General features: G+C 46.0%; 2 protein-coding genes across 7 annotated transcripts; both read right to left on the bottom strand.

Moving 5' to 3' along the window:
• Positions 1-44,087: 44,087 nt before the first annotated feature.
• On the bottom strand, positions 44,088-85,116 carry LOC146190226 (putative methyltransferase DDB_G0268948). The gene is made up of 6 exons (XM_084600689.1): positions 84,861-85,116; positions 72,542-72,699; positions 70,330-70,537; positions 60,749-60,849; positions 54,351-54,488; positions 44,088-44,291 (listed from the first exon to the last, which is right to left on the bottom strand). The coding sequence occupies exons 1-6, from the start codon at positions 84,966-84,968 to the stop codon at positions 44,189-44,191; spliced, it is 816 nt and encodes a 271-aa protein (XP_084456815.1). The 5' UTR covers positions 84,969-85,116; the 3' UTR covers positions 44,088-44,188.
• Positions 85,117-91,700: 6,584 nt separating this feature from the next.
• On the bottom strand, positions 91,701-129,323 carry LOC146190225 (hexosaminidase D-like). Of its 6 annotated transcripts, none has more exons than XM_084600687.1 (14): positions 129,154-129,322; positions 128,985-129,039; positions 128,706-128,903; positions 128,430-128,508; positions 128,263-128,348; positions 127,322-127,505; positions 126,605-126,679; positions 125,885-126,080; positions 119,869-119,957; positions 104,950-105,028; positions 104,183-104,293; positions 99,081-99,167; positions 96,291-96,412; positions 91,701-92,032 (listed from the first exon to the last, which is right to left on the bottom strand). In XM_084600687.1, the coding sequence occupies exons 1-13, from the start codon at positions 129,201-129,203 to the stop codon at positions 96,313-96,315; spliced, it is 1,389 nt and encodes a 462-aa protein (XP_084456813.1). In that variant the 5' UTR covers positions 129,204-129,322; the 3' UTR covers positions 91,701-92,032; positions 96,291-96,312. The 6 variants fall into 6 exon arrangements, with proteins under 6 accessions (XP_084456813.1, XP_084456812.1, XP_084456810.1 ...); XM_084600686.1 differs by lacking the exon at positions 91,701-92,032 and adding an exon at positions 94,863-95,138; XM_084600684.1 differs by lacking the exon at positions 91,701-92,032 and having other exon boundaries at positions 95,457-98,982; positions 126,605-126,673; positions 129,154-129,323.
• Between the last annotated feature and the right edge of the window lie 14,856 nt (positions 129,324-144,179).

Raw genomic sequence — 144,179 nt, 5'->3', positions numbered from 1 at the left:
TTCTTGACAAAACTCTACTAGCCTCTGCCCAGCTTCATTTGGCTCACCAAGACCGAACTTGCCTGTAATTCCGGATATTTCTTCACTCCTCACCTTAGCATTCCAGTCTCCTGTGAGAAAAAGGACGTCTGATGATGGAGTGCGGTCTAAAAGGCATTTTAGGAAAACGTAGCGCAAAGAAGACAAGGACAAAAAGAGAAGGAAACACACACAAAAGGCATTGCAGGTCAGCATAAAAGCTCTCAACGTCAGCTTCTTCAGCAGTAGTGGTTGGTGCATAGGCTTGGATAACTGTTATGTTGAAAGGGTGACCTTGAATCCGAAGTGAAATCATTCGGTCGTTTTTGGGGTTGTACCCTAGCACTGCTTTGCCCATTCTTTTGTTTACTATGAGAGCGACCCCATTCCTTCTCCTGGATCCGTGCTCACAATAAAAAACATAATGGTCGCCGGAATTAAATTCTCCCATTCCAGTCCACTTGAGCTCGTTGATACCCAAGATATCAATGTTCAATCTGCCCATTTCTCGCTTGACGACATCCAGTTTACCTTGCGTCATAGATCTCGCATTCCATGTTGCTATGTGAGTTTGTAACGTAACGTTACACAGAAGGCGCTCTGGCACCGGAGAACACCAACAACCAGTCAGGTCAGCACGAAACCGGAGCACCGTTTTTTGCTTCGTCGTCTTCTCCGAATCGCCCGTTCAAATCTTCGTCGTCTATGAATGGCATGTGTCATTGCCCCCCTTCTTGGCAGCGTCGCCTCGATGCTGCAAATGCTGCTTGATGCGATGAGTTGACAGATATTATGCTAGGTTGGTGTGGGATACCACAACACAAAACGGGGCACCATCAGTCTCAAGAATAGTCAGCGGGGCGATCGTGGTAGGGTTTCATCAGGACGACGTGTACAGCATCAGTGAACTTGCGTCGTCTGCGGCTTGAGGGATCTTGGGTCGCGGATTCAACTTCGTAAGTAACGTCGCTGAGGCGGCGGAGGACACGATATGGGCCGAAGTACCGGCGCAGCAATTTTTCAGAGAGCCCACGATGACGAACTGGCGTCCAAATCCAGACATAGTCTCCAGGCTCGTAGGCAGCGAAGCGCCGTCCCTTGTTGTAACGGTCAGCGTCTAGTTGCTGTTGTAGGTATATGCGCTGCCTTGCCAGCTGCCGCGCTTCTTCCGCACGCTGGGTAAAACTAGCGATGTCCAGGTCAAGCTCATCTTCGTCGTCGGTGTATACGGGCAGCATTTTATCCAGTGGAGTGGTCACTCGACGGCCGAAGACAAGCTTGAAGGGTGTGAGCCGCGTCGTCTCCTGAAGTGCCGTATTGCATGCGAACGTGGCATATGGGAGGATTTGATCCCAGGTCTTATGCTCTATATCCACGTACATAGACAGCATGTCGGCCAGAGTTCTGTTTAGCCGTTCCACCAAGCCATTAGTTTGCGGGTGGTATGCCGTGGCCCGTCTATGGCTAGTGTGTGTAAGGCTAGTACAGCCTTAGTCAGGCGGGCCGTAAAAGCTGCCCGCGATCGGTAATAACAGCCGGAGCGCCATGACGCAATACGATGTCGTGGACAAAAAACTCTGCGACTTCGGTGGCAGTTCCATTTGTGAGCGACGCGGTCTCAGCATATCGGGTCAAGTAGTCTGTCGCGTCAACAATCCAACGCTTTCCATTACTTGACTTCGGGAAAGGACCAAGAAGATTCATCCCCACTTGTTGGAAAGGAGTTTTCGGTGGAGCGATCGGCTGAAGGAATCCAGCTGGTTTCACGGGTGGAGTCTTTCGGCGTTGACAATCACGGCAGGTTTTAACATAAGATCGCACTGAAGGTAATTTCGGCCAATAGTATTTCTCCCGAATTCTTGCAAGCGTTCGACTAACTACCAAGTGGCCGGAGGACGGTTCGTCGTGACAAGCGCTTAAGATGTCAGGCCGTAGGTGCGTAGGTACTACGAGTAGAAATGTCTTTTTTGATATTTCAAAATTGCGCTTGTAGAGAACTCCACTTCGTAAAGCGTATGACTGCAAGCCACGACGAAAAACAAGCGGTACTCTACCACCGCGTCCTTCCAGATAATCGACGAGCGGCGCCAGCTCCGGGTCCTCGCGTTGAAGGTCAGCCATATGGGATTGGGTAATGGCCTCAATAAAGGGAAAATCATCGGCGTTTTCCACTGCAGTGGAGTCCAATGGCGCGCGTGACAAGCAATCCGCATCTTGGTGTTTATGTCCCGACTTATAGACAACAGTGACGTCATACTCTTGAAGACGGAGGCTCCAACGAGCTAAGCGTCCAGACGGGTCTTTAAGGCTTGCTAGCCAGCACAAGGAATGATGGTCACTGACAATACGGAAGGGTCGTCCATACAAATATGGTCGAAACTTGCTGATGGCCCAGGTTTTGCAAGGCACTCCTTCTCCGTTGTCGAATAGTTCGCCTCCGATCGTGAGTGTTCGGCTCGCGTAGGCGATAACCCGTTCTACTCCGCCTTGCCACTGAATGAGTACCACGCCGAGGCCAACGTTGCTGGAATCAGTATGTACGTCGGTTGCGGCGTCTTCATGGAAATGGGCGAGTATTGGGGGTTTGTGTAGGCGGCTTCTAAGCTCCTGGAAGGCTTGTTCTTGATCGTCTCCCCACAGGAAGGGTATGTCTTCTCTGGTTAGTGCTGTCAGTGGTTCAGCTATCTTAGAAAAATCTTGGACGAAGCGTCGGTAGTATGAACAAAGACCTAGAAATCGGCGAAGTGCCTTTTTGTCGGTGGGGCGTGGAAAATTTGACACTGCGGTAGTCTTCTCGGGATCAGGGAGAACGCCCTGTGCACTGACAACATGGCCGAGAAAGCGTAGTTCCTTGAAAGCAAAGTGCATTTCTCAGGCTTGATCTTTAGTTGCGCGCCTTTGAGTGCTTGAAGCACGATGCGCAACCGGTCCAAGTGTTGCTCGAAAGTAGGCGAGAAAATAACGACATCATCTAAGTACACCAAGCACGACTGCCACTTCAGACCTGATAAAACCGTGTCCATCATACGTTGGAACGTGGCCGGTGCAGAGCAAAGACCAAACGGAAGCACCTTAAACTTGTATAGGCCGTCGGGCGTCACAAATGCAGTCTTCTCTCGGTCTCTCTGATCCACCTCGATTTGCCAGTATCCGCTTTTGAGGTCTAATGAGGAGAAGTACCTGGCGTCGCGTAGTCGGTCGAGGGCATCATCAATCCTGGGCAGCGGATAGACGTCCTTTTTAGTCACGCTATTTAACTTCCGGTAATCGACACAGAATCTCAAGGTGCCATTTTTCTTTTTGACAAAGACCACTGGCGACGCCCATGGGCTCGTCGAAGGCTTGATCACGTCGTCCGCAAGCATTTCATCCATTTGCGTTTTAATGACGTCACGTCCGCAAGCATTTCATCCATTTGCGTTTTAATGACGTCACGTTCCTTAGGAAAAACCCGGTACGGGCTGGCATACCGGTAACGTGGTCTCATCGGTGATGATGCGGTGCTTGGCAACAGGAGTACGACCGACCTTAGAGCCTGTGGCGAAGCAGTCTGCGAAATCGTTCAGAAGAGCCGAGAGAAGATTCCTCTGATCGGGCCTCAAGTTGGAGTGAATTTTAACGGTTTGCAGAGCATGACAAGGTGCGGCCTCTTCTTTAGGGTTCGCTCCGGCGGTGCATAAATGAGGCAAGGCAGTAACATCGTGAAGGACGGCAACAGCCGTGTCCTTGGCGAGATGCCGCATCTCCTTAGCAAAATTTGTCAGGAGGACAGTAGCACAACTGTTCTGGAGTTGTACGAGTCCTCGAGCAACGGCTAATTCCTTCTCGAGTAGTAGCGGAAGGTGCCCATCCGCGATGCCCTCGTAATCGTGGAATAAGTCATGCTTTACAAGAACCAACACACTAGAACGTGCCGGAACCCTCACGTCATCGTCGACTATACGCAAAACGTTCAGACCCGGATCTTCGTTTTCAATGCGCGCCACGGCTCGTTTCGTCGAAAAGGAAACGCGCGCTTCTTTCAGGTCAATGACAGCGCCGTTGGTCTGCAGGAAGTCTAAACCAATTGGATCAAGTTTTCGAACACTCAGGAAGCACGATAAATTCTCCGACATACACAAAACCACGAATGCCGACCCGCGCTATGCACTTGCCTGCAGGTTCGATCAAGTGACTTCCCGCCGTGCGAATTTTCGGGCCGGACCAATGTGTCAAAACTTTCTTCAATTCTCGGGCGACACCACAGCTCATTACTGAATAATCGGCACCAGTGTCGAGTAAAGCGGTGACATTCACTCCATCAATCGTTACACATAAATCGGAGGTAGTATGCCGGATGCTGTCGCTACCTGACACAAGCGAAATCTCGTCGGGTCGGCCTGACGATGACATCCCGACATCAGCGACCCTGCCTCCGAAGGCCGCTGGTATTAGTTTTTCGGCTAGGGCTGGGAGAGGAGCGGCGTCGGGAAGAGTGGGGACTTGTCGAACGGTAGCTCGTCGGGGACGTAGACCGACGCTCTTGGTAACCGGACGTGACGGGATACTGTCGCGCTGCAAGGTCGCTTGCAATCTCAGTAGGCCGTTCGTCATTCCGAGGGTAGAGGTCCTCCGAGGCGAAACCCCGCATGTTGACGCGGCGGTATACGGGCACGCCCGGTAAAGGTGACTGGCTACCCCGCAATGATAGCACAGGGGCCGACGGTCCCGGGGCCGCCATACTTGACTTTTACGAGGTCGCTGGTAGATTGGCAGAGGGGAGTAGTCAGGCTCCATGCGGCTCCATGCGAGGTCCTCCATGAAAGGACCCTGCGGCTCCATTGCTGGAGCTGCGGCGTTGATACTATGGTCCGGCGGGGGAGCATTACGTAAGACGGACGCGTAGGTGGGCCTCGCGTCGAGCGTCTGGTGGGGAACGCGCTGCTGGGGAACTTCAGCAACTTGCTGAGCTGCCATACGCACCTCGTCCCGGACGACTTCAGCCAGTGAAGGAAAAGATGTTGTGTTGCAAGGCATCCGGAGCGCTTGCAGTTCCTCCCGCACGACAGAACGGATGAGATTGCGTAGTGCGTCCATGTCGCTGCCGACATGCACAGGGGGTACGTCGGACCCAATGATGTTTACGTCACGGTTGTACTGACGGGTTCAGTGTTGCAGTGTTGTCTCCATGGTCGCTGCCTCGCTGAGAAACTGCGCCACAGTGCGCGGTAGACTGCGCACCAGTCCCGCAAAAAGTTCTTGTTTAACGCCCCGCATCAGGTGACGCAGCTTCTTATCTTCAAGCATTTGTGAGTCTGCACGCTTGAAAAGGCGTGTCATGTCCTCAAAGAACATACGCACGCTCTCGTTCTGGCGCTGATTGCGCGAGTGCAGCGAAGCTTCTGCTCGCTCCCGGCGGTCGGCGCTAGGAAAGGTGGCTTTCAAATCACGAAAGAAGGCTGCCCAGGATGGAAAGGAAGCCTCATGGTTTTCAAACCATGTCCGTGCAGACTCTTCAAGAGCGAAGTACACGTTGTGGAGCTTGCTCTCATCAGTCCACCCGTTGTAACGAGCGACTCGCTCGTAGGTCTCAAGCCAGTCCTCGGCGTCCTCGAACACGTCTCCATGAAAAGAGGGGGGTGTTCGCGGCTGATAACACTGGATGTGGGTGGGAAGCCTGCTCTCAGATGTCATTGCAGCAGGTTCTACGGCCGTCTGAGGGTGCGTCGTCCTGGTAGCGTCCGGAAGGAGTCCGAATTCAGGGGGCTCTCCACGTAGGCGGCGGCGTAAGCGTTGATTATACGGGGGTAAGCTCCGTAGTGACAGGTTGATTATGCAGGACTGGATCGATACTCGGCAATTCCTCCACCAGATTTGTAACGTAACGTTACACAGAAGGCGCTCTGGCACCGGAGAACATCAACAACCAGTCAGGTGTGTCACACGTTACGAAAGTGTGACACATCTGCGTGAAAGCGCGGGCATTTCGACGTTGGAATGCCGGAGACAGACTGCGTGCATGAAATTTCTTTTTCTTCTATATAACAATTGCATCAACATAGATAAAGATTTGTACCTAAAGCCGCCTTATCATCGCTCTAAAAGAATTAACCATGACATGTGTATAAGACCGTTTTCTGCTAAATGTGACTTGTTCAAATTCTCATTTTTCCCCGTTCCATAGAAACATGGAACAACCTGCCCCACCAGTTTATGAATAATGTGTCGCTTGATGCCTTTTCTGCCAGCGTTGAATCTTTTTTTCAAGAAATGTCATTGTCGCAGTGTTGTTGTTTCAGTGCCCTCTTTGTTGTTCACGAGTCTTAACAATATCCTCAACCTTGATGTGTTATTCACGGTTTACTCTGTATGGTTTCCCTGCTGCCTTGGAACACTATGCCTGCTGTTTATACTTTTTTTTCCACTCCTGTCAGAGCCTGAGAAAGGCTCACAGTATTGTAAAATAAATAATAAATAAATAAAGGTCAGCACGAAAGCGGAGCACCGTTGTTTTCTTCGTCGTCCTCTCCGAATCGCCCGTTCAAATCTTCGCGTCTATGAATGGCATGTGTCAATATACCTCCTTGCAACATCGGACTTTCCGGTCGCTTCCCGACACATCCACAACTGAGCGTCCTTTTGGCTTTAGCCCAGCCGCTTCATTCGTCCTGGAGCTACTAGGAATCACCCTTTGTTCATCCCCAGTAACATGTGGGACGCCTTCCAACCTGGGGGGCTCATCTTTCGGCGCCATATCATTAATGCTATTGTGACTGGCCATAGGGTTTTATTTGCAGGAAATACTGGAGTGGGTTGCCATTACCTTCTCTACTGAATCACATTTTGTCAGAACTCTCTGCCGTGACCTGTCTATCTTGGGTGGCCCTTCACAGCAGAGCTCACGACTTCATCGAGTTTCGCAAGCCCCTCCGCCACGACAAGGCAGCGATCCATGAAGGGGACATCAGTCATTAGCAATAACTAAACAGCTACCTTTATTCTCAATCAATGCACATTGAAGTCGTGTAAAATGTTCTGTAGTCCAATCACCGAAAACTTTGACGGAGCAGCTCACGTTTAGGGATTTTCGAGGACCACACTGGTTTCTCTAGTGCTGTTTTCTGTTTCTCCTAATGTGCATGTTCCTGTGAAGACAGCGCGTTGGGACGTTGTCATCAGCACCGATAATGTATGCACCCTTCTAAACTGAGTAAAGTGCTCAAGGACCTCATTGGCTTCTAAAGGAAGTGAAATCTGGATCAGCGCCGCTATTAGGCTATTGAAGAAACCTGTGTGCATACTGCAATTTTAGACAATGGTACATTTCGCACAACAGCTAAGTAGATTGTACTGTCGTGACGCTGGGCCTAAGTCGACCCGGCCTTCACTTGGTAGCGTGCAGAGACTCCGGGTTCATGAAGGATTGAATCTTCAAAGTTAGTAAAATATATACAAGCAGGTTTAATGGCACTTTGAGAAAACTTATTTACATGAAAAAAAAAAGGTATATCAGCGAAATGGCAAGCGTTAAGAGCTCTTAGCGAGAAGCGTCTGGATGCCGTTTACCCAGGGCTCACAGCGTAATTTCGTGCTCTGCAACGTCCTTAAAACCCCCTATGTCCAGCCCCCCTCTGAAGATGCTGACCAACCAGTTCCAGGGCACGCCCCTCAGATATCGGCATCCAATCGAACACATCACTGCACTGATGGTCTGATGCACTGACTGGTCCGGTATTGTTTCGTTGGGCGTGGTCACTTGTTGGCGGGTAGAGCTTGGGAACGGCGAGGAGGTACATTTCTATTCTTCAGCAAAGATCCGATATGGTGATTCCGGCAAGTGGATTTCCTTCTCAGAAACCCAAGTGCACGTGCGCGCCACATACTGCTCCCAGCATTGTCCCATTCGGACAATTGCAAATCTTTCCTGCATTCCCGGGAATTCCTCTAATGGCCGTATTCGTCATGCTCCTTTCTTGTCCTGTACGTCAGCGGACGTGTCACTCTGTCGTCTCCTTTAGACAATAGGCATTCCTCACTTGACAATAGCGCTTCTCGACGGGAAGGGTGAACAATTGAACAAAAGCACATCCGGCTATTTCTCGCAGGGCGACGTTTCTTTGTATTTTTCTTGACGTTCCCTTGACAGGGCCAATTTGGCATTTGCAGGGTCCCGACAAAGCAAAACAGGCTCACACAAAAGGATTCATGAAAACAGGCTCACTTAGAGCCCTTGCACCAACAGCACATATCCACAGCACATATCCATGCCCACAGGCGAACAATAGAGCGCGCAAGTGCGGACCATGCACGCTCATAACAGCCTCCTCCCCCGCCAGAAGAGTCACGGAGGGCAGCAGTCGCAGCTGCTGCATGAAGAGACGACTTAATGGCCTGCGCATGAACGCTTGAAGCTCGCTGTTGCTTGTCGCGTTGTCTTGATTGCCATAGGCCAAATTGCTCGAGCTGTCTCTGAAACTCAACCACATGTTTAAGCAAGCACTCGGCTCCCGTCTGAAGAGACCAGGTGAAAAGAAAACTGTCATCGATGTCCGAGAAAAGCCCACTCTCAAGACGTTCAGGACCCACGTATGCCAAGAAAACCAAACGTGCTGCTTTACATAGTCACACATATACAAGCGCACGAAAAAAAAAAGAACCTGAGTATCAATTTGGATACATGGTGAGGAGCACCTCGGACCGCTTAGAAACAGCGGCTAAGCGCATCCGCATTCCCATTTAACTTCCCCTTTTTGTATGTTATTTCAAAATTGTACTGCTGTAAAATCAAGCTCCACCTCAGAAGGCGACTGTTCTTCGATGTCGCAGTTTGCAGCCAAGCCAGGGGACAATGGTCCGTCTCTACGGTGAATTTGGCCCCTCCAAGATAGCACTGAAATTTTTGAATGGCCCATAGAATGCAAGCGCACTCTTTCTCTGACGCGCAATAAGCCCTCTCTCTCGAACTCAGTTTTCTGCTCAGGTAGAGCACGGGGTGCTCATTACCGTCGTCATCTCTCTGGCAGAGAACAGCACCTAGCCCTCGATCACTTGCATCACACTGGACCGTGAATTCTCGGTCATAGTCTGGAGCTCGCAATACCGGATGGCTAATCAGCACAGCCTTCAGGTTTATGAAGGAGGCTTCCTTTTGTTCGTCCCAGACTACATTTGTCGGTTCTGTCTTGCGGAGAGCGTCGGTCAGAGGGCTAGCCAAAGCTGAATAGTTAGGGATGTAGTGATTGTAGTATCCCGTCAGCCCCAGGAATGCCCGAATTTCCGTCTTCGTGCTCGGCCGCGGGTAGTCTGCTACCGCAGAAATCTTAATCTAGCTGGGTTTCCTGAAACCTTGACCTACGTTGTGACCCAAGTAGTCCACGGTAGCCCTTGCCAGGCAGGTATCCCATTCGCGCTTGTTTTCATAGCACATTCCCCTCAGGACGCGTTTGAGAACAGAATGCCATCTTTCTACGCTGTTGCTCTGCGGATGGTGGATCGAGCTGTGCACTACCTTAATGCCGCATCGCTCGAGAAATGAGGCGGTGAGGACACTTGTGAAAACGCTACCCTGATCACTTTGGACCTCGGAAGGGAATCCAACTCGTGCAAACACTGACAGCAGCGAATCCACTACACTCTCGGACGTCATCTCGCGCAGCGGAACAGCTTCTGGAAACTTTGTGGCTGGGCATAACATAGTGAGGATATAACGGTACCCTGACTCTGTCACAGGAAGTGGCCCAACTACATCTATTACTAAGCGGTGAAGCGGCTCGGTAATGATTGGTACTAACACCATCGATGATTTCCACTTATCTTGCGCCTTTCCAACCCGCTGGCACGTGTCGCATGACCGTACAAAATTTTCCGTGTCCTTAAAACGTCCAGGCCAATAGTATTCTTGCAACAGCCTCTGCTTTGTTTTCCTTATTCCTAGGTGACATGACCACGAGCTGCCATGGGAAAGTCGCAGTAAGTCTTCGCGGTACTTTTGGGGAACGACTAATTGGTCCCGCTCTACTCCGCGCTTATCCTTGAATAAGCGATACAACACTCCCTTTCTCATCTCGAAAGAAATATTCTTTGCTGTCTTAGTGGCGCGGTGGCGCTCCCTTATCTCCTGTATCTTGGGATCATTGGCTTGCTCCACAGCAAAGTCCTCTCGGGTTCCACTAAGAAGTCTCGTGAGATTACTAGACACTGGCGGCAAGAGGTTACTCTCAAGAACGTCCTCATTCCGCGTCTCATCAAGCTCACTTTTAAATTGACTTATCTGAGATGCCTCGCTCTCAAAGTTTTCTGACCCGCTATCTTCCGCATCGACCACTGTTTTAACTGCCGTTTCCTCCGCTGTGGATTTTTCTGGAATGAGCAGTGTAGCTAGTTCTCGCGCCTTTGAACGTGTTAAGGCTTGCACAACTCTGTCTCTGAAAAGGATGCCCCTCTTTCGCAGTAGCATGACCGATTTGTTGGAAAACAAATACGGATAGCACTTAGGAAGCTTTCCTGAAACGGCAGCCTCGGTTGTTAACTCGCCGAAAGGGCCCTCGATGACCACGTTCGCGATTGGCAAGCACACACTCTGTTCCTCCACTACCTGGCGAATCCACGCACACTGTCCTGTATAGTCGGAAGGCGACACGTACGCTGGATGGACAACATCCATCGTTGCGGCCGAATCGCGCAGTACCTTGCAAGGCTTCCCGTTGACTACTAGGTCATGCAGGTAGGGTTCCAAAAGCTGCATATTTTCATCGCAGTCACTGACATACGAGAAAGCAATGTTTTCTTTCCGGCAGTTGACGGCAATGTGACCCTGCTCATTACACCTAAAGCATGTGAGCGGCTTCCTAGCCTCAAGCTTATTCTTTGTGTTCTGCGCGTTGGTCACTTCTCCACTTTTCTCACTGCCGTCCTTTCTAGGGAGTTTGCCTTAAGAAGCCTTCCTTTCTTCGTTTCCAACTCTAGCAAAGTGCCTTTCCTGACGGTTATTCACACTCAACTTGGGATTGCTGGGCCTATCCACTGCTGGGTTGCTGAATTGTCGGCGCGAAGCATACTCCTCAGTGAGTTCGGCAGCTTCAGTTGCCGACTTAATGTCGCCTCGGTCCTATAACCAATTTCTTTCTTTTTCTGGGAGGCAGTTATAAAACTGCTCCAAAAGAATTCGCTCGATTACAGCGTCCCTATCACTGTAGGAATCTGTGCTCTTTAGCCACTCGCCCAAACTGACTCTTAAATTGTACAGGAATTCAGGGTAACTCTCGTCCCTGGACTTAGTAGCGTTCCGAAAACGTTGTCTGAACGCCTCGGCGCTAAGCCTATACTTTCTCAGAAGGCAAGCTTTGACCTTCTCGTAGTTGTCCGCGTCCTCCTTGCTTAGCCGCGCGACAATCTCCGCTGCCTGGCAGGGCAGAACCGTCAATAATCTCTGAGACCAAGTGTCTCGCTGGAAGGACAGTTTTTCGCAGGTTCGCTCTAAGTTAGCCAGATACAGACCGATATCCCCTGATATCACATATGGCTGCATGTACTTTGACATCTTGAAATCTGCCTCCTTGTTGAGAAGAGGTACCGCTAGCTGGGGACAATTGCCCGACCTCTTGTTCAACTCTAGTTCTAATTTCCGGAGCTCAATTTCTTGCTCCAGCCTTTTTGCTTCTCTCTCAATTTCACGCCTCTTTACCTCTTTTTCCCTCTCAAATTCGCGCTCACGCCTCTTTTCCTCTTTTTCCCGCTCTTTCTGCTGTCTGAGTTGCTCCTCCTTTTTTTGTCCGATGAGGTTCCATGCTTCGGTTCCCAAATCAGTGATTGCCTTTATAATCAAGAGTTTTCGTGCCAAATCACTTGTATCAATTCCCAATTCCTCACACAATAGCAACAGTTCCGGTTTCTGCAGCTTTTGTAGGTCCATGATCGCTCCGAGTGTCGGCTACTTCCAAAACAACTGTGCAAACTACCAAACCTAAATGCGTTTCAACACTCTTTACCAGTTCTAAAATCTAACCCTGTTCTAGAACCTGGTCCACATCAGAAGAAAAGCCAAGCACTCACCCACACATGCGATCGATGTTCCGAGCTGCTCTCTTGTTGGCCGATTGCTGCTCCTGCTTGTTGCTTGAGATGCCACCTCCGATCCCAAGATGTTGTGGCTTGTAGCTTCAGATCCACCTCCAATCACCAGATGTTGTGGCTTGTAGATTCAGATCCCTCCAATCACCAGATGTTGTGGCTTGTAGATTCAGATCCCAACGCTGGTCACCAGTTGTAGTGACGCTGGGGCTAAGTCGACCCGGCCTTCATTTGGTAGCGTGCAGAGACTCCGGGTTCATGAAGGATTGAATCTTCAAAGTTGGTAAAATATATACAAGCAGGTTTCATGGCACTTTGAGAAAACTTATTTACATGAAAAAAGGTATATCAGCAAAATGGCAAGCGTTAAGAGTTCTTAGCGAGAAGCGTCTGGATGCCGTTTACCCAGGGCTCACAGCGTAATTTCGTGCTCTGCAACGTCCTTAAAACCCCCTATGTCCAGCCCCTCTCTGAAGATGCTGACCAACCAGTTCCAGGGCACGCCCCTCAGATATCGGCATCCAATCGAACACATCACTGCACTGATGGTCTGATGCACTGACTGGTCCGGTATTGTTTCGTTGGGCGTGGTCACTTGTTGGCGGGTAGAGCTTGGGAACGGCGAGGAGGTACATTTCTATTCTTCAGCAAAGATCCGATATGGTGGTTCCGGCAAGTGGATTTCCTTCTCAGAAACCCAAGTGCACGTGCGCGCCACATACTGCTCCCAGCATTGTCCCTTTCCGACAATTGCAAATCTTTCCTGCATTCCCGGGAATTCCTCTAATGGCCGTATTCGTCATGCTCCTTTCTTGTCCTGTACGTCAGCGGACGTGTCACTCTGTCGTCTCCTTTGGACAATAGGCATTCCTTACTTGACAATAGTGCTTCTCTACGGGAAGGGTGAACAATTGAACAAAAGCACATCCGGCTATTTCTCGCAGGGCGACGTTTCTTTGTATTTTTCTTGACGTTCCCTTGACAGGGCCAATTTGGCATTTGCAGGGTCTCGACAAAGCAAAACAGGCTCACACAAAAGGATTCATGGAAACAGGCTCACTTAGAGCCCTTGCACCAACAGCACATATCCACAGCACATATCCATGCCCACAGGCGAACAATAGAGCGCGCGAGTGCGGACCATGCACGGTCATAACAGTACATACGTATCTCCAAGGAGTTGGGCGGAGGTAGTGAAGGGTGGCTGTTGCTGGCACTATGGGGCTGGGACTGGTAGGGCAACGCCGCTTGCGGCGGGGGCTAGCCTGCTACTGAAGTTTTCTCTGTTGTATAGGCCGTCATTGCACCCGCAACTGCTTAGGTGGTGGACGACGGCTGTTTGGGCGCGCGTCTTTTTCTCCCTCTTCTTTGTATTTCTTCTCTACTTTCTCTCTTCTGTCTGCACGAGGCAGCGGAGATGGCTCAGCTACAGAGCCAGTAGCAGGCCCGTGCATGTTCTTTTCCTTTTTCTTACAGCCACAACAACAACGTCTCTCCAAACGGTCTCTATTTCTTTTTATTTCCCGGCACGCATTTTTGCTCAGTTTCCAGAATATTACTTAATTTTGCGCGTTGCTGTGGCCAAACCTCTATCTTTTACACGTAATCGTATTGTATGCATGCATTTGTTTGCGCTCGTGCATAACGTTTCAACCCTTTAATGCGCGAAAACGCTGGAACATAAGTTGCGGTGATTGGGGCTGAAATTGCAGAAACGCGCGTCTATGCGCATCATCACCACGAGCTACTTGCTTCTGCTACGTCACACGAAGCGGAGCAAAATCTTGAACGGCCGCGCCGGAGTGGTTGACCAGACAGGTATAATAAAGGATGCTATGGCTTAATAGGAGCATTCAGTAGCATTATTACGCCTCCACAGAACGCCTCTGCGCCACAATCCGCGGCTGGAAAAGGAGGAGCGCAATGGCGGCGAGATTATGCGATCAAATATGGCGGCGCCCATGCTTCCATGCAACTTCCATGCTAAAGTGTACTATAGAGGGAGTAGTGGCATTAGTGTCATGAATAGTGGGAGTATAAAGGAGGCTATGAGTGGGCTTATTCCCAGCCGAGCCCACGCAGGCGGTGGCGCCGCAAATGTCAACAAAGTTTGTTTCTCCGAGTGGCCGGATAAATAAGGACGCGTAGAATGTTCCAGGTTTTGGAAACGCCGAGTTTGCCCCGGAGATTATCGCATAGGCTACGCCAGTTTTGATGGGATAGAGTAGCTGCGTAATCGGCCGCCCGGCGGGTGAGGTTGCCGATCCGTTACTTAAGCTTGCGATTAAGCTTTTGCTTTTTCCAGCGCCTTGTTAGGGCGCGGCGGGCCTCCCACAGGTGAAGTAGGCGGGGGTCAACAGCCGGAGTCTCATTGGTTGTGCGGAGAGTTTTGGTGTACTTCTTGACCTGTGCGAGTTGGTCAAATACCCATAAGTCGATATCTGATATATGCTCCTGGTGAGTAGTAGACATAGCCTCGCGCCATTTGCCCCATCTAACAATGTTGGCAGTACCTAAAGACTGACTGCACTTGTTACTTACTATAGTGGTAGATCGAATACAATGGTCACTGCCTAGTGTTTCATTTAGGTTTGTCCAAGAGGGTTGGTTGGTTGGATGGTTGGTTTGTGGGGTTTAACGTCCCAAAGCAACTCCGGCTATGAGAGACGCCGTAGGGGAGGACTCCGCAAATTTCTACCACCTGGGGTTCTTTCATCATCATCATCATCATCAGCCTGATTATACCCACTGCAGGGCGAAGGCCTCTCCCATATTTCTCCACTTAACCCGGTTCTGAGCTAGCTGCATCCACTTGACCCCTGCGAACTTCTTAATCTCATCTGCCCAACTAACTTTCTGCCGCCCCCTGCTACGCTTTCCTTCCCTTGGAATCCAGTTTGTTACCCTCAGCGACCATCGGTTATCCTCTCTTCGCACTACATGTCCTGCCCATGTCCATTTCTTCTTCTTAATTTCCACTAGAATGTCGGTAACTTGAGTTATTTCTCTGACCGACTCTGCACGCTTTCTATCTCTTAATGTTACCCCTACCATTTTTCGTTCCATAGCCCTCTGGGTTGTCCTCAACTTAAGTAGAACTCTCTTGGTTAGCCTCCACGCTTCAGCCCCATAGGTGAGTACAGGCAAGATGCAACTGTTGTATACTTTCCGCTTGAGCGATACCGGTAAGCTGCTAGTCATAATCTGCGAGTGCTTGCCAAATGCGCTCCATCCCAATCTTATTCTTCTTGTTATTTCCTTTTCATGGTCCGGATCTGCGGTTACTACCTGTCCTAAGTAGACATACTCGCCTACTACTTCCAGTATTTCGCTACCTAATGTAAACTGCTGTTCCTTCCCGAGGCTGTTGAACATTACCTTAGTGTTCTGCATATTGATTTTCAAGCCCACCTTTCTACTTTTTCTGTCTAGGTCATCAATCATTATTTGCAGTTCATCCCCCGAGTTGCTTAGCAAGGCAATGTCATCAGCAAATCGCAGATTACTGAGGTATTCTCCATCTACCCTTATCCCTAACTGCTCCCATTCCAAATCTCTAAATACTTCCTCTAGACAAGCTGTGAATAGTACTGGGGAGATTGTGTCTCCTTGCCTAACACCTTTCTTTATGGGAATTTTGTTACTTTCTTTATGCAGAACTATGGTTGCTGTGCAGCCACTATATATATCTTCCAGCACTTTCACGTACGGCTCGTCTACTCCCTGATTTCGCAATGCCTGCATCACCGCCGAGGTTTCAACTGAGTCAAATGCTTTTTCGTAATGAATGAATGCTATGTATAAGGGCTGGTTATATTCCGAGCATTTTTCTATCACCTGATTGATGGTGTGGATATGATCGGTAGTAGAGTACCGTTTCCGAAACCCTGCTTGATCCTTTGCTTGACTGCAGTCTAAGGTTGTCCTGATTCTATTAGCAATTACCTTAGTAAACACCTTATACGTAACAGACAGTAAGCTGATTGGTCTGTAATTTTTAAGGTCCTTAGAGTCCCCTTTCTTGTGAATGAGGATAATGTTTGCATTCTTCCATGGTTCCGGTACCGTCGATGACACCAGGCACTGCGTATACAGGGTGGCCAGTTTTTCTAACACGATATCTCCCCGCCCTTCAACAAATCTGTAGTTATCTGATCCTCTCCAGCTGATTTCCCCTTTTTCATAGTTTCTAGTGCTTTCTTGACTGAGTGGGGTTCTTTAATGTGCACTAACATCGCACAGCACATGGGCGCCTTGCTTTTCGCCTCCATGGAAAAGCGGCCGCTGAGGCTGGGATTCCATCCCGCATCTTCGAGAACAGTAGTCGAGCGCCGTAACCACTGCGCCACCCCGGCATTACATTTTTTTACAAAGGTGAGATCAGGACAGGTGTCCCGAGAGACGCTGTTACCCGTTCATGTGGGGTGCGAAGGGTCCGTTAGCGTAGTGAGGGCTTCATTAGATGCCAAGTCTACCAACTTGCGTCCCTTAGGTGTGTCAGACGGATAACCCCAGGCGGGATGTGGTGCACTGAAATCTCTGGCGATGACGGCTGGGGCACCGCCCGCGTGTGTAAGAGAGCGTTCGATGAGGAAACTGAAGTTGTGACTTCTTTTACGCGGACTGCTGAACACATTTAAATTATGTACACTTTGACTCCCACGAGAAAGGGGAAGCAGTTTAAGATAGCAATGGTCAATATTATCGTTAAGGGAATCGTGCAAAACACCAGTATATTCTCTATGGACAAGTATACAGGTAGTAGGGGGGGAGCGCTGGTGGGTACTGTATCCCGAGAGGCGAATTGCGGCAGGGAGATCACTGGAGTGAAGTATAAATTGCTGAATAGAGGCTTGTTTATGTTGGAATCCCCTGCAATTCCATTGCCGTATAGTTAATATTCTTCTGGTGGCCATGATTCTGTTTCTTCTTCATTAGTGTCTACCATGTTGGTAGAGGCCCCACGAAGTTTCTGCTTTTCACGGCGGACTTCGGTTTCTGCACTCAGAGCCTTGATGGCTGAGTCAATGTAGCTGCGAGTTTTGGATTGTTCTTCATTCATGCGCTGATGGATCGTTTGTTCAAAAATAGCTAATTGGTTTTGAGTGTTTCTTTGTATTCTCGGAATTCTTGCACTAGTTCACGGAGAACAGAGTGTTGTGACCGTGCATGGTCCGCGCTTGTGCGCACTATTGTGCGCCTGTGGGCATGGTATTGATATGTGCTGTTGGTGCAAGGGCTCTAAGTGAGCCTGTTCCCATGAATCTTTTTGTGTGCGCATGCTTTGCTTTGTCGTGACCCTACAACTGCCAAGTTGGCCCTGTCAAGGAAACGTCAAGAAAAATACAAAGAAACGTCGCCCTGTCCGAAATAGCCGGAAGTGCTTTTGTTCAACTGTTCACCCTTCCCGGCGAGAGGCGCTATTGTCAAGTGAGGAATGCCTATTGTCCAACGGAGACGATCGGAGTGACACGTCCGCTGACGTACAGGACAAGAAAGGAGTATGACGAATACGGCCATTAGAGGAATTCCCGGGAATGCAGGAAAGATCTGCAATTGTCGGAAAGGGACAATGCTGGGAGCAGTATGTGGCGCGCACGTGCACTTGGGTTTCTGAGAAGGAAATCCACTTGCCGGAACCACCATATCGGATCTTTGCTGAAGAATAGAAATGTACCTCCTCGCCGTTCCCAAGCTCTACCCGCCAACAAGTGACCACGCCCAACGAAACAATACCGGACCAGTCAGTGCATCAGACCATCAGTGCAGTGATGTGTTCGATTGGTTGCCGATATCTGAGGGGTGTGCCCTGGAACTGATTGGTCAGCATCTTCAGAGAGGGGCTTGACATAGGGGATTTAAGGACGTTGCAGAGCACGAAACGACGCGAGCTCTGGGTAAACGGCTCATCCAGACGCTTCTCGCTATGAACTCTTAACGCTTGCAATTTTGCTGATATACCCTTAGATAGGTTTTATGCATAAACGTCGTGTACATTTCCGGAATAAAACAGTTGAAAGTTGCGCTCCGTCCTGTCTCCCTTGTCTTTTGTGTCGTCTTTTTGTGCGCATAAAACCTATCTAAGTATGAACCAACTAGCCCCACAACGCATATTACTGATATACCCTTTTTTTTTCATGTAAATAAGTTTTCTCAAAGTGCCATTAAACCTGCTTGTATATATTTTACCAACTTCGAAGATTCAATTCTTCATCAACCGTGAGTCTCCGCACGCTACCAAGTGAAGACCGGGTCGACTTAGTCCCAGCGTCACGACAAAAGTCAGACGAGGGTGATGTGGGAGCTGGAGTGAGAGGTTCAGCGTTGCGAGTGGGTGTCTTTTTGAGTGCCTTGATTTCTTTGAAAAGTTCGGCTAATTGTTTTTTCAACTGGGCGTTTTCTTTTTTTTTAGCTCTAGCTGTAAGGAGTGGATGTTGATATGAGGAGGGTAAGAGGGGTGGTCACTCTACAGTACTCAGCAAACCATTGTTACACGATCTGGACGTTGTTGATGACTGGCTCTCATTGGAGGGGGCGAACGAGACAGTCCGCGATGATATCTGGGGCCCATCCTTGCGATCCTGGGTCGTACTCTGCTTCGGGGTTAAGTCACCGGTACTGTTCCTAAGGCCCGAATCAGAGCTTGAACGGGAGTGGGTACTGAAAGGCGGTTGGGTAGCTGAGGCTAACGATAATGGCGGGCAGTCTTCCTTTTGCCCTATGATTTTAGGCACTTGGGGAGCTTGTTCTCTTGGTTTCCTCCTTGTGTTTGGCTGGATGAATTTGTTCTTGCAGTCCTTGGAGTTTACTCGATGGGGTTCACCACACAGGGCACACTGGGGTTGACACTTAAGGTTGTCTGCAGAGTCAGGAGTGCCGCAGTCAGGGCACACGACATTGGCCGGATGCGGAAAGACGTCAGACCTATGTCCGGCCTCTCCACAGTAATCACAAGCTGGCGAGTCTTGCGATAGATCAAACATCGGCGTTCGATCCAGCCGTAGTTAACAGTGAAAGGGACTTTTTTGCCTTCAAAAAACGATAACCGCAGTGTTCGTTTTGCCAAGGCGGCGCACTCCCAGGATAACATGCGTGCGTGAGTGAGTGTTTGGTGAGAACGTCGTCAGTGGCGTTCGGGTAAATGTTGTGCACCACACCTTTACAGGAGAAGTCCGGGGTGGCGACATAGGCATTGACAGCATATTTTTTGTCTTCCAAGGTTAAGGCGGTGATGCGAGCAAGGTTCGTAGCATCGTCCACATGTGAAGTGCCGATAACCAGGATGTTTTGGCTGCTCAAAATTCGGATATGGGGCACTGTCAAGAGCGTCATACCTTGCGCGACTTGCGTAAGAGCGTTATTCAGAGCATGAGTATACATGTTGGTCCCAGTAACGAAGATCGAGGCGGTCTTTTGGCAGTATAATCACTTTGTATGGAAAGTTGTTAAGGCTTGGTAAGCGCGGAGTGCCCGATATGGTTTTAGGATGTCCGGCGTTCCGGATGACTCGGTTTTGTGCCGGTCCGCATGGCCCGGAGATGAATGGTTTTCCAGCTTGTATCAGCAGTAGTCAACGGCTTCGTGTTCTTTCCTGTGCTCAGGAAACTGCCAAAGGTCCCCTGGCTAGGGTCATAGCCCTGGATGACGTTCATGGCTGGGAAATTAATGCTGTATCCGTTGCCGCTACGGAACGCCGCAAGGGCACCGTTCCGCCGGAACGCACTTAGCCCTGATTAGGGCTAAGGCGGCGGTTGCTGTCACGGACACTTCACAGGTTAGCGAATTTCAAAGTCCTGCACTCACGGTGTTGAAAGCAGCGTCGTTAGAATCCACTCAGAAAGAGGCGTCTGTTGATGCTGGTCTTTCCGTTGTGTATCGTGGTTAACGGTGCACACAACAAAAAACAAACAGAGGCGTGTCAGGCGTGTCAGGCGTGTCCGCCTCGTTCGGTGTTCCTGGTGGTGAGTTGTTGTTCAATACCGAACAGAAAGCAGCACTACGAAGAATTATTCACGAATTCGCGAGTACAAACGAGGATCTGTTTGCAACGCTTACTGAAAAGTATCACTGCACCGAACCCTCTAGCTCATACCCAGACTACACAGGTATGCAGAATCCCGCCCTGGATGCTGATATCAACGTTGCGGAACTGCGCGTAGCTCTGGCCGCTATGCTGAATGGTTGTGAAGAACATATGACAATTTCAGAAAAGACGAAGAAAGAAAATCACGTTTGGAGAAAGAAGAGGAGAAAAACGTGGAGGTTGGCTCGAGGAGCGCGAGGCACGAGCAGGAGAGAACAGGCGAGCAGCGGAGCCGATCGGCTGTCCAAGGAGCTCGGAGGGGTGCGTCTTCTGCCAGGCCTGACCCGGGGATCCAGACCTGGGGCCTGCCGGCCGTATCCTGTCCTGTTCTCCTGTCGTCCACGAAACTCGGAACGGTGGTCGGGCTTGGGAGTGCCACAGCGACAGCTCTTCACTGGCACGAGCGTTCGGCGCCGTGCTGAGCCCAGGCACATCGGGGAGGCCTGACGCATCGACCGTGGAAAGGCAACCCGAGGCCTCTTGCCTCTACTGGGCCCCGTCCGGTGGCCTAGCCTTCCGCTGGGCTTACCGAGGCCCTACTGCACCGACCCTTCAAAACTCTGTCTACCCGGAGCGTCTGCACCGGCTTCTCCATCCAACAACTTGGTGACTTTTTTGACAATGTGTTTTGCCATCGTCCCCCTTGCTCGCTCTACTCTCGTCCCGTCCATGTCTGTACATAAAAGTAGTCGTTGTTAGCTTGGTCAGTCTGGTCGTCTATTTAGATTGCTGTTTCTGAATAAGCCACAGAATAAGGTGGCCAGAAGATTTAAAGAAAAGAACCTCACAATTTTGGCGTCCACGGCAGGACCAGGCCGGCCAAGCAGCATTTTCCCGCGGCTAGAGATTAGAGAAAAATGAGTGCACCAGAGTTGCTCGCGGTAGGGGAACGTATAGGTTTGCAGGGAGTCGAGTTGCGCGAGTGGGTGGCGAAAGAATTGCAAAAGGCAAGGGAAGACAAAGCAGCAGTACGCGAAGAGAGAGCTGCAGAACGTGAAGCGGCGAAGCAGCGCTTGGAGCAAGAAAACCAGAATTTGCAGCTACGAGTACGACTTGCGGAATTGGGAGAAAACGCCCCTAGTTCTGGAAGCGCTGAGCACGGTACCGTAAGAGCTCCGTCTTTCCCAATTAGTCCTCATGGATTGATTCCACTGTTTAATGAGGAAAAGGACGATTTGGACGCGTATTTGAAGCGTTTTGAACATGTCGCCATTGGCCAAGGCTGGCCGAAAGAAAAGTGGGCCACGGCTTTGAGTCTGCCTCGGCGGAGAAGCTCTCAGAGTCTTTGGACGACTCTCTCCTGAGTGTGCTGTTATCATCTGTTTTGGTTTGGCTTGGCTTGGCTGGCAGCTGTGACTGCGATAGTGGCGCTAGTGTATCTGTGGCGCAAGTGTGGCGCAAGTGTATAAAAGCGGAGTGCGAGAATAAACGGGGGTTCATTTTCGTCGCCTGGGAGCGCGGTGTCTAGACTGCTTTCTCGGGCAGCGTTCCGGCGCGGGTGCAGCGGCGCCCCCCTGCCTGGGCTAACACGACATGGTGTCAGAAGTGGCCGTCTACGACATGATGTCAGATGGTCAAGAATCTTCGCACTGAGCCAGGCACCTTACATCCACGATGTCGAAGACGCCTTCAATGCGGCTGCATGGACTGCAGCAACCGCCACCGCTGGACTTTGACCGCACGTCAGAGTGGCCGGCGTGGATCGAACATTTCGACGACTTCCGATATGCAACGGGACTCAACGAATGCTCCGGGGAGGCTCAGGTACGAACGCTGTTGTACACAATGGGGAGGCAAGCTCGTGACATATTCAAGACGTTTTCACTATCTGACGAAGACGCCAAGAACTATGAAACCGTAAAGAAAAAGTTCGACGGGCACTTTGTAAAAGAGAGGAACATCGTGTACGAAAGCGCCTGTTTTCACAGACGCGTACAAATGCCAGGAGAGTCGGTAGACCAGTTCGTCACTGCGCTACACGGCTTGGCGGAACGTTGCGACTACGGTGAACTAAAAGAACGAATGATCCGAGACAGACTGGTTGTTGGGCTCCGCGACGCAAAGCTCTCGGAAGCTTTGCAAATGGATTCTCAGCTAACGCTGGCTTCGGCGCTGTCGAAGGCTCGCTTAAAGGAAAGCGTCCAACAGCAGCAAAGTACTCTACGAGGACAACACAGCCATCAGTCATCGGAAATTCGTGACCAGGACCCCAATGTGGACGCGGTGGTTCAACAGAGGCACAAGGGACGTCTGCATGGGCAACGAACGCCGGAGGTGCGGCAGCATGGGCAACGAACGCCGGAGGTGCGGTGTCCTTTCTGCAGTGGCGACGCCCACCCCAGGACAAGGTGCCCAGCCAGAGCTGCCAAGTGTCTTCACTGTGGCAAGAAGGGACATTTCGCAAAGGCCTGCTTGAAGAAAGCAACGGCTTCCGCTCAACGAAAGGTACGCGTCTCAGCGGTCAACCAGGAAACTGGAGAGCTACGCGTCTCAGCGGTCAACCAGGAAACTGGAGAGACTTTCGTGGGATCAATAGATGCATGCAGAAAAGCGCGATTTGTGCAGGTGCGCATTAATTCTGTGCCCATTTTTGCAAAGGTTGACTCAGGTGCTGAAGTGTCAGTATTACCAGCAACGTTTCCGGGATTACCGTCCCGACTGGTAAAAACCGATGAAATCTTGCTAGGTGCAGGAGGCAGTAAGCTTAACGTACTAGGCAAATTCGTAGCAGAGATCGCATGGAAAGAGAATACTGTGTATCAAACATGCTACGTTGTCAGTCCGTTACGCGACGTCCTTCTAGGATTACCTGCACTTGAAGTCTTAGGTATCGTGAAATTTGCAGACGCGGTCGAGTCGGGAAACCTGCAGTACGAGACGCGTTTTCCAGAAATGTTCCGCGGTCTAGGTACGATGCCAGGGCAGTACACCATCAGGCTACAAGCTGGCGCTATCCCGCATGCCATAAGCGCTCCACGCAGGGTACCAATTCCCCTGAGGGAGTCCCTGAAGCGCGAAATAGATAAAATGGAGCGTTTAGGCATAATCAGGAAAGTGGATGGGCCCACCGAATGGTGCGCCGGAATAGTTCCGGTAGTGAAGCCCTCAGGAGACCTGAGAGTTTGCGTAGACCTCACTAAATTGAACAAATGCGTAGTTCGAGAGCGATTTACGTTACCAACTGTGGATCAAGCTCTAGGGTCACTGTCGGGAGCGAAATGGTTTTCAAAGCTCGATGCCAACTCAGGCTTCCACCAGGTGCGACTTAGTAAAGACTCGGAAGAGCTAACCACGCTCTTAACACCCTTCGGTAGATACTGTTTCACGCGACTACCCTTTGGAATTACCTCCGCTCCGGAGTACTTCCAAAAGAGAATGTCTGAGATACTAGGTGGCCTGCCGGGGGTCGTTAATCTCATGGACGATGTCCTAGTGTTTGGCGAAAGCAAAGCTCAACACGATGAGCGTTTAAGTAACGTGATCACACGCCTAGCAAGGGCAAATGTGACATTAAACAAAGAGAAATGCTTATTCGGGGTTAGGCAAGTGCGTTTTTTGGGTCACATTCTGAATGAGGAAGGTATTCATCCTGATCCAGCGAAGGTCAGTGCTATAAAAGATTTGAGAGCACCCAGAAACGTTACTGAGCTTAGAAGCATTTTGGGCATGGCGAATCATTTGGGCCGCTTCCTGCCACATTTATCCCAAGTGTCTGCTCCCATGCGTGTTCTTTTGCACAAGGATAGGGACTGGGTCTGGGACAGCAATCAGGAAAAAGCGTTCCAAGAACTCAAAGAGCTCATTTGTTCAGCGCAATGCATGGCTTTGTACGACGCTTCGCTACAAACCACTCTTTCAGCTGACGCATCGTCTTTCGGCCTGGGAGCAGTTTTGTTTCAAAAGCAAAAAGACGGGCAACGTAGACCAGTTGCATTCGCTTCTCGTTCGCTCACCAAAACCGAGCAACGGTACTCCCAGATCGAAAAGGAGGCACTGGCGTTGACGTGGGCAGCGGAAAGGTTTGATGAGTATATACGTGGTCTGGAAGTTGTTTTTGAAACTGACCACAAGCCCTTGGTGTCGCTGTTGGGTCACATGGTAATCGATGCTATGCCGCCAAGAATTCAACGTTTTCGTCTGCGCCTGATGCGGTACAGTTTTTCTGTATTATATGTACCAGGCAAATCGCTAACCACTGCTGATACTCTTTCACGTTCGCCGTTAGCTCGTACGAAAGTGGAAAGCTGTTTACCTGTCTCAGAGGTAACCGCTTACTCGAAAGCTTGTTTACTGGGTTTAGAAACAGGCGACGATTTCTTGAAAAGAGTAAAAGAAGGTCAAGCAAAAGACGAAGTGTGTCGAAGCTTGCGCACAGTGTGCAAAAAAGGGTGGCCCAGGAAACAAAATGTTCCCTGTTATCTTCTGCCATACTGGCAGGAACGTGCATGCATTACTTTGGTGAACGGGTTTCTGCTCAAAGGTATGAGGCTTATCATTCCTCAGACCCTTCGCAAGGAAGCGCTAAGCAAACTGCATGACGGTCACCAAGGCATCTCGCGATGCCGCAGTGTGGCTAAAGGTTCTGTCTGGTGGCCGGGACTTAGCACTGAGATAGCGTCATTCGTGAAACAGTGCAGCGTTTGCGCGATGCATGCGCCAGAACAGATCGAACCGATGATTGCATCGCCAACGCTCTCTTTTCCTTGGGAGAGAGTAGGGGTCGATCTGTTTCAAATTCAGGGACGGCAATATCTTGTCGTAGTAGACTATTTTTCGCGACACCCAGAGATTGCCATTCTTCCGTCAACAAAGTCTGCTACCGTGATAAGCCGAAGGAAAAGCATTTTTGCGAGACATGGCATTCCCGAGTGTGTGGTGACCGACAATGGTCCCCAATTTGTCAGTGCCGAGTTTGAGAAATTTGCAAAACTGTATGGCTTCCGTCATGTCACCTCGAGTCCAAGGCACCCCCAGGGAAACGGGGAAGTCGAACGTATGGTAAAGACGGTTAAGAATCTCATTCTAAAATCGGACGACCCTTACTTAGCCTTGCTGGCTTATAGGGCCACGCCTGGTGTTTTGAACGTCAGCCCAGCGGAGATACTGATGGGTAGAAGGCTTAGGACGAGAGTCCCAATGCTGCCTTCGCACCGCAATCCGGGACAATGCTGTCTGCAAGAAGCGGCAGCCAAGGACCGTAAAGTCAGAAAGGAGCAAAGCCGCCACTTCGACCGACGTCACCGGTCTAAAAATCTCCCAAAGCTGGAAGCAGGTGATGTGGTGTGGGTGACTGATCTCCGTACCAAAGGTACAGTGCTCGGAGCAGCACCACAGCCGCGTTCATACCGTGTTCAAACGGAAAACGGGGTTGAAGTCCGTCGAAACAGGAGAATGCTTAACCGTCTCCCAAAAGACCGGGTAGATAGCGGGAACTACGAATTTCCGGATAGTCAGGAACAGCCCAGCAGGGCCGGATTGGTAACTGGAGTAGACAACCAATTTGACGAAGCTCCGGAAGCTTTGGTGCCTCTAACTCAGACGGAGACTGACGGTGGCAATTCTCAAGCTAGAATTGTAACTACGACCAGATTTGGAAGAGTTGTTCGCAAACCCATAAGGCTGGGCGTGGACGACTGATGCTTGGAGTGACTGTGTTCTGTCGTGTTTTCTTGGGTGTGTCCCAATGTTACTTTGAATTGTATGCATGTAAAGTTAATAGTGCTTGAAAAGGGGGATGTGCTGTTATCTGTTTTGGTTTGGCTTGGCTTGGCTGGCAGCTGTGACTGCGATAGTGGCGCTAGTGTATCTGTGGCGCAAGTGTGGCGCAAGTGTATAAAAGCGGAGTGCGAGAATAAACGGGGGTTCATTTTCGTCGCCTGGGAGCGCGGTGTCTAGACTGCTTTCTCGGGCAGCGTTCCGGCGCGGGTGCAGCGGCGCCCCCCTGCCTGGGCTAACACGACACTGAGGACTCAGTCAATTACGATGTAGCGAAACTTGCCTTACTTCGGAGGTTTCGGTTCACGGCTAAGGGCTACAGAAAGAAGTTTCGTGGAAGCAAGCCGCAAGATGGTGAGACAGCTTCCCAGTACACCACAAGGCTGTTAAGTTTTTTTGACCGCTGGGTTGAGATGCGAGGACAAGGTCGCACGTTTGAAGTGGTTCGGGACATGATAGTGGCTGAGCAGGTTTTAAACAGCTGTCATGATCGTTTAGTTCTCTTCTTGCGAGAACGTGATTGTAAAACGGTGGACGAGATTGCTGAGGCCGCCGATCACTTTCTTGAGGCTCAGCGAGAGAATAACCTCGGGGTTTTTAAAGATAGAGCTGAGCAGAATTCTGTGAAACCGCAGGACGCAGCCCCATATTGCACATTATGTCGCAAATCTGGGCATAAAACCCAGTGGTGTCGTTACGGAAAGTCAAATGACCGGGAGACGTCTGCTTGCTGCACGTCCCCTCGAGATTCCTGCCCTGGTCGTCAGCTGGGAAGAACATGCCTAGATGTTCGAAGGGACGATTCGGCTCTTAGTCCATCTCAGATTATTAACAAAATGCCAGTGGAGCATGGAGAAGTGTTCGGACAAGCAGTGTCGGTGCTGCGCGACACTGGTTCTAATAGCATCGTGGTGCGTCAGGCTTTGGTGCCCGAGGCTGCATATACCGGTGAACAAGCATCTGTACGTTTAGCGGATGGTTTTTACATCGAAGCGCCTGAGGCGGAGGTTATTATCAAGTCGCCATACTTCACAGGCAAAGCTATTGCTAAGTGCCTGCCGACACCATTATATGACGTAATTATCGGCAACGTTCCGGGTGCAAGCGCCCCGTTCGCCGACGCTCCAACAGTCTTGACGGGCCAGAGAAGCATACCTGCCAGTGATGATGGGTCCAGTGCTTCTTTCCAGGTTCTGGCGGCGAAAGTTTCAGGGACTGGTTTGGATGCCACTCAAACCGTACTCCACTTATCCCGGTCTGTTTTTCGCAAGAAGCAAGAAGAGGACGCCAGCTTAGACGTGTGTCATCGCAAGCTTAAAAAAACCTATCACGGAAAAGGGCAGACGGCCTACTCCTTCCATCTAAGTGACGGCATTTTGTACCGGACCTATCAACTTTGTCCAGGAAAAACGATTGAACAAGCGGTCGTTCCAAAGGTTTTGCGCCGTCAGGTCCTCGTGCAGGCACATGGGAGTGCACTTGTCGGCCACCAGGGCGTCAGAAAAACTACCGCAAGAGTGCTTGATGACTTTTACTGGCCAGGGGTGCAAGCTGACATTAAGCGGTTTGTGAGGTCGTGCGATGCATGTCAGAGGACTATCCCGAAAGGAAACCTGAGGAACGCTCCATTAGGACGCATGTCCATTAACAAAAAAAGCTATGAAGAGCGCCAGCCAGTGAATGCCCTACAAGCTTCATCCTTCGTAGTTCTTGATAACGTCGAGTCGAAAACTCCGTTGTCAACGTTCAGTGAAGAACCTTGGTCCCAGAGTGGACTGGGGAACCGAGGCTCGATACAGAATAGTGAACTGTTGAATCGAGAATGATACGGGAGACAATGCTAATCTCTGTGCTGTCTTCCAACGCCGTTGGAGATATACCGTCTTAGAGCATATTTCGTACAAAGCTTCTGGAGGTGTCGTCGTGCTGTTCATAGCATGTTTCTTTGAGTTTATTTCTTCTGACAAGTGTTGAGTGTTAATGTTACTTGTATTAGTACAAATGTTTTTTATTTTGTGTGCGAGAATGCCTCAGACTCTCAGCAGACAATAGCAATGGTGTGGCCACTCTGTGGGGTGTGCAGTTATGGGTGCAGCAGTGTCGTGGTGTGCGGTCGTCCTCCGAAAGAGTGCATCAGGGTCACGGCCCCAAGTTTTTTTTTTCCCGAATAAAAAACTTCTCAAAGGGGGGGGGGGGCATATTTGTGAAGAACATATAATTTGAGAAAAGACGAAGAAAGAAAATCACGTTTGGAGAAAGAAGAGGAGACAAACGTGGAGGTTGGCTCGAGGAGCGCGAGGCACGAGCAGGAGAGAACAGGCGAGCAGCGGAGCCGATCGGCTGTCCAAGGAGCTCGGAGCGGTGCGTCTTCTGCCAGGCCTGACCCGGGGATCCAGACCTGGGGCCTGCCGGCCGTATCCTGTCCTGTTCTCCTGTCGTCCACGAAACTTGGGACGGTGGTCGGGCCCGGGAGTGCCACAGCGCCAGCTCTTCACTGGCACGAGCGTTCGGCGCCGTGCTGAGCCCAGGCACGTCGGGGAGGCCTGACGCATCGGCCGTGGAAAGGCAACCCGAGGCCTCTTGCCTCTACTGGGCCCCGTCCGGTGGCCTAGCCTTCCGCTGGGCTTACCGAGGCCCTACTGCACCGACCCTTCAAAACTCTTGTCTACCCGGAGCGTCTGCACCGGCTTCTCCATCCAACAACTTGGTGACTTTTTGACAATTTGTGTTTTGCCATCGTCCCCCTTGCTCGCTCTACTCTCGTCCCATCCATGTCTGTACATAAAAGTATTCGTTGTTAGCTTGGTCAGTCTGGTCGTCTATTTAGATTGCTGTTTCTGAATAAGCCACAGAATAAGGTGGCTAGAAGATTTAAAGAAAAGAACCTCACAAAGGTGCAGCGCCGGGGCCAGATCGTATCACTAGCAAACTTCTCTTTAATCTTGACGATTCAACCCTTGAGGCTTTGACTGAATATTTCAAAAGTAACTGTTGGGTACAAAGAATTATTCCTGACTCGTGGAAAACTGATGAAATGCGCTCTATTCCAAAGCCCAAGAAACCCTTCTCAGTTAAGCACCTCCGCCTTATTTCCCTTACTTCTTAATGGAGAAGGTGTTTGAACTAGTTATTAATACCCGTCTCACCAGATATGTTGAAGATGAAGGCATCCTTCCGCACTCTGTTTGGCTTCCGCGCCCACCTCTCTACTCAAGATATCCTAATCAAACTACAATCGGAAGTACTCACGCACCCAAATCGACATCAAGTACGAGCCATCCTGGCTTTAGATCTGCGCGGTGCCTTCGATAACGTTACCCATAACATTCTTTCCAGCCTAAACTCCACCAACTGTGGTTATCGCACCTACAACTATGTACGAGGTTTTCTAACCAATAGGAAAGTCATCCTTAATGTGGACGGAGCTACTTCCACACCCATCAGTCCGGGACCTAGGGGCACACCTCAAAGGGCGATTCTTTCACCACTGCTTTTCAACCTCATTATAAAGGACCTTCCCAATAAGCTCAACAGCCTTCTGGGAGTTCGACACGCAATCTACGCGGATGATGTGACCATTTGGACTGCCCATGATAATGAAGGCGAAATTCAAGACAACCTCCAAGCGGCGACAGACCTAGTCAGTGCCTATGCCGCTTCTCGTGGCCTTGCCTGTGCCCCTGAGAAATCTCAAATTCTTATTATTGACCGCCGGCGACATCCCCCTTGCAGTGCCACCTCACCAATTGAGGTCATCCTGGACGGCCAAGTGATAGAAGTGAAGCCGGAGATCAAGATCCTCGGCCTCGTTATCCCCAACGGCCGCTCCCAAACCTCTACTCTCAATCATTTAGTCAACCCTACCGATCAAATTATACGAATGCTTCAACGAGTTAAACATCGAAACTACGGCATTAGGGAGCGAGACGCACTGCAGCTGGTCAACGCATTCATTATCGCCTGCATTACCTACGGCACGTAAGCAGGAGCTCAATCGCTGGACACTCACAGAAAAGCGGTCAAGACAGCCCTGGGGCTTCCCCAGTGGACGTCTACTGACCGCTTACTCCAACTTGGCATTCATAACACCAATGAAGAGTTGCATATAAGCACATCGCCTGGCGCAACTTGTCCGCTTATAGCGGCCTCGTCCACTGGAAGACGTGTCCTTCAAACTCAATATTTCCCCGCCCTATACCACCCCAAACCGCGAAGATCTGCCACGGAATATCCGCCGAGCAATTACCGTCAAACCTCTCCCCAAGCACATGCATGCAGAATATCACCAACACCGCCGACAGGCAAAAACCACTCACCTCTCTCGAATATGGGACAGCCAACTGAATACTCTGTACGTAGACGCTGCTGGCCCTGTTAACGGACACATGGTCATTACCGTGACATCTCCAGCGGGCATTCTCCCCAACTATGCCTCTCTTCGCACCACCGAACCGAGGAGGAGGAGGAGGAAAAAACTTTATTAAACGAGCGAGTTTGGACCCTTCAAGGGCCCAGGGCCACCGCACGGCCCTCACATTACGCGCATGTGTCCAGGTCACGTAGGGCCATGGCACTGGCACCCCGGTCCACACAGCGAAGTTGTATGTCCAGGTCCTGCGACGTAAGGAGGGCCTCCCATTCCTCCCATGATCCGATGGCGGGCTGTCCCTGCGGGGGAGGATCGGCAGGGCAGCCGAAAAGAATGTGGTCCAAGGTGGCGTGCGGTAGTAGGATAGGCGTTGAGGGGTGAGAAGCGTTCGGGTTTGAAGACGCCTCCAGAGGATTTGTTGGGAGTGAGACACTGGGGGTGGGGAGGGGGGTAGAGTCGACGGGCAAGGCGTGCTTGCTGTGTGAGCTCAGAAAATGTATGTGCCCGCTCCCTCGAGAAATCCCGGCATGGGTCGCCATTTGCCCGTCTAATAAGTCCTCGGGCTATGTTATCGGCGACCTCATTTCCGGGATTGCCAGAGTGAGCCGGCACCCATATAAGCTCAATACGCCTGTCAGAATTCAGGGTGCACATTCTCAATATTTGCCACGCGGGAGGATGGACGCGTCCGCGGGCAAAGTTAAGTATGGCTGTTTTGGAGTCGCTAAGTATGTAAGCCGCATCGGTTTGGGCGATTGCTAAGGCTATAGTCACTTCCTCTGCTTCTTCCGAGTTACAGGGAGGGTCTATGAAGTGAGTGAGTGGGGGGGCTGCTGGATTGTAGGCCACAGCTACCGAACGGTCTGAACCACATGCGGCGTCCACGCAGCGGACATCCTCTGCAGTCCCATAGTGTTTATGGAGAGCTTTGGCTCGCGCGACGCGGCGGGATTGATGGTGTTCTGGGTGGACGTTCTTAGGAAGAGGTTTGAGGATAAGCGCTGAATGCACGGCCTGAGGGAGAGGATTTAACTCTTCAGCATGTGCGGGTATGCGAATGCCGAGAGTATCCAGTATATGTCGTCCTGTTTGCGTGCCAGCCAACCGAAGGTAATGTGTGTACCGATGTGCCTCTATAAGTTCTTGTATATTGTTGTGCATTCCTAGTTTTAAGAGCCTGTCCGTGCTAGTGGTCTTCGGTAGGTTGAGCGCTGCTTTGGTAGCCATGCGGATTAAGGCGTTGATTTTATCTTTGTCTGCACAGGAGAGGTTCAGGTAAGGGGAGGTGTAAAGAATGCGACTGAGCACAATGGCGTGTAGTACCTTTAAATTGTCAGCTTCATCTAGGCCGGCTCGCGAGTGTGAAACCCTTCTCAAAAGATGGATGACGGAGCAAGTAGACTGTTTTAGTGCCTTCAGGGTAAGGTCGTTTTTCCCCGTGTCCTGTAAGTTCAGACCAAGAATGCGGAGGTTGGGAGTTTGTGGTATGGGAGTATCGTGCAGATAAATTGTTATGGGGGCGGTAGGAACACGCCGCGGCCGGAGTAGAAAGAGTGCTGACTTCGTCGGGGAGCATTCAAGGCCAATTGTTTCCGTGTGGGTAGATATAGCTGTGGCCGCTTCTTGAAGTGTAGATTCTATGTCTCCATCCGAGCCGTATGTGGTCCAAACCGTGATATCATCCGCGTAAATGGTGTGTCCCAAGTGTGGGATACTGCTTAAAGCCTTTGCCAGCGGGATCATGGTAATATTAAAAAGGAATGGCGACAACACTGCGCCTTGCGGGGTGCCAATGTTACCAAGTGTGAAAGAGGGGGTCTTTATATCATCTATATGCAGGGAGGCGGTGCGTCCGTTCAGGAAGGCCCTGATATAGTTATAGGCCTTAGGCCCTAGCTGCGTGCGCCGTCGGACACCGAACCGAGTATTGACGAAGAAGCAGCCATCGCTCTGGCCGCCACCGCTAATGCACAAGCTACCATCATGTCAGATTCCCGGCCGCACCGCCTGCCGTAACTATCTTCGCGGACGCATCGGTGCCGCCAGCCGCCGAATCCTCGTCGCTAATCCTCCAAAAAGGATCAGTGTGATCTGGATTCCGGGACACCAGTCGATGCTCGGCAATGAAGCGATGAAGCTGCCCATCGACACGCTCGCACGCTCCTTCCCCGAGCCCTCCCGGATCACACGTATGCCTCCCCGATCCTTACATACACAGAGCAACTTGAACACTACAGGCTGTCTCGCCATACATTACCTCCCCCTTCTCCCACCCTGTCTACTCAAGAAGTAGCAACTTTCCGCCGCCTGCGAACTAATACCTTTATTACACCATTTCTCCTAAACTTCTGGTACCCCTCCCTTTATTCCCCTGACTGCCCACATTGCGGTGAGCGGGCAACGCTCTACCACATGGTTTGGGCGTGCCAAGTTACCCCTTCTTTAAGCCCTCTCCCCCACCCCTGCATGGAAGATTGGGAGGCCGCCCTGCAGGACCCCTGCCCGGAGTGCCAGCAATGGCTGGCTCGCAGCGCTGTTACTGCAGCCACGGCCAACGGGACCCTGGACTGAGGTCATATTTGTCTTTATCTGCGCTTGTCCTGTGGCTTCCTTTTACCTTGTCCTGTGTCTGCCTGTTCGCGCTGTTTATATTAACAATGGATGCCGTAATTTATTACGTCAAAATGAAAATATCGTTGGCACAACGTTTCGAACTTTAAGCAGCTTTTGTTCATCCGCGTCGCTGTTATTTATTTATAACCAGCTGTCCTCAAATGGATTTCTGCATAAAATAAACAGTAATATTATATGAGTCGAGTAACCACTGAGGAAAGAAATAAATTGGGCACTCTGACATTTCATTTCATTTACACAAGGCCATGGCGCACTTGAGCAATTTTGAAGCGTTTATCTTTTACGATGTTCTATTTTGTGGCTTTTAGAGGCGAATATATTAAGAAATTAAATTGAAGTAAGTCGCAAATGCAAACGAACCCATTAGGTCGACGGTATATCGTCCTTTCTTGCGAAACTGATGAAAAGGCAATATGAGCAAAGTAAATCTTCAGTGGCAATTTATCGGAGGAAGCGCGAAAGTATACGCCTTCAGACTGCGCTTAACTGCGTAGGACTACCGCATTACAGACTTTTACAACACTTATATCTCATAATTGAGTGACCGTTTGTTTGAGGAACTTTATTTTGATTAGTAATTTTCGGTAAGCATAAATTTTGCTACGTTATTTTAAGCCAATCTAATTATCTGCGTAATTCTAAATCAATGTTTATTTTGTTGAAAACTTTTATTCCAAATTAAGTTTTTGGCTGATTCTTAAGCATTAGTAGATGTCATCCCTTAATTATTCAGCCCTATACCTTCTAAGAGTTCGCTTTAATTGCATATTTGTATCTTCATTGCACCAACAGCCAGCTACACATTTGATATCTTTGACTTAAACTCGTCTAGTCTATTAACTAGCCTTAGAATATTTACCTTTTTTTTTTTCGGGAGCTCGGCTAAAAGTTGCATAGTAACGATCTCTTTAATCAGTAACAAGCATTTGCAGCTTACACTACGAGCGGCAGAGGGAGAGAACGTAAAGTTCCCTGCGCCACTGCAATGCACGCTTGTATTTCCTGTGTTGTGTTCAGATCAAGGTGCCTTATTCTCTTTCACTAAATATGCGATTCATGTCCGCAGCTGCGCGTCCTGAAGTGTACGTTGCCTGAGCATTTTAACTACAGTACACGATTCCGCGATGTATGCTGGCATAAACGGTCATACCAAATATCATGCATGAATGCTTTGCTTTGTCCTTCCGGCGATCGCTGCGTAGTATTCAGCTGCTTTGAGGCTTGTAAAAAATAGTGACAGCACCAATGTTTTTATTAAGCATCAATACTGCAATAGTAATGTTAGATGCGCACCTGTGCTTTCTGGACTGCAATGCTAATTGCTTCCCTGCCTAGCTCGTCTGCGTAGTGTGCTCCTGCGAAGCTTTTTTCTTTTTTTTTTTTTTTGCAGTATACGGTAATTACGAAAATTTGTGATAAAATAGAAACACAAGATTTACCTATTGTGAAGATGACTACTTTAAAGTGAGTTAAACCAAATCTTGCAAAACCTATATTAGTTTCCCTTCTCGCACTCAAGCGCATTAAGGCCTGTGAGAAATAATGACGGCACCAGAAGTGTGTTTATTACGCTTCAGTAAGGTGATAATAATATTAAATGTGCACGTGTATTTTCTGGACTGCGATGCGAACTTCCTCCCTGGTTAGCTCATTTGTGTGGTATATGTTACATGTGCTCCAGCGCAGTATTTTTGTTTCGCTAACTGCGCAATTCTGTGAAAAAATAAAAACACGAACTTTGCCTATTGTGACGATTATTTTGGAGTGATCAAAACAGAAAGATGCAACGCGTATATTTGTCTTTCCTTGTTTTTCTAGTTAAAAAAAAAAAACGTTTGTACGACGCGCTGCATCATTGAAAGTAACAGCTGATACCAAAATTGTTCTTACAGATCTCAATGACATACTGCGATGCAGTTGTTCCAGTCATCTGTAAATCAAGCTGGCTTCTGAAGTGCTATCAGTGACAGCACTCACCGCGAACTTTTTTCCCTACTTGTGACAGATATATTCATCACACCAATTCTACATGGTACTCTTGAAGCACAATTTCTGTTGTGAAATGTGTAAATAAATGCTGGTGCCTTTCTTCTTAAATTTTGTTTTATTGCAGCATAGACTAGCATTGTAATTTTTCTATTACCATTGGTGCTAGCGGAGCAGTCATGCAGTGTTTCGAGCCATGCGCAATTTCTTGAAACTGCCTGACATAAAATGTCATATAGCGTTGGTGTTATTGCTTAACAAGTATCATGATCACTTGTTATGCTTAGTGGATGTCGGCCTTACAAGTAAATATGCTGAATATGCACGACTCATGCTTAGGAACAGTTATCCCGCCAGCGAATAACAGCGCTCCCGCCCCGCGCCGACATTTCGTACCCGTGCGACCCGTGCGTCTCGACCCCTATGTCAGCGGCGCCCTCAGCGAGGAGACCGCGCAACTTTACTCGACGGCGCCGCTCTATTGTTCGCGCGGCGTGTTGACAGGCACAGAGTATAAAGGAGGCTATGGTACTAATTTAAAGCTGTGCCACGGCCGCTCAATGGAGGGCTTCCATTGAGCGGCCGTGGCTGTGCATGTAACTATGGAGGAAAAGCAAGGAAACGAAAAAGCAATATTGCATTCACACTGTGTCGGCTGCCACTTGTCCCGCTTCCCATTTATAGCCCACAGGAGCCTTCTCTTTGGATCTCTATGAAATGCAAATATCATCCAGCCATTTCGAGAGTGATGCGTGCGCTCGTGCCCGCAGGCGTGCGGAACTCCGGCATGTATCGACGGAAAACACGATGCCGCACGTGCAACTGGCGCCGGCGAAACGCCGAATGCTAAAACCCCTTGATAGTGAAGTCGTTAAGTATCGACACTCTCCTCCTTTCGCGGCATTTTCTTCCTCATTTCTCCTCGCCCGCCCGCTGCCCGCGCTGCGTACGGCACTATTTTTCACCCTAGCTCCAGCCGGCTAGCCGCGCCTTTGAACGCTGACGTGCGTCTTTAGAACAGTTTACAGCCTCAGTGGTGAAAAGAATTCTCCTACACGGTTACCAAAGTGATGAAAATGTCGAGAAAAATTTTCTGCACTTTTTTTTTTTCCTTTTTAAGGCACCTAATTTTTAAACATTTTCCCATTTTTCATTGTAGAAAAACTGCCTGTGAAGGGGGTGTCATGTTGTGTGGTCCGTAATCAACTAAGTGCTGCTACAGGCATATGTTGATGTGTTTAAGGTTATTAGTGCAGCATATCTAACATGTTTCTAGTGTATATTACGGAATACAATAAATTAGTTGTAAGTACAGTGCAAGATGATGTGTTTATTTTCCTGATGTGAACTAAGTGCACTGCAGTGAGATGCGCAGCACCGAAGTGATGGACTTACAAAAACTTCCAGAAGTGACAGATCAAAACAAAACACAAAGCAAACACAAGTGTACAGAAGCTATATCACGCCAAGCATGAATAAATTAGTTTTACTGTGGATCAAAGATGGCCAAAACAGTCTCAAGCGTGGGCTGCTTACGATTTCCAAATGGAGACTGATGTAATCATGCCGATGCTGCATAGTGCAACGGCTAGCACATTCTTTCGAACCGAAGCTCTAAATTAAAAGAAAGTTCAATGCACGAAACGCAGTTTTATGTTTATTCTCACTCCCTTATCGCGTACGGATGTTTCGAAGCTTCATTTGTTTTCTTATTGCACTTGCTCATTGAGCGCCTTCAGTTTTATGAGCGCCTTCAGTAAATTGAAAGCACGTTAAAATAAAAAAAAGTCTATTCTGAAAAAGATTTCTTTTGACCTGAAAAGTTCAATCCTCACGTACGCTACATATTAAGGACTCTGTAAAATTTTACTATCTATCCCACACTGTGGCTTGCTGCTTATGAATTATGTTTTAAAAGGGTCATATAAAGGTTATTTGCTTTGCAAGTAAGGAGATGTCGACACCTCCTTTCATGTTTGGAACAGTGACACGCATGCCAATGCTTCTAGTGGCACATTTGGAACTCCCATCAGAAGACCTGGCTGCTTCATTTTCACTAAGATTTTTATGTTAAAATTACGTACGACGCCAATTTTGATCAAATTTGGGAGTCGAATTGCGGAGGTCCGGAGGGCCAAATTTCCTGGGTGGGCCCACCTAAATTCGGGTGTTACCGCTGAGTTGGCCATACTCAAATTAGGTTGGAAATCGATTTTAGTCAAATTCGGATGAGATACCGAGTAATGTCACCTGACATTTATGTACACCTTTCCACGTATACCTTTTCCGTCATAATCCTATAAATGCAAGTGCATATTAAAGAGCAGTTTTTAGGCTGGTAATTACAGCTGGCGCAATTAAGCACATGCATCTACCCGCCTTCACATAGAAAGCAAATTCTATAGTGCTAGCTACTGACCAGTAGCCCAAACGCAAGGCAAATATAATAACGAGCAAAATATTCAACATAGATCTTCAGCCGTGTTTAATTAAGCAGGAAGGATAAGGAGGAACATGAACAAAATGAAGCATCAGAATGATGCTCTACAGCAGAAAAACGAGAGAGAAAACGAGAGAGGCACATTACTTCGCACACAATGCTGCTTTTGTCGGTATGAAGTTTTTTTCGCCCGATAAAATGAAGCCATTGCTCCGTCAGCAAGCGATTCTGCTTTTCTTGAGGTATCAAGAAAACTGCACCGCCATCCTGAGGCCAGTGAGAACAGTTAAATGCGCAACACTGTGACATTTGGAGAGCGCGCCGCACTGAGAAACAACGTGCAAGGCAATGTACGCAAGGTCTTCTTGTCTTGAACCGGTGATAAATGGCGCAAGAAGAGCAGAAACTACACAAAGGAAACAAAAAGCGCGCGCGTAACCATGGACGGCCCCTGAGACAGCCAGAGAGACCAATCAGCGCAAAGCAGAACCCGCTGTGCAGCCAGTGCTCATCGCGCATAGCTCGCAATCCGTGTAGGTAAAGATGAGGTGGGAAGGTGAGGAGGAGGTGACGCGGCGGTGGCAAAGTACAAAGCGCGGCGGTACGCACTATCTTCTCATCGAGTCCCTTGTGGCACCACCTCTCGTACTTGACATGAACAGCTCCAGGGAACGGGCGCCAGCGAGTTCACTGCCTGCTTCTAGTACACTTTACACATGCTGCAAAGCGTCTATATACGCTTTGCGTAAAAGGCACGCATAAATAACCACTGTGGGGTAGTGTGACGAAAAAAGGGTGAAAAAGAAAAGAACATTAGATCAACAGATGAAAATTGGCTCAGCAGACTTTTGTCAGAAGTGCAATTTCAGCAGGAAATGTGGTACTCTGCAGACTTTTGTGAAAAGTACTTATTGCAGCTGAATGTCCATCTGGTGAATTTTCAGGCTGGAGCCAAATGTAAGCCTAAATTTATCACCTGAATGCAAAAGAACCATGCCAGATGGTCATGACCCATTTAGGTACTTCAGATGGAAACAGATATATTGGTGGTTTGTGGCTAGAAATCAGATTTCTTTAACTGGTGTTCGTTGCGTCATTTTCCAGTAGAATAACACGACCTTGCTTCATGCCTTCCAGGTGAGTTCACATAATGCAGTAAACACTATCTGCAATTATCTTCTCTCTGAAAGGCTATTTTACCCATTCTTGTCATGTGACATTGTCATGTAGTAGTGGCAGCAGTCCAGAACCAAAAGAAGCTGACCTTCATGATCAAATCATAGTGACAGAAAACTGCAGAGCATAATTAGGGTACAATTTTCTAGCCAAAATGGTGCGTGTGAGGTTTATGTGATACAAAGAAATGGTTTGTTAGTTGAAGCAGGGGAGGAATCAGTACAGTGTGCATCAAAGGACCACAGAGGAGGAGCCAGGGTGGCTGTGTCTAAATCCCAGACACACACAGGAGGATGAAATGTTAAAGCCTTACAAGGTTATTCTCTCTCAAGCATGTACACACTCTCTCCTCAGGCAAGACCTTAACTATAGAATGTTTGAGCTCACATGCCAGTTGCATTTAACAACTTCTCTCAACAAAAACACACCTTCAACTGTGAACAAATCTCACATCCTGTCAGTATAATTTTTAATGCAGATGACTCCTTGCAGTGCTAAACTAAACACTAGAAGTTTGATCAAATACAATGACAAGCATTTTCCGATGGCTACTTAAGGCTAAAGCCTGCCCTGAAAGATTTTCATTTGCTTGTATACTGTCCCTAAAGAATGACAGATTCTAAGAAATGGTTTGCTTTCAAGAAGCTCATGGTATCTTGACTAAATGCACAGTGCCAAAAATCTTGAGCACCGCTTTTTTGAGCCTTTACTTGCTTGGTGCGAACAGAATGAAGGACCAGCTTCATTTTCTGATCACTGAGGAGGTGTAAGATGGAGCAAGATGGTTTAGACAGCAAAGTGCATTTAGATCCTAGCCAAAATGATAAAATGTAGGCTTGGCCAAGAAATGCTTTATACAGAATAAGTGGTTGCTGATTATCTAGACTCTAGAGCAATAAGGAGAAACACAGTTTGGGTAGGCAGAGAGTTGATTTAGTGACAGGATTGGAAAAATTTAAAGAATGGCTACAGCAAATGAGAGGTGGAGGTAATTGAATGTCACTGGGCAAGGCACTTGGGCTCCATACATTTTCTGGGCTCTGTATAATGATGATTACAGTGAGAAGATAAATTAATTTATTTGCATTCCTCATCTGAATGAAAGGACAGGAATAAGACTACTCCTTCACTGCTACTGGCATTCAGTTCATGTGCTGGGGTGTATGGCACACAGTTAGCGCAATTTTGCATGTAGCAACAGAACAACAAGCTTAACCCCTCTGGCATTAAGAAAAGAAAAAGTTTTAACCCTTTGTTTCTCAGTAGCCATAGACTTGGTCAGCATGTATTGAATCTATGATCAGAAATTCTCTAATAAAAATCAAATATGCGCATGAAGAAAAAATGTATTGAATCAAGTCTATTAATAAAAAAATAGCAAATATAGCTTGCTTCTGTTATTTGAAAATTGCACAAGGCATTTCCAAATATAACTAAACTCAAACAGCACAAGTGTATGCCCAACTGGAAAAACAAGCCTGCACTTTATACAGAATTCGCTCCGCTGGTGCCCGAGAAGTGACGTCATAACCACAGCCGGCACCAGCTGCGCATCACTCTCTCTGTTGGTTTTACGGAGAAGAGGTGTGTATGGTGTATATATAACTAGGAAAGCGCGGTCAGAATCGACCAACTACGGCGAAAGAGAGCCCAGCCGCTGCTCAGCACGTAGCCTAAGCTATCCTAAGCATAGCCACTTTCACAACTCAACTAGATTTAACTGGAGCTAAACCACTACCAATTTTTTTCTCAGTTTCGTTCAAGTGCTTCACTTTGCACACACTGTCAGGAACTTTGAAAAACTTCTCCAAAATCGTGAAAACCTTCGTCAGCCTTTTTGCAGTGCAACACAGTAGTAGGGTCCACGCTCTTCACAAAACTGCACTGCTGCGTTTTGAAGACACTTCACTGCACAGTCCATGTGATGAAGCATTGCAGTGAAACATGCAGTGCAGTGAAACTGGCCGCAACGAGCGAGAATTTCAGCATATTGGAAGAGCACATGGATGGGCTATATGTGCAAGCCCAGAACAGTGTGGTGAATTCCAAAATAAAATTAAAAGAACAGTGATGCACTTAGAACAGTAACAAACGGCACAACTGGCTCGTGCACGGCAGATCATAGCTACAGGAAGGAGTGAAGGTAAGGAAAGCGAAACCAACTATGCGACTCAGCCTTACCTGTTCTTACTTCAGTTTGCTTTGTAGGGTTTAACCTCCAAAGCGACTTAGCTATGAGAGACGTTGTAGTGGAAGGCTCTGAAAATTTCGACCACCTGGGGTTTTTTGACTTAAACATCACACATCTCTTTGCTTCTCGACCACTGCAGACTGGGAGAGCGCTCTGAAGACTGAGCCAACTCAGCAGATCATGCCCTTACATCGAAAACAGCGAAATTCAGATCATCGACGTACCTAGTCATGTATATATGAAGTGCACGATCACTACTGTTCTATGCAATTCTAGTTCGGTTAGTTATAATTTGGTAATCACTAGCAGTGTGTGTTGTACCTCGACGCGATCGCCATTCAAATAACCACTGTGCACCAACAGAATCTCAAATTAATGAACGTCTGACATCACAGACTGCCATAAGTGTCTGCCAGGGCCGTAGTTCTAGCCTAAATATTTCTAATTCATGAGGATCAGGTAAATGATAGTTTACTCTATCCAAATACTGTAGATAATTTGGAAGCGTTCGATTATTCAGAATTGTATTCAGTAGTTTCTGAATGTTCGAAAATTGACCACTGTCATCAGTTTCTTGACGTTGACTTGCAGCCACGTGATATTGAACGTGCTCACAGATTGGGTACTTACTCAAATGGCAAACGCAGGCCGATCATTGTCAAGTTTGTCCATTACAAGGACAAAGATCAGGTATTTTCTTTGTGCAAAAATTTTAAGGGAACGAATTACAGTGTCAGTGAAGACTTCTCGCCTGAAACGCGTCTTGCACGAAAAAAGCTGTATCAGTTTGCAAAGGATCACGACTATAAAATTAAACTACGACAAGACAAACTGATCGCGAACAGCATGACATTCATTTATGATCATATCGCACAAAAAGTGGTTGAAAAATCATAGCGCGAAGTGCAAGTACAATGCAAATTTCCCAATGTTAGTCATTCCCAGATAAATTTTTTGTACACTAATATCCGCAGTATTATACCAAAACGTGATGAAATTTGCAGCCTCATATCTTCTTCTTCTTGTGATTTGCTGCTTCTTACAGAAACATGGCTTAATTCATCAATAACTGACCTCGAGATTTTGCCTTCATTCCCTCATTTCGACATTTTTCGCAAAGATAGATCTGGAAATACACGGGGCGGCGGTGTTCTCATCGCAGCTAACCCATCATTGCCATCGGCGGGAACCGACGGCATTAATGCTAAGGTGCTTAAGAACACTAAACATGTCAGTAGCCTTGTTTTATCGCTCATTTTTCAGCAGTCGCTAAGCACTGGTACCATTCCCATGGACTGGAGGATCGGGAAGGTCGTTCCTCTCTTCAAGAAAGGTAATCGCTCGTCACCCAGCAACTACAGACCAATATCCCTCACCAGTGTTTGCTCGAAAATTATGGAACATGTTATTTATTCCCAGGTTGCAACATTCCTTTCATCCGTTGGCTATTTCCATCCTAATCAACACGGCTTCCGTCAAGGCTATTCTTGTGAATCTCAGCTTGCTCTTTTCCTTCACGATATTCACACGAACCTCGACCTTAACATACCCACAGACTCCTTTTTTTTAGATTTCGAAAAAGCCTTCGATAAAGTCCCACATCGCCATTTGCTGCTTAAACTATCTACCCTTAATTTAGACCCTTGTGTACTGAATTGGATCCATAATTTTCTAACAAATCGTCTCCAGTTTGTTGTCGCCAACTCCCATTCATCTACCCTTTCCGAAGTCCGGTCAGGCGTTCCTCAAGGTACTGTACTTGGCCCTTTACTTTTTCTAATTTATATTAATGACCTGCCAAATTGCATAACATCTAACATACGGCTGTTTGCTGATGACTGTGTAATATACCGCACCATAAATAACCAATCTGACATCGCTATCCTACAGAATGATCTGCTTAACGTGCAAGAATGGTGCGACACCTGGCTTATGAAATTAAATGTTAATAAAACGTTTCAAGTCTCTTTTCACCGTCGGCGTAGCTACTTACCTTCTACCTATCATCTTTACGATTTTCCTATAACTCAAACTGACACTATCAAATATCTAGGCATTCATATCTCCAGTGACCTATCCTGGTCCAGTCATATTTCTCATATAACCAACTCCGCTTGTCGCGTTCTTGGCTACTTACGCCGCAACATTTCATTAGCTCCCTCTTCTGTCAAACTAATTGCTTACACCTCGCTTGTCAGACCCAAACTTGAGTACGCTCAAGCTATATTCGATCCTCACCAAACTAATCTCAATTTACTGGAATCTACTCAAAATCGAGCTTCACGTTTCATTCTTTCAGACTACTCCTATCGCACCAGTGTTACCGTACTAAAATCCAAACTTGAACTTCACAATCTAGCTTTACGCAGGAAACTAGCTCGCCTTTCTCTTTATCATAAGTTTTATCACAGCTTGCCACCTAACAACGTGTTCATCCGTCCAGCCCATTGGTCATCTCGTCATCTCCACTCCAATGCCGTCTACCCCCAGCGCGCCCATACGATAACATTCCAAAAGTCATTTTTTCTCCGCACCGCCCTGGATTGGAACGACCTTCCCGACCACATCGCCTCACTAACCGACATTCATCATTTCAAGACTGCCATCGAAAGACATTTTTTATTGTAACCGCCGTACTTCAAGCCCACCCCTCATGTAATACCCCTTAAATGGGGCCTTTGAGGATTGAATAAATAAAAATAAAATAAATTCTGAATATCAGAGTTTGAAATTGAATAACGAACATTTTTGATTCACATTCGAAATTTTGAATACTCGCATGCCCCTTTCCAGCAAGAATGAGCAGATTATTTATCAGAAGTAAAACAGCAAGCTAAAATGGCATCAAATATTGCTGTCGTGTTAGTGCAGGCAGGGAAGCAATATATATGCATGTTATTTCACAGCTTCAGGTCTTCTGTAGGATGAGGAATTTGGTCATATTTGGAGGCAACATAGTGTGAAAAGGTTAATACCCCATTTCAAATACAAGGGCTGCTCAACAGCAGTCTCAACACTGGCATCTTTGATAACAAAAAAAGGTTTCAAGCAGACATTATTTTACAATTGCTTTTGAATACTTCTGGCAAATATATGTTTTCTTTTCATAAAAACATTTCTGCGACTACATGTTGGTTGAAGAAGGTTGCTCATCCAACACCTTTGATAAGGGCCTGATATATGATGCAATCAAATAATGAGCTTAAAGAAATGATTAGTAGGTTGTGCAGTATTCACAGTAAAGCAAACCACTGCAGGAAGCCCAAAATTATTACAACTAATGTAGTATGATATGTTTGAGGCAACTCTACACCTGGCGCCTAGCCGAGTGTCCTCCAGGACCCCTACTGTGGGAAATAAAGTTTTACCAAACCAAACCAAACTCGGTTTGACTGTAAGCAAAGAAAAACAATTCACAGCACACACGTTAGAATAAGTATGTTTTAATTATTTAGCTTTGGCATACATGCAGGCCAGTAACCAACAATGCTGTGCAAGGATATAAACTGTGCAGTTTCAATCTACTCTTTATGATCCTGGTTTCCTAGCCAGAATCATGAAAAATTGTGTCTTGACTTCAAGGCTTGTTTTATCCGGATCTTCTCCAACCTTGCCAGCATCTTCCATTAATCTGTTATTAAAGATAAAGATATTATATCACATAGGTATGTCGTGCTAATTCACTGCATGCAATTCAGTAGAATAATAAAAGTTATCCCAATGGTTATTTTCATAGCACACATACTATTAAGAAAAGCTTAAGCTATATTGATGAATACTCTATGCAGGCAAACAGAAGTCCTAGGAAACAACACCTGGCATAAAACAAATATAATGAAATATGAATGATGACTTGAAATTAACCTGGGTAAAGAAACACCACATATATAAGGAAAATCAAACTTGACAGGGCTAATCAGATTTGCAAGCGCATGCTAGTACAACGTTTTTTGCTGCCATCTGTTAACAAGAATTATTCATAGATCATCACTTAAGATCTATAAACAAACTTTTTATAACATCAGTGAACATAGTTAACTAAGGAAAGATGCTATTTGCACACACCAGATGAATATATATATATATATTGTGAGGGAGGAGCGGGGACAAAGGGGATGTGTTCGCGTGTAGGAGTGCGGATCTTGGAGGCCAAGTGGGCCGTTGCCGGGAAGCGTACGAGATGACGCGGATGCATACAGATGGGTGGTGAAGAAGGGACTCGGGGCCTGTCTACGTGGGAAGTGGAGCGTCGGGATAGAGTGGTGTTGGAGGAACAACGGTGTTGTGGTCGAACGTGACAAGGAACAATGGTGTTTGTGGTCCAACGTGGCAAGTAGGGGCCCGTCCGGGATGAACATAGATATGGACGGGGAGTCTGTGAATGGGCCCGAAGAGCTGCTGCATCATCTGCTGGGGCAAACCAACGGCTCCTTCATGAAGCGCGAGCAAGTCGCGGCAGCGGTATAACGAAGACTAATGGCGGTGGAGGCTGCGCCGGCAGGTTCAGTGACGGTGGCGACGACGATGGTGGGCCAACTGGCGGTCGACTGCGCTCCACCGGAGGACAGCTTCCAAAATACACAGTAATCAATGACACTCAGTCTCCCGAGGAGTACTTGGACCGACTAGAGACGTTTTGCCTGGTCGCCGGTGACAAAAGGCTTACACACATCGTGCCTGCTGCGCTGGAGGGTAGCGCGAAGTTGTGGTGGCGCTTCGTGAGACCGTTTGCGTCTTGGGAGGCATTTACGGCGGCCTTCATAGCAGAATTTTCTTCCATTGACGCGAAGTGCCACTTGAAGCAGGAACTTGAGCTCTGCATGCAACACCCCGAAGAAAATTTAAAAGAATTTGTCTAAACAATTGCGGCCTATTACGACCGGATTGGCAGCGAGTTTTCGGAGTCTGAAAAGGTTGACTGTGTGTTGCGGCAAATGCACTCACAGCTCCAAGACTTGGTGGAGAGAAAATAGTTTGCCAATTTTGCAGAGTTGGCAAAGGCTGCTGACGGCCTCATGAAGCTTTATTGGAGGCGTTTGCAATACAAGCCACCGCTGCCTCCGACCGACCAAGTAGCGAGGGACCTAGCCTTCCAGCCGACTATAAAAGTGGCTGGCCCGCCTGGAACACAGTCCATAGCTGTGGTGGCGGCGGAAGCCGCGTCATATCAGTATCAGTCGGCGGCACCCAACTGGTCGTTGCACCCCGTGGTGATACAGCCATCCTACCACCGTGACCAGCTGCACAGATTGTCTGCTTCCGCTACCGGACAGCGTTCCCTAGTGCCGTCACACCGCAAGGATACCAACCGCTCGACTGCAGGGAATCCACCTGTTATCGCTACAGAGGCATTGGTCACCTAGCCCGCGATTGTCCAACGGGTCGACGTAGCGGCTTGCCTTGCTGCTACCGATGCTACGGAATCAGACATATCTGCTCCCAGTGCTCGGGAAATAGGAGCCAGTAGGTGCTACTTCAGCGAGCACATACGAGACTGTGCCGCAGATAGCGGCCTCGGCCGGCAACAAGAAACCTCTCACTCCGGTGAGCACCTACGAGACTGCGCTGCAGGTAGCTGTCTTGGCCGGCAACAAGGAGCCTCTCTTGGAAGTGCGGTTTGGGCAGACTATATTCCAGGCCCTAGACACAGGCTCAAGTGTGAGTTTAATTGGAATGCCGGCAACAAGAGTGGCTGAGGAGACAGGCGTCAAACTCAAGACGCAAGAGCGAGCATTCCGTCTGGCAACAGGTTGGTCGTGGCCCACCACTTCTTTAAAATGCAACATAAAATGGTTCTCAGGCACCCGCAACCATCACTTCCCATGTGTGCCAGATCTGTGTCGGGACATTGTGCTTGGCAGAGACTTTTTGACTGCAACAGGTACATCTCTTCATGTAGCGCTGGGTGTCTGGACTGTTGGAACCGACCCTCAGTGTATTGTGCCATTCGCTAAGCGCAACAAGGATCCATCAACAGCCCTGGTCATAGACTGCGAGTCTTACTATTTGCAGTCTCTTTGAAGAAGTGCTTGCAGTTTCGGGCACGAGCATCATTCCAACTGACGAATGCAAACACCATGCCATCACACCTGAACCACTATCAAGCGTCCATACAGTGCTCAATGACTTTTGCCATTTGTTTACCACAAGTCCTGAATGTGCCAGCCTTGCTCAACACTGCACTGACACTGGGGATAGTGCACCGATGAGGTGCAGGCTGCGTCCTGTAAATGTCAAAAAGCAGAAGATAATTGAGAGCTGTGTAAATGACCTCTTAGAGCAGGGCCTTATAAGACATAGCACTAGCCCGTGGACTAGCGCCCCTGTGCTCGTTGCTAAGAAGTCTGGAGGCTACCGGCTTGCTGTAGACTACTGGCCACTGAACGCACGCACCAGGGTACCTGCATACATGATGCCTCGAACGGATTGACTGCTAGCACAACTGGGTCGCGCAGCGTGGTTCTCGAGCTTTGATCTCTCCCAAGGATTTTTTCAGATTCCTGTTTCTGGCTCCAACATAGCAAAAGCTGCCTTCATCTGTCATCAAGGTACATTTGAATTTACAAGAATGCCCTCCAGGGTGGCAGGTGGGCTGGCAACCTTCCAAACCTTAATGGACCGAGTGCTACAGGGAATCAATCATCACTTTGCTATGGCGTTCCTGGATGACGTTCTCATCTACTCTGAGATGCTTGAGGGCCTCGTTGAGCATGTGAGGGAGGTTCTGCGGCGCATTGACAGGGCTGGCCTTACAATTAACCCAGACAATGTAAAGGTTTGCTGTCAGTCGCTTAAGTTCTTGGGCCACATCACCTCCCCTGGGCAGTGTAGACCGGACGAAGAGAAAGTGCTTGCAGTGCTGTACCCAAGACCCACCATGGTTAACCAGTTGCAGGCTTTCCTGGGCCTTGCTGGTTATTGCCACAGTTTTATCTCACACTTCTCACTGATGGCGCATTCACTCACTATCCTTCTGAAGAAAAATGAGCCATGGCGGTGGGAAGAGCGCCAAGAGCAGGCCTTCACTGCATTCAAGCAGTCCTTGGCTAAGGACGCAGTTATAAGCCTCCCAGACCTAAACAGACTCTTTGTGGTTGAAACGGATACAGGCGGAATTGGCATTGCAGCGGTGCTTCTGCAGGCCGGCCCTGATGGACTGCAGCCTGTTTCCTTCATTAGCAGGGTTCTCACAGAGTCTGAAAACCATTATACTGTCCAGGAGTGGGAATGCCTTGCAGTGGTGCGAGCAGTGGACAAATTCAGAGCATACCTTGAATTTACAGAGTTTGAAATTCATTGCGATCATTCATCCCTATCATGGATGTTTAGCACCGACCAAGCTTCACCCAGAGCCAAGCGTTGGGTCCTCAGGCTGCAGGGCTTCAATTGCAGAATCGAGCACAGGCGAGGACTAGCAAATATTCCTGCAGATGCCTTGAGTACAGCGCCTCTCCAGGGTGAAGACCACCCAAATGATGGTCTGCATGAAAAATTGCTTCCCATGGCTGCACCAGAACCTGAAGGGAAAATTACACTAGAACAAGTCGCAGTGAGCCTAAGCGACCGGGTAACAAACAAACGAACTGGATTCCAAGAGAAGGAAGGTGTAGCAGGGGGCGGCAGAAAGTTAGGTGGGCGGATGAGGTTAAGAGGTTCGCAGGGGTCAAGTGGATGCAGCTAGCACAGAACGGGGTAAATGAAGAAATATAGGAGAGGCCTTCGCCCTGCAGTGGGTATAGTCAGGCTGATGATGATGATGATGAAGTCGCAGCTGCCTCGGAGGAGGATACTACATTCTTAAGCGACACAGTACAACAGCAGGCTCGCGACAGCCATCTTTCAAAACTGAAAACTGTTGTCCAAGGGTTCGTGCTGCCCACTTCAGACCCTGATCACCGCCTTTTAAAGGATCTGACAGAAACTACAGAACTGGCACCCAGCAGACTGCTCGTCCAGCAGGGAGGCAACAAAAGCGTACCATGGCTACCTTCCCACCTTAGACACCTTGCAGTGAACATGGTGCATGACCACCTCACTGCGGCCCACAGTGGATTTTTCAAGACGTTAAGGTATGTGGCAACACGATTTGTCTGGCTCGGAATGCGGGCAGATATATCCAAGTGTGTGCGAGGCTGTGGTGTATGTCAGCGCACAAAAGCCCGGCGCAAGAAGCCCGAGGGCCTTATATGCAGTCAATGGGCAACAGCACCCATGGAAGAGCTTAGCGTTGACATTATTGGACCCTTCCCATCTACACCTCGTGGCCACAAATGCCCGCTAGTAGTTATAGATAAGTTCACCAAGTTTCCTGAGCTGTTTCCTCTACGAGCAGCCACAAGTGCAAAAAGTTTAGAATGTATGGTGCAAATCTTTTGCCACCGTGGCACACCTGTGGCCATCGCCAGTGACAATGGGAAACCCTTCATTAGTGCACTAAGGTGCAATCTCTTAAAACACTGGTGAATTAAGGATTGGCATACAGTCCCTTACCGGCCGGCTGGCCAAATGGTTGAGCGTCAGAATGGCACGATTAAGCAGTGTTTACGAGCATACTGCACCAGCCACAAGGACTGGGACCGATATATCCCCGAGATTGGCCTTGCCATGTGTACTGCAGAGTGTTGTCATCGGATATACTCCATCGTTGCTTTGTTACGGCCGAGAGTTGCGCACTCCATGGGAACCCGCAGATGACAAGGAGGACACGGAGCCTCCAGAAGCAGCGCACCACGCCCTTGCTGCGGAACTTCGACATTGCCTTGAAGAAGCCCTCAGGAATGCTCAGGAGCATCAAGCAGCTGCTTGGCAAGCCCAGAAGTCAAGTTATGACCGTCATCGGCAGCCAACAAGCATTAGGGAAGGTGACCTCGTGCTCTTGGGTAGTCACACCCTGAGTGACGTGACCAAAGGTGTTGCCAAGTTGGTGCCACGGCAAGGCGGACCTTATCGTGTGGTCAAGCGAGTAGGTGACAATGACTTCATTCTGAGTGATCCTGCTACGGGACGTCGCCGAACTTTAGCCCACGCCGATCAGTTGGTCCTCTACCACGAACCGTTACTTCTCTCTTCTGACCCAGTTTCACGATTCAAGGGGGGGGAGAGTTGTGAGGGGGGAGCACTGGCATAAGCGGACCGATCCCACGACAGTGGAACGAAGGGGATGTGTTCGCGTGTAGGAGTGTGGATTTCGGAGGCCGAGTGGTGTGCATACGATGGCGCAGATGCATACAGATGGGTAGATGGGTGGTGAAGAAGGGACTCGGGGCCTGACTGAGCAAGAAGTGGAGCATCGGGATACACTAGTGTTGGAGAGGCAACGGTGTTGTGGTCGAACATGACAAGGGACAGCGGTGTTTGTGGTCGGAAGTGACAATATATATATATTGTAAAGAAGAAGTTCTGATTAAGCGGACAGATAGCCGAGAAAAAGGAAGTGCTTTTGCGGACTAGCTGACTCCAAGTTAAGCCACCACCACTCCAGTTCCGCTCACTACCAGTGCCTGGATCCCCGCTTAACACTTGGTGGAGGTCCAGGGATTTATTTTCCATTTCCTCGCCCTGGAGCTCCGCAGCCGCCAAATTCCGACCTCAATGACTGACTCCAGTACCAACACTACAGGCCCCGCTCCCTCGGCCTCTTCTATTCCATGCACCGGGGTGCTTCGACAGCGGGACCCACCGCTCTTCAGCGGTACTGACGATCGGGATGTGGAGGACTGGCTTTCTTCATATGAACGCGTAAGCATCCACAATAAATGGGATGACATCCTGAAACTTAACAACGTGATCTTCTACCTGACATAAGTAGCAAAGTTGTGGTTCACAAGTCACGATCGCTGATATTCCAACTTGGGCCTCGTTCAAATCTCGATTTGTGGATGTCTTCGGTCGCCCTGCAGTCCGTAAGCTTTGCGCCGAACACCGTATGCGCGAGCGGGTGCAGCAGACATATATATATTATGTTGAGGCATGAAAAGGAAAGAAAAATAAAGAGCCTCTGCCCGTGCCACATATGCAAAACCTTCACTAGCTACATTGAAGACGTTTTAAATTTGTGCCACCGTGTGCATTGATGAGTGAAGCCGAGAAGATTCGCCACATCATGATGGGCATCAACGAAGATGTATTCAACATTCTCATGGCAAAAGAGCCTCGCATTGTAAGTGATGTTGTCACGAAGTGTCAAAGTTACGACGACCTCCGTCGCCAATGCATCGTCCCTCGACGACCTGAAGCCATGATCTCGGCTATGTCTGACGCCACTGTCAGCTCCACACTTATTCAAGAAATAAAAGACATTGTACGGGAAGAAGTTTCATGGCAATTATCGCTAATTTTAAACGTTCCGCATTCCAACTCACACCTGGCTCCGACCATACGCCAGGTTATTTAGGAACAAGTTGCCGACGCACTTCGCCCGCTCGGCAACCTAATCTTCATGCCGCTATACTGACAGCTCCGCTCATTCATGCCGACGCTGCTCCGATGCCCGGACCCACTCCACTGTCTTATGCTGAGGTTGCCGCAAGACCATCCCCTCCTACGCCTTTTCCATCGTATGGTCCGCCTCAGCAGGCATTTTTCACTCAGCGCCGTGCGCCACCTATTCTACGCCCTTGGCACACATCTGAAAAATCGGCCCATTTGCTTTGCATGTGGTCTCCCTGGCCATGTTGCACGCCTGTGCCGCCGTCGCCTCGCCGCGCACACTTTCTATCAGAGCCCAGTCGCCTACACACAGCCGCCGTCCCTACCCCGTGTGCCACCTCAGCCCTCGTCTCACTTTGACCACTTCTCGCACGACCACCGCTCAACCTCTCCACGTCGTCGCTCATCGTCACAGATGCGTTGTCGCTCTACCTCGCCAATGCCGGAAAACCACTAGACGCAGTTCCTTTGTGCACCGCCACTGCCCAGCACATCAAACCACTCAGTACCTGCACGGCTCAAGTCACCACTCGGGACGTTCTCTATGTCATCAGTTTTATCGTTCTCCGTGACTGCTCCCATGACATTATTTTAGGATGGGACTTCCTGTGTCGCAATCGCGCCGTAATTCATTGCGCTCATGCCGAAGTAGAGCTTTCACCGCTTTGCACCGCACCGACCGCGGCTAATGTTCTTGGGGAAGCCAAATGCCACATTGCGTATGCTACTGACATCCCGCCTTCATCTGCTGCGATTGTGCCTATAAACTGTGCCTCTCTTCAAGACTGTACAGTGCTCTTCCCCCCCATCTTCCCTTTTTGTCTCGCGCCGCTGTCTTCCCCTCCGCCGCACTGTCCTTAGTGTATGAAGCAGCCATTAGTAACGATTCGTTCTATCCACTCATGTTGCAATGTGGCGAGTGCGTTGGGCATGCCGAGCCTGTTCGATCAGAAAATTTTGTGACCGTCCCGCTGCTTCTCTCCTCCAGCTGACCTACGAGTCCCAATTCGCACCTTTTTTAAATTTGCTTTTAGCGCTCCAAAACATTTGCTCGAAACTTTTCCCCGCATAATTATCACACTCCCCAACTTAGCATCAAGTTTCCGCGAAAAAAGTGCAAGCATTATGAGAGTAAACACAGTACTTTTCGCGGCACGTACAGCATGACTGGAGATGGTGACATGCAGGCCGTGCGGCACCCCAAACTGCTTGCGTATCGAGATCGCGGAGCCAGCGATGTCCAGTCCGTGCGCACCCACCGCGTATGCCGCCGCCAGCTACGGCGATTGCAACATCTGCAGTTTGTGGGCCACGTGCCGCTGAAAGCTTTTCGCGGCGTGAGCCCAACAGAAAATCGTGACGTCGCCGAGGTGCGGACCACGCGTCACCGCAAACCACTCGTGATTCGTACATACAGCGCAGCTGGTGATCGCGGAGTCAACGATGTGCAGGCAGTACATAGTGCTCAAGGTTGCGGTAGCAGTATGTACATTCGTATCATCCTTAGTGGCGTGGGAGAGTGTTCGGACCATCCGAAATTTTGCACATTGTACACAATGCACTCTGGCCGGGGAATTTTGCGAATGTGTATCATCCCGAAATTCGTATGAACCAAATTCGTATAACCGAGATTTTACTGCATTCATATTCATACGCTCACGCTTTGAATACATTCAGTTGTTAGTCAGCGCTCGTGTTGTGTCCACGTCCTTGTCCTTTCTCCTGTGCTGTTTTCTTCTAACATGACATCAAGCTCACTGTTTTGAGAAATATGTACCGCTCATGCTATTTGGCATCGAAAACGCCTCGTCTGAAAATAAGATTCTAAATACAAGGCTCCAAGCTGCAAACACATACTAACTAGCCGCTCATCAACACGTAAAGCCAATCAAAGCTAAGCCCATTCTGATTTCATATGCAAGTGTGGCCGCATATAGAACAAGGTAACTGCTTGTAAATGTGAAGCCTTTTTTCTCGATTAAATGATACTGTTTCATTGTCCATATAACAGCTTTGTGAATTATTTTGCATAACATACTGCTCCTGCTCACACACATATGCTAAAGGCAGAGAAAGAAAGAAAAGGGCAATACAAAGTATGCTTCACATAAACACAGGTGCAAGTATGTGCTTACTAGTTTTCATTAATTGGAATGCAATTTTTAGATCCTTACACCCTAACGCCTTAAGATGTTTCCGCACTAAGAGTAGAATAAGTGGGTTCTGTGAAAAGAATCCTTGAAGCTGTCTGGAAATTAATTGCCACCGCTAAGAGGACCCTGCCAAAGCTAAAGAGCTTAACTCAGATTTCACATTAGGAGTATCGTGATCCCCCCTATCCTTAGAAATTGTTTGCTCACGGTGCATTTTTTGAATGTGCCCCGAAGGTGTAGTACACATATTATTCTGCTAACAATGACTTCCCCATCAATTTCGGAGCCTATCGCACTGCTTATAAATAGGCCACGCTATCTCGAATGTAATTAGACAAATGAAATTTTGCTTTCAATGTTTCTTTCTTCTGGCTCCATTATTTGAGCACGTTTCGAAGGCACGATTGCGTATAAGTAAAACATAAGAATGGCCAGCCTGAAAACATCACAAATCTCGCAACTTTGCACAGTCTGCGGCTGATTGTATTGACACCCTGAGCAGTAACGAGTCTGGACATGCTACCTTTGCTGTGAAAATGTAGTTGACAGGGACGATGATGGAAACCAGGCTGCAACATTGTTGTCCGTGTGCCAGCTCATGTCATTTTCATAGTTCGCCTTTATTTTGCGTGCCCAGTTATTATTTTGCACAAAAAGTAGCATTCAATTTAAAACTTCCATTTTATCACAGGCAAACAATAATGTCCACACATTTTGCATATTCTGGAAGAAGTTGTGACATTTATTGGTTTTCAGATACAAGTGTATTTTTACAAGTTCTATATTCAGTTTTTTCGGAAAATCATTCTGGCAATTGAAATTTTTGCAATTGAATGTATAATATCATTGTTCAAACTTGTACGTCTAAAAGGTGCGTTTATTAAGCTTCCATTTCATGCGTTATGTAAAATATTAAATCTATTAAGTATTTAAGAAGAGAACAAAAAGCGGTCGTGCATGCTACTTGCACTTGAACTCTGCTGAAACGCGATCCCCCGGCTCAGTATCCAAGTGCCGCAAACGCTGAGCCACCGCAGCAGAGCACATTATCATGTTTCACACATGAAGTGCACAGGAGCAAAAAAGAAAAAGCATTTGTAGACACTTACATGGACGTCAGCTTGCGTGTCATTTCTGCTGCTTCTGAAGGGTTTTCCTTTAAGTACAGCTGATATGCTGACCATGTTTTAGTGTAGTTGACGTAATCAGCCACTGTTCCTGCTCTGCGGCCCTCGATGCAGTCTATCCTGAGAAGACGAAGCACACACTGGAGCCCACAATCTGGCAAATGTACCCGTAGATGTGAAACAACGGTCACAAATGGTTCAGGCAGGCAGGTCAGAGATCCAGGGAAAGACCGTAACAAATCTATGAAATTGGAAGTCATGCTCTTTTCATATGTGAGTATGTACGTACAGTTTGTAAAAAAATTCAACTTTTAGAGGAAATGGTGATTTTAGGCCCCTGAATTAAAATGCGCAAGAAGCACAATAAGCACGCACTATATGCTGCTTGCACAGCATTTTAGAACTTCCTCGATTTTCACACAAAACACCAAATCTTGCCGAACTCCTGCACATAGCAGAATCAACTGATTTAGAATTCTTAAGGGCTACGTACCAAGCAAAAGTACTGAACCGGATGACAGGTGCAGGATTATAAAATAATTACACCTAACTTTGCTGCCCGCATGTCGGATAATATACTGGCAACTGCTGCATCCTGACTGCTGCTTTTAAACAGCAATAACTGTTTCTCATAGTAATATGCTTCACCATTCACATCTGTGACTTGTAAATGCACTCGTAAATGCCATGTATTTTTGCTACGAGGACTATACTATGAAAAGGTATCCTTTTGAAACAGTCACCAAAGCAAAGCATGACAACCACAACATGTTCCCCCTGCTGGCTGGCTGAGATCGAAGAAAGCAGATGGCAATTTGGCAGACGACTGAAGTGCTGGACTTTATCCAACATGCCAAGTACCCACCACAACCGAGCAAATGATACGAGACTGGCAAAATAATGCAGCAGCAAGGGACAGAGTAGCCCGCACCATACAGCTGAGAACATTAGACCACAATCATAAACTTCCTGGCTATTAGTCCAAAACCACGAGGCAACGGGATGCTCACCCCCTGTGGACACCCCGGTTTTAATTTTTCAGAAAAGATAACAACCCAAAAAAAAGATGCTCTTGGCCAAACTACTAGGCCTTAACTGTGCCAACTATGACTCATGCAACTTCTTCATCCATGTAATGCCTTGCTGATGCAACAAGCAAGACTGTTTTTCTCCCTTTCTGCTCTTTTTCTCTCTCTTTGCTGGGCAGAAAAAAATATTCATAAAAGAAGCAACTATGAGGATAATGCCCACTCCCACATTTGACCACTGCTTCCTGTCTCTCTCTGTGACCTTGAAGAGGAGAGGAAAACGGCTGGGCCACACTGTAGCCAGAGACCCACAGGCATAGGAGGAGAGACGCAGGCTGTTGAATTGTGTGTCTCATCAGTGTCACTATGGATGAAGTGGGTCCACTCGGCTAAGCTTAACGGCCAACTGCACCATAATTTTTTTCTCCGGGAAGAGTGTTTTCTCAGAGTACGCCAGGGAAGGGCACTAAAACAAAATATGGCATATTCGTAACTGAAGCGAATGTTTCAGAAATCACTCGCAGCGCCTGTGTCTTTGTCTCCCTTTCTTCGTGTTTCGTCCCGTTCGTTGCGCTGTTTTATTTCATTTCGCAAGAACAGTTGTTTCTTAAACAGAAACTGTAAAAAGGGTGGCCTTTATTAATAACTAGGAAACGAAGCAGCAAGGGACAGAATCAAACCTTCGGGTGCGTACTTGTGACACTTTGTCGGCCTTCTGCTTCTTGCAGGAACCTCAGCGAGTGGGAGTCAGTTATATTTGAGTATTGTGAGAGATGTGAACACCAAATGCATTGATTTATAGCACTAAGAACGAATACCAACCGCTAACATGGGCAATTATTTGATTTGGCTTATGTTTTTCATTCTCGTCCATCACGCTCATTCGTGTCCCAGATGACTATACAGCATTTCAGCATGGTAACTGCGGCAGAACTCGTAGGGGATTAAAGAGAAGAGGAGAAAAGGAACGACGAGCACAATCACAATTTGTCACTCAAGGCAGTGGCTGGCAGGTAAAAAAACAGTACCCTGTATGCTTTGAAAGCAGTCAACTGTTGTGGCCACGGACCAAGAATCATGTCCTCCATTAAAGGACGAGGAACAACGCAACGTATGTCTTTCACTCATAAAAGCAGGGCGTTCACACAGGAGATGTTCAACTGTCGCTTCATAGCCACAATTTTCACAGGCAGTGCTGTGAACTATTTCAATCCAAAAAGCATATTGTTGCTGCAATTCAGAAAGCACAGAAAGCCACTTTTTTAATGAGCCCAGGATCTCCAAGCTAAGTTCGAGCCTCCAGCTTTTTACTGCATTCTGTCCACATTCCATTCACCCGCACTGAGCCCGGCTTGAAGATGGTTCCAGAGGTCATATCCAGAGGTTGCCCTAATCCTGTGACACTCCGCCAGGTGCACACTTCATCTGCTACACAACTTTTAAAATGTTTGTAACTATAGAACTACTTTCCCAAGCATCCGACCTTGCAACAATTAGTTTTAGGACTTGCCGATCAAATTAACAAGCATATTAGTAAAATTGAGTGGCAGTTGGCTTTTAACCTGGCAAAGTCATGCTAGCCAACCTATTTTACATTTGATTAACCACACAAACTGACAAATGTTTAGAACAGGATAAATATATGTCTTCATATCGCCGCAAAGGTTACAAATCTTTCGTTTCTTTTCGGTGCAAATGTGTCAGTGTTGTGATTTATCACTGTGTATTAATTTTACTGTGTCTATGTTTTGAAGAGTTATCTAAAAAAAAAATTTTGTCAATGTCTTTGGGAATTGTACATGCATCGCTTCTGCGCTGCTGCATGTAAGGGGGTCAAGGGCCCTCAAGCTGCTTCCGTGCAGCTTTTTCCCTTAGCCTCCTCCATATGCATTATGGAAATAAGCAATTGAATTGAATTGAAATCTTTATTTGTTGTTTTCAACAGCTGCCTGCATACAGCCTTATGACTGTGACTGCCATGCACAGAACAATTTTGTGCTCTTTGTTTACGCTCAATGTTGCAAAACAGGCCTTTATCATCGAGATCAACCTGGAATGGTTGCAACCTGCAGGCAAGCACAAGAGTTTCCGTGTTGCTCCCTACTTTTCCAGTATCCTTTCTGGTTTATCTAGATGTTTCTGTGCAAAACATTAATTTGAGCACTACCACAAGCAGCAGGCATTCACAGTACAACGACCGACGAGCACATTTCCTGTTATCACGCTACCAAATTGCTTAAATCTTTTACGTACGCAAGTCAGCCTAATAAAGAACACATTTACACGTAACCTTTCTCGTCGGCACGTGACGATATCACATCTGTATGAATGACATCTCCCGCTACCAGCTCATGGCTGAAATGTTTTATAAATGCATACATTACAGTCAAACCCGGATATATCGAACCCAGATAATTCGAATTTTGGTTATATCGAACTCACAGAATATCCCCTCGAAAATCCCATGTAAAAGTATAGGAAAGCTGCATCGTATATCGAACTCAATTTCACCGGTCTTCGATATATCGAACTCCGCACCACACATTGGACATGTGCCTTCCCCAAAGACGATCGCATCATCCTCGGCCACTTGCCGCTTGACATTTTCAAGCCATGCGCGGAAGCACTGTGAGGGCATTTCGGTGCCGGCTGGTCTAGGGCAGCTCCACGGCCTTTCCCCAAAGGTGCGCGCATCTGCGGTATTTGCGGTGATCGTTTGCCGCCATGTTTGCCGCGCGCCAGCACGTGACGTTTGCAAGCCATGCGCATGAAGGAACGAGAGGGAACCAATGAAGCCGTGGTGTTTGGGAGAGGGGAAAACGCGATAGAGTGAAGCGCAAAGGTGTGCCCACTCTCCTGCTGAGCTTTATCGCTTCCCTTCCTCTCTCTTTCCCTGTCTTCATTCACAGCAGCAAGCACTACGCATGTGCGGACAAGCCAGCTCAACCCGTGGCAGACGCTTCTTCAGTGTGTGTTGTGAATTCTCTGCGTGGCTCGTGTTGTCATGCTTTTGAACGCACGTAAGCTACGGCGGCTGCGGACGCTAAGAAGCGGCAGTTTTTTTTTGTTTTTTTGCGAGTCATTCATCCTTGCTGTCGTGCTGAGCGTACGACATAGCGTATGCTGTGGCGGCTGCGGACGTTTAGAAGCAGCAATTTTTTTTTTATTTGCAAGAATAGGGGACCGCAGCTTCGCAGGGGGGCGCTGCAAGCGCCAGTGAAAAGCGCCCTCTTCGGCGGCGTCCCGATAATTGACCGGGCAGGCCGGTTCCCCCTCCCATTGAACAGCTGCGCGAGTGGCTCTTGAAAGGGGTCAGTTCTGCACGTGCTGGGCTGTTGCAGATCTGTTTATGCAGTCGCGTGCTTGCTCATGGGTGCGTGCGCGCTTACGCATGCGAATTCTTCAGAGAATTGGGAAAATCTTTCAGCGCAAACGCGAAAAAAAAACTTGTGGATAATGTCCTTTCCGTGAGGCAAATTGACGAAAACGCCATTATGTTAACGGCACTTTTAGTGCCGCAAGTAATTAAGTGGCAAAACAGTTTACAACGTAGAAAGTAATTCTATTTTTTACATAGTCATCTTCACAATGCAAAATTTTATTCGATGGCTCAGTGTGGTGCACGGAACTTCGCTGACTTAATAGATTGGATTTTGATATTTTTTGTGCTAATAGTAATGAAGATTACCGTTATTTTAACGCAAATTAGAGTCCTGAAGGCGATATGCGGGGCTGAAGAGAAAGACGAGACCATTCACCGAATATGTCTACCAACTGCTCGCTTATGGTTAAAAGGAAAATGTAAGCTTGATTAATAAGTGCCACAGAGAAAAGCGGTTGCTTATTTATTTCAAGCTATCACAGCGCACGCGTACCCTCAAGACAACCTATCTGCAGAGCCATCGATCATAAGCGAATGCTCACTGACGTGGATGACAAATGTTTTGACTTCAAAATTCTTTTTTCGAAACTGCATTCGGCCGCATGAACATTCGTAAGTAAATAACAATAATGGAGAAATGCTTAACTAAATGCTACGATTCCGTGCAAAAGTGTGGTAAATGTTTCTGCAATAAATAATGCCATACTTTTCCAATTGGATAGAAGTCTGGTCTAGATGGAGGCCGTTCATGGCAAAAAATTATGGGCGCGTCTCCTCTTTCTCTGTACTCGTAAACTGTGCGACAAGGAAGTTTCATCGCGAACATTTTTTCAGCATTCATGGCTATGCTCTCCAAAGCAGCAGTTTACAAGCAGGGGCAAATGCACTTGCACGGCTAGTATTCTGTGGCACTGCAAGCTTGGTGCTGTTGTGTGATTTTAATAAAAAGAACCAAGAGGCGCCATTCCGCACCCCTGGACACAATAACCTTTTTTTCCCACTCTGAACGCCTTGGAATGCCGGCCAGACTCGCAGCGACCAGCAACATCTCTTTTGTGCACCTGCGAGTGAGACGGCGCGTGCATACAATGAAGGAGAGGGTGCCAACGGCGCGAGCAGCGCGCGTACCAGTCGGGACGTGGGTGGTTCAATGCGCTCCCCCGGCGACGTCCCCGACCAGTCGTTCAGAAATGACCGCCAGAGGAGGAGGCGGCGCTGGTGTAGTGGGAGCAAACTTCAGGTGCGCTCCCCTATTGTCTTTTTTTTCTTTTGCGAGAATTGTCTTTACTTGTGAGCCATTGCTTGTCATGCCGAACGTGCGGCGCAGCGTGACCTATGGCGGCTGCAGACGTTAGGAAGCGGCAGATTTTCTTTATTTTTTTTGTGAGAGTCGTTCATTCTTGTATCTATGAATCACCGAGAGCACGCGGTCAGCTGCGATCATGACACTGGCTTTTAGCATTGTTCGCTTCAAACGGCATTTGCAGCGATCACGCTTGCCAACGAATTTGTAGCAGTGGGCAATGCCCGCCCCAAGCGCGGCGCGATAAATCGAACCAGGCTTTGCAATCAAGTCATCACGCGGGCACTCTACCAGGATCTATGAGAAGTATAGTCAAAAGTTAAGCACGGCGCGACGTTATCGCTGCGCTGCATCTTGGCGCGCTGGCAATAAATGAGCTGTTGATGCGACGATCGAAACAGAGGGGCGCGCCACCGAATGCTTTTTTTTTTTTTTTTTCAAATCCTCGGGGGCAAAAGTGGGGAGTGGGTTCAATATGCGAGTAGATACAGTATCATTTTTCACGATCGCAAGTGGCGTCTCAAGCCCCCCATTTCTGTATATCGAAATATTTCGCGATCCCCTTCGAGTTCAATATATCCGGGTTCGACTGTATTCGCTTTCCAAGCTAAAAGTGCACCCTTATTTTGTGGATCTTCTATTACAAAACAAGTGCATAAAAACTTACCGAACATGGTCTTCAAATGCTGGACGAATGTCTCTATACATGTTGTCGACGATGTCTCTAACTGGAGACCAGTAGCCATTTGGCACACCCTTGTAAATATCCTGTCCAGCAAGGTAAAAGAAAAATTAGGAAGAAGCTTAAGCTTCACCTTAAGTGCAGACACAACAGTATGAGCACTCATTACCTCATTGGTTGCATGATGTTACTTTGGTCATGCCCACTTCTTTGCCTATTATTAAACGACGACATTTCAGCTTGGCATTTTTGGCTTCAAGGACCAACTCAGCTTCAGCCCTGCGTTTAAGATCATTGACAGCTAGGTGATGTTCCAGCTATGCTTCCTCTGCGCACTTACGGCATTTTGCTTACATTTTTAATGTTCATACCTCGGCATCACACCTTTGCTTCAACTGTATAGCTGACCGATACCAAACTTTCTTCTCCACCTTTTTGGAATCTGTTCTACAATTTCTCCCTGGTCGTCAAGAGAGAGAGAGAGAGAAATAACATTTATTGCACCCGTCAAAAGGTTGGTGAGGATCCGAGGCGAAGCTCTGTCCCAACCATGTCCTCCCCCTCAGCGGTCGACCTGGATCCCTTGGATCTGAGCAGCGGCCAGAGCAAGACGGATGACTTCTCGTTGCCCTTTTTCGTCCTGCTTGAGAAGTAGTGCCTCCCAGGACTCATCTGTTCTGTCAGGTTCTCCAAATCTAGGACACGTCCATATCATATGGATCATGTCCGCTATGCCATCGCAACGTTTGCACCTGGGGCTAAAAATTTCCGGGTGCCATTTGCTGTAAAGCTGGGGGTTCGGGAATACTCCAGTCTGTAGCTTACGCCACATAACCTCCTCGCTTTTGGTGAGTTGTTTACACGCTTTTGGTAGTACTGATCTGCCTAATTTGTAATGATTTAGGCTATCTTGGTAGGTGTTAAGGTCATCGTCGAACTGTAGAGGCTCCTCATCGCGCAAGGGGTACGGGGTTGCGCATAAGTCGTCAGTGGGATCCCGGAATGTAGCTAATCCTCGAGCCAGTACGTGCACTTTCTCGTTCCCCCTTAACCTCTGGTGCGCCCGTGTCCAAATGAGCGCGACCTGCTCTGCCGGTGGTGGACCACTGGCCAACACTCTTGCTGCTATGGCCGAAATGCGGCCCGCGTCAAAGTTTCTAATCGCTGATTTCGAGTCTGTAACTATAATTTTGACCTGTTGTGTTAGAGCTAGCGCGATGGCCACCTCTTCCGCCTCCGTTGTGGTCGAATTTCGGGTGCTGCAGCAAACTACCGAGCCCCCGTCTTCTCTAGTTGCTACTGAAACACCTCCCCTACCGTGCGCGCATTGTGCGGCATCTATATATAAGATGTCCTGTCTTCCCTCAAAACGGGCTTGCAGCGCTGTTGCTCTATCACTCCTCCGGCTCTCATGGTCGTCAAGCACCACCATCACGACAAGGCACATACTCAAAAGAAGAAACAAAGCCCCCGCACTGTTACATGCATCTGGTACATGTCAGACGCATTGTCGCACTTGTACCAGCCACAGGTCATCGCATGTGTTCAAATTCAATGATACACAAACAATATTATTTGTCTACATCATGCTTATTTCATTCAGTAATCACAAATCACTACTCACTAATCAATCAGTCAACCAACAGCACCATCAACAATCCACAATTGATCAACCAGCACTACATATAGCATATACACTCCATACAAGGCGTTTACCACTTTTCAGGCATCTCTTTTGACTTGACCTTGACATAGATGCGCAGTTTGATGATGCACTAAAATGCGGAGGCGCGATATACCTTGGCAAAGCTGTATCAGGTCTGTAGTTACAGTGGCTCCCGCTTCGCACGACAGTGCCACACAAATGTTTGCAGCGGCAAGAATTTGACAAAACAGGCTACATCCATGGCTTTTCAGTGCAACAAGCATAGTACATATTGCGTAATGACAGTAATTTAACCACAGCTAAGCGTAAGTTTTACGCACAAAAGCTGTAAATATTTTTCATACAAATAAACTTACGCCTATTAGGCTTATCTATTCCTAATCAGGCTCAGTTAACCTTAGAATCGTGTAAATGCGGCCAATGTGTGTTCAGACAGCAACACACAAATACATTGTGAGCTTAAAGACCTTGAGGCTTAGCTAGGCCCCTTGGGCTTAACTGAGCCTAACATTCTCAATTAGGCTTAGGAAAGCATAAGTAGGCTAATGTGCATCCAGGGGTGGAATAATATAAGAATGCCAAAATCAATTTCATTCCATCGACAATGATGTAAAAATTGTGTATGTGATGTTGACAACGTGAACATTACCATGATAGCAAAGCCTAACGTTTCATGAAAACAGCCAATGAGACAGTAAAAGATGCTCAAATGCTCTGCCTTATTTTTTCTGAACAAATTTATTTATTTATTTATTTGATACCTCAAAGGCCCCCTAGTATGCGGCATTACATGAGGGATGGGCATGAGAGTTAAACAACAATGGTCTTGATAGCATTCTTAAAATGGATGGCGTTGATATGACACACGGCATCCTGTGGTAGATCATTCCAGTCCCGGGATGACGTGACGAAAAAAGGTCGAGAAAGAGCAGTAGTTCTTGCGGAGGGGGCGTAGACGGCCTTATGGTGATTAATACGGCTTGAGAGGCAATAAGCAGGTGATATGACTGATTCTCCTAAAGATGAATGATAAAACATACGAAAGAGGCACAATTGAGAAATTTTTCTTCAGGTTTCAAGGCTAGGCAAATTGGCCCTAGATTTTTAAAGCAGACACACTAGTGTAGAATAAATTAAATGGATAGCACGATTTTGTATTTTTTCTAAAGTTAAAGAGAGGTTAGACTGGTGAGGATCCCATATTGTTAAACGGATAGCATGATTTTGTATTTTTTATAAGATTAAAGAGAGGTTAGACTGGTGAGGATCCCACATTGCTGAAGCATATTCTAGTTTAGGATGGACAAACATTAGGTATGCTAATGATTTGATGGATGGGGTGGCCAAACGTAGATTGCACCGTATCAAACCAAGGGTACGATTAGCCATGTTAGTGATGTTCATGACATGAGATGACCATGTTAGGCTTTGCATTACAGTGATACCCAAGTACTTACAGGAAGAGACGAACGACACTTCAGAACCAAAAAGAGCGTATTTAGAAGGAGTATGCATCTGCCGACGATGGAACGAAATCAAACATGTTTTGGAAATATTAAGACATTAGTCAACGTTTGCAACAAGCCTCGATTTGGTTAAGATCTTGAAGAATTCCAGTTTCAGTACTATTAGTGATTGGGTGGTAAATTACACAATCGTCAGCAAATAAGCGGATAGTAGAGGAAATATTGGAAGGAAGATCGTTAATGTATATAAGGAAAAGCAAGGGTCCCAGGACTGTACCTTGGGGAACACCTGAAATGACCAGGCTACGAGGAGAAGAACAATTGTTAGCATAGACAAATTGCTCTCTGTTAGTCAAAAAGTTAGCCATTCCAATACTAACAGGTTAACATTTGGGCCCGATAGCTTTAGTAACAGTCTTTTATGCGGTACTTTACAAAAGCTTTTTCGAAATCAAGGAAGAAAGTGTCAGTAGGAACATTTCAGTCAAGGTTTGAGCTTAGGTCGTTAATAAAGAGAGCCAATTGGGAGTCACATGATTATCCTTTCAGAAAGCCATGCTGGTTAATATGAAAAAATTTACGGAGAAAATGAATTTGACTATGGCTATGTGCGAATAAATAATATGTTCCATTAGTTTCGAACAGACGTTTGTGAGGGAAATGGGGCGGTAATTTTTACATGAAACACGTGAGCCCTTTTTGGGGACCGGAATGATCTTACCAACTTTCCAATCTTGTGGAAGGACACCTGTTGATATGGACAGTTGAAAGAGGTGGCACAATATAACACTTACAATGTTTTTAGTATTTTTAGAATTTTAGGATTTATGCCGACAACACCGGATGAAGATGTAAGTTTCAATGGTTCAATGAGTTTCATGATGCCCTTAGCATCAAATGTAATCTGTGGCATAACTGGGTAGCCGAGAGCTGGGAATTCTGGTAGGTCACCGTCTGGTTCGCTTGTAAAAACTGAAGAAAAAAAGTTGTTTAGAGCATAACTAGATTCGTGTTCCAGGATAAGGTTGTTGAAGTCGTCATGTAATGTTAGAGGCTTAGAATGTGATGGGTTCATAGTTTTCCAGACTTGCGGGGGTTAGTGCGCAACATGGAAGGTAGAAAAGACGAGAAAAATGTATGTTAGCTTTGCCTGATAAGGATAAAAATGTTTTTTCTGCAGAATAATATCTTTCCCATGCATATGCGGTGTCAAAACATTTTGCAGATCGAAAAAGTCCTTTCTTTTTGTTTCTGAGGCGTTTGAGCTCTTTGTTGAACCATGGCGATGATGGGTTTTCAGTGACAGTGATAGTAGGGACATGTTAGTCTATAAGTTGATGCATCTTGCTTCTGAAAACGGACCAGTTAGTATCTTCAATTGACCGCTCTGAAAAATTTTGGAGCAACCACATGCAGAATTCACTTAGTTCGGAATTGATGGCTGCATAATTGCCTTTGTCGTACAGTGTTAATGTTTTTCGTATTTTTTTTGTGCATGACAACTGGCAGGAGTATGTGGCATCAATTACAGAATGATCACTGAGTCCTGGTAAATGAAGAAGTAGCGGAACCTTATCAGGGTTTGAAGTTAATATGAGGTCGAGTATGTTGGAGGAATGATTGCTTTGTCTTGTCGGGTTTGATACAAGCTGGGACAGACCAAAGGTTAGACATGTGTTAATAAAATCACTTTCAATGTTATCTTTACATGTTGTGGTGGAAGTCGGACCAGCTTATTGCAGGAAAGTTAAAGTCGGCGAAAAGAACAATCGGAGTATGTTGATGAGCCGCGAAGTTATCACGCGAAGTGCTTCGTGGAAATTAGCAACAAAAGAATCGGTTAAATCTGGTGGACGATAGCAAACGCCAATGATTACGGGAGAAAATGAAGCATGGCACTGAATGAACATTATTTCTAGAGGGGATAGAATTTTAATCTCCGAACAAAGAAGCCAATAATGGGTTCCTATTAGCACGCCTCCTCCCCGTTTACCTGTTCTATCGCGACGAAAAACAATGTAAGTGTAAATGCTCGTAAGACAAGTTTATTTTTGAAGAAAATTCATTTTATAAGATGTATAATTATAGATGTTGACTTTAATTTATTAGTTGAAAAAAATGAAGAGCTCACAATACAGACAAAAAATTGTTCTTAAACAGCCTTAATCTCATCTAGAGGCGACAAAAGTGTATTCTGGATCTAAGCTGGTTTCTAGGCAAAACAATCATGCCAGTGCAGCATCGGCTGATAGTGCCAAGGCTTTTAATAATTTCACTCTTCTGTGAGAGTATTTGAGTTCAAATGGTTGCGACTGGTTGCAAATGGTTGCGATCAATGCTGTTGAGGTTCCCTCATCTGCAAAAAAACCTTGCAAACTGCGATCGGTCTCCGAGTTTAATATCACCAGATGAAGGCATTGTGTACGAAGCTCGGCTGTTGAGTATCGATGGCGTAGATTCCAATGCCGGAATCTCATACCTGTGGGTAGGCATTGTCGAGCAGCGCCAATCATGAAGCAAAGTCATACAGTCGTCTCGAGACGACACAAAGAGGTATTGTTTTACCATGGCGTTGATGGCATAGTAGCCTTTGCGACACAAAAGTTCTGCCTTTTCTGAGCCACATGACCCCAAGAGTGCTGCCGTGCTGTTTTGTCGTTCCTATACCTTCTTTCAAAGCTCCTTTTCTCTCCGGCATCCTTGGGAAGCGAGTTTAAGTCTGCGCGCCAACATGGCCGATTGCTTACGTGATGCGCCAAATGCAGGCACTCACAAAAGGTCACATCTGTCCAAATGCTCCCTCGCTCCCTCGCTACCAAGTGATAACGTTCTAAGTGAGAATATGAAACCATACCTACCGCTCCACCAAAGAGCAGTTTTACGAACGCCACAGACTTTCTGGCTAATTTAACACACACTCACTGCACAGCTTCCTTCTTCAGTCTAAAATAAAAAACAGTAAGACTATGTACATGAGAGTGACAAATAAGAATAAAAATGTCTACTCTCTCGATTATGAGATGGATGGTAAGCCCATAAGCCGTGTTAATCAAATCAAGTACTTAGGTGTAACAATATCCAATGACCTCAAATAGAAAGCACACATAAATAACATAAGCTGTGTAGCTGAAAAGAAGCTCTGGTACTTAAGACGTAAGTTGAAACTCGCTCCTGAAAAAACAAAGTTAGCCGCATATATGACATTTGTCCGCCCGACATTAGAGTACGCGAGCGTCGTGTGGGACCCATTCAAGAAGAACCACATAGAGAAAATTGAAAAAATTCAGAAGAGCAGTGAGGTTCATCTTATCGCAATATTGTTCAACCGACTCAGTCACTAAAATTCTCGAGAAACTTAACCTATCACCACTCTCCCAACGCAGGAAAATAGCTAGGTTAAAATTTCTTTATCTCATTCGCCACAACACATTCAACTTGGACACACAACAGTACATAAAGCAGCGCATGTCTCGAACAGTCAGAAGCAGCCACCAAGACCAAATCCAACCCATGTCAGAACGAATAGATACATATAGGTACTTTTTTTTTCCTAGAACAATAGAAGAGTGGAACTCGCTGCCCCATGAAATACTAACAGCACATACAATAAATAAATTTGAATCCAGCCTGAATTATCTTTTTTCAGTGGCTAGAAATGCATAGCTTACAATTCATTGAAGTTGTGTTTATTTTCAATATGTACATTTACTTCTAATTGTGATTACATTTTAATTTTCAGGTGTAGAAAGATGACATCCTGATGAATTTCTCTTTTTTCTTGCTTTGTAGTTGTGCCATTTCTTGAATATTCATGTTGTATTACCTGCTTTAAGCATAGCAGTACTGCTATTTTGTAATTTGTTTTTGTAACCACCCTGCAACAGCCGCTGGCCAACAGTATGAATGAATAAATAAAAAATAAATAAATAAAGCAGCACCTCAACTGTGCGTCCACATGTCAATCATGTCTCAGAAACCGTGGCTGTTGTCATCTCGCAAGAGGCACTGTGAAGAACAGTGCTGCCATTTTCTATGGCACATGGACACGGCTACTTGAAACATTGCTAAAGGAAAAGCGCTTCTCATGATCGTAATTAGCACATAAAGATCATTTTGACGTCACCTTTTAACTTTTTTTTGACACATCACGTGACGTCCTGCAACGCAACATCATTATGCAATATGCATTATGCACATATTCGAATTTGGGCCAACCGATCGCAGTCAAGGCGCAATGATATAGAATTGTTTTTACATATGAAATATAATCGTCATATTATTCCACCCCAGGAGCATTGAGGTTTTTTGTTAACCTGCACTTCACACAGGTTTAATTAGTGTTGATTTGGCCTAATAAGCTTCAACCTTGACCTTGGTCATGGTAACCATGATGCTGGTCATGGCTGTGGATAGTTACTACCAGCAACTCCTAGATAGTAAAAGTATGTATAACAAAGCTAGGCCTGGTTGCTATAGCAACGCTCAGACAGACGGAAGCTACAATCCGGAAATTGGTGATAGCCATCATGACAGGATAGAAGTGGTTTCGTGTTAAAAAAAGTCACAGGTTTTTTTATATCTATAAAATAATCCAGCATTAGCTGGTTTGTGATTACCAAGAAATGGAAACAAATTCAAGATGATGTATTAGGATAAGTGTTCTAACTAGTAGGCCAAGATTGGTGTCCTCATGGATAGAGCACCTGTTAGAGAATGCTTCCTTTGTGCCTTGATGGGCGTGCAAACAGTGCTGCTCCCATCAACTTTTTTGGGAATAAAATACAAACTAGTGCTACAAAGTTCAGTGTGCCAGCATACAGACTCTGTCAGCGACCTGACATATAGCGAACGGAGACAAAAAAATTACAAGAGTTCAACGCTGCTGAACCAAATATTGAGCGAAAGCATTAGCTGCGGGTGACCGAGTGTTCTTCTTCCTCAGCCCACATATAAAGCCCCGCTTTAACCAAGCCGTATGAACGTGCCTTAGTGGCCTATAGGGGTAACGTGAATGCCAGGGTCCTAGCAGGCTGATTGTGACATAACCGTCCCATGTGAAACGAGAGACCCAAGTTGGAAGCTCCTGCCAGCCCACACCCTAGTGTCACGTGGGGTGTGACGTCACAGCGTCACGTGGGTAAGACGTGGCTACCGGCCGTGCTACGCTGAAGGCTCGAAACTTAGAGTAGTATTGCTTTCGCAATAAAATTCCCGGTCGATGTCACTTTCAAGAGTAGTTGTAAGTAACAAATGGATTGTAGGAAAGGCACACTGCGCTCAAGGGCGTCTCAAACCTGCTTTGGTAGGTATCTCATCTAACGATGCGCTTGAAGTGTTGATCGGGAAGCGAGGTAATTTTGTGCCTTCTCAGTTTTGCACCACGAAAAAAGCACTGCTCCAGTGGCAGCAAGCAGGAAAGTAACCCAAGTTCACTCATGTTTGCCTTCACATTCTTTCACTTCACCTCCATGTTCTCCCCTAGTTAAGCATGAAGCTTTTCCTGGCAGAGCACCGATGAGCATTAATAGCACATCACGCTTACAAAAATCTCATGCAGTTGTTCATCCACTACTATAACAGTAAACTTAACGACTAAGGATTTAGACTACAATGGATAATTTAACTGTAAGTAGACATTGTGGGCTATTTGTTGCAGATGCAGGCAGCTGAATGCTTCCATGTGTAGGTGAAAGAATTTTATATAAACACAACCCTGACTACCTCAAAATAATGAGTAAGCCTGCACACAAAAAGGGCAAGAGTTAGCTTAACTGGTTTTACTTAAACTAGAAGGCACTTTCCTAGCCATACAAAAAGCCAAGCTGTGCAACACTGATTGCCATTGCTGTGCTCTCCTCAGTCACATGATGCAGTTTGTTTTACTCTGCATGTCGCTGACTTTATGCTTATATTTCAAACCTCCCTCAGAGCATGCTGCAATTAGCTCCTCCCCAATCCTAAATGCCAAGAGGAAGCAATTCATGCTTAAAATGATTAAGTACCCAAAATGTGTGCCCTTTGTTCACTTGGATTCAGCAAACATTTGCCAAACTAACAGACATTCTTATTCTATCATCGTCACCAGAACACCTCGACAAAGTGTGAAGTGAAATAATAGAGCACTCAGCCCATGAAATGATCATGAGAATGATCTCATCTTTAATGGAGCAAGGTGAATTTGACCTGAGGCCAGCATGGCCAATGTGCCTTGTCTCCACAACTTGGGGTCACAGGGGGGTTTCCAAACACTTAGCACCAAAAAAAGTTTTGCACCACGTCCAGGAAGCTAGAAGACTGTATACCAAATGGAAAGAGGGCGGGCAGGTGATGGCGCTTCTAATCATGACCCAACCCCTCCTACATACAGTGCAAATATGCTCTAGGCCAACCCTATGGTAAAACCTGGGAGCTCATCACGTGTAAAATGCACTCACATTGTGTATTATGCTGTCCATTCTCTCCTGGTTTTTGCTGACTGGCTTTGGGATGAGATAACTACAAAGTGCCAAGACCCCGTTTGGCACCAGAACTCTGGTCACCTCCTTGTAGAACTTATCCAAGTCAAACCAGTGGACGGCCTGCATCACCGTAACTAACTGCACGGATTCATTCTTTTCGGGAATGGTCTCAGCTGGCGACATGCTGGATGATGGAAAGAAAAAAAAAGAGGGCACATATTATGTTCTCTTTGTTATGATAAGTTTTTGTCATTCTTTTTGGTGCACTCCTTTTACTCCATCAGAGGAGTGATATGCTTCTGTATATTGTGTCAGCATGTCTCTGAATATTCAGTACCTTATAACTTGGGCAGCAATACCTCAGAGCATGCTTAGACCTAGCCGCCACAATAGGACGGCTTTCTAAGATAATTTTAATGGCTGCTTAAGTTGCTTTCATGTTCTTTGCATCAGTGAGGCAAGGTGCGAAATTGCCTAGAAAGCCCCTGTTTCACATTCTCTGAACATCTGTGAGTTCAAACTCTGCATCGCATGTGTCGTAAGCGGTCAACAAGAGGAAAAGTTCACTTTTATGGCATGAGTATTTAAGCAATCAAGTTTAGGCACCAACATGGTTGCATTTAAAAGCTTGCGCTCAAGACGTCTGACACCTGGACCAATCCAGAGCAGATAAAACTATTTTCTAGGAAACAAATATTGGTAGGCAGAACAAAGAGCAATACATACACTGAAACTAACTATCCGAGAGAATGCAAAAAAGTGTGCGTAAACTATGATGTAACCATGGTCAGAAAACTCTTATATAAACAGGTGCAATTTGCCCCATAAAGCTCCTCATTTGCGTGTGCAGATAAAAGATCTTTATCAACATGCATTTTCTAAGTATTTGCCCAAGTTCACGGAGAATTAGAAGTCCATTCTATTCAATGTGGCTATATTTAACAACAGTATTTCCTTGCCTATAGGAACATATTATATAATGCAGTCAAGATTGATGTGTGGATAGATGATGCGAGAAAAGCCACAGCAGCTCTACCACATTCCCACTGAAGACAAATTAAAAATAGACACAAAGAGCTCGTTTTCTAATCAGTGATGTCACCTAAAACTGAACACGCGAAACATTATGTGACATTTAACAAGTCACTCCCAGCATAAATGCTGCGTTGGCATCATGAGAAGACTGGAACATTTGCAGACATATATATTGATGACCTGCAGGAATATTGCCTAGTTTCAAGCTTTGCAACTGTATGCATCAGTAAAGCTTTGATTAGGCTAGGTTGGTATGTGATATTCTTAAGGTGAGAAGGTGAATGTAAATGCAATACAGCTTACAAAGAGACAAAAATAAATTCTAAAAAGGCAGTAACTTTGCACTGGGCAAAGGAGATATTGTAATGCCTCCATTATGGACTATTGTGAACTGTTTCCACTTCCACTGTGCTAGAGCCAGGTGCACATAACAGTCTAGTGAGCAGTATGAGAACACCTGAGAACCTATATTACAAAGGTCTCTGAGAAGCTGGACGAATTAAGCAGATGAACACAGCATTATACCTTCAGAGATTTGTCAATGTAAGTTAAATTTTGCGAAAGAAGCATTTCTTTCTTGACTTCACTTTCTTGCATCTCCTGCATTTCTTTGAATGGCACTTTGCATCCGTTCTGTCGGAATAAGTTCAATTTCAAAACCAAAATTTACTGGCGAGCTTCAAAATACGAGATGAGAACAAAACACATCACAGGGTGCAACACCAAATATGACCTTTACAAACAAAAAATATTAATTAGCCAAGTACTGACATCATGCATGTGTTTTACCGGGGCCAAGTAGGCACATGAACTCCACCCTGGTCATTTCTGGGTTTCTTGGCTTTAAGCATGGTTGGAAAGACAAGGGGAAAGGATCTGCCTCATAAAAATAGAAACACTGACAGTTAGCAACTGCTCTTCTTTTTTTAAGTTGTATCCTACTATGTAACAAAATAACAAATTAAGTCACTGTTTCTTTATGATTCTATGCTTTCCCAAATTCTGTAAACCTTTTAATTTTCCATTCAATAATAAAAAGGTCCAATGGCACTCAACAGCACGGCTGTTCAGTGTGGTGATTGTAATAGACAAATGGTTCACGAAATAAATGATCTGAGAATAATGCAAAAGTTCAAAAGATGACTATACCTACCTGAACGAAACATTTTTGAACTGATTGAGTGCTTTTGCCTCATTTATTTGGGCTTCAGATACATCGTAACCATGCACTTTTTCAAAATACGGAGCCCAAATAGTAGCGCTTATTCCGGGGCCACATCCAACATCGATAGCTAGCTTCCGGTCAGATACCTTAAAAAAAAAAAAAAAATTGGTGCTCTTATGACCAGTTCACATAATTACAAACAGTTGTAAATAATAAAGCATGAGCATCGAATATAAATTAAATCCTTCACAAGGCTCATTCATCTTTTAGTTTTCATTGTAAAAAAACTATGTCCATGACCTACCTAAGTGTTTCTTTATATATATTTCCTTTTCAAGCAGGCATAAGTACAAGTTTCCATCTGCAGTGGTCTCTCTAAACCCAAAAAACAGCCTGGTCGTAAAGTCTTATTTGTGCACATTACAGCTGATGCAACAGGCTAGACTGGAACAGACAAAATTCATCACAGCATAGCTCTGACATCAGGATCGGCTGACAGTGAGTTGTGTTGCGGTGCATTTTATGACGCATAAGCATCTGAGGCTATCATGCACCAACCGCAGGGTAGAAATCTTTGGCTTTGTAAGAAAGCCGAGAAAAAGGGAGAGACAACCACACATTGTTTGTTGACAAGGTAAGCACCCAGAAGTCTTACTTCAGTCTGCAGGAAGCATCAGCCATGACGCGTACGTGGGGGACAGAAAGCCTAGTGGTTTCTATGGAGTTGAATGAGGTCCGAAAGCAGGACAGGCTCATGGTGTAAACGTGATGAGTTATGCGCAGGTTGGGAAAGGTTGAGGGTCACCGGAGAAGGGGTAGGCAGCGAACGCGATGGTTAGATGGCATCCTCGAGGTGCTGCAGATGAAGTTATGTGATGTTAGGAAGATAGTGAGTGACCAAAAAGCATGACGTGATATGGTCCATAGGGTCACGAAGAGTCGGACACGACTGAACAACTGAACTGAACTGATGCGCAGGTAGATGATGACCGGTCTAGTAGAGGGCGGAAGAGAGCTTGATGGACTGGCTGGGTTTGGGTAAAGGCCGCAGGGATATTGTCAGCGGACCAGAACAGAACATTCGACTGACAGCCAGAGCATTGGCAAGTTGACATGCCTGCTTCTTGTACTGTCGACCGGCGTATACCTCTTGGCCACTTACAAGTGGTTTTTAAGGCAAAAGTTTTACTTCGCTCGTAAGTGACATGGACAGAAAGCTTCCACCGCAAGCGGGACAAAAATCCTATCGTGCCTAGCAGTTAGGAGCCGGAGTGGAGAGATGGTGGAGAGGGTGCCATCAGAGAAGCAGAAAGAGTACAAAGGCCATCGCACAGCCAGCCGCGTGGTGGCGCGCCACAGAGGAAACTAGGAACATCAAGGCGTGGAACGTAACGAGTGCACCCATGCCGCTGCCCGAGCGCTCCTCCCCCGGGATTCAACCCCTCAATCCTCCGATGGATGAAAGGATGGAATATAAGAGCGTCCCTTTTGGAACGGGGTGGTAGCAGTAGCTATCATGTTCATTTTTCTCCCTATATCTTAATTATTGTTTTGGTGAAAAATACCATAATTCTATTTATTGAATTTTTAATTCTACATTATTAACATTATGTCCCTTTTCTGCTTTTAAGCCACCAATCTTCCAGTCGTTTTTTGCTAGCTTCCACCGCTGGTTTATTCACCCGGTCACAGGTATCTCTAAACTCCAGAGCTTCAGGAAGAGTGACTGCGCCTGCATCGACTTCCGGATGGATACCATTACATTCAAGTATAACATGGTCAATAGAGGCTTTACAAAAGTTAGCGCCATCTAGTGAAAGAAACAGAAACTGTGCGCGGCGGCCATGTTTTGCTCAGTCCGCCCGCGCCTCCCATTGAGTACGCTGTCAACGTGCGCCTTTGTAAAACCCGTGCATGCACCGAAAGGTGCATTGGAATGCTCACAAGCGATTGTTTCATTTTTTAACGTCACAGCAGTCGCCGTTAGCTACAAGCTCTATTCGGAATGATGCCAGCATGTTGTTGCGTGCCCTTCTGCAGGCAGCGCACCGTCGTAGACGCGCACGGAATTAAGGTATACGCGTGTATGCGACCGTTCGTTTGCAGTCCTAATCGGCTTTACAAGGGTCATGTAAAGCATTACTACACGTCCCTCTGACTGGGAGCTAGCTCACAGAATGTGCTATCACCTAAAACAGCAAGGTTGTTTTGCGCGCTATGGAGCCTTGTGAACTTGAAGGATAAGCTTATGCTGCGATGGAAGACACGGGAGAAGGAGCAATCCATGTATAACGAACGCTATTGTGCAAATACGTTCTTTGAAACATTTTGTACGTAGGTGGCATTTACCATTGTGTATTGGATTTAAGACACGGGCATGATTACCGAAACTACTTTTCACAGTCGTACGAAATGGTAGTGCTTGGTGCAGAGAGCAATACTTGTCTAGTGTGCCCGAGGTGCGTGTTTTACGCTGCAAAAGCAAGTGGCTGCCAAACCCGCGGCGTCTAGAAAAGCAGGAAAAGATGACATCCCACTAGTGTGTTGTAATATGCTCACGTGCAGCCCGTTTCGACCGGTCCACGTCCGGAGCACGCAGCTCAGGTCTTGTACCTGCCAGCGCGGCCAATAAAATAACGAAGCGTACGCTTCACTTTTGTGTATTTTTTCGAGTCACTCGATGGTTCGCTAATTCACAGCTACCTGAAATTCACTGGAAGTTTTAAATATGTCGATTTCTTGTTTATTCCTTCTGTCAGAAAGTAAACATTTGAAGCCGTAATCTCATATGAAAGCGCTGACATTGGAAGCTTCGAGGAACTCGGAGGAGGAGGAACTCGGCTGAAACGAAAAGAAATTTGAAAAGTCAACTCACATTACTGCGAAGTGTTTGTGCCTTGTGCAACTGGCTGTGTTCATAAAATCAGATTTATATTATATCATACCGTTATAGAAAAATTAGGGGGTCACTTAAGCTCCGCCGTTAAAGGTATAACGCGATAGTGTCTCTCTCTCATACACACACACGCACGATGTTTTCTTTGTTCACGTGTTATATTTTAGCTCTCTTATTTATTTATTTTATTTACCAAATACTGCAGGTCCTAACTGGGCCCTAGCAGGAGGGGCGAATACAATGCAGTGAAATATGAATTCATCAAAAGTAACATACTACACACAAGTGTAGTATGTTATATGTTGTTATGTATGCTATATTTCTGTTATGTATGTTATGTTATATTTCTATCATTTCTTTCCTTATTTTTATTTTATTTGATGTTTTATATTTTTATACACCAATACGCATGTGTCAGCAACAATCGGCTTTCCATTCTGAGCAATTTGACACTTTTGAACACATTCTTCAATTATTTCAATTGATTACACATTCTAAATTTTCTTCCTTAGCATCACCAAGCACTGGTTTTTCATTCTGTCACCTTTAAACCCTTACTTTCCAATTTTTCCTTTTTTGAGTTTCTTCATTTCATCAATTAATCAATTATTTACAAAGATTTTATTAACTCGTCATCGCCTATCGCACACCAATCAATATTCAATCACTGGAAGCACAAATTACCATGGCACTTTTTTTTTTTTTTACGCAGACCCCGATTATTCCCGAGACTAATGCCGACTACTGCGTCGACTGCATGGGAAGGAAAGTGCTAAGCGCCAGTCCAACTTACGTCAAATTACGTACGATCCTTTTATCATAAAATAAAATGCATCCTCGCTCATTTCACCAACCAAGTATCTTCCAGTGGGATGAGCGACAGTGATTGCGCAAACCAAGCAAACATACTCGCGATGATCTCTCATAGGCGTTTAAGTAAACAGCAAAGGCGCACAGATAAAAAAAAATCCACATTACAGAATTCTGGATACTGTACCTGGATAGGGATGACGCTGCGGATTGCCGAGGGGCTCATACACGACTCATAGAGCAATTTGTAACTGCGCTCGGCAGCGCGGCCGGTGGGCCCCGCCACGTCTCGGCTGTCAAAATATGCTTCTAGGCATCGCTAACAGAAACCGCCAGGGACCGAAGAGAGGTCCAAGCACAGCACACTAGGTTAAAACGTGAAAAGCGTGAACAGAACGGCGAGCGCTGACGGACGGACACGAAGCGAACGGATGAAGCGAACAAAATATGGCGGCCAGAGCGGGATCAGCGTGCCGCTCATGGTTGCCAGACGTACTTTTGTAAACCCTCTATTGTTTCACTGAAGTTACTACATACAGCACATGCGTAATCTTGATTGTTAAATTTCTTTTTGTAGCTGCGTGTTAAGGCACCCTGATCTAGCTTCAAAAAGTAGGGCACTGCCTCTTGAGTTATCAAAGAACGCTTCCTTCCTGATCTGCCTTTTCCACTTTCGGTATAATTCCACACTCTATTTCTTTTCCATCGAATTTATCCAATTTTTACCTTCTGTGTTACACCTGTTGCTTAACGCTCTTTATTTCTTCATCCTTGTGACCAGCATACTTACTGGTTAGTTGCTTAGTTCTTTTCCTCCATTGTGAGTCAACGCTGTTTAAGTATAGGTATTTAAATACTTTAGCTGCCCATCTGTTACCATCCAATTTCCTCAGGCGTTCCTCATATAACATTTTACTCTGAGCTTCCCGTATTCGAAAGATGCCCAGCCCATATCTCCCTGTACCATCTCATTTGTGGTTTTGCCGTGGGCCCCTAGTGCTTATCGTCCGACAGCTCTTAGATTTATTTCTAATGTCGACTGTACACCCCCCTATCCCGGCCCTCTGGCGACACACTCAAAGAGGTTACAGCAAAATATCCACCCAGCCAAGGGGCTCTCCAAAGCGAAGGAAGTTAGATGGCGATGCCTAGAAACAGGTACAGCCCCCGTCATAAATATACAGCCCACCGCAAAGGGAAGTGGAGCGAGTGCCGAGCCGAGTGTGGCGTGCCTGTCTCTCATGTGCGCTTGGTGTGAGGGTATAGTGTATGAGGGAGAAAGAGTCCCTTGCCCCTCGGGCAAGGAAGGGAGATGTAGTAGTAGTACAAAACTCTTATTGGCCAAGAAAATAAAAGACGTGGAAAAATTACAATGGTTGGTGTTTTCATTTCAAAACTCCACTGGCCTTGGCTGCCACTCTAGCCTGTGCAACGAGTGCGCGCTGCAGTTCAAGCTCCGAGCTGAGCAGAGCGGTCTCCCATTGCTCCTTCGTTTTATATGTTCTGATGTCCGGGGGTTTCGGGCCATTGCATCCCCATGTGATGTGGTATGTGTCGGGCCTATCGTCGCACCACGAACATTCACCTTTATGGCACTCGGGAAAAATTATGCTGTGTTTGTGGAGATTGGAGAATGTATCTGTCTGGAGTTGCCTCCAGTCCCGAGCTTCCTGAGCATTTAGCTTCTTGTGTGGAGGGCGAAAGTGCTGTCACTGCTGTCTCGGGAAGTGGAGTCGTGTGCAGTAAGTGGCAGAAACTTCGGGTGAGTCGGCGTTGGAGCCCGCTCGGTTGGTATGTCCTCGAGCTAGTGCGTCCGCAACCTCATTGTCCTCTAATCCCGCGTGACCAGGCACCCACGAGATCTGATGTTTTAGGGAGGAATTGGCGCTCAGAGAGTTGGTGGTTAAGTATAAAAGTTTCTTGGGTACTCTTCCTTCAAGTAGGAGCCAAAAGGCTGCTTGGGAGTCTGTCATAACGTGTACACTCTGACCTAGGCCGTCACCATACTGGATCGCTAGCAGGATTGCTGCAACTTCTGCCTCCGTAATCGTCGTGTATTTCAACGATGCGCTGACGACCTCGTTGTGGGATGAGTTCACAGCAACTGCAGTCGCCCTCGTGATCTCGCTGTATGCTGCTGCGCCGACATACACTGTGTGGGGGCTGCGTGCCGCAGTTTGCTTAATGTATTCTATTCTGGCTGATCGTCTGCCAGACTCTGCTCCGGACATGTTTTTAGGAATTGGGGCGACGTGGACCCTCGAGCGATATGTTGTTGAGAAGTTTGTCGTGCTCTGGATGATTTAAGTGTCTGCCGGGTAGCCTACCCACTCCAGAATCTGCCTTCCGGTGTCTGTGCGAAGCAGGCGTGCGCGTTGCGAGAGGAGGATGGCCTCCTGAATCTCCTCGAATGTGTTGTGCACTACAAGAGCCTCTAGTTTGGCTTTTGAAGTATAGGTAAGAAGGCCAAGTGCATGTTTGTATGCAGTACATAAGATGGCATTTACTTTGTCGAGTTCTTGTCGAATTAATGTTAGGTATGGTAGGCCATATGAAATGCGGCTTACCACGAATGCTTGGATGAGGCGTAGTGTGTCCTCCTCCCTCATGCCTGTCCGGTTGCGTGCCACTCTTTTGATCATTCTCGCAACTTGCTGCGTTGCGGTGGACAGCAACTTGATGGCATGGGTAGCCTTTCTGTTGCTCTGAAGCCATAAGCCGAGGATGCGGATTTGTCGGACTTCTCGGACGGGGACGCCGTGTAGAAGAACCTGAATATCTCCTGGTGACCTGTAGCCACGTCCTTCTATGCGGATGATCTCTGACTTTTCATGTGCACAGCGGAGTCCACACTGAGCAGCCGCCTCCTCGACGCAGGTCGCAGCTTGCTGCAGAGTTTCTTCCTTGGCCGCTAGAGAGCCTTTGGTAGTCCATATAGTTATATCATTGGCATACAGTGTAAATCCAATGTTTGGAACTGTTTGAAGGCTTCGGGCCACACCAATCATGGCTATATTGAAAAGGAGGGGGGAGATTATCGAGCCCTGAGGCGTACCTTTGTGCAGTATGTCCTAGGGGTCCGAGCATGTGTCGTCCATGCTAATTGTAGCTGTTCGTTTTGACAGGAAATTTTAGACGTAGTTGAAGACGCGTTCCCCGCAATCAAGGTTGTTTAGTTCTCTTAGGATGGCATCGTGACACACGTCGAATGCGCCCTTGAGATCAAGTGCCATCACAATGTGCTCCCCTCCGCTGGGAATGTGCGCCAGGACTTCCTCTTTGAGTAGAAGGAAGGCGATTATGGAAGAAGGGAAGAGGTTATTGTCTTCAGTATAGTTTTGATGATGGGTTTGAATCACCCGCTCGCATAGTTTGTCCAGACAGGATGTGAGCGAGATAGGGTGGAGCGCCTCGATTGTGGGCAGCTTCTCTGGCTTTGGAATGACAATGATTTCGGAGTGTTTCCACTGTTGAGGGATGACGTTTTTTTCCCAGAGCTCATCGTTAATGTACTTAGTTAGATCCTTAATTTGGTCCTTGCTGAGGTTGCGTATTATGGCGTTCATAATTTTGTCTGTGCCAGCCGCCATATTACAAAGCGCTGGCTTTGTGACAGCACGGCCGGTCTCGAGGGAGAGCACGCTTCTCTCCCTCGAGACCGGCCGGCCGTGGTGACAGTAAGTGTGGTGTTCGTTTCTGGCCTCTTTGCAGGGGCGCTTGCATCAATCCAGTGCGCCGTCATCTTCGTCATGCTCTCTGAAACGCTTGCGCGATGCAAGCGGCAACGCTGTCACGGGCACTGAAAGATAAAATGTCGCGTCTGCTTATCGCTATCACTGCTATGCGCAAAGAAAGTTCATTGGCTCAAAATGTTTCATGCATGCTCAGCTATGAAAAAAGAAACCAGAAAAGATGTCAAGCCCGTTTAGCTCCTGTCAGCAAGTCCTGTGCTACACGCTTTTCTTTTCAGGTCATTTTTTGTTCCCGAGATCGTTGGAAGGCTTTTCACGATCTTTTCATTTTAAAATGAAAGCCTATAGGTGCCACAGGAATGAATGCCAGCGCCGTCTAGAGACCAGAAAACCGTGATCCAAAAAAACAAAAATGGCGTGACATTAATGCAACAGTGATGCGGTTGCTTTGGTCCATTACACAGAATAATGTGTGGGGCGTATAGATTTAAATTAAGGATGGATTGCATTAAATTACAGGTGCATTTCACTGGAAAACATAGAATAAAAGCGATGGTTTAGACCACGGTTCTGTAAGTAGAATCTGGCTAGTCGTGATTAATTATGTGTGGATTATAATGGATCAAGTTAAAATAGGGTGGGATAGGTTATATTGAGGGGATAAGGGTCCACAAGACAAGCATTTCTTTCTGCGGAACACAAACTCGTCTGATAGACGTCGCATGCTGTAATACTGAGTGCTATGCAAGCCTGCCGATAAAGAGACCACCAGTATGACGAATATTTGGTCTATTTTTTGCACAGGTCCGTGTTTTTCGTACTGGTTTGCAATAATTTTGACCTCATAGCAGAACACGCACGTCTTTTACCCGGCTTTTCGACGGGTGAATGTTATGTCTTGAACACATGATGTTACTTTTATCAAATTGGCGGCAGTAATTGTCGCGTTATTTTTTGTAGTCCAGCAAGGCAGTCAGCAGATGTTTTTAAGAATTTTGTTTGAAGTTAAGGAAAGTAAATTTGGCACTCTTAGAACTAGTGACGAACTGTGAAGGCATGAATATTGAGCACATTTATTCCAACAGAACCCACCCCCGTCCATCTTAATAAAAGTAATCTACCCCATCTAATTCACTCCTCTGCACCATCATCCATTAGAATGCTCCGTAACTCAACTTAGTCCAGCCAACCACAACCAAATACAACGTAGTACATTCTTCCTCTAGTATATTCCCATAATCCACAGTACCCAAGATAATCCACCTTAATTCAACATATTTTACTCTTAATCTTCTTGCACCTACCCTTAATTTACTGTCATCTGCCATAATGAATGGTAACCGAGCAAATAACCCTTAAAACACAACTATCATAATTCAAGCAATCTGTTAGAATTCACATCTATTCCACTCTAACTCGATCCGCATTAATGCAGTCAAATATATCTTTAACCCATTCGATGTAGGCGAAAAGCAAAGAGCACCATGTGATGTCGGTGCAGGTTATAGAACCCCAAGTGCTCGATATTTCTCGAGACCTTGACTCGAGCGTCTTTCAAAGCCCAAGTCACATTAGGGCATTAAACTCTGTGATCCAAACTGATTTAATCAAAAGCGACCCATCTTTAGTCCAACCTTACTCATCATAACCCAACCTCAATCCTAATCTGTTCACCCAATACACTATCGTAATCGAACATCTTTGTTTCAATACACCCCAAACATTTGTTAACATTCTGATGGACTGTGGTGACCACTTGACTGTCTCGATGGCATCAAGGCAATATTTCGGGACCAAATTTTGCACACCGGATGCTACTGGCTTTTGCTGCTACTAAGGGATGTCTGTCGCGTTAAAATAAAAAGTTCGTTCAACGACTTGTAACAGTCGCAAATCACAGAAAAGGAGCCTGAAAAGAATCGCAAGGAATGCAATGCTTGCGGCCAGGCACTAAGCGATACCGTCTCCCTCACACCCTCACCCTTACTCTCGCAGCAGGCGCGCCAACTAGAGTCACTCGATAATTTTCAAAGTACCGCAATTCTTTCCCCCACGCCGCTACGCCACCAATTGGTCAGCAAGGGTCACATGGTGCGCCGCAGCCCGCTTTCGCCATCAGCTTCTAAACAGTCACAGTGTGGACGTCTTTCACTGCAGAGCATGTGCAGAGATTGCTATTTCACATCTGGGTTTTGTTGCTCGGGGTTTTTTTCTTGTAAGAAGTACTTAGCGGCAGAATGCCAGACTACAGCACCTTCGGCTGCAGCAACCTGCGTGAGTCCGGAAAGTTACGGAAAGATTTGTAAGGCGAAAGCTTTTTTAGGCTCACTCGTTTAGCGAAAATGTGTGCACGTGATCTGTGTGTCGCATCTGTGTGCTAATGTCCCACATATTGCGGACCTGTGAGGAGGGAGATTAAGAATGAAAACTATTGGTGGTGACAGGTAATGAATAAGAGTTATAGACATCGATATAGTTAATGACTAATGCTTTTGACTAGTAATGGCGATTAATGACTTGTAATGACCAGTATGTCAAACTACAACTTGTAACGACAGCAGCTGATTGGAAACGAGTAAAATGCTTAGCGATGAGTGATAATGACCACAATGACTAGGCATGACTCATCATGACTGCTAATGACCATAAAATGACAGATATGTCAAACGATGACTTGTAATGACCACAGCTGATTGAAAATGAGTAAAAATGCTTAGCTATGAGTTGATGACTACAATGAGTAGGTATGACTCATCATGACTGCTAATGACTACAAAATGACCAACATGTCAAACAATGACTTATAACAACCACAGCTTATTGGAAACGAGTAAAAATGCTTAGCTATGAGTTGATGACTACAATGAGTAGGTATGACTCATCATGACTATGAAACAACTCCTCATGACTACGAAACAACTATGTCAAACGAGGACTTAAATGATTGGAACTGATTGGAAATGACTAGAATGACTTGGCATGACTCATGATGACTGCTAATGGCTACGAAATCACCAATATGACAAATGATGCCTTGTAATGGCCGCAACTAATTGAAAATGAGTAAAAATGTTTAGCTATGAGTTGTAATGACTACAATGAGTAGATATGACTCTTCATGACTACAAAACATCAAATATGTCAAACGACGACTTTAAATGATGGAACTGATTGGAAATGACTAAAATGATGGCATGACTCATCATGACTGCTAGTGACTATGAAAATACCAATATGACAAACGATGGCTTGTAATGACCGCAGCTAATTGAAAATTAGTAAAAATGCTTAGCTATGAGTAGTAACGATTACAATGGCTAGGCATGACTCATCATGACTACAAAAGGACCAATATGTCAAACGACGACTTGAATTATCGCAACTGACTGTAAATGAGTAAAATTTGGTGATGAGTGATAATGATTATGACGATAGGCATAACTCATCATGACTGCAAAACAACCAATACGTCAAACGACGACTTGAATGACCGCAATTGACTGGAAATGAGTAACAATTCTTAGCGAAGAAGGATAATGATTAATAATAATGATTTTGATCACGTCAATAAAGGTGTCTAACAAGCAAGCACGTGTGAGCTTGCGTCAAAATGTGCGCATGCATGTACGACGAAGTAAAGGCATCTGCATCGCCATAGAGAATCACTCAATGTGGTCATTTACGGTGGTAATCGAGGAAGGCAAGACAGTGCGAGTGACGTCAATACCACGAAAATCACAACAGAATAGCTTGCGTCAAAGGGTGTGCATGCATGCATGATGATGTACAGTTAGTTGGCATCTGCATTGCCACATATATAGAGAATCACTGAATGCGGTCATTATGGTGGTAATCGAGGAAGGCAAGAAAGTGCGAGTGATGACAATACCATGAAAATCACAACAGAATAGCAAGGTGTCGGATTAATCGGCAGGACTAGAATGATCAGCATGCAGATGCTCAGCCTTCGATACAAGCTTCCCGTTCACAATTCGCAAATTCTATTTTGTTTCTAAACTAGCTGCGGCACTCTCCAAGGCAATGCACAGGCAAATGTCCAAGCTGCTTTCAAAATGTCCTCTGCATTTGACTTATAGCCTGGTTGCCTGGAATATAGCCTGGTTGCCAGCACGAGATGGGACCTTCGCGGTACTCTGAAAATTATTGAGTGACTGCACCAAGAAAACAGGAGCGCCACCTCCCGGCTCCGCATCTGCTCCGTATCCCTTCGCAGTGGGCTGTATATCTATGACGGGGGCTGCTACATATAATACATCAGCCCGTTTAAACACAATATACCCCGGGTTCTGCGACCCCAAATGTAAATATTGCGGGGAGAAGACAAGCCTGCACCACATGGTGTGGACCTGCCCACACAATCCACTTGATGACCCAAATGCAGTAGGCTGCCCTATCCATCTCTGCCAGGCCCAACGACACGCGCGAGGATAGCAGCGGCAGCCGCAGGAGTCTGAGACTATGGACCCCACCTACACATCCCCCTCCCTTATATCTGCTCAATAAAGTTTTTCAGTCAGTCGGTCAGGGAGCCTAGAGGAAGCGCGCTGCTGCATAGCGCAGGGAAACGGACGACGCAGCGGCGCATTGAGCGAGCGAGTTTTCACGTTGCGCGAGCGACCTTCGCCTTCATACACTTAGGCGGTCGCGGTGTCTCTGCTAAATTTTTCATGGACGCGATCTTGGCTCAGAGCGGCAATTAGAGCACTATACGGCAACTGCCTGCATGAATTCACACTGCAGAGGACAGGCCAAAGGAAAAAAAAAAAAAGGGGGGGGGGAGGGGGGGGGGGGGGGGGGGGCTCGTGAACAGTCGCTGCTATAGGAAACCTTTATACACGCACCCTGAAGCACATTTCATTAATTTTTCGCCGAGATTTGACTGCCTTACCTTCATTGCCAGGAACTTGATTATCTCGTCGACAAGAGGCTGTGGAGCAGTAGGACGAAATTTTGCGTATATGGTAGCGTGGGCACCCGTCTTGAAGAAGTGGCTCATTTTGTACCCAGTCAGAGAGGGTGGTTTAGTTTGGTGAAAATTTCTTTCAACGCTTTTATCGGTTTCGCACTGTAACCATAGAGGAAGGTGTGACCCCTTTTCAAAACTGAGAGACGTGCAAATAAAGACCAGCGGTATGTTCACGTCGGCTTCTGGCTATGGCTTCTGGTCATGGCGAAGTCAGGCGAAGTCTAAGAACTAGCCAAGCATATAAGCATGAGTAGAAGCAGTTTTTCTTTCCTTCCTCCATACTTGAAGCTTAAAAGCTTTGAAAGTTTCTGTGTTCATCTCGTTGCGTATTAGCGTTTTTCGCGCGCGCGTGCGTGCGTGCGTGTGTGCGTGCGTGTTTGTGTGTGTGGGGGGGGGGGGGGGTGGAGGAGGTGCGTGCGTGCGTGCATGCGTGTTGTCGTTTCATTGTAAGTTTGGTATCCCTGTAAGCATAGAGTTAATACAAAGCCTGTAAGTGGCCTCCTTGAATGCGCGACGGCACCGACAAATTCAGCTAATGAAGCACCCAAATTCAGCTAATGAAGCCCGCGCACGCGCGCGCGGGCGATCCCTGCGTCGCTAGGAGTGTACTACAACCGTTCGAAAAATATTACATGAGGAACGCCTGAGGAAATTGGACAGAAACAGATGGTCAGCTAAAGTATTTAAATGCCTATACCTAAAAAGCGTTGACTCACAGTGGAGGAAAAGAACTAGGAAATTAACTAGTAAGTATGCTAGTCACAAGGACGGAGAAATAAAGAGAATTAAGCAACAGGTGAAAAACACAAAAGGTAAAATTGGATAAATTCGATGGAAAAGAAACAGTGTGGAATTATACCGAAAGTGGAAAACGCAGATCAGGTAAGAAGCTTTCTTTGATAACTCAAGAGGCAGTACCCTACTTTTTGAAGCTAGATCAGCTAGGGTGCCTTAGAACCAGGTCGAGCTTAGAACACGCTTCTACAAAAAGAAATTTAACAATGAAGATGACGCATATGTGCTGTGTGTGGTAACTCCAGTGAAACAATTATATTATACTCGAATGTAATGGTATCCATCCGGAAGTTGATGCAAGTGCAGTCACTGTTCCTACTTCCGCCATGACTGTTCCTGAAGCTCTGGCCCTCTGGCGTTTAGAGATACCAGCAATACCAGTTTACCAGTGGCCGGGTGAATAAACCGGCGGTGGAAACTAGCAAAACACGACTGGAAGATTGTGGCTTAAAAGCAGAGAAGTGACATAATGTTAGTAATATAGAAACAAAAATTTAATAAATAGAGTGATGGTTTAGTTAACCAATCTAAAACAATAATTAACATATAGGGAGAAAAATGAGCATGAAAATGAGCATAATAGTTAATGCTACCACCCGTTTCAAAGGGGACGTTCCTATATTCCATCTATCCATCCAATGCGGTGTCGAAGCAGTCGAGGTGCATAACGGAGGAGAAAGAAAAGACATTTATTTAAACCCAATATGGCACTGGTGATTAGGTTGATTAGGTGGTCGTGTCCATTTCAGGCGGCCTCCTCAGTCCAGGATGCCGGCAGCTGCTGCTATCCCGCGCGCCCGCTCGATCAGCCGTTGCTGATCTTGCAGGTGTGAGCTAGACAGAGCAGCTTGCTTCCCTAGAGGAGACGGTGGGGTGGGGAATGGGCGAGAAGTCTTGCGGCTTTGGACACGCCCATATGGTTTGGTGCTGGCGCATGATTGGCAGATCGAAGGGTACCGCGAGTGAAAGAAAAGGTGTTTGTGGTAGAGGATACTCGGGAATGTGTGCGTTTGAAGTTGTCGCCAGGTAGTGGCATCTGCTCTGGGGCCGAATTGCCTCGGAGCATCTTCCTCTCCGGTTTCCGTATTAGCTTGTAATCGGCCGTCTTCAATCTTCCCTCCTCCGTCTTCAGTCTTCCCTCCTGTTGCCCGACAAGTTAGTTCGCGGGGGGAGGGTATTTTTGCCGGTCGTGAACGCGCAATCACGTGACACAAAAGTGACGTAGAGCTACTACGTCACTTCTGCGTGTCCTGTCGACGTTTTTTGTTGTTGTTTTTTTTTGTTTTTTATTCTACTGGGGGCCGGGGCAGCGAGGAAAGCGCTTGGCCGTCGGAGCGAGGCTTCGAGCTGGCGGAGGGAGAGCATCTAGCCGTCCGCACGCTTTCTTCTGTATTTTTTTTTTTTCCCTATTAGTAGGGAGATGTTGAAAGGAGGGGCGGTATAAAGCCCCTCAATAAAGGGGTTTTAGGGGCGGGCAGGCTAGACAACGTAGACAGCGTGGTTTCAAACGAGTGACGGCTTGGAGCTGCCCTCGGTAAAGCAGTATGCACGCTTGCTTCCTTTTTTCTTTTTCGCTAGCTGTGAGGTATGGGCTGGTTTGGCTTGAGAGGCAGCGGAGGGAGTGCTGAAGATTTGCTGTCGTTCACCTGGCTCAATCAGCCGCTTTTGCACCTTAAAAGTTACGCCTCAATTATGTACATACAACTATATATATATAATGTAGTGACGTATCCGTAAGCTAAGTAACATCTTGTATAATTTCACAGCTTAATTCCAAACATCAACGTTTACGCGCCGCAAGATGCTGTAAAGGTATTTGCTTTTTGCCACTAAAAAGCTGATGCGCAGGTACTCAATATATTTGAGGCCCCGCATAAGGTCAGTACTCTTGCACGTTTTCATTTCACAATCCCTGCAGCGCGCTGCGAAGAAGCAGACTCGCGACTCGGAAGTCCCTGCGTCGCTTCGAATACCAGCTCTAACCCCGCCAGACCACCGGAAGAAAGAGAACGAAAGCAAAAGACTGCGAACGCACAAAATCTGCGCTCACTCATTCCCCCGGGGGAGGAAAATTCTGTGTACTGCTTGAAGCCATGGGGGAGGGGAGAAAACTGTGTTGGAGGAGGAGCCATGGCGTGGACAAAACTAAAGCCCCTCAACAAAACTGCCGCGAGCGCTTCCTCTTACAAGAAAAGAAAAAAAAAAAAAAAAAAAAAAAAAAAAAAAAAAAAAAAAAAGACTCTGCGAGATACGCGTACGTGACGTGGGAGTGAGCTAGCAGACCTAGTTTCGAGAAAACTTGATGAGTTGGAAAACCGCTCGCGGCGCAATAACTTGATTGTACGCGGAGTCAAGGAGGAGGAATCAGAGAGTGAAGAGGACCTACTACAGAAAGTAAACAATGACATCTTTGATAAAATTCTGAAACAAAGGGTGGACACTATTGAAAGGATTCACCGACTTGGAAAGAGGGAACCAGGTAGAGACCGTCCGATTATTATTAAACTTACTGACTTTAGGGATAAGATGAAAATAATGAGTAGCTGTTTCAACCTAAAAGGCACTCAATTTAGTGTAAATGAAGATTTTGCTAAAAGGCTTGTGGAAATACGAAAAAACCTATGGAACTCCTGTGCCGATGAACGAAAGAACGGCGTGAAAGCTAAGTTAAATTTTGATAAGTTAAAAGTCAAGAATACCTTATACGCATGGAACGAGGAGACCAAGCAGCGGTTCAAATGCCAGGTTGCCACTAGCACTAGCAATGAGTGACTAAACAATCATAAGACGGTCTGCTTTAAAATTATAAATGTGAACGCTAGGAGCATGCTTAACAAGGTTGACGCCATAGAAAGTATATGCCTTGAACATGAACCCGATATTATGGTAATCACAGAGACATGGCTACATAAAGATATTAGAGACTGTGAAGTTGCTCCCCCAAACTACTCCATAGTACGAAAAGACCGTGAAAGGAGGGGTGGTGGTGTTGCAATACTGTTTAAGAGTAATATAGTATTCTCAGTTATAGAAGGGTTTGATGATTTAGAAACTGCATGGATTAAAACCAGACTGAATGGTCGTACTGTCTTAGTGGGTGCTTTCTACAGAGCTCCCAATTCAACCATAGACGTGCTTGATAACCTAAAAAGGTTACTGGACCTAAATGTACACTTTGGTGACAATATTATTCTGACAGGTATTTTAATTTGCCAGGAATTGATTGGATGTCGCTTTCTCCCGGCAGAGTTGATACAGCTAGCAGTGAACATCTGATCGAACTCGCCTACTGCTATGGTTTGACTCAGATTGTTGAAAGAGTACGAGGGTATGTATGACAACATCCTCGATACTAGACCTTGTCTTTTTGTCATCTGGTCTACTAGAGTTTTTGCTGAGTTGTGATGTTGAAGAAGGATTGTCTGACCATAAAATGGTGATTATGTCGCTCAATATGACTCATGAAATATGTCACAAATCTTGCAGAAAGACTGTTTTGAATTTTGCGGCTGCTGATGATGTCGGATTACTGGACTACCTTGAGATCTCGTTTGATGAATTCATGTGTTTATATCAAGATGGACTTGGCACAGATAAGTTGTGGGATTTTTTTGCAAACATGACAGCGAAAGCAATTGAGATGTTCATTCCTAAAACCACGAAAATAACAAAAAGGAAGCATCCTTGGATTAATAGAGACATTATTCACAAAAAACGACAGCTCAGAAGGAAACGAAAAAGATGCTCACAATACCCAAGCCCTGAATTAAAAACCTCCATATGTCGTATGAGCCAAGAGTTAAAGCGACTCATCAAAGAAAGTAAAAATACCTTTTACAGTCAGACTCTCACCAGATTTCTTACTGAAGCGCCCAGTAAGTTCTGGCGATATATAAATGGCGGCGGTAAATCTCACCATTCTAATGAAGAAGAGAGCCCCCAGAGGGCTGAAAGTTTTAATTCATTTTTTGCATCTGTTTTCACTGAAGATGACGGCGAATCACCGTTTTTTGAGCCTCCAGGTTGCCCTCCTATACCCGATTTAGAAATAAGTGAAGGAGTTCTGAAACTCCTTTTGAATATCAACACAAAAAAGAACTCGGGACCGGACAGTATCCCGAATGAATTCTTATATAGATATGCAGAATGGAATTCTGAATTTCTTACCAAAATCTTTCAATCGTCTATCAACAGTAGTTGTGTTCCCGTTGCCTGGAAATGTGCGAAAATAGTGCCTGTGCATAAAAATGGTCCCACTTCTAACGTTGAAAATTATAGACCCATTTCCCTCATTAGCACGTGTTCCAAGTTACTCGAACATATTATGTACGCTCACTTATCAACTTTTCTTGAGAGTAACAATCACCTATTTGTAAACCAGCATGGCTTCCGCAAGGGGCTTTCTACCATCACACAACTCACGGAAACTGTACATGATCTTTCCCAGTCAATTAATTCCCGCATGCAAACAGACATCGTAATTTTGGACTTTGCAAAGGCGTTTGATAAGGTTTCTCACCCTAAACTATTACTAAAAATCAGTGCCATATTTAAAAATGAAACTATAACTAAGTGGTTCAGCTCATATCTTTCGTCTAGAGTACAGTATGTTCAGGTTCAAGAGTATAAATCCAACATCATGCCAGTCGATTCTGGTGTTCCCCAGGGCAGCGTTCTGGGCCCTCTCTTGTTTTTGATCTTCATCAACGACTTGCCTGTTGGTTTGAGTGTTCCAGTTAGATTGTATGCAGATGACTGCATCGTTTATAAACAAATTAATACTCCAGAAGATCAGGCAGAACTCAATCAAAACTTTCAGAAAATACATGAATGGTGTAAGGTGTGGCAGATGGTATTAAATTCAAACAAAACAGTTTTTATGACCATTACAAGAAAGAAAACTGTCCTTGATTACAGTTACAGCATTAACGGTAGATTACTAACTAGAGTAAGTAATTTTAAATACCTTGGAGTAACACTCACATCTGACTTACGCTGGAATTCACACATAGATAATGTATGTACTAAGGCTTCCAAGGCACTCTGGAGCTCGAGACGCAATATGTGCAGTGCAACTCCTGAAATAAAAAGTCTGGTTTTCAAAAGCCTAGTTAGGCCTATCCTCGAATATGCAAAAGTTGTCTGGGACCCGTACACTGCTTCCAACTGTTCTAAGCTGCAAAGAATCCAGCGTCTCGGAGCAAGGTTTATATTTAATAGGTATCGTTATTCTGATTCTCCAACTTCTTTGTGCAAATCTGCTGATTTGCAAACACTTGACATTAGAACCAAATGCGACAGACTCAAGTTTCTTTTCCAGATCGCTAACCACTACTTGAAAATCGATCAAACAAAATACTTTGAAATTAAAACAGGGGAAACATCACGCCATCGTCACAGTTTGTACATCCCAATGCCGCCTGTCAGAAATGATTGCTTTAAATTTAGTTTTTTCCCCGAGAGCCATTAAGGAATGGAATATGTTACCAAATTCCGTTGTCACGTCACAATCACTTAGCGAATTCTTAGATAAACTGCACAATGTTTTATGTTCTGCTTGATTTCTATGACAATGTTTTTGTTTTGTTCAAGTGGCAAACAAAATTATGTATGAAATTTAGTGTTGATCTCAGTGTTTGTTTGATGTGTTCTTTTTCTGTTTCAAGTTTGATATCCACTCCTGTAATAGCCCGCCCAGTGCTGACAGTATGAATAAATGAATGAATGAAATGAATGAAACTTGCCTGCTCAAATTTAGGGAAAGATTGTGGTTAAATATTTTGCTTAACTGTACCAAAATTTGTCTTTTCAAAGTTGCCCTTCCCTGCTTTGAAAAAGGAGCTCAGTTACCTTGACAGCACCTCAATATTACTGGCCATTGCTATGAAATAACAGCATGGGGCTGGTCTCAAGTTCCTACCCCAATTGCTATAGTCCAGTACACAACAGAGCCAAGCATAACAGACCTGTGATGGGTTTATTTTCAATGTTCTACAGTGTTCTCCGAGACCAAGTTAACATATGTATGAACTACATGAAATTGTTGCAAGTCATAATTTGGCTTGGCAACGTTTTAATTTTTGATTATGTACTAAGATAAATTAACATGTGCCTAATGTCTTGCATGTAGGACACCAATTTTTCGCATGTCTCTAAAGGTTTGTCCCTTAAGAGCTCGCGCCCGCTAGATTAGGTCCAAGAATCTCCAAGCTGACGAAAGCAGTGCATTCTCCGTGTTTAGAAAGGGCAGCCAGTCACTGCTGGACATAGTCATGTAATTTGACTACATAACTGCAATTCTGCAAGAAAAGCAAGCAAAATTAGTGGATTCCATAATGAAAAAGCTAAACGTCATGAGAAATGCGACAGTAGCGCTGATGTCAGTTGGAAGCTTTACTCCACTTGAAGCACATCTGCCTAGTATCCTGTATTGCAGAACGGCCCAAAATTTGGTGCTGAAAATAAAAAACTTCTGATTGCCGCTATTGTGGAGGAAGGGTCACTAGGTCAGTCTGATGCATGACGGTCTTTGCACACAATGTTTACAGACAAATGGCGCAACCGGTGTTTGACGGCTGTACCGCACCTTGTGGCCGAACGCACAGTCTCAGGTGTGAAGTCCAGACACGGAAGCAAACTTGCTGCTGCAAGTTCCCAGGGCCCCGTATTTCTAGCTTAAAATATAATCACACTTTTGACCCCCTTGAAGCCTGGGTTAATGACGTTCCACAATACATAATATATGGAGGCTTGGCTATTGGCACCGACGCTGCAGCAAATGCGAATGAAGTCCGAAAAATTGAGCAATCAGTTGCGATGCGTCTGGAATTTTGGAGCTCATATGCATTAATCATATGGAGCATGTCACAATGCCGCGAAAAAGTCCGAATAATCAGGTGTCTGAATATTCGGTCATCGACTATTGATAAAATAACAGTTTTTTTAAACTCCTGATGTTTGTGCATATATGGTCAAAAGAGATCTTCAGTTGGGCAAGAGACAAAGCTAACAAGAGGTGTGTAGCCGCTAAACATCCTTGCATCAATCTCTGTACATGTGTTAGGAGGCCAGAGCTTGCAGGATGGACTAGGTGATTTTTAAAGGGACACTGCTGCACTTTTTGCAAAAGTTGGGCTTTCAGCAGAAAGCCATAGTTTCTCATGCTGCGAACTCGAATATCAGATTAAAATTAGGCAGAAAAAAGCAGAAATAGCCTTTTTTCAGCAGAAATATGCAGCCCGCACGACGGGGCTCACCGCGGGTCGCGCCGCCGCCCGTGATTGGCCAAGACGTCGCGTGACATTTTGAGGACCGGGGAAGCTGCTGATGCGGCTCCTTCACTGCGCTGGGTTGATCGCAGCTCTCTGCGGCTTTGTGAATGTCATTATGGCATGCCAGTTCCACACGAATGACCATCGGGAGTTTTACCGCATGTATCCGTACCAGATACGCCCGCAAACGATGCAGCACTTCCGTTGTGGGGAGCGTAGATTTGGCATGAAAACTTGCTTTGGTTACAGTGAGGTACTTTGAAAAGTATTGTGTGTCATTATTAGCAGTAACTACATGGCCCTCAGCGAAACCTCGGCCCGCATTTTCTTTGGAAGGAAGGGCAGCGAACAATGGCCTAGTCGACTACCTCCATCTGAGGCTTCTCGCCCCGGCCGAGACGTCATTGTTGTGAAAAATGAACCCAAAACTTGGTGTACCATTTCCTGCTTTGAATGCCAGTCGTGGTACCTTGGGTGAACGAAGAATGTTATAGAAAGGGTGAAGTAGTACACAGCTACCACCAGACAAATGAACAATAAGCGAAGCGCGGTTGCAGAGCTCTGCAATGCATACGAGACATGGATGATGGATGGGGTCATTGTGCTGGAGACTAAGTCAAATGCCCGCAGAATGCTGCTTGAGTCATACGACATTTAGCAGACGTTGAAAGCCTTTCCTTTTTATCGTACTGTCACAATACACGTTTAGTGAATTGACGGCTGACGTATGTTGAAAGCAAAGCTGCAGCTCCTCCACACCTATACCTTCATGAGAAAACAGTGTTATACCTTCATGAGAAAACAGTGTTCAGAAATGTGTTTTCTTACAAGAGCTTCGTCGTTTTCATTTCCAACTTAATGTGCATCCCCAAACAAGACAGGACTATGTAAAATGACGAGGCAGCAACGGGTGCAAAATCGCAAGGTCATGCATGAACAACTTCGATGATTGATTGCTTGGATGCACCGAAGGAAACCTCGTTCTTAGTGCTCTTTACCTGAATGCGCCTATACCCAGCTGAGCGGTACAGTCCTTATTTTCTAATAATGCTCCCGTACAGGTTCCACGAACATATCGGGCACGTGCCGTGCTGGAAAAGATCTCGCAGTCTTCACAACCTAGCTTCGGCACAGCAGTGGACTCTTCTTAATCATCTGCTAGTTCGCAAAAATCATCACCGCGTGCTACTGATGACTTGTCCATGTTTAGCACAGAAGCCGTTGCGCGAAGCTTTTGCGCAAAAAAAAAAAAAAAAAAAAGAATACCCCGAGACACGCAAATACAACCATGCACCGATGCTGTCTGACCGTCCCATCATGAGACTGCAGTCCATGAACGGATCGCAGATGACTGTCCCGACTGTTTTGTACAAGGAAACAGAAGAAACCCCGTCAAGGTTCAGCCATGCCTTTTTGTCAAAGCCCTATAGAAATCGCATTAGAAACAAACTGCATGTAGTCACAGTTACGAAAATGCTTCGAGTAGAATGTTTCCTTTGGTCGGCTTGAATTTATCTCTCTTCTCAGCAACGCCGCATTGCGCCGCGAGCTTTTAATACAATGGAAGATGCAGAACTGTGTTGTATCAGGTGCACAACACTAAGTTGACGTGTTTTGTACGTCCGCAACGCACGCAAAACAAGGAACAGCGCACGCCGAAAATCCCCTCCGTTGGCTCTGAATGCCTCCGGCTCCTCACGGTGACGTCACGACGGACGGAGAAGCGAGCTTTCTCCCCCCGCTTTCCTCCTCTGTAGCTGTCGCGCGGGGCGCGGGAAATTTGAATTGCGCACTTTCAGTCGACGATTGCTCAGGTGTTTTATGCACAATCGGAACAATAACTTCACAGGCATGATCAACAAATAATTTACTTCAAAAGCCTATAATATTAGTACATTTGAAAACCGCTGCAGTGTCCCTTTAAACGAAGCTCTGCTGCACGCTATACAAACTACAAAAGAGGGAAAGAACATGGAAGTACAAGCAGAGTGAAGCACAATTGCGTACCATCTCTGTTCTTTAATGGCCAAATTTAATGTTCCAGTGCTTCTTAGCACGTTTCTTATAAAGTAATGGATTCTAATTATAATAGTTTCATCACGGGAAGTCAGACTGCTTGCACCTTTGCCATGCACTGGAAAGAGACGAAAAATACTGAAAGTAGAATTAAGTTGGCTTCCACATCGCTGTTTTTTGGTAGACAGACACAGAAACTACAGATTCTTTTTGTTGCTTGATCTACATATTGCTCAATGTTGCTTACTGCGCAGCTAGAAATGTCAGAATCAGTGGCAGCGACCGCTTAGTGGCATGCGCATATACTGCAGAAATAGATTGCATTCTTTGCCAGCCTTGAAAATTTCCATGTAACTACCCCCTCTCTGGTGGCTTGACATGTATGAGCTCATGTGCATTCTTCAAAACTTCCAGGTACAGAATGAAGACAAAGTCATAATCTTTTGAAAACTTTTTAACACGCCTAGAAGGACATAGTATACAGATTTGTGTTCAGGAAGTAAATAGAGACAACTGCAATTTGAATCAAACGATGCATAAAACTGATGTGGTGAGAAAAAACGAAGTACATGGATTTGTGCATAGCAGACGGTAGTTTACAAAGCTTGTGACAAAGCTGAGATCTGTTCTTGAAAATGCAAGTGTAAAAAAAATTAAAATCGTGACCCGAAGGTAAGCAAGACTCAAGCCACGTACAAACTTGGAGAAAAATAAAAAGCTTTAAAACTTTTTCACATTTCTGCAATTATCAGTCGCTACTACACAGAGCCTGGAACATTTTCTAAGCGGCAGATTATGGTTATGACTCACACATATAACTCGGTAAGTTGGAATCAATGAAATCGAGAGAATAATATTTCGACAGTTTAGCAATGTCACTCAAAAAAAACAAACAAAAAAAAAACTGGGCAAAGAGTCTCATCAACAAGGCTTTCTGTTGATGACGATCACTTCGTTAGCGTGTACAGAGCCAAAAGCATTCGCTACCAGTACTGAAAAGGACACTGATGACACCACCATCCAAATTTTATTCTCAATAAAAATAGATTCTTTGCTCTCATCCAAACTTGTAATGCCAACATCAAAGAGAACTCTGACAAATGCTACACAATAAATGGCAGTGTGGCCTAGCTTAGTTCAGGCGAACAAAATCAGCTTTTATGTCATCGCAGTTAGCTTGTGAAAGCAGATGGTGGGAGTAATGCTTGTAATATGGCCGCATTATGGTATTTTATAGTTGCTCAAATAATAATAAATAAAATAGCCTCACCTTTTTCTCAGGGTCCCTTTAACTACATGTTGTAGCCAGCATTAAATCTTATCAGAACAATGGCGTAAGTTAAAGCGCAGGAGGTTTTCAACACACAACTACGCAGTGACTCTGTGCCACACCTGAAAAATTATAAAGTTATTGCACAAACATTGTCAGGTGACCAATGACAAAGGCACACTACTAAAAATGTTTGAAATGGATGCACCGAACATGGTTTTGCCTCATCGGCAAACCACTGTCTTTGCTTGCAACACGTTGGCGTTTACCACATTGCGTGCTGGTATCAAGCATTTCCTCCAACATACGCTAACATCGGGCCAAACGATTCATTTTGTTCACTTGTGACTTCAATCACGACTAACAAAGGCCATGCTCCAATGTCCTTTTTCTTTTTGATGTTTGTGAAAAAAGAAATCTCGGCCTCAAAAGCCTCGAGGCCGAGGGCTGCAGTTTCAATTCTGAAATGACATTACCCATCATAAAGTGGGGAAACTCATTTTGACAGCATGCCTAAATATGCTATGTATAATCATGTTTACAAAAATAAAGCGTGAGCATTAACTTTGTTGTATGTTATGCCTTTTGTCACCAGAAAGCTGCAACCGATGATGCAGGACCAAAGCAAAAAGTCACAAAATATGTTCCCTGACATTGAAGAAGGCCTTGCCCTACACTGAACTTAAAAACCAGCATGTTGACTCGATACTGCACAATCACACTGCAAAAAGTATGAAAAAATGTAAACACCAGGTGCCTTTGCCATCAAATGATTGTCTATTGTCCGTGGGTACCTGTGTGATATCACACCAGACTGTTTCCCCAGCAAGGGAAACTCTACTCCCACAAGTAGCAGCTTAAATGTTTCTACTCGAAACACATTGGTGGTGCTTAGTTCCAATGCTGAATTCAATAATTAGTACACCTGTACGTACTGAAAAAGCTTACTGGCATACTCGGTGAAGGCTGATTTGCATGAGCAGCCATTGGTTTCCTCGTGAATTATATTCAGCCTCCGTGACATGTTGAACCTTCGACCATCGTGCAATGCTTTGCAGTGTGATGTCTACTTGTAAACACTCACTATATTTGGCTCTTGGACTAAGCTGCTAACAACCTTTTGCTTTAAAGGGGCACAAATAGTCATATCATGGCTCCTTTAAAAGAATATTAATTGTGATTTCATATGTACATATTTCTTTCTAGAAAATAGTTCAGTGTTTATATTTAATTAGTGGGAATTTCATGGTCATTTTTCAATTCCTTTTTAGTCTTTAGTCCGGAAACACAGCCTCAAAAGACAATGTTTGCATTTCCCATGCTAACAATGCAGCTGTTGACAGCATTTGTAATGGCAACTCAGCGACCTCAGCAGTTAAACAACTGAAACTGTCCTTATGGCTTTGCTTCCTTTACTAGGCCATGCTGGTATAGTTTACAATTCAGGAAGGTCATTAAGCAAGCAGTTGAGAAAATGACAGGTGATCTGCAGTAGTTTACACGACACTGTTTGAATAAATCATCAATGACGAACTGGCATCTCAATATATCGGCAAATTTGAATATGTCATGAAATAAAGCTCAGCAAGTACCATGTTTTTATCTCTGCCTGTGCCAAAAGTCTTTTGCAGCATGATTCCGGCATCAGGCGATGTCATAAACGCCAGCTGTGCTACTAGAAATTCTCTCAATGCATCCTGCAAAACAAATGAGGGCTCTGCAGCACTGTACATCCACTGGACTTCTGTAGGCCTTATTTTGTGGCACTACTCCCGAGGAGCTTGGTGCATGAATAAGCAAGACAGGGTTCTGACCACTACTTTGGCTAAAATGGTTTCAAAGCTTAGGCTAACAAAGAAATTAGGGTGGTTAAAACGATAGAAAAAAAAAAAAAAAAAAAAAAAAAAAAAAACAGATTGAGCACTGCTATTCTAATCGAGCCATGCCCTATGTGGAGGCCTGATCAAATAATTTTTCACACTCAGAATAACACAATATTGTCACTATTCGCAAAGTCACAGTCAAATGCAAAGCCTTGTAACATTCCTATGACCGAAGAAGCATTCCTCTTAAAGGTTCACATTTTAGAGCACCGCAGTGCTCCTGCGTTAAAAACAAAAAAGTGAAAACTATCATCACACTTTTATCAAGTACATGCCATGATAATAATCACAGATGTAGCAGAGAGAGAAAGTGGAGGGGGGACTAATGGGTGCTCATGCCAGACTGCTCATTAAATAAAAGCATCGAACATCAGTTACAGTGATCATTCCACCTATCTCGCCATCGGAGAGCCGACGTCATCCAGCAACTGTGATGTTATCAGCACAGCATTCGAACAACTGCCAACTAAATATCAAAAGTAAAAGTGCCAAAAAGCAGCATTCGCACTTTCCCTTTTCCTTGTTTAACACAGTGGCAACGCTAAATGCAGAGTGCCGTCGTTACATGTGAGCACATATATACGAGTTCCCAAGTCCAGCAGCATCTACAACAACCTAGTATCTTTTGCTCTAGCTACATGGGCACGTTGACGGCTATTTGCAAGTCTGCATCGCTGACTAGCTTCTTCAGCTTCTCCCGGCACGGGCTCACATATGTTGACAGCCACTCCTCGACCGTGCTCTGATAGTAGATGTCAGACAGTTCTTTTGTGATGTCCCGATAGAGGGACTCGATGTTCACTAGGAGCCTGAGGGTTGGCAAAAAAGAGAAAGCCAGCAGGTTTTTCACTAGAAGCAAAACAATTCTATCCCGCCACACTTCAAATGAGCATAGTAAAACGCATACTTTCGACTTGTGTTGACGAATTGGTCGATGTGAAGGGGGTTCGTCCTGTTGTGAGCAACCAAGAACTCGTGGAATCCACCCTGAACACTGTACGAGGTGCAAAAAAACACCAATGATGAATTCAGTTAGGCACTTTTATTATGAATTACTTACTGGCCACAGGTGAATACCAATGTTCCACAAGTTTGCGAAAAACTAGGTATAAACATTTTTCACAGATCTCACAGCACGAAGAATGCACTTGGGTGTTGACACTGATCACCTGCCACAGCAGAGAGAGCGTTTGCGCTTTAGTGCATGCACCGACCACAACAACACCAGGGTGCTGCAGGGGTGGTGACTATAAAGCCCCTCCATTTCGGAAAGTAGTGAAAATGTGAGATCTTTGCCACCTTTTCCCTCACCCGGCACCTTCCTCCTCGCTCTCTTGTGCTCTTCTCCTCAAACAAAAAAGAAAGCCAGTTTTTCTGCTCTCTCATTGGCTGCCAGGCACTAGAATGCCCCTTTGCATGGCCGCTGCATCACAATAAGTCGCCACCAGGAGAAAAACCTTATTTTGCTTGTTTCTTATTTCTGCGCAGTCGCATTAGACTGCTCCAAGTAGCTTCCTCTGGCTCACGACCATACACAGTTTCGCATGCACAGTGCCATGCAGCAGCACTTTTCAACACTCATGCAGGCCAGAAAAACAATTCCCTTTATTTCGCATTTCTCAAGGGCAAAAAAGATTACTATTTTGTGTGAGGCACAGTGCATCTCAGTGCTTACTGCAACAGAGCATTCACCAAATTTAGGAACCAAATTCTGTCTTGTTGCCCTTGGTTTTGTTTCTTATATGATGAAAATTATTGTGCGACCATTTCCAGAAAATTTGACCTCCACGGCGGATATGGCGATGGCTTGCGAACAAACTCAGATGAACAAGCTTGCAATCGGCACTAGCAAAGCTACAAATTTTTGTCGTCCATAGCTCTAGTGCGGATTTAAATTAGTTACAATCATAAGGCGCATCTTTTTTCCGGCCCCTGTACTATTTTCATAGAAATGGCATTTCCGCGGAAATATTCATGCATAACATTCAGCATTGCTGTTAATGTCTAAATATGTTTTGGGAACCAAAACCCCTCATAGTTAGATTTGAAAGCTATTCTGAGCAATGCGCACAGATCTGAGTATTTGGGCAGTTGCTTCATGCTTAGAGAATATCCATGTGGATATGCAGATATGTCTAGTAGGTATATCACATACTGTTTTTGGCTCTTTCTATATTTGGATTTCAACACTGCCATAGCTAGACGTTTGCTTCACTGATAATTTTCACTTGTAGTGTACTTCCAGCACCAACGAGCAAGCAACATTATAAAATTCGTCAATTTCATTTGTAAAAAATTTGGAATGAAGTAAAAATCATGTCACCTGAGATTATTTCTTCAAGTCACACACTTAAACCTCCATTTTACTACCGAACAATTTTAACCAATAATACTACAAAAATGCAGAGGAAACTAAAACCAAACGCGATCCTAATCTTGTTCCCATATTGGCAGCCGCCAAAGAAATGAAAGCCTCCTGCGGAAAGATGTGAAGCTCGCACAGACTTGACATAAGCCAAGAGATGATCTGTTTAATGTTAATAACTGCAATGACTAATTTAATAAAACCATAATGTGCTATTTCTCAATCGTGCATCCATGCAACGAGATGCAGGCGGTTATTTCTAGTTGAAATTCTTCCCCTAAATTCAAGGTGCGACTGCGGACGAGTTGCAGCATGACTTTTTAAGCCCACATATAGTATGCAGCCAGGTCAAGGGACGTAAACCGCAGATGCAAGGGGAAAGGGTTTCCAAAAAGCAATTAACATTCCCCTGCGTCTGCTGAATATGCCATGGCTCAAGTAACGCCGTCCTGTGCAATTCTGACAGCTTTATGTTTGACTCGGTCTCTGGAGCAATGGTTCTCAGTCTTGTGGTGACTTTACCTAGAGTTCGGTCACTGCTCTTTGCACACTGTTCGTTCACCTGACATCAGCTTTGTGCTCCTTCTCTTCCATCCTACAACCATGTGGGGCTTTAACAACCATGGTTTACGTTCACTGACCCAACTATTAATTATAAAAAGTGATGCTGCAAATTTCGCCGCAGTTGCACTGTGAAGGAGAAAGTGACTGCGCTTTGAACCGTCCCATATTAACAAAGAACTTGACTGTCGTGCATTTTCCTTAATTTTTTTTTTTTAGTCTGGTTGCAGCTAGAGCCAAATGGGATGTTAGATTCAGCCTGTTTATTATTCACGCACATAGATTCAAAACATTTCTGAAATGGCCATCAGCTCTCATTCATTGCCTGTTGCCCAGGGCTGATGTCAGCGTAATTTCCTGTTCAGTTTACTTTCCGTTCCGGATGCTTCCGAGTACCTGAGCACGATGCTGAAATGCAAATTTTTCTTGCCATTTTGAGCACATCTTCTCTTTTGCTTCTTTGTTGTTGAAGGGGATGCATGCTGCTACAACCTAACACAACATTTACAAGCTCATTATAATACTTGTGCACAGCAGTTTTGAAAGACACATTCTAAAATGCCAGCACAAGGCCCCACCATTGACCTTCTCGCCGCATCTCTCACACGCAGGTTGGTTCAGCGTGCCGTGTAAAAAGGAGAGTCAAATCCGAGGAGAACTGCCACTACTTTCAGGATCAAGGAGCTTGAGGTGATTAACCGCTTGCAGAATGGTGAATGTGGCTAAGTGGTGCGCATGACTTTAGGTGGCATTTCGAACTCTTCATCTGTGTTAGAGAGTGCGTCACAAAACACAATAGTTAAGTTCTCTGTTTCTATGTTGCGGTGGCTGAACAATGTCTCACTAAAATCAGGCTTTGATGTCGTGGTTTAGTACAGTGAAACCTCGTTGTAACAAACAGTTAAAAAATTAGAAAATAGTTCGCTATACCCTTAATTCGTAATATAAAATTTCGTAGAAAATACATGCAAGAGCACCAAAATTCAATCACAGAAGGCACAGCAACTCGGACCCTAATTGGGTCACGTCCATTTATTTATGCGCAAAGAACTGCATTATCGCGGCCACCTTTTTTGTGTTGATCGCGTTCCGTATCATGCCCTGTTCTACAGTTTGCAAACACTCAACAAGGGCAAACCCACTGCCCTCAATAGCACTGCAGTGGCGGTACAGTGAATCCAATGCAGCAAGCACTTCTTATGAAGTCGGAATGTTCTCATTGTCTGCATGGTCAGCCTGAGCTTCGTCTGCAGGCCTCATCGAGCTCGCGGAGCTCTGCTTCAGCTTTGTCGAGATCGTCACCATCGTCATTTGATGCACGGGCCTCTGCTGGAACAAAACCTGCGTGCTGAAAGCAGTTGGCAATCGTTTTGCTTTTCACGCTGTTCCATGCCGCTTTAAGCATCTGGATTGCTCCCAGCAAGTCGATCTTCAAGTCCTGCTTTATACGAAGATTCACGAGATGAGCTTCAATCAGTCTCCTCTAGTAAACTGCCTTGAAGGCCCTGATGTTATTTGAAGCTTGGTCTTTAACGTCAATGCTGCTGTTTTTTTTTCACGTTCACTGCCATCACAGCACTACGTACACCCGCCCACTACACTCGACACGACGACTGACGCAGCGTCCACCGAACACTACGACGGCCACGCTGCGATGCCACTGCTAACACCAAAGGCCCGTTCACACTTGCGACTCGCGGAGGTCGCGCGACCGTTTTGGTTGAAAAGCGACTGTCACAAATGGTCGCATCAGTCGAAAAGCGACAGTTGCGGGCCATTTGGGCACTGCTCGATTTTCCAGGCGCGAGACTATTGGTCACAAACCGTTAAACCAATCAGCGGCTCAGCTCAGCTGACGTGAACATAAGTTAGCTTTACTCTATGTGGTGAGCAGTCAAGGTAGATATGATTGGAAAGCAATCCGTAAGTCGCATTGCAAGTGTGAACATCGGTCGCGCTGCGCTGCTCTCTGGTCGCATGCGACAGCTAGTCGCGCACCCTTTGCGACTCGCAAGTGTGAGTAGACCTTAAAACGCAAAAACCAAAAAGACAAAAGCAACATTCGATCACGCCGCTGCCGCCGCTGCTGATGCGGCACTGTCAGCGCTTGATGCGAACGATTTCACATGGCCTCCGAGATCACATCTGCGCGCACAAACACACACTCAGGGGTGATCTCGGAGGCACAGATTTCTTTGGCTGTCAACTCTCAATGCCAACATGGCATCCGTGGCACTGTCAGTGCCTGCGAGGTAGTCCTGAACGTTTGCTGCGCCGCACAACACACTTGTAGTGCAACGAAGCCTGCCTCTTGCTATTAAAGTGAGGTAGTCGCGTTGGCGTCGCGAAGTTCGTTATATCCGTTTTATGTGAAATCGCGCTCGCTATGGGAAGTTAAAAATACACGTGTTTGATAAAAATATTTCGGAAGAGTTCGATATATTCAATAATTCGTTATATGCGTGTTTATTATATCGAGGTTTGACTGCACCATCTGCTGTAACCATTACACAATACTCCATTGGTTACCCCTGCACGAAACTGTGGTGCCAGGCAATCCCGAGAGCAGGTAGAACATTGCAGCTAAGCAGCCATGTCTTTTATTCAGTTATGAGTTGAGCATTTAATCGATGCGTGTTCTGGGGAGGTCTGCACATTCACTGGTGAAGTAGCCGGATGTGGTGATCCTCGTCACAACTGTTGCCACAGCCTGGGCTACTGGCTATACGACAGTACCCTGCCAAGCTGCGATTAAATGTATTTTGGGCTAGTCTTGAAAATACATGAAATTCATAGCAAAGAATCCTGGACGGTCTAAAATAATCGGAAGCTCTTTCCACTGCGGTGTCACTCGTAGCACACATGTTGCTTAATAACGCCAAATTGCACAATTTGCCTTTTTTTTTATTGCATTGCAGCCCGATTAGGCATTCTGCAAACCAATTTAATGGCCTTACTAAGAGTGCAGCCACCGATAACGCAAACTGACAGAGTGGAGAGATTAAAATGCTGTGGTGCATCAATAATACGCAAACGTTGCGCTAATTATAGGTACAGGAATAAACAGAGCTTTCTTGACTTACCTTGGATTTAAGAGCACCTGCTCCAGTTCAGCCATGACATTGGTCAAGTGCAACACGGACACATACAGCCGGCCCCCTGGGAAGTTGGGAACCGGAGGCACTGGGTGCGGTCTGGAAATGAGAGCACCCACCTACCTCTAGCCACATGGCTGCCTTATTGATGCGCTCGGAGCAACCTAGTATACTTACATATTAAAAATGTCTGTTAACAGAACAAGAACGGCCACCTTCAATTTGCAAAACATGGCAAAAAAGCTTACTGAAGTATGTAGGCTATTAGCAGTGGTACGATCACTCAAGCAGAACAGAGGAAATAAGAAAAACAATTGAGATGCTTTTGAAGTAATGAAAAAGATGCCGAAAAATGCGTGAAAAGAAAAAAAAAATAACATCAGCAAAATTGAGTTATTTCAGTTTATAACAGAGCTCCGACCTCTAACACAACATGTAAGAACTTGGGAAACAAAGCAGATAGTAGGGGCCAAACAAGGATAATAAGTATGACAAATTACGCAGCTTAATATATTGCTTTTCCAAGCTGCACAGCCAAACCAGGTGGGCCCCTACCAAAGGTGTTGTGTACAATGAGTGCAATGGTATAAAGTTTTGATGATGCAGCGAGGAAGGCAATGCTTTGGCAGTCTTGTCAAGCTTTCCCGAACACTGATAACTTACACTGAAGGAAGAATGTTCTTGCGTGATAAACTGCTGTACTCAGAATCTGCCAAAATCTGAAGCCAGCCAGCACACAAGACAAGGCGACGCACCTTGGGAAGACTTCCATCTCAATATTGCCAAAATAGCCTATGGACTGGGACACCTCTGCATGGGCTTCTGTTGTCAGACCTGAGAACAAGAACAAAAAGAAAGAAAATAAAGATGGCGCCAGTTCAAAAGCTTAGAAAAGCCCTGAAGTTGTCTAGCACAAAATGAGCCTATGCTTGCGTATGGAAAGAGAGGTTGTCCTTTTAGTCATGCAAGCCTATCTTTGCACAGCTGGACGTGTGCACTCGGCAACAAATTTATCGCAGTGCTGCTTTGTGAACCAGTCTCCTTGTATTAGTATACTCTAGCACATGAAATGTAAATTCTCCTGCAAATGCTCCCGTCTTCCTTGTCCCATGATGGGCAAAGCCAGCACACAATGCGAAGGAGTCTATGCCCTGTGCTCACGTGCATTCCAAGTGGCACACGATGACCGAGGTGACAGCGCCGAGCGAGTTGCCATGATTACATAATGAGTGTGCCAGCCGAAACTATACACCACAGGATGACAACTAAACATACACACAAGCACATGCATAGCAGCAAACAAAAAATGCGGCTACTTTGGCTTGGTTTGGCTTTGATCAGCAGCTTAGCAGATGATGGCGCTCCGGGAAATTACAATGCAACTTTTTAATTACAGTTGAGCCCCTTTATGAGGGACATGCACTGGGGAGCAGTTTTTGTCTCTTATATTATAGGTCCCTTATAAGCAGGGTACCACGTTCACACTTTATAACCAGACCTTATTTTGGTGCAGGCATCCTACGGCTAAAATACGCAAAAAAGAAGGGTGCATCAAGTCACAAAAGCGTTATTATAGCTTTCATTTACATATTGCATTTGCTTGGTGGACCACCACACTGACCACACCTCGCAACTTTCTTACATTTAGTTACAGCTGAAATAGTTATAAATCTTGGTCTGCTTCATGGCTGTATTGATGCTGTTCAACACAGCCTCTCCTAGCTTGAAAATGAGGCCAAGAGCCTCACGGCTGATGTGCCAAAACTGTATATGTTGGCAAACTATGTTTGCAGGGATTGCAAAGTGTGATTGCAATATGACGTTGCACCACAACTAGCGATTCGCAACTAATGGCGATTTCCACTGGTCGCTACGGAGCACGTTTTGTTGCTCCGGGACGACGATTTCGATTTTCACTGGTCGACCAAGATAGGTTGCGCGTATTCCGCTGGTCGTTTGGGGCAACTCGGGACGCTCCAGCTCGATCCGCCGACCGAAGTCGGATCTCGCCGGAAGTCCTAGTCGCTGACGCGGTCACTTCCGGATGCTGCTGGATTCTTTTGGCTGTTTTTAACCGTTTCAGCGACATCGGCAGAGGACGCTGGATGTCATCGTTTTTTGCGCGAATATGTCGAAGTGCGTCTATCGAAAAACGTCTGCAGCGTTAAAAAAATGAGAAAGCAAGTTGTTGAGGGCCGCACTCCTGCCTATTTATCAACCGCAAACATTTTGGCACTGGGATGCGGCTACAACTTTCGAAACCGGCTCAGCTTTACTTCCGCCGCGCGCTCTACATGTCCCGCTGGTCGACCAAGGCTGATTCGCTCTGTAGCGCTTTAGGTCGGCTCGGGCGCCCAGCTCCGATCGACCAGTGGAAATCGCCATAAGCTATCTGTCTGGTAACACAAGAATTCAAGTAAAAAAGCGCCACAAAATCATAAAAGTAACCAGCTTATCACCGAGGTGCTAGAAGCGGCCAAAACTATAAAAGATCACCAGCAGAAATATCCCTTAGAAATTTATGCTTGTTTGACAAAGGGTAACAGCGGCTGTGAGTAACAAGTCTGTCAATGTCACTACTCAGATGAAAAATAAATGAAAAGCAAACGAGGCATTTCTGAGTGGAGTTGAAACTGGTTGAACAGCAAGCAGAGCAGTTTATTTGTCCTCGCCAGAGCAGAACTACTTCTGTTTTTATGTTGTTTGTTTTGGTTTTGGCTTGGCTATATGTCACTCTCTAGGCACAATGACTTGTTTATGCCAGCGGCACCAGCTGTGCCTTTTCTTTGCATTTACCAGATACATTTGGCACTCATATTGAAATGCAACTTAATCGACAATTTTCGCTATATTCTTCAGACTAGTGGACACAACACCTATGGTAATTCGTGATAAGAAGCTCCACTAATTGGAGAACCCAACGTGCATTCCCAATATGCTCGCTATGATGCTCGCATATGCAGTCGGACTTGTGCTCTTCGTGGCAATCCTGCATTCCCATTGCAGGGGCTTCTTTCAGTCATTTCATAGCTGATTGACCTGCTCTTAGTTTGCTAGTTATAATTAATAATGACGGCACAGGTGTGTCTCTCTTCTTTTGCTTTCACTGTAGCTGCAGCTGAACTTGGCGATGAATTGTGCCGCACCTGATGTTAAAATGTCTGTTACAGGCGAGACTGAGTACCAATCTTTAAGGCGAATTTGTCCTTTATAGATAATTGCTTTCTACATCCAATGTCTGGTAAAGAAGAGGTCCAATTAATGGAAGTCATAGGGTGTCCAACCATTTGGGTGAATGGTGTTTCTTATAGCTGATTGTCTGTTACATTCATGTCTCTTATAACGGGGTTCAGCTGCCTCCAAGATTGCATTATTATTTCACGCGGATCAACAAAAATTAATATCCCAATGCTTTCCATTGACTCAGTGGCTCTGTGTGATTTGAGCTATTCCAGGCTGCATGCAAAGACAGTGACGAAACCAAGTTTGTTTGTTTTTCAATCACGTTGCATTTCACACAAGTGACACTGGGTGCACATGCACAAGCCACGTAGAAAAAAACTTTCCAATGAGTTTATTACTGAAAATAGAAAAGGAAAATAAAGAGGGGAGAAAAAAAACAGTCTTGTAACTGCCTCCGCCAGGTGAGAAACACTGAAAATGGGCTGTGGCTGGGAAGGGCAGCTAAAGGATAGAAGAGAGCACATTCACTTGAGTCATTGAATAGTTTGCAGTTCCAGTAATTGTTTTGTCCCAGGCAGAACCACATGCATTAGATTGCTGCTTTTATACCTCTTTATTTCAGTATTAAGAGGCGGCATTCCACATGTTTCAGATGGTTAATTCAATCACAAAGGGCCACTGAGGACAGACAAAGTTTTCTCCTTAGGAAGAAGTTGCAGAGGCGTGTGATTGTTTGAAAATTTCAAACAGCAAATTGAATATCCTCATATTCGATTATTCAAATTAATCAAATCCAGTCATACCTCGTTGATATGACACCCTTTAACATGGGCGACTAATTATAGACAGTGTTTCCGGGGGCAAAAATTTTTCAATATAGTAAAACCTCGTTACAAGAGACACTCAAGGGACCCGAAAAACATGTCTCTTGTAACCAAAAATTCTAAAAGCACTGTGTTGATCAGTTTACTGCACATCAGAATATAAATGCATTCACACGCATTAACAGGAAATTGTTCAGGAAAGCTTAAAGAAGTTATTCATACTAGCATGTATTTTTGTGAGTGCAGAGTGTATTCCTTCCTAAATTCTGGAGGTAAAGCACTTCACTTTGAAAGCCTTCCTATTGCTCTAATACTTTTGAGGCACTCTTACATGCTCGTCACCTTCAGATGATTCACAAAGAGAAAGACATCAGGAGCCTAAGCTTTCATCTTGTGATCAAATTTTACCAGTGAGAGTTAAAAAATGCTGAATGTCATTCATGCATTTTGATTTGCTTCGTACATAACAGTAATGCGATGCCGTTTTGACTTTCCAATCATGGGGAAGCACTCCTCAGTTCCTGACATACACAACAAAAAGGACACTGATATGGAACAGAATTTAGCTAACGGAATCTGAAGTGCATCATGTACGAGTTGGTACGTTCCAGATGCGCTGCATGAGCACACCTGGGTTGTGTCTCTTCTAAATAGTGAAGAATTTACTCCACGAACCTGAGAAAGTTGTCCTTAGTAACAGAGTGTCTCTTGTAACCATGTCTCTTGTATGCAATGTCGTTAGCATGGCAGAGATAGGAAAACCAACCAAACCATTTTCAAATGTCTCTTCTAACAGTGTCTCTTGTAACGAGATTTAACTTAAGCCCTGATGGAAACAGTTGCGCAAACAATGGACAAGAGAAAAATGCACAGATACCATGTAGCAGCAGTTTGTGGAATGTTAATAGAAGTTATGCCATTTAACCATGAGATGTCATTAAGGGTATCTACACCACTAGAAGCATCAAGTCGCACATCATTTCAAGCATAACGGCAATCAAGATGATGGGCATGCAGTTCTGCAAATTATGACTCCACCACTATGCACAAAAGCGGACTGTTTTATAGTTTGCTTCTTCGATACTTCTTTTCACGATTCGTTATGAATGATTTCCTTTATGGACAGTTTTGATTGGGAGTCAACGTGTTCATATTAATGAGGCACAACTGTAGTGCATATTGGAAATTATTCAAACAGGGTCGAATATGTTATGAACTTTTCGAATGATTGGCACGAGGTTCAAATAAGGCCTGCCTTAGCACCTTAGTAGCCGCAGACCTTTGCTGGGAAACTGGATGAAGACATTGACGAGCGGTTCACAAAGTATGTGCGAGTGAGCTGGTACAATTGGTGGGATTCTACGCTGAAACTAGCCAACACTGTTTTCTTTTTGGAAGTGGCCATGCTAAATTGGTTTGACAGCCATGCAGATTCACTGAACAGCTGGGACACTTTACAGAGGAAATCAAAAATGGTTTGGTAACGTATCTGCAAAAAAGCAACACAAGGAGCAATCACTGCTTCAGCGATCGGAAGTACCTGGCGAGACATGCACCACATACACTGAGGACATTTTAAAGCTATGCAAGTTAGTGAGTCCCACGGATGCCGGAAGAAGACAAAGCTGGGTATTTGTTAAAGGAATTACTGAACTTCCTGATCAGCAAAGATAATTTGAACTGGTTTTAACAGCATCACTGATGTCGTTAGACACTGCTACACATTTAAAGGCCTGATGTTCCTTTGAGTCACCTGAAATTTGGGGCGAGTGACCAACATCACTTCTATCATGAGTGTTACGTTGGCGCTCCTGAGTTGATGGTGGACTAAATAAGCCAGGTTGTGCGAGCAGAACTTCTCCAAGATCAGGACTCGCAGGGCCTGAGAGCCCATCTACTTAATGGGCTCACAGTGCACCAAATTTTGATGATACCAGACACTACAACCTGCTCTCGTGATGCTACGTTAAAGTGCAGCCATGGGGTATGCCTCCTCAAGTTACGACCATACTGCAGTGCCACTACTGATCACATCACGCACTATTGCTTTTGTACAATTATATTCGCAAAAGCAGTGACTGTTAGTAAAAGTATTCTATGTGGTGCTTTCACTATTTCAATCATGTTCAATTCGTAAAGACATCCATACTACCCTTATACTATGACTAAGCAAAGGTACATAATTCATATTCGATTCAAGTTGGAAAAGGAACTATTCACACAGCCCTAAAAAGCTGACAGTGTGCCGCCACACAGCCATTCATTTGACAGTGAAAAACATGTTTACTGGTAAAAAAAAAAAAAAAATTAACTGAGAAGTGGAAGACATTATATTACAGTCATTTGATCAGAAGTCATGATCTCAAGATTAAAAAAAAAGGGGGGGGGGGGGCTTTGTGATGATCGCTGTTTGGAAGTGAATGACAATGTAGCCTCGCCTCAGAAACCTGTGTTAAAAATAATGACTTGTCTACACTTCATTGCACTTTGCGTGTGAAAATGTCATCGGGCAATGACAATGCATCCCACCAAGGTCAGGGGTGGAAGTAGGCTCAAGCATTTTGGAGCAGCTTTGGAGCAATAAAACAAGAATTTGGAGCATTCGAATTATATTTTGGAGCATGTTTCTGAGATCAAAGGCCTTTAATAATTGCAAGTTTTTGTACCTGACACACCAAAATACCCGATTTTACTCCTTTCTATTCACCATTCAATGCTTTGCTGATTAAACCCGCATCTCTGCAAGACAAGACAAATAGCCAAAATCATGTACAGGTATTGAAAATAACAAAACTGAACCGAGAAAACATTTGGAAAAGACTAGCAGCAAATCTTTGCTTTACACTTCACAACTGAACTAAGCCTGACTGTTTTGACATCATAGATTGAAACGTGGAGTCCACCACTTTGATGTGCTTAAGCACCACCACTAGTTTGGAGCTGACATCAATGAAAAACACATTTCCACTCTCTGTCTTATGCATATCCATTTTGGACATATGCCTGAAAATTTCCAGGGCACTGGTCAGTAGTGCCTTCAGGAAGGATAGACGGCGCTCAAGGGTAGTATTTTCCTCCTCCAGATTCTTTTGCTTCATACAGCCTTCTGCCAGTGGCTTATGTTTTCACCTGAAAGAATCTCCCACTTCCTTAATTCAAACGCGTTGGCAATAGGCTCGTATGGCTTTCGAACACCCTTGAGAGCATGCCTAGTGAACAGCATACCTTTGCAGCGTCACCCTTTATGCTCCAAGTATGCTTTTGTCTGATGTTGGCTTGACCTGCTTGTTACTAACAAAGTGGCGTGGTGGTGAAGTACCTGCTTGTTTTCACAGCTGAACCCTTAGAACAACTCGAGTTGCACTGTGTTGTCGGGCAACTTTCCTAATGGCTCGAGATCATCCCCGTCATGACTGCTTTGCTCACTTCTCTAACCACTAACGATTCAAAAGGCTTGGAGAAGTTAACTGTGCCATCATTGTGCTGCCTTTGTTCGGATTAAAGCAGCCCTTGAGCATGTACACGGAACTCACAGCACGCCACTGCCCCGGCGTGCTTCTCACTGTCACTTAATCAAATTGCACTCGATCACATTTTTTGGAGGAGCTATCACAAATACCTCCTGTGCAGCAAAAATCTATTTGCTGCTAAATTTGTCAGCAGAACATCGAGGCAGCCAGATTGGAGCAGTTTTGGATCAACATTGCGTTTTGGAGCAGGATGGAGCAGGAAAAGCAGTGTAGGGCAGAATAGAGCAAATGGAGCAGCACTTCCACCCCTGCACAGTGGTGCAGTGGTTAAGATGCCTGACTACTATGCTGGGGTACCCGGGTTCGATCTCGATCGCCGGCGGCTGCATTTAGATGGAGGCAAAATGAAGAGGCATCTGTGTGCTGTGCGATGTCGGTGCACGTTAAAGGGGTAGGGACACCAAATTTTTATGCTGTACTTTTGTGTTGTAAATAGTGCGTAGCGATTCCGTAGGCATAGAGCACGGTGTTCGAAGTCCGAAATCACATCACATAATTTATTATCGTATTATTCGTGCGCAGCAGTTTCAATTCGTAGTTGCCAGGTTTTTACTTGATGTCAAAAAACAGAAAACATAACATTTAAATGTCACATGGGCCAAAAACTCGTGACGTCAAAGAGCAGGTACATCGTCTGCTCTGTTTGCAGTATGACACCACCATGTGCTCTCATGGCGGTGTCACACTGCAGAAAGAACTGGTCATTTTGGCGATCCTGTCACGCCACACCAACACAAACTATTTGGAATCATGCTGCTGTCGCCAGCGAACAGCTGTCCCCAACTCGTTCTCCGACAACTTGTTGCTCGTAGTAGCGCCGATGTGGACCGTTCGCTTTGCTACAATTTTCCCCAAATTCCTAAGCTATGCGAGCGACTGGGAAAAATCAAAAAGCTATGAAGGAGCGTGTGTAAATGCTCGTGAGTATATAGTTTGAATCGCACTGATTGAGGCACCGCTTTCATGCGGTTTTAAAGGCCGCTTCATGTAGCACGAATCTCGTTACCCTTGAGAGAAAATTCACTAATTTTTAGTGAATAAAATGGTCATTGAGTACAGTTTGGCAACAGTGAACTGAAATCGACAGTTGCTTACATCGTAGAATGCACGTACAATCACCACGAAGCGCCGGTATGACTGGTGCGCCGAGCAATGCTGCAAGCAGCCCGGAACAGTCGTCGGCACTACTTGTGGTGAGAAAATTAGGCCAACTGAGGTCAGTTGCCATACACACATTTTATTGAGCTTATATTGTTATGAGATAGGCTTCCTATCGTAAAGCAGTGATGGAAGACGAACCTTTATTACTGCATTGAGTCGCTGACTCGTTTTGAAATGCCATCCGGCGCAACCGACTAGCCTAGCGTTGAGTAAGGCAGACAGAGAGCAACGCAGTTCGTTGCCTTACGCACCCGCAGGAGGTGCTATTGCCGAAGTCTCCGCATTTGTGCAAGCATGCTACTGCTGCATGAGTATAGCAGGCATTCCTAATAACATTTGTCTTTTTTTATACAAGGCCAAGGGGTTTTACAAAGGGTTTTACGCCACCGGCCATTCCGGTGTCAGCTACGGCGACTGACAACAACACTGTCCGCCGACTATTGCGGCACCATAGGCGGCAGCCTTCGCAAACTTTAGTGAATGAATATTCCCATCAAGTATAATTTTCGCTACAGTGAGCCATCATGCTGTCTGTTAGAACGCTGCCATGCTGACATACGTACAGGTGCAATAGAACAGCTGAAATGAGCTGACCAGCAGCATCATCCCTTATGTCAGAAAACTGTGAAATGATGTCACAAATACTTAATTACGGTTTTTTCAGTGAACCTACATCATTGTTAATGTGCTAGCAATGGGTCTGGAATGCGAGAGCAAGCATTTCCACAAACTTTATATATTTTCTACGCCTCCCTTGAATCTAATACTTGACTGTGATGGTCTTCAAATACAAAGGAAGCGCGTGACAAGCTTTGCACAACTTTGTAATTTGTTGTCGCTACCCCTTTAATGATCCCCAGGTGGTAGAAATGACTGTGCAGCCCTTCACTATGGCTCTTTCTCTCTATCCGCTTTCACTCCCACCTTCCTCCCTTCCCTTACGGCACGGTTCAGGGGCCGTATTCTAAGTTTTAGTTGTTATCGAAAGTGTCGCTATCTCCCCGAATTCGAGTCACACGGTTCGTGGAAATGCCGGAACCGGAAGTGGTGGCATTCAAACTGACATTGACAATGAAGCAAAATCTTAATACAGCCCCAGGTGTCCCTAGAACAAGAGTGACAGATACTGCACCTTTTCTATAAACCAATTATTATTATTAGTATTATTATTATTATTATTATTACTATTATGACAATACTGTAGCATTTAATTTGCTTTCCTTTGCCAAGTCTAACAACCTACGTATTAAATAAATTAGGCATTTTAATCACTAGAATGAGAAACCCTTCCAAAGCACAGGCCAGTTTCAGTTTGCCTTTGGTGCTCCTTGAAGCTAGGATGCACACATCAGTTCATGCTGCCCATTAGGAATAGGTTAGCTGGTGGAAACAGCCAAATAACCAAAGACTTCTTCCCGAAGTTTACGAGAGAGAGAGACATATTAATGAAGGCTCCAGATAAGGCTAATCTCCTGGGATTCTTTATATGCGTTGACATTGCAAAGCACACAAGTGGCCTGGTAAAGACCGACTGACACATTATAATATATATATATATATATATATATATATATATATATATATATATTGTCATGGTGTTGGCAACTGGGGCTAGGTTAACAGAACCGGTACAGGTGGAATTACACGGTCCAAGGTTTAGGTAAGTCCTGCGAGTCCGGAGCCGATTCACTTCAACGTCGCTTTTCACTCTGAACGCCCCCTGGCATTCCTCCCTCCTTAAGCGTAACGCACACAGTTACACGTGCACACAAGCGTACAAAAGCAACTCCCCCCCCCTTGAAAAAAAAGTTTGTAGATGTAGTTTGTCAGTCACCGTGCAAAGTACAGCTTCAATCGAAAGACATGAACTGTCTCTGGACGAGGTAGCCAACGGCCTGTGTGCTCTGATCCATCCGGGATCACCTCATAATTGACGCTACTGATGCGTCGCACGATTTTATACGGTCCGAAGTAGCGGCATATTAGCTTGTCTGAAAGGCCGCGGCGTCGAACAGGAGTCCACACCCACACCTGGTCCCCGGTGTTGTCTGTGGCGGAGGTTGTACCGGCGTGAATCCCTGTCCTGTTGCTGGGTGATGTGGACGCGTGCTAGCTGGCGTGCTTGCTCAGCATCTTGGGCAAACTGCTCGGTGTCAGAACAAAGTTCGGTATCTGTTTGGCAAGGGAGCATTGCATCCAGCATCGTCCGAACCTCCCTGCCGTAAACGAGGCGAAACGGTGTGAAACGTGTAGTCTCTTGGACTGCCGTATTGTATGCGAACGTCACATATGGTACGATCGCATCCCAAGTCTTGTGCTGGGCGTCGACGTACATCGCCAGCATATCCGCAATGGTCTTATTAAGCCTTTTCGTCAGCCCATTGGTCTGCGGATGGTAAGCAGTAGCTTTTCAATGCGCCATACTGCTGAGATGAAAGACTTCGGCCATCATTTTTGAAGTAAAGGCAGTCCCTCTATCAGTAATAATACCGGTAGGAGTGCCGTGCCGTAGTATGATTTGGTGTACAAAGAAATGGGCGACTTCAGACGCTGTACCACTAGGTAACGCTTTGGTCTCAGCATAGCGAGTCAGATAATCTGTGGCGATGATTATCCAACGGTTGCCACCAGAGGACCGAGGGAAAGGACCAAGAAGGTCCATGCCGACTTGATCAAATGGTGCTCGTGGTGGTATTATGGGCATGAGGAGGCCTGCAGGCTTTGATTGCAGAACCTTCCAACGCTGACATTGCCGACAGCTCTGGACATAGTGCTTAACAACAGTGGCAAGGTTGGGCCAGTAGAATGTCTGTCGTATCCTAGCAAGTGTGCGAGAATAGCCCAAGTGGCCAGAAGTTGGTTCATCGTGGCACGCGGAAAGGATTTCCTCTCTCAGAGCTGTAGGTACCACGAGGAGGTAGGTTCTCGACTCAGATCCAGAGTTCTGCTTATAAAGCACACCACCTCTCAGGCAGAAAGTTGAGAGGCTCCGAGAAAAGCACGTAGGTATGGTGGCTGGCTGACCTTCTAAATAATCTATCAGTGCTAGTAAATCTGGATCGGCACGCTGCTGATGAGACATATCTGAAGCATCAACGGCTCCGAGGAAACTGCCAGCGTCATCCGTGTCTGGTGAAGCGAGCTCGACAGGCGCACAGGAGAGCGTGTCAGCATCTTCATGCTTATGTCCGGACTTATAGACTATAGTGAGGTCAAGCTCCTGTAGGTGAAGGCTCCATCGCGCCTGGCGGCCGCATGGGTCACGCAGGTTGGCCAGCCAACACAAAGAATGGTGGTCAGTGACCACTTTAAATGGGCGACCATAAAGGTAGGGACGAAATTTCGCAGCAGCCCAAATAATGGCGAGGCATTCCTTTTCAGTAGTTGAATAGTTCGTCTCGGCGCGGGATAAAGTACGGCTGGCATAGGCAATGACTCGTTCAACATCCTCTTGACGTTGCACGAGAACCGCCCCAAGGCCAATGTTACTGGCGTCAGTGTGTATTTCTGTCTCCCCCTGCTCATCGAAATGAGCTAGAACAGGCGGCGATTGGAGACGGAGACGCAGCGTCTCCCTGGGTGAGCTGAGTCAGCGGTTCAGCGAGATCAGCGAGATCAGCGAAGTTATCGATAAAACGCCGATAGTAACTACACAAGCCGAGAAATCGGCAACAGCTTTCTTGTCACGTGGAATTGGAAATTCCGCACCAGCAGCAATCTTGTCAGGGTCGGGCTTCACGCCGGCGGCGCTGACAACATGGCCGAGAAATTTAAGCTCTCGGTAGCCAAAGTAGCATTTCTGTGGCTTAAGTGTCAAGTTAGCTGATCGAAGGGCTTCGAGTACTGACCGCAGGCGCTTAAGATGTTGTGCAAATGATTTTGCGAAGTCCACCACGTCATCTAGGTAGACTAGACAACACTGCCATTTAGGGCCGGCGAGGACAGTGTCCATCATCCGCTGAAATGTGGCCGGCGCGGAACACAGGCCGAAAGGTAGAACTTTAAATTCGTAAAGGCCGTCGGGTGTGACGAAGGCCGTCTTCTCACAATCTCGCTCATCGACCTCAATCTGCCAGTAGCCACTTCTTAGATCAATGGACGAAAAATACTCTGCACGCCGAAGGCGGTCGAGAGAGTCGTCAATCCGCGGCAAGGGGTAGACATCCTTCTTGGTTACGGGATTCAGTTTGCGGTAATCGCCGCAAAAACGTAACGCGCCGTCTTTCTTTTTAACTAGAACGACCGGGGAGAACCACGGGCTATTGGAAGGCTGGATAACCTCATCTTCGAGCATTTCCTTAACTTGTGACCCAATAACTTCGCGCTCGGTCGAAGAGACGTGGTAGGGGTGCTGGCGGATTGGGCGCACATTATCGAACGTCACGATCTGGTGCTTCGCGATGGGAGTTTGATTCACTTTTGACGACGATGCAAAACACTCTTTGAATTCGAGTAACAATGAAAACAGCTGGTGACACTGGCTGACCGATAGCTCTGAGCTGACATCGAGATTGTCGAGGGATGTGGGCGGTGGCACGGTTTCTGTGGACAAGCACTCGGAGACATCAGAGATGCGTTCGGCGAAAGCTACGGAAGTGTCACGAAAAAGGTGCCGATACTCGTGCGAAAAATTTGTAACAAGTACCTTGGACTGACCACGGTGAAGATGTATCAAACTGCGGGCCATGCAGACTCCTTGTGTCAACAGTAAAGACACGTTAGTTTTGGCTATTGTGTCACCATCATTAAGGGCATTGCATTTGACATTTACGAAGGTGCTGGTTCGGGGTGGCAGAGTGACACTGTCCTCATAAACTCGAAGCACATTGAGGGTCGCTTTGCACCGCTGAGGGTCACTGCTTTCTCAGTAGAGAACGAGACCTTAGAATTCTGGAGGTCAATAATTGCGCCATATTCACTAAGAAAATTTACGCCCAGAATCAGGTCACGTGAACAGCTTTTCAGAACAAGGCAGCTTACCACAAATGTTGACTCGAGTTTGAACTCTGGCCGTGCACATGCCCAGAGGAGTAATCAGATGACCACCCGCGGTGCGAACGTGTGTGCCAGCCCACGGAGTCAAAACCTTCTTGAGAACTGCGGCAAACTGGCAGCTCAAAATTGAATAATCAGCGCCAGTATCCAACAGAGCTCGAACATGGCGACCATCCAGTACTACGGGTATGTCCAACGAAAGCTGCTCGCGAATGTCAGGCTTCTGAGTCTTTGAGTGCTCTGCGTCGGTGTACGCGGTCTGCTTCACCTGCAATTCGTCGTCATTGCAGGTGCGTTGTTGCAGCATCCGTTCCACCGGCAGTTCAACGTCGTTGCGGGTGCGTGGCTGCGTCGTCGGTTCCACCGGCAATTCGTCGTGGTTGCAGGTGCGTCGTGGTGGCGTCAAGGTGGCGTTATGATCGGTAACCGCGGACTTTTCCAATGTCGATGCGTAGTCTTTCCGTGTCCGCATCAATGGAGGGTCTCCCGCGCACTATGCCAGGCTCGTGAGAAAGATTTCATCAGTATCATTGTCTAGCATAAGGACACCGGAGTGTGCTGAAGGAAGCACAGCAGCGACAGTAAGAAAAAAAGGTTAAAATACACAAAAATTCTGAAAATGTGCTCCCGAGTACAGCAGAACCCCTTTATAGTAAAGTCACTGGGACTGGCAAAAATCTTTACTATACCAGGGTCTTTACTATATCAGTGCTTGATGATAACATGGCCCTGAAATTGCCGTTCGGTAACTGAATGGCTACTTACTGAACACATCTTGTTGCTTACGAAAAAAAAAAAAAAAACTCTCTCAAATACCATTTTTCATCTCTCTCTCATCTCTTCGTCCCATTTTTTCAGTTTTAAAATTGTTTGCTTACATCTTGTGGAAGTACTTTTTAAGCATAGGGGCAACATGGCTATGAATACAACTGAGTTTGATTTCATGTGAAAACCAAAGCGTTGCATGAACACGGCGTCATCTTCTGCTGTTTCTGTCGTTAAGAAAGCAACAGATGAGAAATGCGAGTGGCAGTCAAGTGCTGCAAAACCGCACATGCCGCGCCTCCAATTTTGCCATTCCTGCCTCGTGCTGCATAGTGCTGTGAATGTTCGGTCGTTTCTTCCCTTCCATATTTTTCGCTGCACTTTTACTCTCCTTTAATTTCTGAACGGATTGCGCCGCCTTCTTTCCATGCTTGTACACAGCTTTTCTTTTTTTTCCTATGCGTTGCATGCTTTCCCTCATGGCTCCAAGGATTACGTAAAGTTTGCTTCTCCCGAGTACTACTAAGCCTAGTGGTAAAGCCATTTAAAAAAAAAAAAAAAAGACATTTTGTGTTGTTTTTTCTTTTTTTCAAAAAAGAAATACTTCGTGATTCTATATAGCGCGTGTGCAGAAATTTCATTTCATGGGAAGACGTTGCCACGGCCAGACGCACTTTACTATAACCAATTTCTAACAAAAGTGTCTTGACTACAAAGGGGGGAAAATGTACAGTTGTCTATGGAAAATGAACTTGGACTTCAGTTTCACTTTACTATATTTGAGTTTTCACTATATTCGAGTTTACTATAGCGGGGTTCTACTGTATAGGTTTTGAAGACCAATGGATGCTCTTCTAAATCTAAGCATGCAAAACTCAAAACAAATCAGACAATGAATCTCCCGTTAAACAGACACATGATGCCATCTAGCGAGGTTGACACAAAACAGACTCGTGCAGCTCTTGCCAGGGTGCAGCACATGACGCGCAAACCGCTTTAGAAATGGCAATGTGATAAAAAAATAACCACACAGCCATAATCGGCAGCAGCAGCAAGAGATGCATTACTGCCATTAAGTAGACTTAAGTGCACTCCTGTAATTTTTTTCTACGTCAATAACAGATTGAGCCACAGAATAACAAACATTCATGACCATTAGGAATATTGATGCACAAGGCTTTTCCCTGCATAGTGGACGTGGCAGTCAGACACTTGCCTGTTTTTGCCATGATAGTCTGGAGGCAGAGAGCCAGGCAAGGTAGGGCCACTGGCAGTAGCTCACACATGACAGTGAAATGGTCAAACCTGTGGGGAGAAAGAAAACATCGTGCCTCAGTCACATTCCACAGGTGCATCACTCCAGTGTTTTTTGTTGAACCTCCTCCATGCATTGTGTAGGTTCTTCAATGTGAAGTCTGTGCAGAATTGCAATGTAGAACAGAACCCTTTGCAGTGCCTCTAAAGGAGCATTTAGAAAAATCCCATTCAATTTTTGTTTGTTTCTGGCACAGATCGATTCTCTGACTCTTTCGGGCTAAGCTCATATCTGTCCACCAGTGATAAAATACATTTAGTACTGAGAAAACTGGAGTTCGAGCCATAAAAGCCAACTTCGGTTCGTCCTCATCATCCCATCAGGGTGTTAGGGTGTTTCACCTAAGACTTTACATACTTTTTTTAGAGATAGGAAAATGAAATTTTAGTCTCGATTCTTTTTTTTTAACTATTGCATTCAGTGTCGAGACAAATAAGCAGCTCTAAAAGCTACTAATTAAACTAATAATTAACTATGAATAATTAATTACCTCTTTATTTATACCAGCTAGGAGGCACTTTCTAATTGCAACAGTGAGCTGCCGGTGCAAGAAGGCCGAATAGTATTTTAAACAACAAGAAAACCACATTTCTTAAGCACTGCAGCACTGGAAATTCGGACCACCTTCGACGCGTGAAAACAAAACCTAGCAGACGAAGCGCGCAATTATGCGTGCTCATGAGTGACACAGTCGTAACGTCGCTTGACGAATCGAGCTGTCAGGAGGCAGCCGCTGCCGCTCCTGAACTGCCCATCTGGCGCTGTGTCATCTTATCATGGCCACGATTCATTGGCTGTCTGACTGTGCCCGAAGGCTGCAGTCGGGGTATTTTTTATGGTGCCATCCAATTTTTACTTCCTTTTGGTTTGCATTGCATGAACGGCTGTTTGTAGCACGCTGACAAGTTTGTTCGAGCGCTGGTGCCCATAATTTCGGACAGGATCTCAATTCTTTCTGGAAATACGTTCGAGAGCAAGAAAACTTCTCCCCCAAGTTCTTCGATGGCGTGGTTATTTTTTCTTTGCGATAAATTTAGTTGCTGCTTGTGTTTAACAAGAGTTAGTGTGGAACCTTTCGATCACTGCACACAAATTTGCTCCTAATATGCCACCCAGTTTCGATGACAAGTGAGAATCAGTATCAGAACGGTAAATGCAGAGAGGTTTTGAAAATTAGTTTACTGATAAGTTGTGCATCTCAAGGCCGACAACACAGGAACAGTCATTGCACATCACTGCTTAAAATACATGTTTGAAGTGACCACCTTGCATTGCAATGCACGCCATCAATGATCTTTCACTGAATTCACTGCTCCCATGATCATTTCTTGAGGAACATTCTCAAGTGACGTTTTGATTCTTTGTTTTATGTCGTCAAGGCTCACCGGTTCTGATTCGTACACCTTGCTCTTTAAGTAACACCACAAAAAAAAATGAGTGGGGTCAAGTCCGGCGGATGCTGATGGCCAGGCAATTGGTCCGCCATATGTGAAGGCACTCCATCATGCTGAAACCAAATTGATCTCAAAGCATTTATTGGCAAGTCGGAAACAAAATTGGACACACAATACTTTAAAATCTCACCAACGTAACTCTTACCAGTGACATTAGCATCAATAAAATAAGGGCCAACAACGCGACCCCAGAAAATACCGCACCATACGTTTGCCGACCACGAACCTGATGGTGGTGAGGGCGCAGCCAATGTGAGTTCGTCTGGGACCAGTAGTGTGCGTTATGCACATTGATCACCCCGTTCCTGCCGATTTGGGCCTCGTCAGTCCACAAGATATTTTGCAAGATGTCAGAGTTCTGATCAAAATGAATTAGGCACCAGTTACAAAAGTCCAACTTTTTTTGGTGGTCACTCGCTATCAATTCCTGATGCAGACACATGTGGTAACGGTAGTATCTACGCGCTGACAGCAGCCGCCAACAGTGGAGGTACTGGCACCGGTCGCTTGGGCGATTTCTCTCACGCTAACTTCTGGCTTCGCGGCGACGTACGTCAACACAGCGGTCTCATGTGATTCGAATGCTGGTGCTTTCCGCTTCCTTCTTTGCGGCTGTACAAATTCAGCTGTATGGAATCTAATGAAGATGCTCTTGAAAGTTGGTTGTGCATGCACACGTGAGGCAGGATGCTTGACCTTGTATAACTGTGCTGCTAACCTGCTGTTTTGATTTGCACTGATGTTAGGCAATAACAATATTTACCTTTTCAGCAGTCGAAAAGTTGCACTGCAGTGTCGAAGCCATTTCTCAATTGCTGCTGTAGCGGTAACAGAAGATGCATCCAAAAATATGAGCAAAAGAGCAGAAGTGAGACGTGAAAAGCGCTGCTCATTACTGAGTAATAAAAAGAAAACTCGAAACATCCAGTTGGCGATATCTGTGCTTGCAGCTGCTTTTCTTTTTGTTTACCGCTCTGGCACCCAAAGCTTGAAGTGGGAGAGCTGACGATGTGCCCATACCATCGGCGCTACGCGCCCAGACCATGACAAGCTTCGCCCGCAATGCGTTGATAATATCTAATGATCGTACCAGACCATGACGCTGCACGAGGCGCGAGCTTCGCGAGTGGCAGCGGTCACCTTCGGATGGCTGGGGTTTCCCGCTGACGTCACGGCTGCGTCACTCGTGGGCGTGCATAAATGCGTGGTTCGTCTGCTAGGTTTCGTTTTCGCGCATCGAAGGTGGCCAAAATTGCCAGTGCTGCAGTGCTTAAGAAATGTGCTTTTCTTGTCGTTTAAAATAATATTTGGAATTCTCACACCAATAGCTCACTGTTGCAGTTTGAATGTGCTTCCTAGCTGGCATAAAAGAAAAGTTATTTAGATATTCTTAGTTAATTATTAGGTTAATTAGTACATTTAGAGCCCCCGATTTTTCACGACACTTAATACAATAGTTAAAAAAGGAATCGACACTAAAATTTAATTTCCATATTTTTAAAAAATATGTAAAGATTTAGGTGAAACACCCTGTAGTGTGTGTAGCCCAGCACCAAAAAGGTAGCCCGACCTGGGGTCCTGTGCCCAGACTTAATGCACAGGCCCAGACCGGCCCAACCAGCTATGATTGCAGTTAAAGTGATGATGCAGAAGAAATTTCAGAATGATGAGTTCAATTAGTCTTAAACGGGTGAGTTCCCATGTTTAAGGTGACAAATTTATAGTATACAGCACAGCACACACATAGACTAGTCATTTTAAGTATATGTATGTGTGTGTATATATACATATACATATATATATATATAGATGCAAAAACAAGGTACGCACTGACGAAGGCTTGAGGCCTTTGCGGTGCTTCTGGGTAATTAATCTGGCTGCATGAAGTTTCTTCCACTGCTGTAACGTGCAGCTGCAATGACCAATACATTCTGCAGAAGAAGAGCAAGTTTTGTCTATGCAGCTTCCTTGATTCTCTAAAAACAAGCCGGCTCTAACTCTGAGCACGGGGTTAATTCTGTGTGCACGTTGAGCTCGTCTCGCACACCATGTGCCTTTCACGGTGTTCGCAAATGGTGCTGAAACTGCAGTGCTTGGACTGAGCAACGGTGCTTTGACTATATAGGTGTTATGCCCCACATCCCTTGAGGCTATGTTGAGGCCAGAAGCAAGCCACAACAGAGAAGCGGGAGGCAAAAACATGACTCAAATCTTGAAATGGATAATAAAACGTCTCTCTTCATGGCAAGGGCGCGCAGTGGACAGGCAGATCGACACCTTCTGGCTTCACCACGATGGTCGACGCTGTGGTGAAGCATCATCAAAATGCGACAGCTCATTTCGTGAAGAGGCACCACTGCTACTGTGTAGCAATACGAAAAAAGTCGCCGAGGCTGTTGTGATTTTTGGAGCACTTCTTCAACGTTCTCAAAAGTGAGCGCAAAGCAAGGCGCTTGATGAAACCGGGAAAAATCATTGTTCTTGAGTTTCATCTGAAACACAAACAACCATCATACAGAAATTCCTGATATAAAATTACTTAGATGCTAATGGTTCCCAACAGTTTTTTCAGACCCATTCGATAATTCGAACTTTCAGTTAGTGCGAACATTACTTTCGGTTTCTAAAGATTGAATTAATGAGAATTTACTGTAACACATTTTCCAGCATTTTCAGGTGTCCTGATTTTGCATCAGCAATAATGTAACTTTTTTCTCAATTTTTAGTTTCACGTGCATATTTGAAATGGAATGGCATTTCAATTATACAATTTTGGACCACTTTGGCACTTGGTACGAAATTTTGTAGATTCCTATAGATAAATAAATGTGATATTTTGCACTTTAAGACCAGCTAGTTGGTTTTTTAGACACCTCGATATATTAATTACATGAAAAAAAACATTTCTTTGTAAATAAAAATCATGAATAGTGCTGGGAGTCAAGATTTGGAGTCTCAAATTAATTCCTCAAAACTATGTGGCATAACAAAGGAGATGAAAGAACTCATATCTTCCTATTAATCAAAGATCCTAGTCTCTGAAACACAGTTTTGCCAGTGTAAAAGAGCAGAAGACGTCTAGGCACGAGGAAACGAATATTCTAGGACCAAAGTTGAAAGACAAGCCACCATCATAAGAGCCAAGGGAAGGGAACTCTAACAGTTTTTAAACGTGCTGGAGAACCCTGTATCTCCCACAGACCACTAAAACTTTCCAAGTGCAATGAGGAATGACTAGCAACATAGTTAAATGGCCTGTTATAATTATTTTCCCCTATGATCAGTCCAAAAAACAAAATGGTATAGTAAGGGAGGCAACGTGAAATGTAGTTTAAATCCTGGCCTGGAGAGCTATTAACCTGCAGGTGATCTGCCATCACATAATTTACCTTATCTTAACAGTCCTCATCATTATGACAGTAAATAAAGTTCAGCACAGTCTAGCATTCCATCTAACTCCAAACAGCCCTGAACTCAGCTTTCTGTTAGATGTCATTGAAAATACTGCTAGAAATTTTCGCTTGCCTGAAAACTTGATTACTTTCCTTCTTGTTTTTCTTTTTCATGTCCTATGACTCTTTAATGGTATGAGTACGTAACATTCCCAGGTTTTTCTTTAATCATGAAAAAGGAGTTGCACAGGTCATCAGGCTATATAGCAATCCTCTATTTTCAAAATCCCCGACTTTTCCAGGTTTTTCCCAGATTATTTCAGTCCAAATTCACTGATGAGTGAAGAGGCACAAAAATGTAGCTGCTGATGATAATGAGCACAGAAGAATAATTCACAACAAGAAGCTATTTAATTAATCATATTCTGCAATTTACAATAGTGAAAAGGCTGTTATTAGTGTTAATTGTTGTTAAAGAAGTCAAAAGATTATTGAAAATTAAAAACGCACTGATGCCAGCCTCAGAGCACACGAGCCGCCCACACTGAAAAAAACCGAGCCAATCCAATCCAACATGGTTGCGTGCTCGCTGGCTGCTGCCGGCGGCGCAGTTATTCCTGCTTTATGTTGTGTACTACTCTCACACAGCGCTTCTGTACATTTTACTGAGTACCCACCTTAAGTGCGTATGCATTGGCGTGCAGCCATGCATTGGCGTTAAAGTAATACATATATAGCATGTCGCCTTGCGGCGCGGCTGCTACGGAGGCAAAGCACTGACAAGAGAGAGAACAAAAAATTATCGGCATGAATAACATCTTAAAATGAAAATGCCATTTTAAAATGAAAATGCACTGCAGAATATATTGTGCCTTTTTCCCTGACTTAGCAAAATTTTTGGTTTCCCTGACATTTCACCGATTTTTCCCAGTGCATAAAACTTCCCTGACGATTCCCGGTTGCCAGACATCCTGGTCATTTGGTTAGCTCCCAAAAGGAAAATGACAGCTCGGTAGCCAAATGAAGTTGTGCAGATAGTATGTACTTCGAAAAGGAGAGATAAGGCCTTACCGCTGCCACCCCGTGAGTGCAATGCCCCTGAAGGAGCTGGCATGCTGGATGTTGTCCAGGAGGACTTTGTTCCAGGCCTCATGGTTGCTGATGTGGAAAGATGTGGGCGTCAGCACCTGGTTAATCTTGGTGGCCCCCTTGAAGGCACTCGCTATCCACACGCTGGGGAATATGGACAGGTATTTGTCCCACATGCCTGGGAAGGGGCAGAGCTCACATTGGTGACACATCTTTCAACACTCCAAGGAGAATGTGAGCACCTACTCTTCTATTTCTGGCCTACTGACATTCGTGGACACTCAATGTGTTTTTTTCCTTCACAAGTAGCAGGACGAGAAAATTTTATTATGAGTGTAAGGCAATGACAAATTTTCATTTTGCCAGAGTAGATTTGCTTTAGAACTAGGAGTTCTCTGCTGCCTTTTTGGGCCCACTTCAAAAAACTGTTGCTGAGTGTACCTCATGCTTAAAAAAGGCAAACGGAAGGAAAATTACACTAAGATTAAAATTCTTGAAAAATCAACATGGAATTCACGCAAAGCAGGCAAGAAAAACCCATCAATCCAGTCAGGGCTAATCCAGTCATTCAGTCGGACACGACTGAACGACTGAACTGAACTGACGTCTCATTAACACTAGAATGATGACACATGGAAAGTTTTATTGCACTGCGACGCGTAATGAACTGGCGAAGATTTCAGTCTTTGCAATATGACTTACTCTGCTTTAGCCGAAACTCGGACTGGGGGAAGTAGTGCCAAACCATCGGCTCTACAAGGAGATGCAATCCTGCACCTTAGAATGGAAAAGCACCAGTGTTTGGCATCCTGATCTGGTGATTTCAGTACAATTCACTGTCAGTGGGCTCAGAAAAATGTCCGCTAGTTATAAGCTCAGCACAAGGTAGAGAAAGCAATGAAGTAGCGACAACAACAAAAAGGCACAAAAAATAAACACATGCTTACAAGAAGATCAATTTAAAGTGCCAGAAAATACATCTAAGCAGCTTTCTGGAGAGATGTTTATTGCCTCAGGGCACAGAGGGGGTGCACAACGATGGATCTAAAATGGTTAAATGAAAGAGGTTGGCCAATGTAATGAAGTTGAGGAGTGAGCAGTGAAGAAGTTAGTACAAATACACCTTTTCAGTTTGGCACAATATTCAGAATGAGAGGCTAAAGTTCTTAATCTCATGATGAATTAAATAAAAAGAAAAGAGCAAAAAAGGAAGCACAGTTCCATCTTTCTTTTTTTTTTTTGCAGCGTGTAGCAGCACGAGGAAAGCACGGAAGAACAAGTAGGACAAGCAATTGCTTGCTGTTCTTCCATGTTTTGCCCTCATCCTGCTATGCGCTGAAAAAGAACTATGGAAAACCAACTAGCCCGACAGCTTGTCCTCTTCAAGCACAGTTCAGCTGGGGGAAACTGTGCACGAACCAGTGATTACTTGCGGGTCCATGCCACGCATCATGTCGTCCCAGACAATAAACTTGAGCAGTGGGTGCTTCTTTTGCAATGTTCCAACAATGCGTGACAGGTAGTCAACATACAGGTGGTCCTTGCTCCACTGCTTGTCCACCATAATAGACCGGCAGCGGTTGCACTGGCCTAGATGCCACACCTGGACAGACATAGCCACCACTTATTGTCACCACCCTGATAATGCAGTCCACTCCAGCCTGATATGCTGATCATCATCAGCCAAACTATGCCTAGTAAAAGAAAAAAAGCCTCGCCCACTCAGCTACTCCTTGGTCTTGTCCTCCGCCAGCTCAAGCCATTTTACTCTCTAAAGCTGCCTAATCCACCCGAATGTCTGCCTCCTTGCGTTATGTTTACCGTTTATACGAATCCAATTTGTTATGATAAAGGACCTGTTGCCTGCATTATATGCTCTGCTTATGGTCATTTCCAATTCCTCTACATGTCAACTAGGACATCATGAAGTTGTGTTTGCTACCTCACCCAGTCTTCGCGTCTTTCAATGTTATCCATATCAGTTTCCTATTCAGAGCTTGCTGCACTGTGTTCACTTTGAGGCTTTTTTTTTTTTTTTATGAGCCTCCGTATTTTAGCCTGCTAGGAGAGCACTGGCAAGATACAACTATTTTATAGTTGCCTTTATGTATACATGCCTTCTTTAGCTGATCAATTTTCTTTGGAGGCAAAATGCGAATGCAGGCATTTTCATTTATGACATAGTATGAAGCTAATACTGTCTAACTACTAATCCTATGCTCCTCAGGCAATCATGCAGCAAAAAAACACATTGGCATCTTCCACATAAATAGGTATAGCACTATCTAAAAACGGCTACGGTAATAATACAAAGAACACATTGCACCTTTAATGAAAGAGCGCGAGTGGAGTTCACATACCTCGTCTGCACCCAAGTGAAACCACTGTGCATCTGAATGCAGCTGCATCACTTGCGAAACCATTTCTTCAATTAAAGACAACGACCCTATCAGAAAGTGAGAGTAAGTTCACTATATTTGCTGAGATGAGCATTACAAAGAAAACCCGTCCACATAATCATTCTTACCTGGGTGAGATGGGCAAAGCACATTGGGATACCGGGCAACCTCCCTGAACTCGAAGAACTTTGAGCGCTTTAAAACAAACTGGAAAACAATGGTCAAGAAGTGAGTACTAGTAGTTTTATCACAAAACAGTTTCGTAAAAGTCGTAATTACTCGCATTCAAATTTCACTGAATCGATTAAACAAGCACGCAAGCTACCTGCTGCGAAACAAAGAGGGGAATAAAAGCAATGCATATTTAAAACGAATCAATCCTTACGTACTGCGAGTCCACATACCTCTAAATGGCCGAACGTCTGAACTAGAGGAACGACTAGAAGGTTTGAAAGCTTGGCTATCTGTGCTATTTGCATGATGCATTCTTGAGAATATGCCTCTGGATGTTTGAGGTCTGCAAGGTCGCCAGTGTAAGGGAATGTATCTTCGTATTCGATCACGATACCAGTGGCTCCAATCCTGGCAATGAGCGGTAACAACTGCGGAGTAAAGACCTGTGGGTAAACAACTTTGCCGAAGCGGGAGTCTAGACTTACTGGGCAAATGGTTGCAATACTGACCTGCTCATAGTAAGAGACCTTAAAGGCAGCACCTTTAAGATCCAAGTGAACGAATCTGGAAAGCATCATCGACAAGAATTAAGTGCCTGATAACAAAGCTCGCCCGATTAGAGAGTTGTTCAGAAAGATGAGAATGAGGTTCCAAAGATAGAAAAGCAGAAATGCATGCCTGTGAAAAAATGCTTTACGTTCGTCCATTTTGCTTTTCCCTGCGCTCATCAAAGCGCAGAGAACGAGAACTATAACAGAACAAGCGCAGCAGTCTGACTTGTTTGTAAACACCGAGTTTGTAAACAGCAGTTGTAACTGGCTAGACTCGCCTTGGCTGTGTCTTGGATGGTGATGGCCATATCAACTGATTTCGATAGCCGGGCCATGGCCGGGCATTTAAGCAAGCTTGAGAAAACATTTTTCCCAAATAAATCTCATAAAAATGTCAAATATGCTTGAAATTTTATTATTTGTAATGATGCCTAGGCCATTACTGTACACGTATAGTGCCTAGAATATACTATAGTACACGGATCACCCCGTCATATTCGCTTACGACTGATGAATAATGTACTACCAAATTTTACTTTTTATATGTTTCGGTTTCGGTTTCAACAGCCGAGCGATGGCTGTGACGTCATAGCGCAGTCTAGGTCACACTATATATCTAGCACTATAATCATTGCTGTGTCTTTTGAATTCACTACACTGATAAAGCCAGCCTGCCTCAAGGACAGGAATCATTACAAGGGAAGAATGAGCTATATCATCGCTGTTTTTTCATGCCGCACATCGACTTAATTGTGACGTCACAGTCATCTCTCGGATAACGAAACCGAAACTGGTGAGAAAAGAAAATTCAGGTATAAATTTTTTAGCGGTCGTAAGCGAGAACTGCGTGAGGATTGATATATAGTAACGACTTTCACACCATTACCAAGAAGACAAATGCCACCAAAATTTGATGTCTATGGTCCTTTAATTAGTCTGGTTAATCTATCAGAGTTGGGAGTTGAGTTCAAAGGATCCGCCAGTGAGATTTTAAGGCGAAAGCATTTAATGCATGGATGAAGGAAATAACTTAGGAGAGGCCCTTGCTATTCCCAATGCATTGGAGAAAGTGTGGCGGAAGTAACGTCAAAAATTAGGTATAAAAAAGAAGAACCGAACAAGGGTAAATAGGGTACGCCTCAGGTCGCAGATGAGCCAACGTTTCGACAAGTGGACTTGTCTTCGTCTGGAAGCCCAGACGAAGACAAGTCCACTTGTCGAAACGTTGGCTCATCTAAAAAAGAAGAACCGAACAAGGGTAAATAGGGTACGCCTCAGGTCGCAGATGAGCCAACGTTTCGACAAGTGGACTTGTCTTCGTCTGGATGCCCAGACGAAGACAAGTCCACTTGTCGAAACGTTGGCTCATCTGCGACCTGAGGCGTACCCTATTTACCCTTGTTCGGTTCTTATTTTTTATACCGTGCAAACAATCTTCTTCCTTTCGCTCTACCTGAATCCTCAACAACGGAAGATGACGGAACAAGGTAAGCAGCCTCCTCTTCTTTCACTGGCACACGTAGCGCTTATCGGTGACAGTCAGTACAAGTACATTCACACTCACTTCCCTTCTGGAGAACACGCACCTTACATTAGTTTTCAAAGCGGCGCCAAGACTGATGACATAAGGAAACTCATAGCCGCAGCACCACGGTACATCACCCATTTCATCATTCACTGCGGTACTAACGACTTGAAACACAGCACCGGAGAACAGACGATTCAGGCCATGCAAACGCTCATACACGATGTTCATGTCAACAGACCAGACGCTAGACTCACCCTGACGACCATCCTACCTAGGCTCACAAACAAGCACCAAATGTACATGTACCAGTCACGCACCCTAGCAGCACACGCAGAGAACGCATCTAAAGTTAACCACTTCTTGCTTGACATGGAACTCAGTCATGAACACGCAGATGTCATCCACTACGCAGAAATCCACCATGAACCTGAGGCACACCTCTCTTTTCTTCTTTTTTATACCGTGCAAACCATCTTCTTCCTTTCGTTCTACCTGAATCGTCAAAAATTAGGGTTAGCCAAGTCAGGTTATTAGCAACGGCGACGCTGTTGCTATGAAAACTCGGGCCACTAGCAACAGCATTGCTAAGGGCCCTAGATACGTGAGCGCCGCGAAGAAAGGGTAAAGGAGGAGGAGAGACGTTGCAGCGTGCGGTCGCGGCGCGGCCTTGCCGGCTTAAATGACGTCATGGCCTCTCCTAAGTTCTTTCCTTCCTCCATGATTTAATGGCTCATACTGTCGTCGACAGAGGCTGTCCGCGCAAGCTGCACACCTGACTGGTCCACAGAAAAGTGACGTCACCAGCCGGCAAATTCAAAGTGACCAGCCAGAAGTGTTATGCCCAATCACCATTGAATCGATGCTTAAAAATAAATGAAAAAACCTTGTCTTCCACCGGGGAATCGAACCTCTTCCCTTGGATCCCCAGCCCAGCGCTTTACCACTGCGCCAGAGTTTTTTGTTGTTGTTTTTTTGTCAGAAACGGAACGCATTTATTTACAAAATAAATACAGTGCAGGTGGTGAATACACCGAGTGTCATCCGAAGGATCTAACATTCGTGTTTGTACTTATAGACCTGTGTAGGTAAATCCGACAGAACAAGACAATAATTCTTGATTGCGCATATAGGTACGCCAGTTAAAATACCCTCAAGAGTAGACACTATGGATCTAGGAAAAGGGGGAGGAAATATTGAGAAAAGATCGATGTTTGGGGGCGTAATGGTGGAAGTGCTGGGGGGATCGTAGCGAGGAAGAGGGTTCTATCCTGCAATGTGCAGGGAAATATTGGCCAAAAAGGTGGAGAAAATATAATACAGGGAGGCTAAAGGGAAGATTGTGATTGGAAACGAGGGACCCCGAGATAAGACGCGGTTCAACAAAAGTACAATCTTTCAGGGACAGGTCTGAAAAGGCGAGATAAAAAGAGCAAAGGCGAAATCGGTAGAAATGTAGTGCAGGACTCAAAAAGTGCAGGGAGATCCGTTGGTGAGGATGAACGAAGGGAAAGGTATGAATGGACTAACCTTAGTGTGTGAAATTACGAGAAATAAAAATAATGTTGCTCATACCGCGCCGCTTTAAAGCACGACAGGTTACTATGAGTGGACTGTTGTCAAGGCAGGGCGGGCTCCTCTGTCATTAGATCTTGAGGCGATGAGCTTGACGCGTCCTGAACTCGATTGTTGCCTTTCAGCCGCGATCCATGCAATTTTTTAGAGCGCAGCTCTTTGGCGCCCGTTCCTGGGTTTCGCGGCGGCGTCGGCGTTGTCCCTCGTAACCAGCTCCGCTTTCACTCCCACCTTCCTTCCTTCCCTCACGGCGCGGTTGCTGTGTCCACAGAAAACGAGTGAGACAGATACTGCACCTTTCCATTCATGTGAACCAATTATGAAAGGCACGCTTCACAGCTCAAGTGGACTTTCACTCTCACCTTCCTTCCTCCCCTTCCGGCGTGATTCAGGTGTCCACAGAAACAAGTGTGACAGATACTGCGCCTTTCCATTCATGTGAACCAACTTTGAAAGGCACGCTTCAGAGCTCAAGTGGACTTTCACTCTCACCTTCCTTCCTCCCCTTCCGGCGCGATTCAGGTGTCCACAGAAACAAGTGACCAACACTTCGCCTTTACATTCGTGTGAAACAATTATGAAAGGCACGCTTCACAGCTCAAGTGGAAGACGCGACCACAAATTGTGCACACTGCAAAGATAATTCATGAATAATGCGAGCGCCCACGCCGAACTGCAGGGTAACATGTGCAGTAACCGAGAATTCACACACTCACAGAGAAAAGCATCATATTTTGATGTAGCTTGCTTATATACACCTAGTTCACCACGGTAAAAAAAAAAAAAAAAAAAAAAAACCGCTTTTCAAAATATGCCTCGAATGGCATCGTTCCAGCATTAAGCTCTTTGGCGCCTTTTCCTGGGTTTCGCGTCGTCGTCGCCGTCGCCATTGTCCCTCGTAACCAGTTGTCTGTAATTGTACATATATGTCTTGCTCGAATTAGTTGCCTAAATCTATAGAAAAGCTGAAACAGCTGACGAGCTGCGCTCAAATTTCGCATTAGAAAGTACCGTAATCGTCGTCATTTTTTTAATAACGTTTGCCTCAGGGCATAATGTAACATGTAAAAAAAATTAAAGAGGTATTAGATAAAAGAAAAAAGTTGGCTGTTCTAATAAAGTTCAAAAGAGAGCGATGATAAGGCCGTCAGGTGCCGGATTCTCGTCGATTTCAGTGCCGGGCAAACCCATCAAGTGGTGAATATCTGCCGCATAATTTTATGACTTGCAGACAGGACATCTTGGACGTTGATGTAAATATCGAAATTCAAGCCATGTTCGTGTTACAGCAGGTGTGAGGGCAACCCCGACCCGGATCCTCCGTAGCGCAACCTGCTCTGCGCGGGACCGCCGGGGAAGGTTACCCCACACGGGGGGACAAGAGCATGTGTACGTGCGGCGCCGGAGGTGCTCCTTTCTTGTAAGAAGCAGAGTGGCATATCGTCCATAGTGAGGAAGCGTGTCATTGATGGTAGAGTCGCTTGGCGGGTTGCAGAATCTGCAGAGGCGTGCGAACTGAGTAGGTCACGTGGGACCCACTCAATTCGAACGATTTGCAGGATGCGAGCCGCCAGAAGATGTATATTCTGGCATATTTCTGGGCTGCGGCTGACGCGTCGGAGCAGACGTATTGCTAGTAGGACGTCGGTGCGGATGACAATTATGTTCCCACTTTTTTGGGGGGAACAAAATTAGAAAATTTTGTAGGTTTCCCACGAACGATCTATGCAGTTCATCTTTGAGCACCGAGTCCGAGTTCGGATCCTCAATCACGCTCACTGCCCATTCAAATTTGTTGACGAAGTGCCGCCATGCCGTGAACAAACTGCAACTGCGCTGCGAGCGCCGTGGATGCTGCGTACCCTGCCTTTGCACGGGTATCCGCGGGTGCCCACGGGCGGCGCCGACAGCTGCTGGCTATGCTCAACAGACAGGGTCACATCGACGCTTCCTGCTCAATGTATACACACGCGCTTTGTGATGTCAGTAGTCGTAAATTGAGGTCACTACTGCCAGAACTACGTCACTCGACATGCAACTGCCACGCTCGTAATCACCGAAATTCTAGACCCGAACTTCGCCTACTCGCGTTAGGCCTACTCGTCGCGGAACGGGCCAGCAGTTCGGCGCCGACTAACATTTCTGGCCAAGGTCATTGCTGATGAGAAGGGGGAATATATAAAGTGTATCTGCTTATTTTTTGTTTTTGGTTGTAACCACGGTTCAGCTACAGACATCTTGCCTGCATCTTGTTGCATCTTGCCTGTACTCACCTACGGGGCTGAAACGTGGAGGCTAACCAAGAGAGTTCTACTTAAGTTGAGGGCAACGCAGTGGGCTATGGAACGAAAAATGGTAGGGGTAACATTAAGAGATCGAAAGCGTGCAGAGTGGGTCAGAGAAATAACTCAAGTTACCGACATTCTAGTGGAAATTAAGAAGAAGAAATGGGCATGGGCAGGACATGTAGTGCGAAGAGAGGATAACAGATGGTCGCTGAGGGTAACAAACTGGATTCAAGGGAAGGAAAGCGTAGCAGGGGGCGGCAGAAAGTTAGGTGGGCGGATGAGAATAAGAAGTTCGCAGGAGTAAAGTGGATGCTGCTAGCACAGAACCGGGTTAAGTGGAGAAATATGGGAAAGGCCTTCGCCCTGCAGTGGGTATAATCAGGCTGATGATGATGATGATGAGCTACAGACAAGCGGAGCTGTTCAGGCCGTTCACTCATCGGGTGTCAAGTTCTCGCTTGGCCTCCGATCCGACCAAAACATGCATTGGGCGACCATCGGCTGACTAGTTGCGTCGGCGTCGCGTGGCCGAAAAATCTCACAATACGGTGATAGACGATCGTTGATCGTGCTGGCGTCGTCGCCTGTGTAATGCAGCAGATCATTGCTTCGATAAGCTAAGGAACCTAGCTGTGCAGCAGTGATGTACCGTGCATTGTGTTGAAGAAAACATGCCTTACTCTATATCGCTTTGTGCGGTAACTACTTCATCAAGCACTTCTGCATGAAGGACGACCACGTACACTATGTCAATCGTCCACAAAAGAAAGAGAGACGCATCTTTTGATATACTGCAGCCTGCACTGCAGACGACGCTCCGTCGCAGATACTCTTGTAACGTTACACGAGCATTTCAAAGTGGCAGTCGCTCTGGGTGGGAGGAGCTTCTCAATTCCAAGTTCTATTGCGTTCCCCCCATTTTTTTTTGTAATATGAGCCGCGCGCTAGGCATTAAAACTTTGCGAGTAGACTTACAGGCCTTTGTATTATTTACAAAGTATAAAATGGCAATACATCGAACGACCCTGTCATCGCCCCGAAAGCTTGCATGCCCTTATGTCGGTCGCTGGTTGCCATCAACGATAACTGCTCGCGGTTTAATAATTAATGAACAACAGCTGGGTTACATGACAAATTAAAGGGCTACATAACGATACTCGGAGCAGCGTTCTTCCGACTCGTCTTGTCGGAGTCTCGTGCGTCTCTCCCTCAAGACACTTGATCCCCGGGATCGCTGGGCACGGACAGGTCTGTCTCGTGATCTTTATTTTTTCTTCTTCCCCTCACCTCGCGTAATGCCCACTATAGCTGGTGCTAGCGTCCGGAGCTGGTATAGTTGCATTATAGTTGCACGGCCGCTCGATGGAAGCACACCATCGAGCGGCCGTGATAGCTGCATGCGCTGTCGTGACGCTGGGGCTAAGTCGACCCGGCCTTCACTTGGTAGCGTGCAGAGACTCCGGGTTCATGAAGGATTGAATCTTCGAAGTTGGTAAAATATATACAAGCAGGTTTAATGGCACTTTGAGAAATCTTATTTACATGAATATTTACAAGAAAAAGAAGGGTACATCAGCAAAATGGCAAGCGTTAAGAGTTCATAGCGAGAAGCGACTGGATGAGCCGTTTACCCAGGGCTCAGAGCCCTTTTTTCGGGCTCTGCACTGTCCTTAAAACCCCCTATGTCTAGCCCCCCCTCTGAAGATGCTGACCAATCAGTTCCAGGGCACGCCCCTCAGATATCGGCATCCAATCGAACACATCACTGCACTGATGGTCTGAGGCACTGACTGGTCCGGCGTTAATTCGTTGGGCGTGATCACTTGTTGGCGGGAAAAGCTTGGGAACGGCGAGGAGAGGAGGTACATTTCTATTCTTCAGCAAAGAATCCATAGGCTGGTTCTGACAAGTGGGTTTCCTTCTCAGAAACCCAAGCGCACGTGCGCGCCACATAATGATCCCAGCATTGTCCCTTTCCGACAATTGCAAATCTTTCCTGCATTCCTGGGAAATCACTTAATGGCCGTATGCGTCATGCTCCTTTCTTGTCCTGCACGTCAGCGGACATGTCCCTCTGTCGTCTCCTTTGGATAGTAGGCATTCATCACTGGACGATAGCGCTTCTCGACTGGAAGGGTGAACAAAAGAAAGAAAGCACTTCCGGCTATATCCCGCAGGGGGACGTTTCTTTGTGTTTTTCCAGACGTTCTCTTGACAGGGTCAATATGGCATTTGCAGGGTTTTCACAAGGCAAAACAGGCTTACACAAAGGATTTATGGAAACAGGCTCACTTAGAGCCTTTGTACCAACAGCACATATCCACAGCACTTATCCATGCCCACAGGCGAACAATAGAGCGCGCAAATGCGGATGCACGGTCGTAACAGCGCCGACACGATCGGGCAACAGGGCTCACTGAGGTGGTTACCTTGGACGCGTTGGGTGATGCGGCATCGTGTGGTAACGCGTCGGGCTCTGTTGTGCGTGGAGGTTCGTGCATGGATGAATCTTCTAATTGAGATGACGGTGGCACCGTGCTCAGCTCTAGCCACGATGTAAGAGTAGATTAGGTGAGAGAACGGCCGCGTCCAGCCCTCTGCCGAAGCATGGCCTCCGAGATCCCCTCCGCGCGCACGCGCGCGAGGGTGATCTCGGAGGCCATGGCCGAAAAATTCTACTTCTTCCCTTTTTTTCAAGCCCCGCCGGGGTGGTGCAGTGGTAAGACGCCCGACTACTGTGCCGGAGTTCCCGGGTTCGAACCCGACCGCGGCGGCTGCGTTTCGATGGAGGCGAAACGAAGAGGCGTCGTGTGCTGTGCGATGTCAGCGCACGTTAAAGATCCCCAGGTGGTCGAAATTACTCCGTAGCCCTCCACTACGGCTCCTCTTTCTCTCTTTCCACTTTCATTCCCACCCTCCTCCCTTCCCTTATGGCGCGGTTCGGGTGTCCACAGAGCAAGTGTGACAGTTACTGCGCCTTTCCCTTCCTGTGAACCAATTTAACTTTAACTTTAACTTTTTTCATTTTCTTTGAATTATTGCAGTTGAGTAATTGATCAATTTCGCACCCTAAATTTTCATAATTAACATAAAGCATTGGCTTTACATTCTGAGCATTTTGACACCTTTCAACCCTATCTTTTTTTTCTTTTTTTTCTGAATTCATTAATTAATTACAATTCATTAACTCGTCACCGCCTATCATACATCGATCAATCATCAATCACTAGAACCACAAATTGCCATGATACGATTTTTTACGCGGCCCCCGATTATTTCCAGCACATGGTTTAGACTACAACTACTACTACCATTTCTACTATGCCGACGACTTTTCTACCGAATGAGCTGTATAAAATGCATCACTTAATATTTACCGCAGTGCTCAAATATTTCACGAAGATAATAGCGAAGAAAAAATCAGACCGCCACAATGTACGAGTGCCAACGCCTCCTTCATGCTGAGCGCCTGGCTATCATCATCATCATCATCATTAGCCTGACTATACCCACTGCAGGGCAAAGGCCTCTCCCATATTTCTCCACTTAACCCGGTTCTCTGCTAGCTGCCTTCACTTGACCCCTGCGAACTACTTAACCTCATCCACCCACCTAACTTTCTGCCGCCCCCTGTTACGCTTTCCTTCCCTTGGAATGCAGTTTGTTACCCTAAGCGACCATCTGTTATCCGCTCTTCGCACTACATGTCCTGCCCATGCCCATTTCTTCTTCTTAATTTCCACTAGAATGTCGGTAACTTGAGTTATTTCTCTGACCCACTCTGCAAGCTTCCTATCTCTTAATGTTACCCCTACCATTTTTCGTTCCATAGTCCTCTGGGTTGTCCTCAACTTAAGTAGAACTCTCTTGGTTAGCCTCCACGTTTCAGCCCCATAGGTGAGTACAGGTAAGATGCAACTGTTGTATACTTTCCTCTTGAGCGATAACGGTAAGCTGCTAGTCATAATCTGCGAGTGCTTATTCTTCTTGTTATTTCCTCTTTATGGTCCGGATCTGCGGTTACTACCTGTCCTAAGTAGACATATTCACCTACTACTTCCAGTACTTCGCTACCTAATGTAAACTGCTTGTAATTTCACAAGCATTCACAATTAACTAATTGACTATTGTACCTACAATAATTTTATTGCTATTATACTCGACATAAGCTTTCAATTTATAGAGCAGTAAGTATTGTAGCTACTGCTATATAAATTGAAAGCTTATGTCGAGTATAATATATAGCAGTAAGTATTGTAGTTCTCCTTCATGGATCACTGCCTTGTCGTGGCTTGCGAAACTCGATGAAGTTGTGAGCTCAGCTGTGTAGGGCCACCCAAGAGAGACAGGTCACGGCAGACAGTTCTGACAAAATGGGATTCACTGGAGAAGGTGATGGCAACCCACTCCAGTATTTCCTGCCAAGAAAACCCTCTGGCCAATCACAATAGCATTAATGATAGGGCGCCGGAAGATGAGCCCCCCAGGTTGGAAGGCATCCCACATGTTACTGGGGATGAACAAAGGGCGATTCCTAGTGGCTCCAGGACAAATGAAGCGGCTGGGCTAAAGCCAAAAGGACGCTCAGTTGTGGATGTGTCGGGAAGCGACCGCAAAGTCCGATGTTGCAAGGAGGTATATCACATAACAACAAGGAATGTAAGATCTATGACGCAAGGTAAGCTGGATGTCGTCAAGCGAGAAAAGGAAAGATTGAACATTGATGTCTTGGGTATCAGCGAGCTCAAGTGGACCGGAATGGGAGAATTTAATTCCGGCGACCATTATGTCTTTTATTGTGGGCACGAATCCAGGAAAAGGAATCGGGTAGCTCTCATAGTAAACAGAAGAATGGGCAAAGCAGTGCTAGGGTACAACCCCAAAAACCACCGAATGATTTCACATCGGATCTAAGGTCACCCTTTCAACATAACAGTCACCCAAGCCTATGCACCAACCACACTGCTGAAGAAGTTGACGTTGAGAGATTTTATGCTGACCTGCAATGCCGTTTAGACCGCACTTCATCATCAGACGCCCTTTTTCTCAGACTGGAATGCTAAGGTGGGGAGTGAAGGAATATCCGGAATTACAGGCAAGTTTGGTCTTGGTGAGCCAAACGAAGCTGGGCAGAGGCTAATAAAGGTTTGTTAGGAAAACAACCTGCCTATTGCGAATACCCATTGTCAACAGCACAAGAGGCGCCTGTACACATGGACTTCCCCGGACGGTATGTCCAGGAATGAGATTGATTATATATATTCTTTGCCGGCAGAGATGGATCATGGAAAAAGCAAGAGCGTTCCAGAAACCCATCTACTTCTGCTTTATTGATTATGCGAAAGCGTTTGACTGCGTAGATCACAGCAGATTGTGGCAAGCTTTCCAAGAAATGGGAGTTCCAATTCACCTCATCTGTCTCCTCAGGAACCTGTATGAAGGGCAAGAGGCCACATTCAGAACTGGGCATGGTCTTACTGATTGGTTTCCGATTGAGAAAGGAGTGAGACAAGGCTGCCTACTGCCGCCCTGCCTATTTAACCTATATATGCTGAGTGCATCATGAGGAAGGCCGGTCTGGACGAGTCTTCAGCTGGAGTGAAGATTGCTGGAAAACGTATCAAAAACCTTAGATATGCGGATGATACCACTTCAATGGCAGAAAGTGAAGTGGAACTCAAGAGACTTATGATGCGCGTACAAGAGAGTGAGAAGTTTGGGCTTAAACTGAACATTGAAAATACAAAGATCATGGCGTCTTGCCCTATCAAGTCCTGGAGCATCAAGGGACAAGACGTGGAAGCTGTGACAGATTTTCTCTTCTTGGGCTCCAAGATTACTCTGGAAGGAGACTGCAACCATGAATTTAGGAGACACCTGCTTCTGGGAAAGAGAGCCATGGCTAGCCTTGACCGCCTAGCAAAGAGCAGACATCAGACTGCCAACCAATATCCGTATAACTCGGGCTATGGTCTTTCCAGTTGTGATGTAGGATGCAAGAGTTGGACTGTGAAGAAGGCTGACCGCCGAAGAAGTGACGCGTTTGAATTGTGGTGCTGGCGGAAACTATTGAGAGTTCCTTGGACTGCCAGAAGATCAAATCAGTCGATATCGTCGACCATAAACCCTGACTGCTCATTGGAGGGTAACATTCTAAAGTTAAAGCTCAGCTACTTTGGTCATCTGATGAGAAGAGACGAGTCGCTGGAGAAAGATTTGATGTTGGGAAAGGTTGAGGGTCAACGGAGAAGGGATAGGCAGCGAACGCGGTGGTTAGATGGCATCCTCGAGGCGCTGCTGATGAAGTAATGTGATGTTAGGAAGATATATAGTGAGAGACCAGAAAGCGTGGCGTGATATGGTTCATAGGGTCACGAAGAGTCGGACACGACTGAACGACTGAACTGAACATAAGTATTGAAGTTAGAATAAAACACAACTACAGAGTGGCCGTGGACACTTTATCTATACATTAGGTACACAATGCTCATCAACCAAGTAATGATACACATTGAAAAAATGCGTCTGCTATCGATATTTTTTACTAAGCAGTGTCATTTTGGTTTAGTTACCAAGCTGTTATCCCCACAAACATCCACGTAACGCTCATTATCAGTTAATTCGGCTAATTTCTCCTCTTAGCTCACCCTGTTTCTACATATACAAAGCCTGCCACTCATAAGCTGGGGACCCAAATAGCCGCCCACCAAGCTTGACGGCCGTTTCTGGCCAAAATCGGCAACCCTGGCAGGAGATGTCACCACCCTAAGCCGCGAAACATTTGCTCATTTCTGACTGGAAATTTGCGTTTTTTTTCCTTTGCCACTTCATATATTGAGCAATGTTCGATCGTGCCTCTTCTGCTAGGACCATACATTGTGTGCGTTATTTGAAATAAAAAGATTTAAAAAAACACGCTGAAAAGCTCGAGAGAATCCCGCCAACGCTCACTCTCCTCGAGCGCTTCTCCCCTCGATACCGGCTGTGGCACCGCGAAAGAGGAGCGGCGGCGGCGGCGTAGGAGTAGGAGGAGGAGGGAAGCGATGGCACTACTTTTAGTTCAAATAAATGAGCCATGAACGTATAGTGAAGTGGTAGAAGTAATTCAGACGGAGCCTTGGTGCTAGAAAAGGAACAGTGGGAGGCAAAAAAAAAAAGAAAGAAAAAAGAAAACCCTAAATATTGGTGGAATGTAAATGTTAAAGAGGCAATAACAAGCTTCCAAGCAGCTTTGAAGGCCATCAAAAAATAAAAAAATAACCCTTGCTTGAACTTCAACAAGAATGGGTTTAATAGAAGACCGACGGCGACCCGCCGGGGTGGCGCAGTGGTTACGGCGCTCGACTACTGCTCCCAATGACGCGGGATCGAATCCCGGCCTCGGCGGCCGCTTTTCGGTGGAGGCGAAAAGCAAGGCGCCCGTGTGCTGTGCGATGCCAGTGCACGTTAAAGAACCCCAGGTGGTCGAAATTTCCGGAGTTTTCCACTACGGCGTCTCTCATAGCCTGAGTCGCTTTGGGACGTTAAACCCCACAAACACACAAACACACATACTGTGCCGGAGTACCCGGGTTCGAACCCGACCTCGGCGGCTGCGTTCAAAGCCACCTAGACTGGACAAGGCCTGCGCGCTCCTCCTCTCCACAGGGGTCTACGTCACACTAGTTGCCCGACCGCGAACGATAGTAGGAGTTCTGTGCAGCGCAGGGGGAGGCAACGCATGCAGGTGCATCGCACCTGGAAGGCAGCACAGGTGGATCTTTCTGCTCTATCTGCCTATGGTTATGTTAGGCAGCGAACGTGTTGGCATTTCTCTTTTCCGACATCTCGGTTTTCGAGCTTCAGGAAGTCAAACTGCTTTACCTTGGCTTTATTGTGCGCGTTGATACCACAATGAACGTGGTGTTGAAGACAAGCACACACTTTTTGCAACCGCCACGACATGGGGCGATAGTGTGCCTGGATTACGACGGGAGCCCATAAGCCATTAGCGTTTGGTTTTCCCAGCAATGAAGCTCACAGAAAAGCTTGGAGCTCCTGCAAGGATTTTACTATAACCGTATACATTCCAAGCTAAGTAAATAAAATTTAACCAATTTCGATAGATTTAGCTTAGGCACGCACCATAAAACCCAACACACAACAAAAACCTTTTGTAAATTTAAAAGTTGTTGTATAGTGGTTACGAGAGGATGATATTATATTTGAATGTCGTCATGCTGGTATTCGCACTCAATTTTCATGATCAAGACTTCATTACCAAGCTATCATATACTAATAAACAAATGGTAAGAACCATGTCGCTCAAGCGCGGTCTCAGTGCCTTCGAAGTTCCCTACTTGGTCATCGTACATTTCTTCTACACCTTCTTTTACAAGACCCCAGCAAGAAAGAGGGCGCGACGGAAAAATGACACCATCAAGGAAATCCTTAATGATTCCTACAGAGGCAAGCGGAGAAGAAAAATGCAAAAATTCACCAAGGTAGTAAATGTTTGCGACACCAAGTTATCGACAGTCACTGGAAACGAAAAGTAAACTCTTCGGGAAGGCAGCTGTCAGCAATTTGAAAAAAAAAAAAAAAATTAAGGAATTGAAATATTTTAAATAAAGGCACAGAGCAATAGTGTTCATTATGGCTTCATGCTACTGTTTTGTAGGGCTTCATGAGTTTTGTTTATTTCGATATTTAACAAGGCATCCGCTTTCGAAGTGTACAAAAAATAACGTACGCCTCCTTAAAAAGCCGCAAAATGCATTTGCACATTGATCTCATATATTCTTGTGCTATATGCTGTCTGGGAAATAATGCTTGTGTTAATGTGATCTGCAGTAAACTCAAGTTTAGTAATTACAGCAGTGCAATGGTTATTCCCAAGTTTTCACATGAAACTATAAAAACGAAGCAATAGGAAGTGTATCGGGAGGACTACGAAAGAAAGCACGAATTATAAATTAACGCGGAAAATACATAGAGAAACTATGCAAGTGGTTAAAAAAACATTCTTTAGAAGCATTGCTATAGCAATTGTACCTCAGTACAATAATGCGCTGAAAACTGCCGCGGAACCCTCCCATCCGCGAGCGGAGGCAAGCGGCGGACGGGCAACTAGCGTGACGTCACGGAGCAAGCGGAGAGGCCTTGAGTAGTCTAGGTGGCTTTGCTGCGTTTCGGTGGAGGCGAAACGAAGAGGCGTCCGTGTGCTGTGCGATGTCAGCTCACGCTAAAAATCCCCAGGTGGTCGAAATTACTGCATAGCCCTCCACTACGGCCCCTATTTCTCTCTTTCCACCTTCCTCTCTTCCCTTACGGCGCGGTCGATGTGTCCACAGAAAACAAGTGAGGTAGTTACCACGCCTTTCCCTTTCTATAAATCAATACAGAAAATAAAAGAACCGTGCCCATTAAAGAAAAAGAAATTAACGCTACAGCTAACATGTGGATGGCAAATGTTCGAAGAAACAACACGAACATAGAACATTCTGGAACCATCTGAAGGTGCTTGGCGAGAATTCAGAAGAGACGTGCAATCATGTAAGGACGAGAATAGTAATTTACTGGTAAAAGAAGAGACCATGCAATTCATTTGCGAAAACGTAGAAGAGGCTTTTATAGAGTGTGACGAGGATAGTGGCATTCGGCTTGATGTAGGCCATTACAAAAAGGAAGTTTTTAACATTGCCATTGTGCCCCGCCGGGGTGGTGCAGTGGTAAGACGCCCGACTACTGTCCGGAGCTCCCGGGCTCGAACCCGACCACGACGGC

This window comes from Amblyomma maculatum, chromosome 4 (assembly GCF_055883805.1).
Source record: "Amblyomma maculatum isolate TAMU_Amacu chromosome 4, ASM5588380v1, whole genome shotgun sequence".
Lineage (NCBI taxonomy): Eukaryota > Metazoa > Arthropoda > Arachnida > Ixodida > Ixodidae > Amblyomma > Amblyomma maculatum.
Note: the sequence above shows the minus strand (reverse complement) of the source record. Positions and strands in the feature narration are given on the sequence as shown.

Bases quoted from the DNA above. Each gene is read 5' to 3' on its own strand.
- LOC146190226 (XM_084600689.1), bottom strand. From the start codon at position 84,968: ATGAGCCACTTCTTCAAGACGGGTGCCCACGCTACCATATACGCAAAA. The intron at 60,850-70,329 runs GTGAGTGCATTT...CTTGCTGGACAG, and splicing joins TGGACAGCATAATACACAAT to GATATTTACAAGGGTGTGCC. The intron at 54,489-60,748 runs GTAAGTTTTTAT...TCGTCTTCTCAG, and splicing joins GCATTTGAAGACCATGTTCG to GATAGACTGCATCGAGGGCC.
- LOC146190225 (XM_084600683.1), bottom strand. From the start codon at position 129,203: ATGAGCGCAGGGAAAAGCAAAATGGACGAACGTAAAGCATTTTTTCAC. The intron at 128,904-128,984 runs GTCAGTATTGCA...TTTACTCCGCAG, and splicing joins AGGTCTCTTACTATGAGCAG to TTGTTACCGCTCATTGCCAG. The intron at 104,294-104,949 runs GTGCGTCGCCTT...TCTCATTTCCAG, and splicing joins GAGATGGAAGTCTTCCCAAG to ACCGCACCCAGTGCCTCCGG.